Source organism: Lissotriton vulgaris, chromosome 12 (genome assembly GCF_964263255.1).
Source record: "Lissotriton vulgaris chromosome 12, aLisVul1.2, whole genome shotgun sequence".
In the NCBI taxonomy this organism is placed as follows: Eukaryota; Metazoa; Chordata; class Amphibia; order Caudata; family Salamandridae; genus Lissotriton; species Lissotriton vulgaris.
In genome coordinates, this window is record NC_141700.1 from 799,557,563 (window position 1) to 799,669,329 (window position 111,767).

The following is a 111,767-nucleotide window of genomic DNA, read 5'->3' on the forward strand; positions in this document are numbered from 1 at the left end:
CTCCTGCTGGTTTATTTTCATCCCTGCTTCATTATCTCCCTCCTGCAGGTTCCTTTTCATCCCTGCTTCATTATCTCCCTCCTGCAGGTTCTTTTTCATCCCTGCTTCTCTCTCTCCTGCAGGTTCTTTTTCATCCCTCCTTCATTATCTCCCTCCTGCAGGTTCTTTTTCATCCCTTCTTCATTATCTCCCTCCTGCAGGTTCCTTTTCGTCCCTGCTTCATTGTCTCCCTCCTGCAGGTTCTTTTTCATCCCTGCTTCTCTCTCTCCTGCAGGTTCTTTTTCATCCCTGCTTCATTATCTCCCTCCTGCAGGTTCTTTTTCATCCCTGCTTCTCTCTCTCCTGCAGGTACTTTTTCATCCCTCCTTCATTATCTCCCTCCTGCAGGTTCTTTTTCATCCCTCCTTCATTATCTCCCTCCTGCAGGTTCCTTTTCATCCCTGCTTCATTATCTCCCTTCTGCAGGTTCCTTTTCATCCCTGTTTCTCTCCCTCCCGCAGGTTCCTTTTCATCCCTGCTTCATTCTCTCCCTCCTGCAGGTTCTTTTTCGTCCCTGCTTCTCTCCCTCCAGTAGGTTCCTTTTCATCCCATCTTCCTTATCTCCCTCCTGCAGGTTCTTTTTCATCTCTGCTTCTCTCCCTCCTGCAGGTTCTTTTTCATCCCTGCTTCTCTCCCTCCTGCAGGTTCCTTTTCATTCCTGCTTCTCTCCCTCCAGTAGGTTATTTTTCATTCCTGCTTCATTATCTCCCTCCTGCAGGTTGCTTTTCATCCCTGCTTCTCTCCCTCCTGCAGGTTCCTTTTCATACCTCCTTCATTATCTCCCTCCAGTAGGTTCTTTTTCATCCCTGCTTCTCTCCCTCCTGCAGGTTCTTTTTCATCCCTGCGTCTCTCCCTTCTGCAGGTTCCTTTTCATCTCTGCTTCTCTCCCTCCTGCTGGTTCCTTTTCATCCCTGCTTCTCTCCCTCCAGTAGGTTATTTTTCATTCCTGCTTCATTATCTCCCTCCTGCAGGTTCCTTTTCATCCCTGCTTCTCTCCCTCCAGTAGGTTCCTTTTCATACCTCCTTCATTATCTCCCTCCAGTAGGTTCTTTTTCATCCCTGCTTCTCTCCCTCCTGCAGGTTCCTTTTCATCCCTGCTTCTCTCCCTCCTGCAGGTTCTTTTTCATCCCTGCTTCTCTCCCTTCTGCAGGTTCCTTTTCATCCCTCCTTCATTATCTCCCTCCTGCAGGTTCCTTTTCATTCCCCCTTCATTATCTCCCTCCTGCAGGTTCCTTTTCATCCCTGCTTCTCTCCCTCCTGCAGGTTCCTTTTCATCCCTCCTTCATTATCTCCCTCCTGCAGGTTCCTTTTCATCCCTGCTTCTCTCCCTCCTGCAGGTTCCTTTTCATCCCTCCTTCATTATCTCCCTCCTGCAGGTTCCTATTCATCCCTCCTTCATTATCTCCCTCCTGCAGGTTCCTTTTCATCCCTGCTTCTCTCCCTCCTGCAGGTTCCTTTTCACCCCTGCTTCTCTCCCTCCTGCAGGTTCCTTTTCATCCCTCCTTCATTATCTCCCTCCTGCAGGTTCCTTTTCATCCCTGCTTCATTATCTCCCTCCTGCTGGTTCCTTTTCATCCCTGTTTCTCTCCCTCCTGCAGGTTCTTTTTCATTCCTCCTTCATTATCTCCCTTCTGCAGGTTCCTTTTCATCCCTGTTTCTCTCCCTCCTGCAGGTTCCTTTTCATCCCTGCTTCATTCTCTCCCTCCTGCAGGTTCTTTTTCGTCCCTGCTTCTCTCCCTCCAGTAGGTTCCTTTTCATCCCATCTTCCTTATCTCCCTCCTGCAGGTTCTTTTTCATCTCTGCTTCTCTCCCTCCTGCAGGTTCTTTTTCATCCCTGCTTCTCTCCCTCCTGCAGGTTCCTTTTCATCCCTGCTTCTCTCCCTCCAGTAGGTTATTTTTCATTCCTGCTTCATTATCTCCCTCCAGTAGGTTCCTTTTCATCCCTGCTTCTCTCCCTCCTGCAGGTTCCTTTTCATCCCTGCTTCTCTCCCTCCTGCAGGTTCTTTTTCATCCCTGCTTCTCTCCCTTCTGCAGGTTCCTTTTCATCTCTGCTTCTCTCCCTCCTGCTGGTTCCTTTTCATCCCTGCTTCTCTCCCTCCAGTAGGTTATTTTTCATTCCTGCTTCATTATCTCCCTCCTGCAGGTTCCTTTTCATCCCTGCTTCTCTCCCTCCAGTAGGTTATTTTTCATTCCTGCTTCATTATCTCCCTCCTGCAGGTTCCTTTTCATCCCTGCTTCATTATCTCCCTCCTGCAGGTTCCTTTTCATCCCTGCTTCATTATCTCCCTCCTGCAGGTTCCTTTTTATCCCTCCTTCATTATCTCCCTCCAGTAGGTTCTTTTTCATCCCTGCTTCTCTCCCTCCTGCAGGTTCCTTTTCATCCCTGCTTCTCTCCCTCCTGCAGGTTCTTTTTCATCCCTGCTTCTCTCCCTCCTGCAAGTTCCTTTTCATCCCTGCTTCATTATCTCCCTCCTGCTGGTTTATTTTCATCCCTGCTTCATTATCTCCCTCCTGCAGGTTCCTTTTCATCCCTGCTTCATTATCTCCCTCCTGCAGGTTCTTTTTCATCCCTGCTTCTCTCTCTCCTGCAGGTTCTTTTTCATCCCTCCTACATTATCTCCCTCCTGCAGGTTCTTTTTCATCCCTTCTTCATTATCTCCCTCCTGCAGGTTCCTTTTCATCCCTGCTTCATTATCTCCCTCCTGCAGGTTCTTTTTCATCCCTGCTTCTCTCTCTCCTGCAAGTTCTTTTTCATCCCTGCTTCATTATCTCCCTCCTGCAGGTTCTTTTTCATCCCTGCTTCTCTCTCTCCTGCAGGTACTTTTTCATCCCTCCTTCATTATCTCCCTCCTGCAGGTTCTTTTTCATCCCTCCTTCATTATCTCCCTCCTGCAGGTTCCTTTTCATCCCTGCTTCATTATCTCCCTCCTGCAGGTTCTTTTTCATCCCTCCTTCATTATCTCACTCCTGCAGTTTCTTTTTTTTCATCCCTGCTTCTCTCCCTCCTGCAAGTTCCTTTTCATCCCTGCTTCTCTCCCTCCAGTAGGTTCCTTTTCATCCCTCCATCATTATCTCCCTCCAGTAGGTACCTTTTCATCCCTCCTTCATTATCTCCCTCCAGTAGGCTCTTTTTCATCCCTGCTTCTCTCCCTCCAGTAGGTTCCTTTTCATCCCTCCTTCATTATCTCCCTCCTGCAGGTTCCTTTTCATCCCTGCTTCATTATCTCCCTCCTGCAGGTTCTTTTTCATCCCTGCTTCTCTCCCTCCAGTAGGTTCCTTTTTATCCCTGCTTCAATATCTCCTTCCTGCAGGTTCCTTTTCATCCCTGCTTCATTCTCTCCCTCCTGCAGGTTCCTTTTCATCCCTCCTTCATTATCTCCCTCCTGCAGGTTCCTTTTCATCCCTGCTTCATTATCTCCCTCCTGCAGGTTCCTTTTCATCCCTGCTTCTCTCCCTCCTGCAGGTTCCTTTTCATCCCTGCTTCTCTCCCTCCTGCAGGTTCTTTTTCATCCCTGCTTCTCTCCCTCCTGCAAGTTCCTTTTCATCCCTGCTTCATTATCTCCCTCCTGCTGGTTTATTTTCATCCCTGCTTCATTATCTCCCTCCTGCAGGTTCCTTTTCATCCCTGCTTCATTATCTCCCTCCTGCAGGTTCTTTTTCATCCCTGCTTCTCTCTCTCCTGCAGGTTCTTTTTCATCCCTCCTTCATTATCTCCCTCCTGCAGGTTCTTTTTCATCCCTTCTTCATTATCTCCCTCCTGCAGGTTCCTTTTCATCCCTGCTTCATTATCTCCCTCCTGCAGGTTCTTTTTCATCCCTGCTTCTCTCTCTCCTGCAAGTTCTTTTTCATCCCTGCTTCATTATCTCCCTCCTGCAGGTTCTTTTTCATCCCTGCTTCTCTCTCTCCTGCAGGTACTTTTTCATCCCTCCTTCATTATCTCCCTCCTGCAGGTTATTTTTCATCCCTCCTTCATTATCTCCCTCCTGCAGGTTCCTTTTCATCCCTGCTTCATTATCTCCCTCCTGCAGGTTCTTTTTCATCCCTGCTTCTCTCCCTCCTGCAGGTTCTTTTTCATCCCTCCTTCATTATCTCACTCCTGCAGTTTCTTTTTTTTCATCCCTGCTTCTCTCCCTCCTGCAAGTTCCTTTTCATCCCTGCTTCTCTCCCTCCAGTAGGTTCCTTTTCATCCCTCCGTCATTATCTCCCTCCAGTAGGTACCTTTTCATCCCTCCTTCATTATCTCCCTCCAGTAGGCTCTTTTTCATCCCTGCTTCTCTCCCTCCAGTAGGTTCCTTTTCATCCCTCCTTCATTATCTCCCTCCTGCAGGTTCCTTTTCATCCCTGCTTCATTATCTCCCTCCTGCAGGTTCTTTTTCATCCCTGCTTCTCTCCCTCCAGTAGGTTCCTTTTTATCCCTGCTTCAATATCTCCTTCCTGCAGGTTCCTTTTCATCCCTGCTTCATTCTCTCCCTCCTGCAGGTTCCTTTTCATCCCTCCTTCATTATCTCCCTCCTGCAGGTTCCTTTTCATCCCTGCTTCATTATCTCCCTCCTGCAGGTTCCTTTTCATCCCTGCTTCTCTCCCTCCTGCAGGTTCCTTTTCATCCCTGCTTCATTATCTCCCTCCTGCAGGTTCCTATTCATCCCTCCTTCATTATCTCACTCCTGCAGGTTCTTTTTCATCCCTGCTTCTCTCCCTCCTGCAGGTTCCTTTTCATCCCTGCTTCATTATCTCCCTCCTGCAGGTTCCTATTCATCCCTCCTTCATTATCTCACTCCTGCAGGTTCTTTTTCATCCCTGCTTCTCTCCCTCCTGCAGGTTCCTTTTCATCCCTGCTTCATTATCTCCCTCCAGTAGGTTCCTTTTCATCCCTGCTTCATTATCTCACTCCTGCAGGTTCTTTTTCATCCCTGCTTCTCTCCCTCCAGTAGGTTCCTTTTTATCCCTGCTTCAATATCTCCTTCCTGCAGGTTCCTTTTCATCCCTGCTTCATTCTCTCCCTCCTGCAGGTTCCTTTTCATCCCTCCTTCATCATCTCCCTCCTGCAGGTTCCTTTTCATCCCTGCTTCATTATCTCCCTCCTGCAGGTTCCTTTTCATCCCTGCTTCTCTCCCTCCTGCAGGTTCTTTTTCATCCCTGCTTCATTATCTCCCTCCAGTAGGTTCCTTTTCATCCCTCCTTCATTATCTCCCTCCTGCAGGTTCCTTTTCATCCCTGCTTCATTATCTCCCTCCTGCAGGTTCCTTTTCATCCCTGCTTCTCTCCCTCCTGCAGGTTCCTTTTCACCCCTGCTTCTCTCCCTCCTGCAGGTTCCTTTTCATCCCTCCTTCATTATCTCCCTCCTGCAGGTTCCTTTTCATCCCTCCTTCATTATCTCCCTCCTGCTGGTTCCTTTTCATCCCTGTTTCTCTCCCTCCTGCAGGTTCTTTTTCATCCCTGCTTCATTATCTCCCTCCAGTAGGTTCCATTTTATCCCTGCTTCAATATCTCCCTCCTGCAGGTTCCTTTTCATCCCTGCTTCATTCTCTCCCTCCTGCATGTTCCTTTTCATCCCTGCTTCATTATCTCCCTCCTGCTGGTTCCTTTTCATCCCTCCTTCATTATCTCCCTCCTGCAGGTTCCTTTTCATCCCTGCTTCATTATCTCCCTCCTGCAGGTTCCTTTTCATCCCTTCTTCTCTCCCTCCTGCAGGTTCCTTTTCATCCCTGTTTCTCTCCCTCCTGCAGGTTCTTTTTCATCCCTGCTTCATTATCTCCCTCCAGTAGGTTCCTTTTTATCCCTCCTTCATTATCTCCCTCCTGCAGGTTCCTTTTCATCCCTGCTTCATTCTCTCCCTCCTGCAGGTTCCTTTTCATCCCTGCTTCATTCTCTCCCTCCTGCAGGTTCCTTTTCATCCCTCCTTCATTATCTCCCTCCTGTAGGTTCCTTTTCATCCCTGCATCATTATCTCCCTCCTGCAGGTTCCTTTTCATCCCTCCTTCATTATCTCCCTCCTGCAGGTTCCTTTTCATCCCTTCTTCTCTCCCTCCTGCAGGTTCCTTTTCATCCCTGTTTCTCTCCCTCCTGCAGGTTCTTTTTCATCCCTGCTTCATTATCTCCCTCCAGTAGGTTCCTTTTTATCCCTCCTTCATTATCTCCCTCCTGCAGGTTCCTTTTCATCCCTGCTTCATTCTCTCCCTCCTGCAGGTTCCTTTTTATCCCTGCTTCATTATCTCCCTCCAGTAGGTTCCTTTTCATCCCTGCTTCATTCTCTCCCTCCTGCAGGTTCCTTTTCATCCCTCCTTCATTATCTCCCTCCTGCAGGTTCCTTTTCATCCCTGCTTCTCTCCCTCCTGCAGGTTCCTTTTCATCCCTCTTTCATTATCTCCCTCCTGCAGGTTCCTTTTCATCCCTGCTTCATTATCTCCCTCCTGCAGGTTCCTTTTCATCCCTGCTTCTCTCCCTCCTGCTGGTTCCTTTTCATCCCTGCTTCATTATCTCCCTCCAGTAGGTTCATTTTCATCCCTGCTTCTCTCCCTCCTGCAGGTTCCTTTTCATCCCGCCTTCATTATCTCCCTCCAGTAGGTTCCTTTTCATCCCTCCTTCATTATCTCCCTCCTGCAGGTTCCTTTTCATCCCTGCTTCTCTCTCTCCTGCAGGTTCCTTTTCATCCCTCCTTCATTATCTCCCTCCTGCAGGTTCCTTTTTCATCTCTGCTTCTCTCCCTCCTGCAGGTTCTTTTTCATCCCTGTTTCTCTCCCTCCTGCAGGTTCCTTTTCATCCCTGCTTCTCTCCCTCCTGCAGGTTCCTTTTCATCCCTCCTTCATTATCTCCCTCCTGCAGGTTCCTTTTTCATCTCTGCTTCTCTCCCTCCTGCAGGTTCCTTTTCATCCCTCCTTCATTATCTCCCTCCTGCAGGTTCCTTTTCATCCCTGCTTCTCTCCCTCCTGCAGGTTCTTTTTCATCCCTGTTTCTCTCCCTCCTGCAGGTTCCTTTCCATCCCTCCTTCATTATCTCCCTCCTGCAGGTTCCTTTTTCATCTCTGCTTCTCTCCCTCCTGCAGGTTCTTTTTCATCTCTGCTTCTCTCCCTCCTGCAGGTTCTTTTTCATCTCTGCTTCTCTCCCTCCTGCAGGTTCTTTTTCATCTCTGCTTCTCTCCCTCCTGCAGGTTCCTTTTCATCCCTCCTTCATTATCTCCCTCCTGCAGGTTCCTTCTTCATCTCTGCTTCTCTCCCTCCTGCAGGTTCTTTTTCATCTCTGCTTCTCTCCCTCCTGCAGGTTCTTTTTCATCTCTGCTTCTCTCCCTCCTGCAGGTTCCTTTTCATCCCTGCTTCATTATCTCCCTCCTGCAGGTTCTTTTTCATCCCTGCTTCATTATCTACCTCCTGCAGGTTCATTTTCATCCCTGCTTCTCTCTCTCCTGCAGGTTCTTTTTCATCCCTGCTTCATTATCTCCCTCCTGCAGGTTCTTTTTCATCCCTCCTTCATTATCTCCCTCCTGCAGGTTCCTTTTCATCCCTGCTTCATTATCTCCCTCCTGCAGGTTCTTTTTCATCCCTGCTTCTCTTCCTCCTGCAGGTTCTTTTTCATCCCTCCTTCATTATCTCACTCCTGCAGTTTCTTTTTTTTCATCCCTGCTTCTCTCCATCCTGCAAGTTCCTTTTTATCCCTGCTTCAATATCTCCCTCCTGCAGGTTCCTGTTCCTCCCTCCTTCATTATCCCCCTCCTGCAGGTTCCTTTTCATTCCTGCTTCTCTCCCTCCTGCAGGTTCCTTTTCATCCCGCCTTCATTATCTCCCTCCAGTAGGTTCCTTTTCATCCCTCCTTCATTATCTCCCTCCTGCAGGTTCCTTTTCATCCCTGCTTCTCTCTCTCCTGCAGGTTCCTTTTCATCCCTCCTTCATTATCTCCCTCCTGCAGGTTCCTTTTTCATCTCTGCTTCTCTCCCTCCTGCAGGTTCTTTTTCATCCCTGTTTCTCTCCCTCCTGCAGGTTCCTTTTCATCCCTGCTTCTCTCCCTCCTGCAGGTTCCTTTTCATCCCTCCTTCATTATCTCCCTCCTGCAGGTTCCTTTTTCATCTCTGCTTCTCTCCCTCCTGCAGGTTCCTTTTCATCCCTTCTTCATTATCTCCCTCCTGCAGGTTCCTTTTCATCCCTGCTTCTCTCCCTCCTGCAGGTTCTTTTTCATCCCTGTTTCTCTCCCTCCTGCAGGTTCCTTTTCATCCCTCCTTCATTATCTCCCTCCTGCAGGTTCCTTTTTCATCTCTGCTTGTCTCCCTCCTGCAGGTTCTTTTTCATCTCTGCTTCTCTCCCTCCTGCAGGTTCTTTTTCATCTCTGCTTCTCTCCCTCCTGCAGGTTCTTTTTCATCTCTGCTTCTCTCCCTCCTGCAGGTTCCTTTTCATCCCTCCTTCATTATCTCCCTCCTGCAGGTTCCTTTTTCATCTCTGCTTCTCTCCCTCCTGCAGGTTCTTTTTCATCTCTGCTTCTCTCCCTCCTGCAGGTTCTTTTTCATCTCTGCTTCTCTCCCTCCTGCGGGTTCTTTTTCATCTCTGCTTCTCTCCCTCCTGCAGGTTCCTTTTCATCCCTGCTTCATTATCTCCCTCCTGCAGGTTCTTTTTCATCCCTGCTTCATTATCTCCTTCCTGCAGGTTCATTTTCATCCCTGCTTCTCTCTCTCCTGCAGGTTCTTTTTCATCCCTGCTTCATTATCTCCCTCCTGCAGGTTCTTTTTCATCCCTCCTTCATTATCTCCCTCCTGCAGGTTCCTTTTCATCCCTGCTTCATTATCTCCCTCCTGCAGGTTCTTTTTCATCCCTGCTTCTCTCCCTCCTGCAGGTTCTTTTTCATCCCTCCTTCATTATCTCACTCCTGCAGTTTCTTTTTTTTCATCCCTGCTTCTCTCCCTCCTGCAAGTTCCTTTTCATCCCTGCTTCTCTCCCTCCAGTAGGTTCCTTTTCATCCCTCCGTCATTATCTCCCTCCAGTAGGTACCTTTTCATCCCTCCTTCATTATCTCCCTCCTGCAGGTTCCTTTTCATCCCTGCTTCATTATCTCCCTCCTGCAGGTTCTGTTTCATCCCTGCTTCTCTCCCTCCAGTAGGTTCCTTTTCATCCCTCCTTCATTATCTCCCTCCAGTAGGTACCTTTTCATCCCTCCTTCATTATCTCCCTCCTGCAGGTTCCTTTTCATCCCTGCTTCATTATCTCCCTCCTGCAGGTTCTTTTTCATCTCTGCTTCTCTCCCTCCTGCAGGTTCCTTTTCATCCCTCCTTCATTATCTCCCTCCAGTAGGTTCCTTTTCATCCCTGCTTCATTATCTCCCTCCTGCAGGTTCTTTTTCATCCCTGCTTCTCTCCCTCCAGTAGGTTCCTTTTTATCCCTGCTTTAATATCTCCCTCCTGCAGGTTCCTTTTCATCCCTGCTTCATTATCTCCCTCCTGCAGGTTCTTTTTCATCCCTGCTTCTCTCCCTCCTGCAGGTTCTTTTTCATCCCTGCTTCAATATCTCCCTCCTGCAGGTTCCTTTTCATCCCTGCTTCATTATCTCCCTCCTGCAGGTTCCTTTTAATCCCTGCTTCTCTCCCTCCTGCAGGTTCTTTTTCATCCCTGCTTCATTATCTCCCTCCAGTAGGTTCCTTTTCATCCCTCCTTCATTATCTCCCTCCTGCAGGTTCCTTTTCATCCCTGCTTCATTATCTCCCTCCTGCAGGTTCCTTTTCATCCCTGCTTCTCTCCCTCCTGCAGGTTCCTTTTCACCCCTCCTTCATTATCTCCCTCCTGCAGGTTCCTTTTCATCCCTGCTTCATTATCTCCCTCCTGCAGGTTCCTTTTCACCCCTCCTTCATTATCTTCCTCCTGCAGGTTCCTTTTCATCCCTGCTTCATTATCTCCCTCCAGTGGGTTCCTTTTCATCCCTCCTTCATTATCTCCCTCCTGCAGGTTCCTTTTCATCCCTGCTTCATTATCTCCCTCCTGCAGGTTCCTTTTCATCCCTGCTTCTATCCCTCCTGCAGGTTCCTTTTCACCCCTCCTTCATTCTCTCCCTCCTGCAGGTTCCTTTTCATCCCTGCTTCATTCTCTCCCTCCTGCAGGTTCCTTTTCATCCCTCCTTCATTATCTCCCTCCTGCAGGTTCCTTTTCATCCCTGCTTCATTATCTCCCTCCTGCAGGTTCCTTTTCATCCCTGCTTCTCTCCCTCCTGCAGGTTCTTTTTCATCCCTGCTTCATTATCTCCCTCCAGTAGGTTCCTTTTCATCCCTCCTTCATTATCTCCCTCCTGCAGGTTCCTTTTCATCCCTGCTTCATTATCTCCCTCCTGCAGGTTCCTTTTTCATCCCTGCTTCTCTCCCTCCCGCAGGTTCCTTTTCATCCCTCCTTCATTATCTCCCTCCTGCAGGTTCTTTTTCATCCCTGCTTCTCTCCCTCCCGCAGGTTCTTTTTCATCCCTCCTTCATTATCTCCCTCCTGCAGGTTCCTTTTCATCCCTGCTTCTCTCCCTCCAGTAGGTTCTTTTTCATCCCTGTTTCTCTCCCTCCTGCAGGTTCTTTTTCATCCCTGCTTCATTATCTCCCTCCAGTAGGTTCCTTTTCATCCCTGCTTCATTATCTCCCTCCTGCAGGTTCTTTTTCATCCCTGCTTCTCTCCCTCCAGTAGGTTCCTTTTTATCCCTGCTTCAATATCCCCCTCCTGCAGGTTCCTTTTTCATCCCTGCTTCTCTCCCTCCTGCAGGTTCTTTTTCATCCCTGCTTCTCTCCCTCCTGCAGGTTCTTTTTCATCCCTGCTTCTCTCCCTCCCGCAGGTTCCTTTTCATCCCTCCTTCATTATCTCCCTCCTGCAGGTTCTTTTTCATCCCTGCTTCTCTCCCTCCCGCAGGTTCTTTTTCATCCCTCCTTCATTATCTCCCTCCTGCAGGTTCCTTTTCATCCCTGCTTCTCTCCCTCCAGTAGGTTCTATTTCATCCCTGTTTCTCTCCCTCCTGCAGGTTCTTTTTCATCCCTGCTTCATTATCTCCCTCCAGTAGGTTCCTTTTCATCCCTGCTTCATTATCTCCCTCCTGCAGGTTCTTTTTCATCCCTGCTTCTCTCCCTCCAGTAGGTTCCTTTTTATCCCTGCTTCAATATCTCCCTCCTGCAGGTTCCTTTTTCATCCCTGCTTCTCTCCCTCCTGCAGGTTCTTTTTCATCCCTGCTTCTCTCCCTCCTGCAGGTTCTTTTTCATCACTGGTTTATTATCATCCTGCCCCCCCCCCCTCCTCCCCCCTGCATCCACCGGCTCAAAGTAAGTACTGCCCATGCTGCTGTCTCCCTTCCGTGCTTCTTCGAAAATGCGCTTGTGCGCCTTGCACGGGGGTGCGCTAAAGCACAGAATAAAGATCGCACCAAAGCCACGAGGCGACTTTTAATTGTCAAACGCGACGCTAGACAAATCCGCTGTAACATAATATAACAGGAAACACCCTGCTTTATTGACCCCTCTACCGGCCATCGGCTCCGATATGAGCTGGTCAGGGGGTGGGTGCGCTGCAGCCCCCCCCCCCCCCGCCCCCCCACATCCCGAGGGGTTCCCGGGGCCTCCCATCAGCTGGAGTGAGGCCTGTCCGGAGGGGGCTGTCCTGCCCCACCACTGCTGGAACACCTGCCGGCTCCGAGGACCCCTGGCAGCTCTGTCCTAAGGAGCCCCTGGCCCACTCCAGCTCCAGCCTGACTGCGGGGGGGTCCCTGTGTTTTGCACTAACACGAGGGGAAGTAGGGGTGGGGGCTGTCCTGCACTAACACGAAATCCCACCCTACCAGTACAATCCCCCATCCCACACACTCCGTCGCTGTTTTAAGGGGCCCCTGAGCTACCATTGGAAAGGGGCTATCTTGAACTAAAAGGAGATCCCCCCCCCTTACATATAGAAATCCCCCCCACCTCCCCCCCCTCTCACACACACACACACACAAGCACACACACTCCCCAACTCTGTCTTAAGGAGCCCTGGCCTACCCTTTGGGGAAGTAGGGGTGGAGGCTGCCCTGCACGTACAGGAGAGCCCCTTACATATAGAAATGCCCTCCCGACACACACACTCCCCAACTCTGTCTTAAGGAGCCCCGGCCTGCCAGCAGCTCCGGAGATACTGAGCAGCTGGGGGGAGGGGGGGGGGGTTAGCCGAGGGTCTGCGCTGCAGGAAGTGTCTGGTGACCGGACAGCCCTCTCCGCTCGGATCTAACGCCCTCAGACGGAAATAGACCCCGAGCCGGAGCCCACAGAGGGAGAAGCGGTGCCCCCGGCCTCTGCCAGCATGAAGCTGCTGCTAGCCCCCTTACTCGCCCTGCTCGGAGGGGCGCTCTGCGGTGAGTACCGGGCGCTGGGATCGGGTCAGCATGGCCACTTACAGCAGACGCAGGCTGCTCTACTGTCACTTGGAGGGGACTGGCCCCAGCAGGACTGCTCTACTGTCACTTGGAGGGGACTGGCCCCCAGCACAGCTGCTTTACTGTCACTTGGAGGGGACTGGCCCCAGCAGGACTGCTTTACTGTCACTTAGAGGGGACTGGCCCCAGCAGGACTGCTTTACTGTCACTTAGAGGGGACTGGCCCCAGCAGGACTGCTTTACTGTCACTTAGAGGGGAGTGGCCCCAGCAGGGCTGCTTTACTGTCACTTGGAGGGGACTGGCCCCAGCAGGACTGCTTTACTGTCACTTAGAGGGGACTGGCCCCAGCAGGACTGCTTTACTGTCACTTGGAGGGGACTGGCCCCAGCAGGACTGCTTTACTGTCACTTGGCCTCTACTGGCCCCAGCTGGACTGCTTTACTGTCACTTACAGGGGACCGCCCCCAGCAGGGCTGCTTTACTGTCACTTGGAGGGGAGTGGCCCCAGCAGGACTGCTTTACTGTCACTTGGAGGGGACTGGCCCCCAGCACAGCTGCTTTACTGTCACTTGGAGGGGACTGGCCTCAGCAGGAATGCTTTACTGTCACTTGGAGGGGAGTGGCCCCAGCAGGACTGCTTTACTGTCACTTAGAGGGGACTGGCCCCAGCAGGACTGCTTTACTGTCACTTGGAGGGGACTGGCCCCCAGCACAGCTGCTTTACTGTCACTTGGAGGGGACTGGCCCCAGCAGGACTGCTTTACTGTCACTTGGAGGGGACTGGCCCCCAGCACAGCTGCTTTACTGTCATTTGGACAGGACTGGCCCCAGCAGGACTGCTTTACTGTCACTTGGAGAAGACTGGGCCCAGCAGGACTGCTTTACTGTCACTTGGTGCGGACCGCCCCCAGCAGGACTGCTTTACTGTCACTTGGAGTGAACTGGCCCCAGCAGGACTGCTTTACTGTCACTTGGACAGGACTGCCCCCAGCAGGACTGCTTTACTGTCCCTTGGAGGGGAGTGGCTCCAGCAGGACTGCTTTACTGTCACTAGGAGTGTACAGGGCCACCAGCAGGACTGCTTTACTGTCACTTGGAGGGGACTGGCCCTAGCAGGACTGCTTTACTGTCACTTGGAGGGGACTAGCCCCAGCAGGACTGCTTTACTGTCACTTGGAGGGGACTGGCCCCAGCAGGGCTGCTTTACTGTCACTTGGAGGGGACTGGCCCCAGCAGGACTGCTTTACTGTCACTTGGAGAAGACTGCCCCCAGCAGGACTGCTTTACTGTCACTTGGAGGGGACTGGCCCCCAGCAGGACTGCTTTACTGTCACTTGGAGGGGAGTAGCCCCAGCAGGACTGCTTTACTGTCACTTAGAGGGGACTGGCCCCAGCAGGACTGCTTTACTGTCACTTGGAGGGGACTGGCCCCCAGCAGGACTGCTTTACTGTCACTTGGAGGGGAGTAGCCCCAGCAGGACTGCTTTACTGTCACTTAGAGGGGACTGGCCCCAGCAGGACTGCTTTACTGTCACTTGGAGGGGACTGGCCCCCAGCACAGCTGCTTTACTGTCACTTGGAGGGGACTGGCCCCAGCAGGACTGCTTTACTGTCACTTGGAGGGGACTGGCCCCCAGCACAGCTGCTTTACTGTCATTTGGACAGGACTGGCCCCAGCAGGACTGCTTTACTGTCACTTGGAGGGGACTGGCCCCAGCAGGACTGCTTTACTGTCACTTAGAGGGGACTGGCCCCAGCAGGACTGCTTTACTGTCACTTGGCCTCTACTGGCCCCAGCTGGACTGCTTTACTGTCACTTACAGGGGACCGCCCCCAGCAGGGCTGCTTTACTGTCACTTGGCCTCTACTGGCCCCAGCTGGACTGCTTTACTGTCACTTACAGGGGACCGCCCCCAGCAGGGCTGCTTTACTGTCACTTGGAGGGGAGTGGCCCCAGCAGGACTGCTTTACTGTCATTTGGAGGGGACTGGCCCCCAGCACAGCTGCTTTACTGTCACTTGGAGGGGACTGACCCCAGCAGGAATGCTTTACTGTCACTTGGAGGGGAGTGGCCCCAGCAGGACTGCTTTACTGTCACTTAGAGAGGACTGGCCCCAGCAGGACTGCTTTACTGTCACTTGGAGGGGACTGGCCCCCAGCACAGCTGCTTTACTGTCACTTGGAGGGGACTGGCCCCAGCAGGACTGCTTTACTGTCACTTGGAGGGGACTGGCCCCCAGCACAGCTGCTTTACTGTCATTTGGACAGGACTGGCCCCAGCAGGACTGCTTTACTGTCACTTGGAGAAGACTGGCCCCAGCAGGACTGCTTTACTGTCACTTGGTGCGGACCGCCCCCAGCAGGACTGCTTTACTGTCACTTGGAGTGAACTCGCCCCAGCAGGACTGCTTTACTGTCACTTGGACAGGACTGCCCCCAGCAGGACTGCTTTACTGTCCCTTGGAGGGGAGTGGCTCCAGCAGGACTGCTTTACTGTCACTAGGAGTGTACGGGGCCACCAGCAGGACTGCTTTACTGTCACTTGGAGGGGACTGGCCCTAGCAGGACTGCTTTACTGTCACTTGGAGGGGACTAGCCCCAGCAGGACTGCTTTACTGTCACTTAGAGGGGACTGGCCCCAGCAGGACTGCTTTACTGTCACTTGGAGCAGACCGCCCCCAGCAGGACTGCTTTACTGTCACTTGGAGGGGACTGGCCCCAGCAGGACTGCTTTACTGTCACTTGGAGGGGACTGGCCCCAGCAGGGCTGCTTTACTGTCACTTGGAGGGGACTGGCCCCAGCAGGACTGCTTTACTGTCACTTGGAGGGGACTAGCCCCAGCAGGACTGCTTTACTGTCACTTGGAGGGGACTAGCCCAAGCAGAACTGCTTTACTGTCACTTGGAGGGGACTGGCCCCCAGCAGGACTGCTTTACTGTCACTTGGAGGGGAGTGGCCCCAGCAGGACTGCTTTACTGTCACTTGGAGGGGAGTGGCCCCAGCAGGACTGCTTTACTGTCACTTGGAGGGGAGTGGCCCCAGCAGGACTGCTTTACTGTCACTTGGACAGGACTGCCCCCAGCAGGACTGCTTTACTGTCACTTGGAGGGGACTGGCCCCAGCAGGACTGCTTTACTGTCACTTGGAGAAAACTGGCCCCAGCAGGACTGCTTTATTGTCACTTGGACAGGACTGCCCCCAGCAGGACTGCTTTACTGTCACTTGGACAGGACTGGCTCCAGCAGGACTGCTTTACTGTCACTTGGAGGGGACTGGCCCCCAGCAGGATTGCTTTACTGTCACTTGGAGGGGACTGGCCCCAGCAGGACTGCTTTACTGTCACTTGGAGGGGACTGACCCAGCAGGACTGCTTTACTGTCACTTGGAGGGGACCGCCCCCAGCAGGGCTGCTTTACTGTCACTTGGAGGGGACTGGCCCCAGCAGGACTGCTTTACTGTCACTTGGAGGGGACTGGCCCCAGCAGGACTGCTTTACTGTCACTTGGAGTGGACTGGTCCCAGCAGGACTGCTTTACTGTCACTTAGAGGGGACTGGCCCCAGCACAGCTGCATTACTGTCACTTGGAGGGGACTGGCCCCAGCAGGACTGCTTTACTGTCACTTGGAGTGGACTGGCCCCCAGCACGGCTGCTTTACTGTCACTTGGCCTCTACTGGCCCCAGCAGGGCTGCTTTACTGTCACTTGGAGGGGACTGGCCCCAGCAGGGCTGCTTTACTGTCACTTGGAGGGGACTGGCCCCAGCAGGACTGCTTTACTGTCACTTGGACTCAAGGTTGAAGCCATCCTGGCTTGGGAGCCACCCAACACCCAGAAAGAGGTGAGAGCCTTTTTAGGACTCACAGGGTACTACAGGAGGTTTGTCAAGGGCTATGGCAACATTGTTGCACCCTTGACAGAGCTGACTTCTAAGAAGCAGCCCAAGAAAGTGATTTGGACTGACACCTGTCAGTAAGCCTCTGAGGCCCTGAAAGCTGCCATGTGCACGACGCCCGTGCTCCTGACACCCAACTTCTCAACCTGTAGCCTTCATCAGCAGGAGGTTACTTCCACGGGATCAGAGGCGGTGTGCTATTGAGCGTGAGGCATTTGCTGTGGTCTGGACACTGAAGAAGCTGAGACCAGACCTCAAAGGCTCAAAGGCTCCCTATTCAGTGCGGAACCAAGAGCGAAGCCCCATCGTGGCCAGCTGCCATTTAGACATTGGTCAAAAACTGCGGATCGTGTTGAACCTTCCGACCGCATTCAAAGCAAGAAAGCATCCAATCCCGCATTGCCAGGACTGTCCAATCTGGACACACAGATAGTCCTTATCCCCTGTGAGCCTTGGTGCCACCAGCGTTATCATACGCACTTCTTCCAGGAGCATCACCGCCTGGGCTCTCCAGCCCCTTTAAGAACACACCGTGTTCTCGTACGTCCTGAGGCCCCACTTGTCCCCTTAGTAGGCGTATATATTATTTAACCAGGCAATCATACTGTTAAGTCCTGAAGATGATCCCATTTTAATTTGAGCACGGGATCGAAACTTCGACTCCTTTTAGTAGACATACTGTTGATCATTGTACATTGTTGCCTGTATGTGCTACTCTGGGAAACACTGTTCATCTAGATTCTAAACAGTGCCCAGATCGCTCACTCCTTTTTGCCTAAGAACCTTTCCTTTCATTTTTCATTTCCTTTCCTCTCTATTCTTACCTCTCCAGTACGCTACAGGACTGTGCCTTACCGCAAGAATTGTTTGTTGCTAAATGTATTTAAACTCTCAAACACTTGAATTGATTTATAATAAATTCCCTGTCCGGCTGGGCAAGGAAAATATATAGCAGCCTATTGTGTTCTATATGAAACTAGTTTGTCACTCCATTTTGCTGAGGACCTTTGTTTTTCTTAATAGTAGGTTTAATGTGGTACACCAGCTGTTCTAAGAAGGGTTGCTGGTGGATTAATGGGGTACACTGGCTGTTTTAAGAAGGCCTGCCATAGGTTTAACGGGGTACACTGGCTTTTCTTAGCAGGGCTGCTGTAGGTTTAATGGGGTACACTGGCTGTTCTTAGCAGGGCTGCTGTAGGATTAATGGGGTACACTGGCTTTTCGTACCAGGGCTGAAGAGGGGTTTTTGGGGTACACTGGCTTTTCTTAGCAGGCCTACTGTAGGATTAATGGGGTACACTGACTGTTCTCAGTAGGGCTGCTGTAGGATTAATGGGGTACACTGGCTTTTCTTAGCAGGGCTGCTGTAGGTTTTAATGGGGTACACTGGCTGTTTTAAGAAGGCCTGCCATAGGTTTAACGGGGTACACTGGCTGTTCTTAGCAGGGCTGCCGTAGGTTTAATGGGGTACACTGGCTGTTTTAAGAAGGCCTGCCATAGGTTTAACGGGGTACACTGGCTGTTCTTAGCAGGGCTGCCGTAGGTTTAATGGGGTACACTGGCTGTTTTAAGAAGGCCTGCCATAGGTTTAACGGGGTACACTGGCTTTTCTTAGCAGGGCTGCTGTAGGTTTAATGGGGTACACTGGCTGTTCTTAGCAGGGCTGCTGTAGGATTAATGGGGTACACCGGCTGTTCCTAGCAGGGCTGCCGTAGGTTTAATGGGGGTACACTGGCTGTTCTTAGCAGGGCTGCTGTAGGTTTACTGGGGGTACAGTGGCAGTTCTTGGCTGGGCTGCTGTAGGGTTCATGGGATACACTGGCTGTTCTTAACAGGGCTGCCGTAGGTTTAATGGGGTACACTGGCTGTTTTAAGAAGGCCTGCCATAGGTTTAACGGGGTACACTGGCTTTTCTTAGCAGGGCTGCTGTAGGTTTAATGGGGTACACTGGCTGTTCTTAGCAGGGCTGCTGTAGGATTAATGGGGTACACCGGCTGTTCCTAGCAGGGCTGCCGTAGGTTTAATGGGGTACACTGGCTGTTCTTAGCAGGGCTGCTGTAGGTTTATTGGGGTACAGTGTCTGTTCTTGGCAGGGCTGCTGTAGGGTTTGATGGGGTACACTGGCTTTTCTTAGCAGGCTGTAGAAGGGTTTAATGGGGGACCGTGGCTGTTCTTAGCAGAGCTGTTGTAGGTTTATTGGGGTACACTGGCTGTTCTTAGTAGGGCCGGCCCTTCTCGCCCTGGCTTCCATCCTTCTCATGGGAGAGTCCTGGCACTTCCTTGCACGGTCTGGCGCCTCAGTGGGCCAACACAGCTACTGCTGGGAATATCTGTGTTTGACACCATGATCCCAGCTTTAACCCCAGCAGCCCACTCAACCTTTCATCCTTTCAAAATCGATAAAATGAGTACCGCTGATTGGTAACAAGATGGAGCTGTAATCTGCCAGAAGCGCCTGTTATGTTTGTCCCTTGTGATTAGACCCGGCCCTTTAGGGCAGCACTGACCGTCCTCCCCCTGGATGGTGAACAGTCATAATATCGAGAGAAAAAAATCGAATTGACAGAATATGGAGTTTTTTGTTATAGAATGGACAGAATATCGAATTTCCAAAATATAGTGGAGCAGAATATCGAAATTCAGGTAAGAAATATAAATTTCCATAATTTCGAAGTTAGTAATATCAACAGTCATAATATAGTTGTTAAAAATATCGATTTTTTTAATAGTATTTTAAGTGTTAGTATATGTGTTAAAAGTATGTATTATTTTTGCAATGTATGTTTGAATTTTTTTAAAGTAATGAATTTTATGTTTTTTAATTTTTGTGTAATTTAATTCCATAGCGGGTTGTGGGTTTATAGGGGAATAGGGTGGGAAGTAATTTAATTATAGTAAATGAATATTAATTTTGAGGAATTATTAATTATTTTTAATTTAATTTTGCATTTGAGTTCTGTAGCGGGTTGTAGGTTTATAGAGGAGTAGGGTGGGAAGTAATTTAATTTGTATTAAGTAATTTTTCATTTTTATTGATTGGTATTGATAATTAATTTATTGTTAATTAATTATTAATTGGTAATTAATTTTTATTAATTCATAATCATTTTTTATTAATTGGTATTTAATGTTTAATAATTGATTAATTGATAATTATATTAATTGTATTAGTTTATTATTCGTAGCAGGTTTTGGGTTTATAGGGAAATAGGGTGGGAAGTAATTTAATTGTTATTAAGTAATTATTGAAATTATTTTTGTGTATTGATAATTAATTTACTGTTAATTAATTATTAATTGGTGTTTTTATTACTTATTAATTTTTGGTATTGAAAATAATTGCTTGTTCGTTATATATGTTTTAATTGGTAATTAATTGTAATTAATTTTTTATTGGAATTGATAATTTTTTTAAATTTAAATATTAAATCATTACTTTCCCTACTGTTACACTCACTGAAGTGGGAATGGTAATTTTTACCCTCCCGCTATCCAACGCTTTCCCTACTGTTGCACTCTGGAGTCGGAATAGTAATTTTTACCCCTACGCTATCCAACGCTTTCCCTACTGTTGCACTCTCTGGAATGGGAATAGTAATTTTTACCCCTACGCTATCCAACGCTTTCCCTACTGTTACACTCACTGGAGTGCGAATAGTACATTTTATCGTCCCGCTATCCTATGCTAAAAAGATTTAATATATTTTTTATTAATATTACGTTAATATATATATTTGTATTAAAAAATACAAATTCATGTTTATTTATTTTTTACTTAAATTAATTATTTATTAATATCAAGGTTATTTAAGTATTTTTAAGTATGTTTTAGTTAATTATATTTATTATTTCATTAATTTTACATTACTTTTAAGACATTTAAAAAATTCGATTTTTTGCAACAATATTTTGGATTCGATATTTTTGTACTTACTGGTTTGTAGATAGGAATTCGATATTCTGGCATTCTATATTTTTTCCTCAATATTTTGGCAGGTCAATATTTTGCTCCTCGATATTCTGTCAGAGATCCCCCAGGGACACCTCACCTTTATGAGACTGCCGCACGGTTCCAGCAGGCCTGCCACGCTTCCTTTGACAATGTAGTGGCATCTGTCATTGGGGCCACGCTATTTCCATTGACTAAGTGCGGACTCTTGTCAGAGCGGCTCTAGTCATCAAGAACGTCTGTACTGAGATTCAGACTGCTTGAGTTTCCTAGAATGACTGTGCTGACTTGTCGGACAGCAGGGGGACAATAAACGGTGTGCACCTTTTATTACATGCAGGTCACGGTGTGCACCTTTTATTACTTGCAGGTCACCTCGAGCACCATTTATTACATGCAGGTCTCGGTGTGTGCACCTTTTATGACATGCAGGCCCAGGTGTGTGCACCTTTTATTACATGCAGCCTCGTCGCGTGCACCTTTTATGACATGCAGGCCTAGTGTGTGCCCTTTTATTACATGCAGGCCCAATTGTTTGCGCACCTATTATTACATGCAGGCCTCGGTGTGTTCAATTACATGCAGGCCCTGGTGTGAGCACCTTTTATTACATGCAGGTCTTGGTCTGCTCGCCTTTTGTTACATGCAGACCTCTGTGTGCGCACCTATTATTACATGCAGGCCCGTTGCGTGAACCTTTTATTACATGCAGGCCCGTTGCGTGAACCTTTTATTACATGCAGGCCTAGGTGCGTGGACTTTCTGTTACATGCAGGCCCCGGTGCGTGCCGGGCCCCTTTTATTACATGCAGGCCTCGGTGTGAGCACCTTTTATTACATGCAGGCCTTGGTCTGCTCGCCTTTTGTTACATGCAGGCCCCGGTGCGTGCCGGGCCCCTTTTATTACATGCAGGCCTCGGTGTGAGCACCTTTTATTACATGCAGGCCTTGGTCTGCTCGCCTTTTGTTACATGCAGACCTCTGTGTGAGCACCTATTATTACATGCAGGCCCGTTGCGTGAACCTTTTATTACATGCAGGCCCGTTGCGTTGACCTTTTATTACATGCAGGCCCGTTGCGTGAACCTTTTATTACATGCAGGCCTAGGTGCGTGGACTTTGTGTTACATGCAGGCCCCGGTGCGTGCCGGGCCCCTTTTATTACATGCAGGCCCCGATGCGTGCACCTTTTATTACATGCAGGCCCCGTTGCGTGCCCTTTTATTGCATGTAGGCCTCAGTGCGTGGACCTTGTATTACATGCAGGCCCTGGTGTTTGCAGCTCTCCCCCGCACGGCCTCGCGGCGCTAGAGGCAGGGTGCAGGCATGTGGGTGCCTTTATTACATGCAGGCCCCGTTGCGTGCATCTTTCATTACATGCAGGCCTCGGTGTGTGCAGCTCTCCCCCGCCCAGCCTCGCGGCACTAGAGGTCGTCAGTGCAGGCATGTGGGTGCCCTCATGAACATCACACACCTCCCTGCTGTGGAATGCGCCTCGCGGGGGCTCCTCCACCTGCCCGTGTCCGTCAGGCGTCCGGCCTGTGCCAAGGACAGCAGGCGTCTTGAGCCTAGCGCCAAGGTCGGGCCTTGAGTAGCTGCGCTTCGAGGCCCTGGGAGCTGCGGCTCCGGTGCTGGACGCGGGTCCGAGCGGGAGACCCTCTGCGGTCAGTCAGGGTCACATGATAACCCGAGTGAGGGCGGCTCAAACTCCCCTTGAATGAACAGCACTCGCTTCTTTAAACCCGGCCAGTGCCCGGGAGGGGGAGGGGCGGGGTCTGAGTGGCATCAAAGTGTATGAGGGAACCCCCCAGGGAGTCAGGGGCTCCGAGGACCCCCGCCCTGGGCAGCAGTGTCTAGAGATGGCATGCCAGGGAGTCAGGGGCTCCGAGGACCCCCCACCCTGGGCAGCAGTGTCTAGTGATGGCATGCCAGGGAGTCGGGGGCTTCCAGAGGGTCTCCGAGGACCCCCCGCCCTGGGCAGCAGTGCCTAGAGATGGCATGCCAGGGAGTCAGGGGCTCCGAGGACCCCCCACCCTGGGCAGCAGTGTCTAGTGATGGCATGCCAGGGAGTCGGGGGCTTCCAGAGGGTCTCCGAGGACCCCCCGCCCTGGGCAGCAGTGCCTAGAGATGGCATGCCAGGGAGTCAGGGGCTCCGAGGACCCCCCGCCCTGGGCAGCAGTGCCTAGAGATGGCATGCCAGGGAGTCGGGGGCTTCCAGAGGGTCTCCGAGGACCCCTCGCCCTGGGCAGCAGTGCCTAGAGATGGCATGCCAGGGAGTCGGGGGCTTCCAGGACCCCCCGCCCTGGGCAGCAGTGCCTAGAGATGGCATTCCATGATTCCAGGGAGTCAGGGGCTTCCAGGACCCCCCGCCCTGGGCAGCAGTGTCTAGAGATGGCATGCCAGGGAGTCGGGGCCTCCAGAGGGTCTCCGAGGACCCCCCGCCCTGGGCAGCAGTGCCTAGAGATGGCATGCCAGGGAGTCGGGGGCTTCCAGAGGGTCTCCGAGGACCCCTCGCCCTGGGCAGCAGTGCCTAGAGAAGGCATGCCAGGGAGTCGGGGGCTTCCAGCACCCCCCGCCCTGGGCAGCAGTGCCTAGAGATGGCATGCCAGGGAGTCAGGGGCTTCCAGGACCCCCCGCCCTGGGCAGCAGTGCCTAGAGATGGCATGCCAGGGAGTCAGGGGCTCCGAGGACCCCCCACCCTGGGCAGCAGTGCCTAGAGATGGCATGCCAGGGAGTCAGGGGCTCCGAGGACCCCCCACCCTGGGCAGCAGTGTCTAGTGATGGCATGCCAGGGAGTCAGGGGCTCTGAGGACCCCCCGCCCTGGGCAGCAGTGCCTAGAGATGGCATGCCAGGGAGTCAGGGGCTCCGAGGACCCCCCACCCTGGGCAGCAGTGTCTAGTGATGGCATGCCAGGGAGTCAGGGGCTCTGAGGACCCCCCGCCCTGGGCAGCAGTGCCTAGAGATGGCATGCCAGGGAGTCAGGGGCTCCGAGGACTCCCCGCCCTGGGCAGCAGTGTCTAGTGATGGCATGCCAGGGAGTCAGGGGCTCTGAGGACCCCCCGCCCTGGGCAGCAGTGCCTAGAGATGGCATGCCAGGGAGTCAGGGGCTTCCAGGACCCCCCGCCCTGGGCAGCAGTGCCTGGAGATGGCAGGCCAGGGAGTCAGGGGCTTCCAGGACCCCCTGCCCTGGGCTGCAGTGCCTGGAGATGGCAGGCCAGGGAGTCAGGGGCTTCCAGGACCCCCCGCCCTGGGCAGCAGTGCCTAGAGATGGCATGCCAGGGAGTCAGGGGCTCCGAGGACTCCCCGCCCTGGGCAGCAGTGTCTAGAGATGGCATGCCAGGGAGTCAGGGGCTTCCAGGACCCCCCGCCCTGGGCAGCAGTGCCTAGAGATGGCATGCCAGGGAGTCAGGGGCTCTGAGGACTCCCCGCCCTGGGCAGCAGTGTCTAGAGATGGCATGCCAGGGAGTCAGGGGCTTCCAGGACCCCCTGCCCTGGGCTGCAGTGCCTGGAGATGGCAGGCCAGGGAGTCAGGGGCTTCCAGGACCCCCCGCCCTGGGCAGCAGTGCCTAGAGATGGCATGCCAGGGAGTCAGGGGCTTCCAGGACCCCCTGCCCTGGGCTGCAGTGCCTGGAGATGGCAGGCCAGGGAGTCAGGGGCTTCCAGGACCCCCCGCCCTGGGCAGCAGTGCCTATAGATGGCATGCCAGGGAGTCAGGGGCTCTGAGGACCCCCCGCCCTGGGCAGCAGTGCCTAGAGATGGCATGCCAGGGAGTCAGGGGCTTCCAGGACCCCCCGCCCTGGGCAGCAGTGCCTAGAGATGGCATGCCAGGGAGTCAGGGGCTCTGAGGACCCCCTGCCCTGGGCAGCAGTGCCTAGAGATGGCATGCCAGGGAGTCAGGGGCTCTGAGGACCCCCCGCCCTGGGCAGCAGTGCCTAGAGATGGCATGCCAGGGAGTCAGGGGCTCCGAGGACTCCCCGCCCTGGGCAGCAGTGTCTAGTGATGGCATGCCAGGGAGTCAGGGGCTCTGAGGACCCCCCGCCCTGGGCAGCAGTGCCTAGAGATGGCATGCCAGGGAGTCAGGGGCTTCCAGAGGGGCTCCGAGGACCCCCCGCCCCGGGCAGCAGTGCCTAGAGATGGCATGCCTGCTTGCCCACGTGGTTGCCCTGCCTATGTCGGATGAGACACTCCCGCAAGGGCGCTGCAGAGGGCGCCACACTCTGTCAAAAAAGGGATCACTGGAGCTGTGAGCCTCCTCCTGCTCTCTAGAGGCAAACACCCGGGGGGCTGCGGACCCCTCTGGCCAGGCTGCTTCTTGCAAAAAGAACAATTGATAGACAGAATCCAGAACAATGTCACACATTCACCCGGGCTACCACTTGACAAGGCGTGGCCATGGAGCGACCAAGGCAAGTAGAAGCCAATCAGATTTACAGAAGGTTTTAGTCCTTTCTATAAAACCTTACAAGCCCCTTTTACCACCTAGAGAATGAGGCGCTCTTTCTGCTTCCTGTGAAGGATTCTGGACGTAAACCTGTAAGAGGTAAGTTCATTGAGGTGAAATCCGTGGGTATCTGAGGGATGAGTCCCTCAATCGCAGGTGTGGCCTGTGTCACCCCGAGTGGGATGGGTATGCTCAGAGGTGAGTCCCAGGCTCTCCACACCACTGGATTTAAGAAAGCCAGGCTGAAGACAGCTGGAATGCCAGAAACCGGTCCTCAGAAGCTTGTTTCCGGTCCAGGGAAGGCATGGCTTGGCAGTTTGGGCTGGACTGTTCCCATGAGGCACAGGGTCAGACTGATTTGCATATGGCCATGTCTGTACTGGGGTGGTGTGGAGTGCAAAAAAACGATGGATTTAGGCCCAGATCTCTGTACTGGGGTGAATGTATGACATTGTTCTGCATTCTGTCGATCAACTGTGGTTTTTGCCTCAATCACATTAGGCAGGTAATCACAATTGCGCAAAGATCACATGAGGCAAAAACATGTAGACTGTCCCCAGGCCAACCTGGCCTCTCAGGGGCTGAGACGCCCTGTGTCCAGCAAAGTCAGGGCAGGCTGCCCAGGCAGCCAAAGAAGATTTGCAAGGGTTCCTGGGTGTCCTAAACATAGCAGCTGCCCACTAAGTGCTGGGCAGCTGTAGGAACTGAGCCTGGCACCAGCGTGCCTCCTGGGTCTCTTCTGGGGGCCTTAAAGGAACAATGCCAAAAACACGTGGGATTCTTGCAGGCTCTAGAACAAACAACTGGGCCCTCAGGGGCCTCGTGGGCTCTAGAAACAAAATGCGCCCTGGAGCCTCGGGGGCTCTGAATTAAACTGTGACCCCAAATCACGCTAGAGCCTCGTGGGCTCTAATAAACAATAGGGCAGAAAAAGACCACATGTAAACCCCGTGGGTGCAAGACAACAATGCCCCCGTTGAGCCTCGTGGGCTCTGATTAATAAAATGCCCCCAAATTGGTGGAGCCTCGCTGGAGCGGCCCGCTGACCAGACAGGGCCGCTCGACACACCTCTCTCCGGCCTAAGCTAATGTCCGGAGTTCTCTCCCGCCCGCCAACACTCACCGGGCTCTGCTGTGGGGAGGCTCCGACATCGCGGTCAACTTCTTCCCGGGTTGCTGTGGTGCTGTGGGGCTCTCCTCATGCCATGGGAGCCCCGCTAGCTCTGGCAGCCCTTCCACTTCGGTCCGGGTCCAGTGCGGGGTAGGCTCTCGCCTGGGCTCTACGTCCCGCTCACCTCTCCCTTCCGCACCAGAGCACGGGGTGGGCTCCCGTTGGCTTCCGGTTCCTTGGGGAAGCACTTCCGGGTCGAGCCCTGGGTTGCTAGGGGACACCCAACGCTGCGGCCAATCCCAGCGCGGCGATGCCCTGACGACAGCAACCGCGGGGAAATGGCCCTCTCAACTCCAGGGCCGCTGGCGGTGATTTTAACATGGGGTAGGCTCCCGTTACAATTAAATAGGAAGTCCCTGGCGGGGTTGGCACCCGTCAGGGGGACAAACTCGGCAAAATCATGGGGTGGCACCCGCTAGGAGGCACAAAAATCGGCATAAATGCGGCATGGGCAGCCGCGAAAAAGCAGCACAACGCGGGGTGGACACCCGCCCTTCGCACAGCCAAGTGGGGGAATCTCCCTGATGCAGTGTCGCGCTACCGGTACCAGCTGTCCTCCTGGGAGCAGAAACACAGCGCCTCCAAGCCCAAAAGTAAAGCACTTCTCCAGGAAATCAAAGCGCTTTGCTGTACGGAGAATGAAGCACTCCCAGAGCGCTACAGCGGAAAGGTCTTTTGGGCAAAGCTCAGGGAAGTCCCTCAGGAGGTAGGGGGCAAAGGCTGGGCCCAGGGGCCAGCTCACAGGGCCCTCCAACAGGGAGGCAGCACCCAGTGGCGGTATCCTCCTGGCGCCCAGCAGCAGCAGCAGGCCCCCCTCTCTGGTTAGGATCAGAAGAAGAACATCTTGTATGGGGTCACAGCCCCTTCTTATACACCTAACTCCTTTGTCTCAGTCTGCAGGGTGGGGGGAAAAGCAGTCGCGGCTGGTTTTGGAGCACTCTGATGTGCTCAGCCCCTCTTCCCATTCACTGGCCAGGCTAGGGTCATCAGTCGCACCACAGGGGGTGGAGCCAGCATTGTGTCGGGAAAGCCCAGCCCTATTCAGGTCCCGGGTGCACTCCTCCCTCACATCAGTCATGCAGATCTCTCCACTCACCACCGGGGCAGACCCATCCTGACTCCTGGAGCCAGGCTCACCAGCCAGCTCCAGCCAATCACAAGCCAGACAGCCAATTCACATAAATTACACAGACAGGCCAACTTCTAGAAGTGGCACTTCCACACTAGACACATTTATGCCGCACACATCATCGCGCAGCATTTAATCACACGAGTCCGCACATACCAAACTCGCACCTGCACTTCCCACACATCAGGAACTACCAGAGACACATACATTCCCCATGCATTCCTATGGGAGGGCAGGCCAACCTCACTACATGCACGCACTTTACCCTGGGACACAGTGGAAAAGTGCGCAGAAGCCAAAAATCACTAACACCAAGTCACAATTAAAAGCAAAAAGTTTAGGGGTGAACCTGCCAGAAGGGCCAAGTCCAACAGATTTCAAAGAGGTTTTTGAGTAAATTGCAGGCTGTGACCATGTTGGATAATATCTAACACCCAATGATCCGAAGAGTTCTCCAGTTCTTGTAATTGTTGGGCTGTCTGGAGAAAGCCCCGGCTGGTGGAGGTCGATAGCGTTGAGTGAGTTACTGTTGGGGGTTAACATAAGGCTGATATCTGTAGGACTGGTGGCCTCATCTGAAGGTGTAATGACACCTGCAACTAGGACCATGAAATGTCTGAAAACGACTTTATTCATGATCTTGCTGTTTCTGTGTTAGCGTTTATTGATTGAAGCACATCTATATACTTCCCTTCAAATATTTTTCCATTTTTTCTTTATACTTTTCTCCGATTGAACTGGTTATTTTATTTAGGAACCTAGTTCAGGCCACCAGGGACGATGGCACCAGGCAGACCCAGGTTCAGACGGAAGGACTTAAATCGAGTACTGGTCTGGCTCTATATGGGCACCTCCAGTCTACGGGGCTGTGATCGTTCTGTAATGTATGAATCTTTCTAATCATTTTTTGAAGGTGGCAATAGTGACAGACTCATCTTATCTCCTGGAAGCCCAGTGGTGCAGACCTTATTAAAGATTTATAGCTGAATTGTCGTAAAGGCCTGCATTTAGAATTTGTGTATTTTATTCCTTCATTTTAGGCCAAGGTTAAAGAAAGGTACTGCTGGTGCTGTCTCCCTGGGGAAGGGAACAAAGCCAGAGAGAGGTTTCAGAGATCAGTGACCCTGAAACCTTCATTTAGAGGATGAAATGTCAAGTTTTTATGGCCTCTGGGAATGGGGTATGGCCTGGAGGCTAGTGATGATGCGGGGAAGGGAGTTACGGTGGATGGGTGTTGCCACAGAGAAAGTTGTGCCTTCCCATCTTGACTCTCAGAATTTGGGGACAGTTACCCAGTTATGGCTTGAAGACCAGAGCTGTGTGAAGGGAGTGTACCATTGGAACATGGCTTTAAGACCTCCGGGCCCGGTGTTGTGCAACGCCTTGTGAATAATTCATAAACTTTAATGATAATACGTTTGTTTACAGGTCACCAGTGCAGCTTTGATATAGAGAATCTGTCTTGCTGCTGCATTTTGTACCAGTTGCAACTTCGCTACTGCACTCTTGTTGATATCCACGTAGAGTGCATTGCAAACTTCAAACGCGGATTAGAGCAGCACTAGAGCCACGTGCTTGTGCGCTAAAAGGGTGTCATAGAGAAATACCTCTCTGAGAGGTCAGAGATTCCAAAAGCAGGATCAGACCGTCCGATTGACCTACAGGAATGGTAGAATAGAAAACGAGAGAATCAAATCAAGTGAATGAGAGGAAGCTTTGTACCACAACGTCTTGGGAACTTGTGTAAGAACAAGGGGCGCCGCATCACGGAGGTCTGCATGGGGTAGATTCTGCTGTTAGGCTATCACCAGTTCACTGTGTGTAGTCACTAAGATGAGCGTGTGCATAACAAGTAGGACCCAGGGTGGGTGGCACGTGGGGGCAGGAGTGACACCAGTATCACCACATTCCCCGGGGTGGCACAACTGATTGTTTATTCTTGCTCATTCCAGTGAAAGCAGCCACTGAGGAACTTCAGCTCTTCAATGACCTGTTTGCAACGTACGACAAGAACACGCGGCCAGCGGCCAAGGTGGACGACATTATTGCTGTGCAGATTAAACTGACCCTCACTAATCTCATCTCTCTGGTAAGATCCGTTCTGGAAAGATCACCTGCCTGAGCATGGGTTGAGGCTCACATCCACACAGATGGGCAGGGGTTGAGGCTCACATCCACACAGATCTGAGCATGGGTTGAGGCTCACATCCACACAGATCTGAGCATGGGTTGAGGCCAGGGTTAGACATTAAGTGAGCTCCATGCTTGTGTGAAGACACTTGTTTTAATATCTCTCCTCTGACGCTTGGACTAAAATATTACCTGATAGTCCAAAGACCATTAAATGATAATGCCCATGGCCAACAGCTGTCCATCCCTCACTATAGTACAGGACAGTTCACAAGAGGGTGAGTGAGGGGATGCCCTGTCAAACGAGACACTCAGTCACACCACTGAGGACCCCCTATCCGTGTGACACATCGGATGGATTTCCTGCATAACCGAACAGGTACACTGTGGGGTGGGCAACCTGTACGCCTGTCGGACCCAAGCACACCATTCACAAGTGGAGTCACCAGGTGGCATGGGGAACCAGGAAGGGGATTCACATAGGTGGAACTGGTCCATGGTGAGAGCTGGCCTCTCTCGCCCCAAAGCACATCCAGGTTTGAATTGTTTACAATCCTTAGTAGCGGCACTTAGCACCTTCAGCAGACAGGATACGCCTCGCTCTAATCTGAGATTATTAAGCTTCAATGGGATAACCCTGTATTCCTCAGAACCTGGGGATCGTTTGGTACAAAGAGACAATTGGGTCTGTTGGAGCACAGCAACTAATCTGTATATAATTGTTTAGTGACTGTATATATGAAGTATAAATCTCCTCGGAGTCGGATACAAGACAACAAAACACACATGGGTCTGTTTGAATTGCAGTTTTGAAGCTGCTCTATAGGTGCAAAGTGAAGGTGCTCATGCGGTGCATCAAGTGAAAATGTGACCGAGTACAACACAGATTTGGATTCACAAAGTAAATGCAACAAACTAATGCGATCAGCCAGTCTGGAGTAATATGATTTGCAAGTCTCGTATGTAAAGGGCAAAATGTTATCTCTTCTTGGCTGCCCCCAGGACTGTGGGTTCAGTACAAGCAATTTGAAATCAATCGTCGACGTTTCGACCCTTGAAAGTTGTCATTGCTATGAAACATCAATGTGGGTCTTCATCAGGACTGGGGAGGAGCAACTTGAAGGCGCATAGTGCCTTTATTCGTGTTTTATGAAAACGGGATATAAAACTTAAGGAGTGCCTCGGAAACTTGCTTCCAAGGGTACTGTGCTTCGGAGGGAACGCTTGTCTGAAAAGAGAGTCCTCTGTGGAGTGTAACCCCTATAGCTTTCGGATGGTGTGGGTTACAATGGGAATTAAACCCATCCACTTTCTTCCAAATTTGGGTCTAAACAGCCAGTGTCTCCCAGCTCACTTGAAATCTGCTTGATTTAAAATTGGCTGTACTGAATCCACAGTCCTGGGGCAGGCAAGAAGAGACACACTTTTGCCCTTCTCTTATGAGACTTGCAAATTGTTCGTGGCATTTGCTTTGTGAATCAAATTTGTGTTGTTGTACATTTTCACTTGCTTTGCACGAGCACGTTCACTTTGCACCTATGGAGCAGCTTCCACCAGTATTAGTGTAAATATTCGAATCCAACTTGTTTGAATACAAGAAAAACTGTAATCCAAACAGACCCATATCTGGTTTGTTGTCTTGTATTTTATTCTGAGGTAGATTTATAACTCACATCTACAGTTACTTCACAATTGTGCACTAATTAGTTGTTCTGCTCCAACAGAACCAGTTGTCTTCTTGTACCTCTTGTGAGATCAGGCGCAGTGTGGGCATTTGATGTGCAGATAAGTGATTGTGAAGCTGAAGAGAGTTCTGTCAACACCTGTTCTTTTGTGTCAAAGCCCAGGGGACTGGTGTCAAGCCACTTGTTAGCTGTCATCATTCCCTATGAGTTTTTAATTACTCTACGAGAGCAGATGAGATCTCGTGCCATAGGCTTCAGAGGATCACACGCGAGCCCTTCTCTGCCAAGCTGGGGTTCTCTTGGGTTTGGGGATGGCCCGTCCTCCTCTGACAGCCATCAGCGTAAAGGCTCAGAGTGGACTCTGGCCGCGGCGCAAACTCTTCCATCGTCAACAATGATCTTTACTCTTTACGCATCCGAGCAGGGGACGACAGATCACACAAATGTCTCGCTGCCCAGCAGCGTTCGCCAGCTCTCTGTCCGCGGACCCCCAAAGTCCAGCCAGCACTCCATAAGCACAGAACAGAAACACTCCCGGAAAACGCTGAGTAGCCCATATCGGGCAGAACATTATTGATGCAGAATGCGGCACGCATAGAAAGAGGAAAAACGAGGAGAAATGAAGATCCATCTTCTCATTACGCCTGCTCTGGCCTGGCTTAGAACTTGGCACTTCCCCAGGGTATCATGATTTTGTCAATCTGGGGCAGGGTTCAACATCCATGGGTGTTGCAAGGAAACACATACGGCAACGCCCGTGGAACGCTTCCCGAGCTCAGAGTACGGCGACACAGCAATCTTTTGCTTCATCGCCTTAGTCAAGATTTATGAGGCCATTCAAAGCCATGCAGGGCGGCTTTGCGCGGCTTCATTAATCGCGCAGATACCACTTTACGTGGTGCAAAAGTGACGCAGGGCTCTCATAAATCAACCCCTTAATGTCAGAAGGAGAAGACCTCACAGCTATAAGTCTGCATCATCTGTATACTGGGGACAGCAATGCTACTTATGGCAATATATTGCACTTCAGTTCCATACAGGCATTAACAGGGGAGGGAGGGGGGGGGCTGGATTTCACCCAGTTGGGGCTCGCGCAGTTACAAGCAGAGTGATGTTGGTCAAGTCAACTCGACAACTTAAGTTCAGCATCCTGGAAGTTTCAGGATGTCTACAAGAGCACACCACACCTCCTCTTGTGAGCGAGTGAGTGGAATGGACAACAGTGGCCCATGGTTGTCCATGTCAGACGTCACTAATGCCGTCAGTGAGCCAACAAGGCAGGCCCTCCCTCGGTCCAGCACCCACAAGATGCTGGGTGGCCTTCTTTCACATCTGAGCAGCAAATGCAGCTTCAAAGTTACCCCCAAAACTGTGTAAAGCCCAAATCCGCAAATCTGTGTGAGAATGAGAGCTTTGGGGTTGTTAAAATAACCAATGTCAAGACTTGCACAGAATAACAAACCAAAGAATGTTCAGTGTTGTGTTGCACAAGTGTGACTGTGTTGTACAGAACAAGAACCCATTGAAGGTGCAGTGTTGTGTTGCACGAGTGTGACATCGTTGTGCGGAATAAGAACTCAAAGAATGTGCAGTGTTGCGTTGCATGAGTGTGACCTCATGAGGCACCAAACCACAGCTGACGTCTATGCTTTCTCTTTCACAGAATGAAAAGGAGGAAACCTTGACGACCAACGTATGGATTGAAATTGTGAGTGTGAACATCCTCTTGATTGTGGGCTCAGGGGACAAGGAGAAGACAGCGATCGGCGACAGAACTCCCAAGAGTGTCGCTGGGATAAGAGGCGGGAATAGGGCAGCCGTGCGCGTCAGAGGGTGCTTAGATGTTTATTTATATTTAATTTGAAAAGTTTTATGTAGCGTGAACATGACCCATGCGGGTATCAGAGCGCTTTACACATGTTCAGAGAGCAGAGACATATGGAAACCAATACGGGTCCCAAGGAACGGCAGAGATCAGCACACAATATAGATACAAATGGATACAGAAGTACAAAACAACAACCCTTGGAAAAGCAATCACCAGAACAATAACAGCCAGCGGTAATTGCCGAATCAAGAGAGGTACAGGCAGAGGAGATCCTAGGATCTAGAGCACACATGTGTTCAGGAGTAGTACTTTCACTTCTTTCTTGAAAGAATCAGTTGAGGGATTCAGTCTGGTTTCAGGGGACAGGGAGTTCCAGATTCTCGGGCGATACCCGAGAAAGCTCAGTTGTAGGTTTTCTTTTGAGAGAATCTCTGTGGTTTCAGCAGTGAGGTGTGGGAGCATCTGAAGGATCTGTCGATGCCCGAGAGTTCCAGCTTCAGAGGGAGGTATCTCCGGGTATCGAAGTGTAGGGCTTTATGGGTCATGCATGTGATTTTTAATTGAATTCTTGCTTCTTAGGCGAGCCGGTACAGGGCTTTTAAGTCAGGGGTGATGTGGTTGTTTCTTTTTGATCATGTGATGAGTCTTGCAGCAGAGTTAAGGGAGGCCCTTAGAGGAGCCGTTGTGGATCTGGACAGGCCGCAGTGGGTTACACTTCCGAAGTCTAACCTAGGGATCACTAGGGCTTGCACTGCAGATTGGAAGTCATTGGGGGGAGGAAGGGTTTTAGTTTCCTCAAGATGCTCATATGATGGTTCGCTCCTCTGGAGGCGGCGCTGATGTGCTTCAGGATGTTATGGTTCTTGTCAGGAGTTATTCCTAGTGATCTCACTGAATCAATAACCTGGGGCAGGATGTTGAGGGCTGTCAGTTGTTTTAGCCATTCCTTGATGATGGCCAGGTGACTGGTCGGGTGGAGCGAAAAGCAGGAATTCGGGTTCGAGTGTGTTTACTTTGAGGTGGTTGTCTGCCAGCCAGGATTGTTTTTTTTAAGGGTTAAATTGAGGGATCGCATGTCTTCAGGAGAGGTGACCTTCAGGTATAGTTGGGGTGTCATCAATGTACTTGTGACAGTGGATGTTGGATGAACTCAGAATTTCGAATAGAGGCTCCGTGAACAAGTTGAAAAGAGTGGGTGAGAGGGAGGAGCCCTGCAGGGCTCACTGTGACCGGAGTGGTCTTAGGTAGGGTTTGCTTAACTTTGAATGTTTGAGGTGTGTTTTGGAAAAACGAGGTGAACCTGTTTAGGACAGACCCTGAAAAGCCCATTCTATTTAAGTCTAGCAAGTTGTTGTGCTTAACTGCATTGAATGCGGAAGATAGGTCAAGGAGGATTAGGAGGCAACAATATTAGTGCATCAACCACTATGAGTGTATTAACCAATCTTGCCTCGGTGCCTATTCTAATCACGAGCCCACGCTGCAACTCTGGGCAATAGCTTGCTTAGCCTCCACACCGGCCCCAACAGCGCTAACGATGCCTGGCTTCACCCTGGGGGTGCCCAGGAGTGGACACTTCACAGGGAAAGCCAGGATGGGTTCCACAGCGGTACGAGTATCAGCGCCAGGAAGCCGAATAGGCGACACCGCAAGGTGACCGTCAGGTGACAGTGTGCTCTATAAGTACCATGACATTTATATTTACATTTAGTGTGTGCCCCAGGCCGAAGCCAGATTGGAATTGGTCCAAAAGGCAGAATTGTTCAATGTCGTCACAGAGTTGGGTGTGGACACATTCTTCGAGGAGCTTTGCCAGAAGTGGAATGATGGAGATTGGGCGGAAGTTGTTTAGATCCGTATGATCTGCTGATGGTCTTTTTAGGATGGGGATACCTGTCCTGAATTTAAGCAGTCAGGTATAGTGCCTTGAAGTAGAGAGGCATTTATAATCTTGGCCCAGAGTGGGAGTATCAACGGTTTGATCTTATTGAAGAAATTGGAGGGAAGAGGGTTGTTGAAGTGGTTTGCTGGTTTCAGTGCTGCTAGAATTTTTAGGATGCAAAAACAACAGTTGATGGACAGAATGCAGAACAATGTCATACATTCACCCCAGTACAGAGATCTGGGCCTAAATCCATTGTTGTTTTGCTCACCATGCCTTTCCAGTTTGAACCTAGCCTTGATTCCAGTGGTATGGAGAGCACAGGACTCACGTCTGAGCATACCCGTCCCACTCGGGATGACAAATGCAAAAACAATAGTTGATGAACAGAATGCAGAACAATGTCATACGTTCACCCCAGTACAGACATCTGGGCCTAAATCCATTGTTTTTTTTTTTGCTCACCATGCCATTCCAGTTCAGACATGGCCATATGCAAATCAGCCTTGACCCTGTGCCTCATGGGAACTGTCCAGCCCGAACTGCCAAGCCATGTCTTTCCTGGACCAGAATCAAGCATCCTAGGACCGGTTTCTGGCTATCAGCCGTCTTCAGCCAGGATAGCTTGACTCCAGTGGTGTGGAGAGCATGGGACTCACGTCTGAGCATACCCATCCCACTCGGAGTGACAAATGCCCCCTTTGACATTGCAGAATTTTGAGGATGGCACATTCCTAAAAGGTTTTGAAAGAAGTCCATAAGGTGTTGTTTTATAGGGGGTGCCTAGGTAGAAATGAGGGTACACCCATCAGGGAGGGGGAGGTGGTGCAGTGAGCCAAGGGAGGACGATGCTCTGAAACCCTCTGCAAATCAATTCTCATGTTTTCTGTCTTCTCAAGGAAGAAGGAGGCAAATTCCTTGCAGTGTGGTGAAGGACTGGATCCAACTTGGGGAGGGTTGGGTAGGCCATTTGATTGTAGTTTAATGAGTTCAAATAGTTTTTGGGGTCAATTTTTAGCTTGGTCTAGTTGGTTCCTAAAGAAGCAAGCTCTCGCTCTTCTGTTACATTTGTAGTACGAGTTCCTCATTCTTCTCAAATGCTTGAGGTGTTTGAGGCACGGAGAGGATCGCCACCGTCATTTAGCTAGTCTCAGGTTACGTCTTTCTGTATTGAGACTACCATTGCACTATGGTTTGGAGTCCTTGGTGGACCATCTTTTTAGTTGTAGTGTTGCAATAGAGTCTAGAATATTCTTCCTGGAGCTAGTGTAGTGGTTTGTAAGATCCTGGACGTCTGACATGTCTCCGGGAGAAGGCAGGATGTTGCCACTGAAAGATTTTAATTAATCAATGATAATGTTTCTGATGCTCCTTTTCCAAATTTTGGTTTTCTTTGGTTGAGCTATGTTTCTTCTAACTGCTTCATGGGAGAGGAATGTGATGCATTGGTGGTCAGACCAGTCACAGAGGAGGATAGATTCAAGTTGAATGGAGTTGGCGATGATGAGATCTAAGGTCGATCCCTTGTTCTGTGTGGGCTGTTGCAGATTTAGATTAGACTGAGGTCCGAAAGGAATGTTTTAAAGCTGTTGACTGCCGAGTCATTCAGATCATTCCAGTGGAGGTTGAAGTCTCCGTGGAAGATTTGGGTACCGTGTTTTCCCGTGTTTGTTGCGATGATTTCAATAATCTGTTCAATATAAGAAAGTTTGTCTCCTGGAGGGTGGTAGATCATGTGCAGTTTGCAAACTGGCCTGTTACATGCAATATCAATGCATAGGTATTCGCATGAGTTCAGAATAGATTAGCTCTTATGGTGTATGCAGGCAACACCCCCACCTGGTCTGCCAGATCTGACTAATCTAGTGATGCCATTGGTTAGGAGGAGCTAGTATGGTGAAGGTCTTTAGGGCAAGTGATGTCACTTCTGTAGTTGGTAATGCCACATCGCCCTATAAATGAAAGCAAGACCCTGGCACTGCCTTGCTTGACAGGGGGAGATGTCAGTAAAACTCCAGTGTCAGCGGTAAAAGGCTTTAGAGGCAGGAGGTGGTTGCAACCCACTTATTGTTGTAAACAGAGGGAACATGTGGACAAAGAATAGTTACTAACCTTCAGAAACCATATTTCTGCTGGCCACTCTGTCTACCTTCAGACTCCTCCCCTTTGCAATTTCTCAGGCTTCAGACTGGATCCGCGCAAGGAGGGAGGTCTGGCTCCATGTCGGCGCCAGAAACAACCCTATCATGATGTCACTGGAGTCATAAAGTGCCCACCTTGGTGACCGGATATCACCAGTGAACGTAGTTGAGTCTTTGAATAAAAGGCTCTAGTGCTGATGTCCTTAGACAATGAACTCCAGGGTTTTACAGTGAGAATCTTTTCTAAATTCACATGCAGTGCATTATTCCGCCATCTAGTGGTTGGATCCAGAATTGTCTCTTTTAGTCTTTTTTTCCATATTTGTTAGGCGCGGGTGTTGTCGAGTGGTTGACCATTTGGTGCTAAGTTCATCCTTGCATGACGTCAGACACATACCCTGGAAACTCTTCAACATAATCGCCATCTTCAAATTATTTTTTCCACCATGGGGTCTAGAAGTACAGGAGAGAGCTCTAGAGTCAGTCGAGAAAAAAAACTTCGCCTAATTACTGAGGAGAGAGCCAATCATATCACACCTCTCAAAGGACATCAAAGGAGGAAGAAAGCACCAGAAAACATCATCAAAATGCAGTTGAAAGGGAAAGATCAACAGCTGAGACAACCACATGAGTTGGAGAATGAGTGAGGGCGAGGGAGCATATCCAGTTTAGGTCTTGCCTCAATTATCACCACAAGTACACCCAGAAGGACAGCCACAACATCTGCAGCCCCTCTGCCTCCTGAAGGACCACAGGTCAGAGTGATGCACTGCTTCTGCAGAGTTCCAACACCCTTAGGGCAAGGGAGAAGCGGAGGTGGGTGTGCTGCACCATGGCCTTGTCACAGAGGAAACAGGAATCTTGAAGAGACTTAGGTGTGTTGAGCAATGATGAGGAGACACAAATGGATGCCGAGGTGGCCTAGAAATTAATCCAGACATCGAGGAGCAAGCCACCTCCTTTTGGGTCTGTGAGTGGGTGTTTGAGTGGTGTTGTGAATGTGTGAGTGACTGTTTGGATGTGTGAGTGGTTGTGTGGGTCTGTGAGAGTATAAGAGAGCGTCAGAATGGGCAAAGACGATTTTGATAGACATTCAGATCAAGAAACGCAAGGTAACTCCTTCAGGGTGCACAGCGGCTGAGGAGAACATGTCGGATTCAAGACACGCAAAATTGGCATCTGTGCAAAACCTTCACCACTTGAAGGCAGGCAGAAGCCACAAGAGCCCCAAAGATCCAAGGCAAGGGATACTGCTTGAGGCCGAACCTATGAACCAGCCTCAACCCTGAAAGGGGATCAAGAGTGTGGGAGGGTCAAGACTTCTCCAGGGAAAGATGGCTCAGTGTGGAAGACAAGAACCAAAGCCATCAATGTCACTCAGAAAACTCTCAATGCAAAGAGAAACAAACGGCACCTCGAGGCTGAAATGGAAGGCGCTATTCACAGAAAATTAGAGTTTGATGACTCTCTAAAGAGATGCACATTTGCTCTGCAGCCTCAAAACAAAAAGAACCAGAAAAGGAGGTTACAGAACTGCAACCACCAATCACTGCAGAACCACAGGAGGAGGGTGAGCAAGAAGTGCTCCATTCCAAAGAGAGGGGATGTTTCAGGCATCATCCATCCCAGAGAGGAGATTCTGAGGAAGAGCGGCAGGACCTGTGTGGAGACCGACCGGAAGAAGGGGTAGACCCTTATCCACCCAGGCCATGCCCTCCAGATGACGTTACTGCTTACAATACAGCAGCAGACACCTATGGTGTCAACTGGAAGAGGAAAAGGCAGAGCAATGTTTTCTGCTGGAGACATTATCGCCTCCCAGAAGAAGAATGTGTTCTTCTTAATGCTGCCCAGCATCTTGGACCTGGATAGAGAGGCTTTTAAGGAACCAGCTGCTGCAAAAGCCACTGCCTCAAGGGTAGAGAAGTGCAGATTCTCTCGGAGGAACCCACCCCCCTTAGATCGAGGGAAACCGCGAAGCAGACTCTCTCATTGAGGCCACAGCTCGCGAGAGGGACAGTACTCCCACCTCGACAGACAGGTCCACCATCTGACGAGGAGACTAAGGGTGTGATTTATATTTTGGCAGATGAGTTACTCCATCTCAACGGTGACGGATAACTGATCCGCTGAAGTATATATCCCATAGGATACAATGGAATTTATATATCGGCCACCAGGATATCCATCAACCTTGTGACGGAGTAACCTGTCGGCCGAGACCTAAATCAGGCCCTGAGTGAGTGGACAATGTAGAGAGGTAAATGGAAAGGTTGACTGCAGGACTGTGGTGTAAAGCGAACTCCGATGCACTGCTGAACAGATATGCCCTCCAGCACTGGGACGGCATCAAAGGCGTAACACAGCACCTACCTGAAGAAGCCAGACGACTACTAGCACCTGCCTGAAATCGGCACTGGACGCTCCAGATCTGACCAGCACAGACCAAAAGAACTCCCACAAGAGGAAGGATGTAGCCATCTGCAACACACACTACTTATGCACAACAGCGCGCTTCCACGCCAGCATCGTCACAATTGCAATACCGTTCACCCTCAAGGCATGCCCTTCGAGGAACAAGTAGAGGCGGTACCCCAAGAGGAGGACTGCTCCCCATCAAAAAAGATATCCTTCCACACAAGTCACTAGTGGGAGGAAGAGTCTGAGAATGTGGACAGGAATGAGGAAACATCACGTCTGACAAATTGTTATTAAACTTCATCCAACATGTTTATTGCATAGAACTGCAATGCACACCTCACACCAGAGGACCACGAGAAAAGAACACCAGCAAGTGAGAAGAGATTTGTATTCCACAAGAAGCGAACAACCCTATAAGCAAAATGGCAACAGAACTGGAACAACTGAAGGAAAGACACCATCGATCTGCCTCGGTACCGAAGCCCGACAAGACCCTCAGCCCCATTCTAGATCTTTGGGCACTCAACAGGTCAATCAAAACACAACGTTCAAGATGACACCACTACAGGAGGCCATTCCACTAACACAAAGAGGAGACTGCCTGGCTGCTACAGACCTCAAGGATGTGCTTACACATTCCAAGGAAGACACCACGCCAATAATGCCGCGGATCCATAGTAGGCGCAGTACACTACCAATTTAAGTGTTACCTTTTGCAAAAATGTCTGCACCTGGAGTTTATGAAATGTGTAGTTGTTGTGGTATGCAACTCATACGAAGAGTATCCGTACTAGGCCTGGGTAGAATTTCAATTGCGCCGGAGCAATCTGAGTAATTTTGCTAAACATGCATTATAGAAACTTATGCAATTACACCCGTTTAGGTAACTTAGAGTAATTTGGAGCAAAAACGCCCACTCAAGAGCACAGGACAGAGTGTGAGCAGCTGCTGTTCCTGTTTTGTTGCATTTAGCACTATTTTCTTAGTGCAAATGCACCCTTGTGTTAATTTTAGACACAAGGGGCGATTTAAGGTTAGAAATAGCGCTAGCTGCAGGGTTGCGCGGCTCGTGTAATTCAGTGTCATTTTGCTGTAATTTCCTGGTCTTATTCTGCAGTAAATTACACGAGTTACACCTGCCCCTAATCCCTACCTGGACATTTGGCTAGTAAAAGCAAAGAGGTTCAAACAGTGCAAAGGCAACATAAGCACAGTAATGAAAACACTCCATACTGGGGCACCCCATCAACTATGAGAAATCACAAGCAAAACTGGAAAGAGTGAAGAACTCTGGGGCATATTATCAAGAAATGGAGTTAACATTATCGCCACTTTAGCGGCAGAAAACTGCCGCTTACAGAGGTGATAATGGCCTTGATAATACGCCCTTGTGAATTCCCATAGAAGCCCATGTCCTTGTGTGAACATGGGCTTCGATGAGAGTATCCATGTCATATTATCAAGCCCATTATCGCCGCTTTAATGGCATTTTTTTGCAGCTAAAGCGGCGATAATGTTAACGCCGTGCTTGATAATATGCCCCTCTCTGCGGCAGTTGTAAACTCAGAAAGGATGAAGCCCTTCCAGCGCCAAAGAGAGTCCAAGCAATAGCAGACCAAGCTCACCTTCCCCTGAAGGATTAACGTCCGACAGTGAGGGCGGTGGGAAAGATACTGGGCATGCTGGTTTCCTCCAGTCCCTTAGTACCCCTGCTGCAGGGATTCTGGTCTGGAACAGAACTGTGCTTGGGACCACAGAACATCGGCATATAAGGATTGAGCCCCCATACCACCTCAGTATCTATGAGTCAGAGTCCGACTAGCTATAGGGCCTCATCAATCCTCCTAACCTTACCAGAGAGACAAGTGACTTGGCACCCCAGAACACAACACTCTCAGGGATCGCGGTAACAGGACACACCCTTTCGTTCTCTCACTCATACTAGTCCACAATAAGATAAACAAGAGGCACGAAGTATGTATGATGTTTATTTAAACTAAGATGCAGTATTTACACCAAAATTACAAAACAAATGCATACGAAAAATATTGCTATCATGGTTAACAGACTATGGGCCAGATGTAGGTGGCCATTTACCGGCCGGTAACGGTCGATTTCGGCCGTTACCGACCGGTAAATGGGTTTTTGGGATGTAGGGGGCTAATTTTACCAAATCGGTAAATTTACCGAATCGGTAAAATACTGATACTGTATTTTTACCGATTCGGTAACTTCTAGATGTAGGTGGGACTCTTCTGAGTCCCAAAGGCCTTTCAGATTCGGTATTTTACCACCCAATCCAATTGGGTGGTAAAATACCGAATCCAGGTGTGCATGCACATGTGTGCATGCACACCTATGCCATGTGACAGACAGACATGCCCTTAGGGCATGTCTGTGTGCCACATGGCATACATGCCTGTATTTGGGGTGCTAGAGGGTGTCAAAGTTACACCCCCTGCACCCTTGCTGGAATCGGTATTTACCGATTCGGTAATGCCCATTGATTCCTATGGGCTTCAATGCCCATAGGAATCAATGGGCATTACCGAATCAGTATTTACAGAATCGGTAAATCCCGAATCTTAAAGATTCGGTATTTACCGATTCTGTAATACCTACATCCCCCCACCCCTCTATTTTACCACTTCTTAAATACCGAATCGGTAAAATTCGGTATTTAAGAAGTGGTAAAATAAAATTACCTACATCTAGGCCTAGATGCCATGAAAAGCCATGTCATGTTATAAGACAGAGTAGCCTAACCCCCCCCCCCTCCTAGTGAAGCTGAGAGATTATATATCAACTATCTTTTAGATTATTGGCGGATCCTATACCTTAGCATACATAGATGGATGCTCTCCATCTGAGCTGATGCAGCAGTCTTGTCTCCGGACCTTCGCTCAGTGTCTTCCTAAAACTCCTGTCCTCAGCTATAAAGTTCAATTCAACAAGGGTCCTCATAGGCAGCGGACTCGCAAAGAAACGTCAGTTCGGGGGTTCAAAAACGGCACCCACCAAGGTGCCTCATTGCTATTTGATTAACAATGACGATGACATATGCTCGCCCTCAAACATATGGGGACCCGTTGAATTGAAGTTCAATATTTATACTTGAAAATTACAAATTATGATGATCCGCGGCATGCTTTTCTTCTTAAGACAAATATTGTGAAAGTCAAAATGTATCCCCTGATGAAGCTCACATGTAGTGAACAAAACGCGTTGGCTGTTTTGTTCCATTTCCAAGACAAATAAAGATTTCCTTGGACGTCATATGAAAAGATTGGACTGACTTTTGTGGAATACTGATTTTGCAGTGCACTTCACATCTATACGTTGAACTTTTCTGATCCTTTGGGATGGTACCTTTTGAAACAGCAGGCGCAGTGGATGTACACGCAACGTTGCCTTCTATGCTAGAGATTTTGATGACTTTGGGAATAAGGAGGGAGGTGCGAATCTTGTACTGGCTCGCTGTTGCAATGTTTTGCATGATGCCAACACCTTTGCACATGTCTAAGAACTTCTCACTTTCTATAAAGAGACAAAATACTCTAAAAGCAGGCAGAGGACAAAAAATAGAAGAGGCATAAACGGGAACGGTCATGGCGTTCACAACTCCACCTTTCTTCCAACAAATCAAATCACGGGATGAAAAGGTCTCACACACCCTATATGTGAGACGGGCAATTATTTACCACCTACAAATGACAAAAACAATCAGAAAAGGAGAACACGTCTTCATATCCTTGCTTGAGGGAAGCAAGGGTGCCCCGTCCTTAACGGGGACTATTGTCAGGTGGATAGTGCAAACCATTCAGCACCGCCACAAAAAAAGCAGAAGTAGCACTCATAGACCACAGGGGGTCACTCAACAAGGAAAAAGGGAAACCCATGCCTAATTAGGAATTATGGTCTTACAGGATTTCTGCAAGACAGCCACATGGCCATCAGTACAAACATTCTTAAAACATTACTGCGTGTATGTGCAAGCCGTAGGGAGACGCAGGTGGGACAAAGTGCTGAAATATGTTTTTGCAAGTACACACTGAAGCTAACTCATCCTCCAGACAGAAGATACCGCTAGGAAATCAATGCACATCACGCAGATCCTGAAGCTTCACACCGCAAAACGAGGATTACTTACAGACAGAAGTAGTTTTGCAGCTTTAAAAATTTTCTGAATTCACATGGGACTCACCCACCTTTTCCAAGGTGAGGTGAATTTGTAAAGAAAATTTTACAACTGAGGACAAAAAGAGGAAAACAAACCAAAGATGATAAAAGATTCTGAAGATGGCGACCACGTCAAAGGGTTTTTGGGGGTAACGCCTGATGTCGCGTAAGGAGGGACGTAGCACCTGAAGGGTCAACAACTTGTCAATGAATGCTAAAAAAAACCTGGAAAACAGACTAGAAGATTCCTTTCCAGGCCCAGCCACTAGACTGCTAAATAATGCACAGCATGTGAATCCAGAAACATCTTCAGCTGCAGAACATGACTAAGTAAGAAGTAAGTACCATTTTTGTTAGAGCTCCTTGGATGGGGAGTTGGAGCTTTGGAGCATTTTTGGTGAAGGAGTCCGCTCTTTTGTCAGCGTTTCTTGAAGGTCCTGAGTGTGTGCCCTCTGTTTCTGGAAAGAGTAAGGGCAGAGGGGAGTCTCAGCTCGGATGCATCAGCTCTTTACGGCAGGTGCTGTAAGGCCTGTGCCTTCACCATTACTGAGTTATGTGTTTCTTGCCATGCCAAGCACTTTTCTACCTGTAATTTATAAGCACTATGAACCACATCTACCATAATACAATGGGAGAGCTGGTTCTTACGCGCTGGCAGTGAGCTGTCGCTCCCGCCTGATTGTGAGGCTCTTGGAGGAGTCTTCTGGTGGATGAGGCATGGGATGAATCTGCCTGCTTTTGAAGGGTACCACCAGTGGCATTTGAAGCACCCCCAAGCCTATGTGCTACTTTCTGCTGAAGAAGGTCAAGAACACAGAAACATGTACCCCAGAAAGTCAAGCACTAACTATGGCCACACTGGCTTCAAACACTTTTATACTTGTAACCCCAAAACTCTCTAAATGGTGCCTTCCAAGATGTAATGACAGATTTGGAACTGCCTTGCTGGCAGTCTAGCCTCCCCCAACCCATTCATAGAGTTTCTTGTGATTAGTAAAACAAGTGTGGGGACCATCTCAAAGGGGAGTCCTATTCTTCAAAACATTTTGTCTTAAAATATAGGAGTTGGTTCCAGTTCTATAAGGGATAGGACTGTTGGTGTCACTTCTGGTAACACACTAGAACAGGTGTTTAGTGTCTTACCATGCCAAGTATTATCTTTGGGCAAAGCTGCCAGAGGCAAGAATGATTAGCCAGGGTACCACGTCCTACTCTCCACCCAGCTCATGTCTCCATCCCTTGAGGTGGTTCTGAGCTCACGTGGTTTACTTACAAAAGCACTGGAGTCAATTCTTACAATATTTATCCGGCATGGGTCACCATCCTGTGATCCCGCGGTGCAGAAGGCGGTATTCCTAAGGTGTGTTACTTTGGTGATAGAGAAATGGAGGACTGTCTTTACTGCCAGTAACTACTTTTGTATTTCTGAGTTTCTTTAGCAGTGGATGGACTATCGTTTGGCCTGGAATTCATCGGAGTACCATGGCGTGGAAGTAATTAGAGTTCCCTCTGACATGTTGTGGCTACCAGATATCGTCCTGGAGAACAAGTGAGCAGCCGTGTGGTACTGCGTATACACCCAGGCATGCACTATACACATGTTGATTCAATATACGTATCTTTAATCACTTTTGAGGCTATTCACAAAGACAGCTTATACCTGTTATTAATTTATACAAACAATTAACTCTTACAACTACTTTGGCTATTCACAAAATCAGAGTGCAAAGTTCCTCAAAAATGTAGACTTGCACATCTCCAGCCCAGAAACAGGGGGGTGGAGACAAATTTATGAGTGTAAGTTACTACTGGCAAAAAATAAACAGGAGTAAACCAAGCACCACACACCAACCATGCTACCGCAACACCCTCCTATAGAAAAGTATTGAGTCAGGGACGTAAAATAAAACACCGTAGGAAATAATGTTACTTCAAATTAATTATGTAAAATAGTTACAAATATAACTATATACAATTCAATATTAAAAAATAAACATTATTTAATTCTAAAACATTGTAACAACTTTCTATAAAATAATAAATTATTAATTTTCATTAAAGTATGATCAAATTACTTTTAATGAATTCTACATATTGCTTTTAATAAATTTAATGGATAATAAAAGAATTTTTTTACTTTAGGTGGGAATATTTTTTTAATTTAAACTTCAGAAAAGTAATTTTTGGTTATCTAATTAATTTAATTTCACAGTATTTCTTATGGGCTTGTAGTTTAAGACCATTTCTTTCTATGAAAGCGTTTTGCAGTGCCAGTGGTTGGCCATGTGTGGTGCTGAACTATTGTTTTGGGTCTCTTTTTGGATACAGTAACTTTACATGTGCAGTGGGTGAATAACAATGGTTTTACTCGTTTGTGGGTGGACTCATGCCCCTACCCGAAACCCTCCTTAAACTCCTACTTACTCCTGTCTAAACACCTCCTTTTAAGGAGTAAGTACGCCTCTTTTTCCAGCCTCTTCCCCTGGTCCCTCACACATTTACTACTAAAAAGTAACTTTACGTGTGTGAGCATCTGCCTGTTGACCTAAAATAAGCATGACATGGGTTTTAGCCATGAGGAGAACTTCTCTATTACTTACTCCTGTGGATGTTTGGTGTGTCATGCTGCCTCCTACAGAGAGCTTGTTTTTCCATGCATGAGGAATGGTTTTACATCTCAAAGGCACACTGAATCATTAACATTCTTTATCTTATAGATTTAATTAAAAAAAGCAACTTCATGTTTCTGTTTATTTCTACTACTGCAGGCTTTTATTTTTTAAACAAAAATATATGCACTGCTCGAAATGCAACCTAGAGCTTTTGGCTTTGCCTGTGCTTGTTTTGGATTTTAATCATCATATTCACAGCACATTCCTTCAGCCAAATCTTCTCCTCTTCTCCACATCTCTCTCAGCATCGACGGGAATTTTGGAGTGGCCTACTATGCCAACGTGCTGGTCTCCAACACCGGCTCCATGTACTGGCTCCCGCCCGCTATCTACCGGAGTACCTGCAGCATCGTGGTGACGTACTTCCCTTTCGACTGGCAGAACTGCTCCCTGTCCTTCAGGTAAGGCTGGCACTGTCTCAAAGCTGCTCTTGTAGCATTTACTTCCAGACACACTGGCTAACTCCTTCATTCCTGTTTCTCATGAGCACCTTTGCCAAGGCAGTGGACAGCTCAGGCCCTTAGCTAATTCTTCTTTCTGATTGGTCTAGTATACTTCAACGATGAAGATTTTGGTAATCATGGTTAGTGTTAGATCTGCTTTCTGTGCACACTTGATGCAGTCAGGGCCCAGGTTCTTCGGTAATCATCGTTAGCGGTCAGCCTGATCTCTTAGGGTGCATGAAAGAGCGAGAGAGAAGTTCTTTGCCAATCATTGTGAGTAGTCAGCCTGATCTCTTAGGGCGCTTGAGGAAACAGGAAAGAGAAGCTCTTTGGTAAACATTGTTGGTGGTCAGCGGCTCTCTAAGGGTGCCTGAGAAAGTGGGAAAGAGAAGCTCATTAACAATCATCGTTAGTGGTCAGCCTGATCTCTTAGGGTGCTTGAGGAAGCGTGAAAGAGAAGTTCTTTGGCAATCATCGTTAGCGGTCAGCCTGATCTTTAAGTAACCCTGGGCGTAGTTTGCGTGGTAGCCCTAAGCGTAGCTACGCAAAGTGCACTTCGCACTACGCATGCTACGCGTATCTACGCGAACTGTGTAGTGCAGTAGGGAAAATGTTGTTCAGACTGATTACACAGCACCGAATGCTTGTCTGCATTGTGTAATCATTGCAAACGGCATCTTGCACAGTACAAGCAGTCGTTTTCTGCCGCTCGAGTAGATTTGTACTCGAGCAGCAGCTTTCTCAACACGGACTGGTAGTCTCTCATCGCAAGCGGTCGCGAGCATACGCGACCACTTGCAATGAGAAACCTGACCTCCCTGCGTTGAGAATCTCGCTGATAGGTTTATTTCCCAGGCTTGAGATCGGCAATTTGATGTTGCTGATCGCGAACGAGGAAAAAGTCTTGCCGGGATGTTGATTTTGCTCGCTCGCGGTCGCCAACTTGATGTTGAGGACTGCGAGCAAGCAAAAAATGCCCGCTACACTAAACAACGCATTTTTGCACTGTGCCACGGTCAATTTGTGTAGTTGTACAAACTATGCACGCTCCGCGAGCGTAGCTTAGTACTACACCCAGGGTTATCTTTAAGGTTGCCTGAGGAAGTGGCAAAGAGAAGCTCTTTGACAATCATCGTTAGAGGACAGCCTGATCTCTCGGGTAATTGAGGAAGCATGAAAGAGAAGCTCGTTGGAAATCATCGTTAGTTTCAGCCTGATCTCTTAGGGTGCCTGAGGAAGCAGGAAAGAGAAGCTCTTTTGCAATCATCATTAGTGGTCAGCCTGATATCTTAGTGTGCTTGAGGAAGCATGAAAGAGAAGCTCGTTGGAAATCATCGTTAGTTTCAGCCTGATCTCTTAGTGTGCTTGAGGAAGCAGGAAAGAGAAGCTCTTTTGCAATCATCATTAGCGGTCAGCTTGATATCTAAGGGTGCCTGAGGAAGCGGGAAAAAGAAGCTCTTTGGGAATCATCGTTAGCGGTCATCCTGATCTTTAAGGGTGCCTGAGGAAGTGGGAAAGAGAAACTCTTTGGCAATCCTCGTTAGCGGTAAACCTGATCTCTAAGGTTGCCTGAGGAAGCGGGAAAGAGAAGCTCTTTGGCAATCATTGTTAGTGGTCAGCCTGATCTCTTAGGGTGCTTGCAGATGTAGGAAAGAGAAGGTCTTTGGCAATCATCGCTTGGGGTCGGTCAGCCTGATCTCATAGGGTGCCTGAGGAAGTGGGAAAGAGAAACTCTTTGGCAATCATCGTTAGAGGTCAGACTAATCTCTGAGGGTGCTTGAGGAGGCAGTGGTATTTTGATAGAGAATAGAGGTATCGGCGTGGGTCAGGTTGTCGACTAGTAAGTTGGACAGCATGTGGTATATACATATGCCCAAATAGAGGTACGTGGCGGGCTGCCACTGCAGAGTGGCACCACCAATTCGCTGAGTGGGATCCGGATTGGTAACCAAGAACGGAAAGAGATAGGACTTGGCCCAGTTGACCCCCATACCAAAGACTAATGCAAACTGATGTAAAGCGTGCCCTATGGTAGCCAGGACAGAGTCAACATTGCAGAGATATAAAAGCATGTCAGTCGCAGATAATGACACCGCGTGCTAGCCGTCGCCTAATGGAATCCCCCACTGGCCTCCCTGCACATGAAGCACATGCGGCAGTGGTTCCATTGCCAGAGAGAGCAGAAGCGGACACAGTGGGCAGCCTTGGTGGGTGACCCTGTGTTTAGGCATCAGGTCCGAAATGAGCCGCCAAGCCTTGACCCTGACTCTGGGGCCAGCGTACAATAGCTTGACGAGGCAAAGAAAACAGGTGCCTAGGCCGAAACTGGTGAGCACCTTGACCAGGTAACCCCACTCCAGGGGGTCAAAAGCCTTCCGCAGGTCAAGTCCCATGCATCCCGGCAAGGACACTGTGTCGGAGCATATTCAAGCACGTTAAGAAACGCAGCAGGTTAAGGGAGGTGCTCTTGGTGTGGGCTAACCCATTTTGGTTAGGTTGTACCAATTGTGGCACTATAGGGGCCAGCTGGTCAGCGAGTATCTTGGCCAGTATTTTGTAGTCAGTATTTAGTAGGGCCAATGATCAATAGGACACTAAGTGCCTGATTATGAGTTAGGCGGTGTGGCAGAAGGCTGCCAAGCCAGTGCCCCGCTGCCACTCCACCAAACCCTCACTGGGACACCTGCCAGATTCTGACTGGAATCCAGGTTGGGCGGTCCTGCTTTGGCGGCACCACGACAGTGCCGTGCTAAGGCTCATATAGGATCCTTGGCAAGGCATTAGCTTGGGACCAAAAAAGCTCGTCCCTGCATGGCATAGATTGTCAAGTCCATGCCGTGCAGGAACTGGGGGTGCATGCAGACAGGAGGGCACAGCATATGGCCCCCTGCATGCATCCCCATTACCCCAGTGAAACCTGATCTGTTCTAACTTTTTCAATGAACGAAAATGAATTAATCAGCATTTTATTTGTAAATAAACATTTTTAAATCAAAATGGAGCAGCAAAGAATACATCTACCAGAATGCTATTGGGTCATGGCCAAAGGGATCCTACCAACACACATATGAAGTGTTCTATGGTGCTTTGTATGTCTGCTGCCACAATCAGTCCTTAGAGCATTAGCAAATCTGACTCATATTTCTCAGAAGTTTATTCAAGTTTAGCAGAAATTTGCCAGTGCAAAAGGAGACTCATTCTCTTGTGTGAAAACCACACAATGCTACTAATACATATATAAATGAGTGCAGAATGCTAACATTGTTATATTCTCATGATCACAGGTTGAGGCAGCAGGAGTTGTTTAAGTTCAAGTTCTGGTTTATTCTTAACAGAATCAGCGTCTGCTCGCAGCTGCTGTGGAAAAAGGTAGGGCTATGACCTTTTTCAAGATTGCCCGGCGCTAACCGCCCTTGTACCATTCAAATTACCAAGCAATGAGGCAGGCGCCGGAGACCAGAAGGCAGGAAACAGAAGTTTTATTCCGACGGAGCAGAACACATCAGATCAGACAACAAGGTATCGTCTCGAGGTGCTCTAACAGCCTCTCTGAGGCCTGGCCTCTTATACACCGGTTTATGGCATGTGACCTTTCTTTATTACAATCATAACATTGTGAAGTAAGGAAAAAGACATCCCCATAATCCTCGTGTCAATCCCACCCCCGTATACCTTCACAATAGAGGTCCTCAACCTGCTGATAAGAGGAGGGGGTCATCACGCAGCTGAGTGTTTCGCCAAGTCTTAGGATGTGTGCGCCTGATCATATCCCAGGGGGTGGGGAGGCCCTGATCAACAGTGTGTCCTTTGAAGAGGGGCGATTCCATACAATGAGGGGCAGTAAATGGTATCTCCCGGCTTAGGCAATGGCGTCGGACCTGTGTGGACAGTCGGACATGGGGTAAGAGGTCATCAAAGGAGTGGTATTCATGCCGCGTGGACAATTGAGCGCGGAGGGAAGGTTTATCATAGAGGGGCATTCATGGGAGGAGAGGAGGTGCTGGTCAGGCGCTGGCGTGACTCCCAAGGACAGGGTCATGCAGAAGGGTTATGCTCATGAGGGGGAGGGAGGGGGAGCCAGGGTGCGCGGAGGATGCTTGCTGGGTCAGAGGGGCGCGCTGGCGATTGATCGCGGACAGGGAGACCATGATACCTAAAATGGCTGCCGTGCACGTCGTACGTGGGTGACAAGCTGGCGCAGATGATGTTTAGATCGCAAACTAAAATTCCACAGTCCTCCCTTTTAACATGTCTCGCCAACTTGTCAGTTTGGATTTATCCCCATAAGGCCACGTATCTCTACTTCATAGAGGGGACTCATGTGCTCATTTCGGAAGTCCAAAGTCTTTGGGCACATACAGTTAGAAACAAGGCCGCACAAAGATGGCAGACATTGGATACCTAAGCAACACCCACATAATATCACAACAGGTATCAGTATGAAGGAAAACAACCTCCAACCCCAGTTCCTCAAAGTGTCCCAAAACCAGCTCCCAAGCGACCATCCTTTATGCTCTTGGTGAACCTCCGAGGAAAGTCTGTGGAGGTGTTCAATGGCTTTGTAGACTGAAGGCGAGTTATCTGGTACGTATGTGCAGCAGCTGGATCCGATGATGCGGCATGCTCCTCCTCGGTCGGCTAGGACCACGTCTAGGACAAGGCGGTTTTGAAGGGTCACAAGACGGACCGCCTGAAGCTCCGCCGTGTTGTTAGCGAGGATGCCAGCCGTGATGTTGATCGTTGTTTCTACTGCCTGGGTCAGGTGTCGGATAGCGCGGCTGTTTGCCATGGGGCCCCACAGAGGAACAAGTCCCTTAGCTGCATCTAGGAACTGTGCTCCGGTGGAGTTGGCTTGTCCAATGTCATCTGCACGCCTCTGCCGGTGATGGTTGGCAGGGGCTATATATGTGGGTGGAAGAACGAAGGCAATATAACAGTACCCTTCCAACCTTTCGGGAGCCAGGTGTAAGCTTTGGTGCCGCACACAAAGTACATATTTGGAGAAGCAACAAAGGAAGGGGAATCAACTGAGTTCAGTGTTCTGGTGATTCGGCAGGAACTGCGACCCCCCAGCTGTGTTCCCTGGCCTTCGAGACACACAAGACCTGTGACATTAATAACAGACAGAGCCACAGTCAGAGTGGCGGTGGTTTGTTTCTGCAGATGAGAGAAGGTGGATCTAGCTGGATTGTGGAGTACCTGTACTTCAACACGTTCTTTGGCTGGAATGTCTTTAAGGAAGGTGGCGCCTGTGAGCGCAGGACACAAGGCAGCAGAGGTCTTTTCGGTTTTGTTCAGCCAGAAACCAGAGTAGAAGTGCGACACTGTCTGGCTGGAGGTGGCGTTGTCCTTGTGGCTCTCTTGCATGAGGATCAACCAGGCGAGGCAAGAGCCGTGAACTGAGAAAGGAGAAGGGATGAAGGGGATGGAGTGTCCAGTGGCATGCAGGAGCAACCCGCAGATCCAGCAGTTCGTGGCATTTGCAGCAAGGTTGTGTTGGTGCAACAGTTGCACGAAGGAATTGTTCCAGAATTCCCTGCGCCTTTCTCGCAGCTGAGGCGACAGAGGGATTAGGTGATGCTCTTTCAGGGGTGTTGGTTGTGCAGTAGGTAGCAATGCCTCATGAGCCGGTGTGCTTTCCTCCAGAATCCAGAAGGAGGTCATGAGGAGGAGGCAGAAGAGGAAGGCAATAAAAAGGGCGATTGTCTTTGATTTGTGCAAATTGTCAGTCTTTGGGTTTCTATAGTGGGTATTTCCTGTTGCTTCCATCATCTTCTTATCTGGCGCTTCCATCATCTTCTTAACTGGCGCTTCCATCACCTTCAAGGGGCTCGGTAGCGGGCAGAACCACAGACTTCGTTTAGCTTCTCTCCCGGCAACCCTTGGTTGTGCTTAGGTCACCGTTCTGAGATTCAACTTAGTCCGAGGTCTACTTAGCCGAAGCTCCCTCCTTTTCGACGCAGGAAATACCCTTCTCTGGATGGCACAGTGGGATCAGAGAATTTTGCAAGTTCAAGTGCCCCAGTATCGGGATAACAGTTCAATGTCGGTCGGTCCTTGTTCAGGAGCTCTTCTTGGGTGTTGACGTTTTCTGTCGTGGCCAAGTTCGCAGAGACCTTCCGGCAATGATGTGCGTGCAGCCAGTGCTTCTTCCCCTCCACTCGAAGCGCCGTTCGTGTGGTGATCAGCACTTGCCAGGGGCCCGTCCACCGGGGTTCCAGACTCTTGGTCCGCTGGAAATTTCGTATTAGCACGAAATCTCCCGGTTCGATGTCGTGGCCGGGGCCCCTGGAAACATTGGGGATGGCCTGCTGCACCTGTTGATGAATGACAGACAACGTCTTAGTTAATTTGCACAAATAATCAGACAGTAGGACGTCCGGGACGTCATGGATGGAGGTTGGTTTGGGAGCAGTCCAGAGGTTCATCGGTCGCCCGAATACAACCTCGTAGGGGGTCAAATGATGCTTGGTGGGAGTGGAGCGCATCGATAACAATGCCAGTGGGAGGGCATCCGGCCATTTAAGTCCAGTGGTGGCCACTATTTTTGACAATTTCAGCTTCAGTGTGGCATTATGGCGTTCCACCAGGCCGGCGGATTGGGGGTGGAAGACCGCATGAAACCTTTGCTTCACCCCCAACCCTTTTAAGATTAATTGGATAACCTCAGCTATGAAGTGGGGGCCATTGTCGCTCCATAAAATTCGGCAAAGGCCATAGCGAGGGAAGAATTCTTTCAGTAGTACTTTGGCAGTAGTCATGGCAGTGTTGTCACGGGTTGGATAGGCCTCTACCCATTTGCTGAAGGCACATACGATGACTAGTACATACTTCAAGCTTTGGCATCTCTCTAGTTGGATGTAGTCCATCTGAAGGACCTCAAAGGGGTGATTGGGGATCCCAAACCCTCCCCGGGGCACCACAGTTCCTTTCCTGGGGTTGTGTTGCAGACAGATAAGGCACTGTTGGACTAGGCGTCTGGCTGAGTCGGGGATTTTGTCGTTGTGCCAGACTTTGGAAATGAGTTCGATCATGGGTGCAGATCCTATGTGTGCGGGGGAATGAGCCATCGTCAGTATGGGGATCAGGTATGAGTCAGGCAGCAACCATTTGTTTGCATCTTTTGTTCGCCAGCAGCCCTCATCGTCCTTCAAACCCACCCCGGCCCATTTAGTTAGTTTGTGCGGGGTGCTGGTCGACTGGATGTCTCTGATCATTTCCCTTGCGTCAGTCCATCTCTCTGCTTGTGACCTGGTCACATACATGCGTGTCACCGTCCTATTCTCAGCTGTTGTTCGTGCAGTGATGTCGGCTAGTGCATTCCCTTGTCCGACTAAGTCTGTCACCCTCTTGTGTGCCTGACATTTGATCACCGCTAATCGTTTGGGGAGGAGAACTGCATCAATCAGGGCGGAGACTAGATCTCCGTGGAGGATAGGGGTGCCGTGGGACGTCAGGAATCCCCTCTCCCTCCGCAGGAGTCCAAAATGGTGGACCACCCCGAAGGCATACTGGCTGTCTGTATATACGTTCGCGGTGGTCCCTGTGGCTATGATGCATGCTCGTGTGAGGGCTATCAGTTCTGCTGCCTGGGCAGATCGTTGTGTGATGCAGGCTGTTTCAACTACTGTTCGGGCTGTAGTTACCGCGTAGGCAGCTGAAGTGGTACCATCTGGGAGTTTGATGCATGAGCCGTCTACCCATAGCTCTCCATCGGGGTCAGTGAAAGCGGTGTCTCGGAGGTCAACCCTACTCCTGGTTTGTTCGTCCGTGAGGGTCACACAGTCGTGTATGGGAGGAACGTCGGGGTCATTTTCAGGCAGGGGCAGTAATGTGGCAGGATTCAAAGTCGTGCATCTCTTTAGTGTGATGTGGGGTGCAAGTAGCGTCAGTTCATACCCTGTCAGTCGTGCACTAGTCAAATGTTGAGTCTTGGTTTGGTTCAGAAGGGTGTCGACTGCATGGGGTACTAACACGGTGAGGGAGTTTGAAAGTACGATTCCCTCACTCTGACGGATAGAGACAGCAGCGGCAGCTACTGCTCGAAGGCAGGCAGGTAAAGCTCTGGCTACAGGATCAAGAGTGGCGGAGAAGTAGGCACAAGGGCGCTGCTTAGGACCAATTGATTGAGTCAGGACAGACAATGCACACCCCTCCCTTTCGTGGGTGAAGAGGGAGAAGGGTTTGGAGTAATCCGGGGTTCCTAGGACGGGTGCTGAACAGAGTGCATTTCGTAATTCACAAAAGGACGCTTGACACTCAGGGGTCCAAGGGAGCGGGAAGGAGGCATCTTTGGTTAATAGGGCAAGTAGGGGTCTTACAATGAGGCTGAAGTTAGGTAACCACTGTCTGCAAAAAGAGGTTAGGCCAACCAAAGAGCGGACTTGCTTTTGTGTTTTTGGGACGGGGGTGTCTAGGATGGTTTGGATTCGGTCGGGTGTAAGTTTCCTTCCTTCTTTGGACAGGAGATGGCCTAGGTAAGTCACTTGTGGCTGGCAGAACTGCAACTTCTTTTTGGAGACCTTATGGCCATTTTCTGCAAGAAAGTGTAGGAGTTGGACAGTGGCTGTCGTGGCAAGTGGGGTGGTGTCGGCCGCCAAAAGGATATCATCAACATATTGGATCAACACCACTCCATCTGGTAGCTGGAAGGCATCCAGCTGTCTTTTGAGGGCCTGGCTGTAAATGCTCGGGCTTTCAGTGTACCCCTGGGGAGCTCTACAAAATCGGTACGAGCGGGATTTTAAAGTGAAGCCGAAGAGATAACGGCTGTCTGGATGGATCGGGATAGAGAAAAACGCATTTTTAAGGTCGATGACAGTGAAGGTGGTGGCAGTGGACGGGATGAGGGTCAGAATGGTGGTGATGTCCGAGACCACGGGGTATTGGGGTACAACCACTTTGTTAATCTCTCGCAGGCCGATGATGAAGCGGTACGCTTTCTCATCTCCTTCACCTTGTTTCTTAACAATAGGTAGGATTGGGCTGTTGCAGACGTTGCTAACCACCTCTTCAACCACTCCTGCATCTACCAGAGACTGAATGATCGCTACCAGTGCCTTCTCGCCCTCTGGGGATATCCGATATTGCGGGAGTTTCGGGAGCATAGCGTCCTGTCTTACAGTTATATGAATAGGGTCAATCATCATTCGTCCCACATCAGAGTCATTTTTGGCCCACAGGTACGGAGGCAGGGTGTCAAGCAAGGACAGGTCAACGTCAGTTATGGAGCACATGTGTCGTAAGGGGCAGGGTCTGGGCATGCCTGGGTTGTCGTACAGGATGACTCGGATTCCATCCGGGGAACATCTAATGGTAGCTCGAAAATGTTTCAGTAAGTCAATGCCCATAATGGCGTCTGGGGAGTTGGAGGAGAGCAGAAATGTCGTGTCAGTGGTGTTGCTTTCTAGGTCAAAGGTGATAGGTACGGACAGGGGGTTAGTGGAGGGCGTCCCATCGAAACCTATCGATGTAATGTGTGAGCCAGACAAGGGTGCCCTTGGAATCAGTCGTTTCGATAACACACTACGTGTCGCCCCAGTGTCTACCAAAAATGGAGACTCTGTACCCAGGACCTTAGCGGTGACGTAAGGACCTTGCTGGTCAACACAGAGCTCGACTGGATCCCTCCCTTGCCCCTGGCAGTCCTATGCAAAATCAGGGGCATTCTCACCATCAGATAGTTGATATTGGTTCTGTCGGGGGCGGTCAAATGTGTTCAATCTCCCTGATCTGTCATTGTTGGTGTCGTTTGTGTGCCCTCGTCCTTGTCCTCTGTTTCTTTGTCCACCCGCCACATCCCTGGGGTCCCTATTTCTATTCATCTCTAGCAGAACCGGACACTCGGATTTCCAGTGGCCGAACCCTTTGCAGAAGGCGCATTGGTCATTGCTAATGTCTCTACGTCCAGTGTGGGGTGTTGGGGTGTGATCTTTAGGAGATAGATCTCTGGGGGGGGTTGATTGGTAGTTCCCCCTTTTGCGTTCCCGTCCCACCGCTATACCTTGTATCTGGGCTATCATTACCCTTTCTTTTAAATCTTTCTTCTTTTTCTCGGACGCCCTATCATTCTCATTCTTTTGGTGCTCGTAATACTGAGCCATCTGAAGGATAGCTGCGGGTTTGGAGGCCCCCCAACTACTCTCACTTGTCTGCAATTTTTGGGAGACCTCTTGTGTTAGGCCCTTTACATAATTTTGTACAAAAAGGTGCTGTCCGGTTGCAGTGGTCATATCTTGGCCACTGTAGTCGGAGAACACTGTCTCGAATCGGGAGAAGTATTCTGACACGTCTTCCTGGGGTTTCTGTCGACAGGCCATGACTATCGACCAGTCTACCTTTCTTTCTGGGATCAGTGTCTTTAACTTCTGAACTAGTTTGTCTGGGAGCTCCAGTATGTCCTTCACTGGTTTCCTTCCTGGCTCTCGCTGTCTATCTAGTTTACCGAGTTGGTCCCAGGTATGTCCAAACAGATCCGTGTGGTCAGCCTTCCGGATTTGCTTCCACACGTCAGCTGGCAGGCATAACCCGAAGAACAAGTCAATGTCCGCTAAAGTCATTATCGTCGAACCCAAGGCTGTGCCTAATTCGGTATAGAATGCCGTCGGGTTCTTTCTTAAATCGGGCAGAGTTTGTTTAAAGGTTAGGATATCTTGTCGGTCCCATGGTTGGTAAACCCAATTATACACAACTCTCCCTTTTGCATCTGCATGATTAATATCATCGCTTGTTCCCAGGCCACGTGGCGGGATCCAATAAGGGGCCGCCTCTCTGATGGGCATCATAGTATTGGCTACTTCTACTGAGGTTGTTTCAGGGACTGTAACCTTGGTTTCTGGTTTTTGTTCCGTGAGGTGGCGGAGGACCTCAAGCATTTGCATGAAGAGCTCCGTCGCCTCACATTCAGTCCCATCTCCAACGTCAATCTTCCTATACAGCGTTGTTAGTTTAGCGGGGCCCTTACTTTGATACCTATCTTCATATGCGTTCAGGATGTGGTAGCTGAATCGCAAAATGAAATGCCGTCTGTGGCTGTCGGCATGTGAATTATATATGTTCATTGTGTATTCTTCGCTCTCCCTTCGTTCTACTAAGGCCTTTGCTATTTTGTCGATCCCATCCCGCTCATCTTTGCTCAACCTATCTGGCCTGGCTGGTGGTTGCTTGCTAGCCTCGGGATCGTCTGGCGATGTTGTTAATGCGGCTGGTACGGAGGCCGCGAGGGCCGGTGCACTAGCGCTAAGATCGCTCTCGTTTGCACTTAGGGCCTGCGGGTGTTGTTGGCAGGGGGCATACGGTGGGGGCATGTAGATGATTGGGGGACCTAGTAGTAACTCATCGTTCGCCCGTTGTTTGGAGGGCACTTCAGGGTAGAGCGCAGAGGGGGTCCTGACAGGACATTGACCTGTCGACCCTAATTCTTGGTTTTGTGTAGCTTCCTTTCTTTCTTTTATTTCTTCTTCTAGTTGCTTTGCGGCTAGGTGGGCTGCCTTTCGTAATTCTTTCCCTATTTTTGCCTCTTCTCTTTTCTTTCGTTGTTCCGTTTCTTTGCGCCACATGCCTATACTATCGAGCATAGTGGGTGTGGTCTTATTCTTCTGGAGCGCTATTTACAATGTTTTTATTTTGTTTTCATCGAAGGAACCTATCAGTGGCCACTGACTTTCAGGGTTCTTTTTTGTATATTTATGCCATAGCTTAGTATAAGCTATAGCGACTAGTCCATGCTTAGTGAACATGTCCTTATTAGGGGTGCCTTCCAGTGGAGCCGGATGGTTCATCTCTAATAAGCGGTCCGGGCTGTACAGGCTACCAATCAGTGGGGAGAAGATAGGCATGACGGGTTACAACGGGGACAAAGGTCTGCACTACCTATCTTATCACGGCGGGCAAAGACTAGACAGAATATTTCTATTCTCCGTTGTTTGCCGGCGGTGAATACCTCAAAAGGACCAATACCGAACACTTAATGTACGGTCAATCAAAACAATCAGTGGGGAGAATAAGTGGGTACGAAAAGTTTGCATTACCCACCCTTTCTCTACCTGCAAAGAGAGACCTTGTTCTTCCCTGTTTGCAGACAAAGAATCTCCAGACAATAATCCCCGAACGATAGTTCGGGAAAACAGTGGGGGAGGAAGATAGGCACGACGGATTACAACGGGGACAAAGGTCTGCGTTACCTATCCATCACTGCTTGCAAAGAGAGAGCCTGTTGTTTTCTCCGTTTGCAGACGGTGAATCTCCAGAGGGTTCAACAAAGCGTAATACTAGTATTATCCAAACCAAACAATCTTTTCTCAGTTTGTCGTGTCTACACGACCTTACCCGGACCGCATGGACGGTTTCCTGTCTTCTGAATCCAGCGCCCGATCGTCCTCTCTTCTTCGTGATGTTCGTGGCACTCCTGATGGTTCCCAGTCAGGACCGTAGATCACTCGAGAGAGGTCTGTTCGGAACTAGTGAAGGTCGGATGATCGGCTGTCAGACGAGGGTCTATCGGACACGAGCTCTCCCGATCGTTGCAGTCGTTCACTCTGTCGTCGGGACCTCTCCCACTGGATCCACGTGTCGCTGATGGGCCCCACGCTTTGGGACGCCAATTGTGGAAAAAGGTAGGGCTATGACCTTTTTCAAGATTGCCCGGCGCTAACCGCCCTTGTACCATTCAAATTACCAAGCAATGAGGCAGGCGCCGGAGACCAGAAGGCAGGAAACAGAAGTTTTATTCCGACGGAGCAGAACACATCAGATCAGACAACAAGGTCTCGTCTCGAGGTGCTCTAACAGCCTCTCTGAGGCCTCGCCTCTTATACACCGGTTTATGGCATGTGACCTTTCTTTATTACAATCATAACATTGTGAAGTAAGGAAAAAGACATCCCCATAATCCTCGTGTCAATCCCACCCCCGTATACCTTCACAATAGAGGTCCTCAACCTGCTGATAAGAGGAGGGGGTCATCACGCAGCTGAGTGTTTCGCCAAGTCTTAGGATGTGTGCGCCTGATCATATCCCAGGGGGTGGGGAGGCCCTGATCAACAGTGTGTCCTTTGAAGAGGGGCGATTCCATACAATGAGGGGCAGTAAATGGTATCTCCCGGCTTAGGCAATGGCCTCGGACCTGTGTGGACAGTCGGACATGGGGTAAGAGGTCATCAAAGGAGTGGTATTCATGCCGCGTGGACAATTGAGCGCGGAGGGAAGGTTTATCATAGAGGGGCATTCATGGGAGGAGAGGAGGTGCTGGTTAGGCGCTGGCGTGACTCCCAAGGACAGGGTCATGCAGAAGGGTTATGCTCATGAGGGGGAGGGAGGGGGAGCCAGGGTGTGCGGAGGATGCTTGCTGGGTCAGAGGGGCGCGCTGGCGATTGATCGCGGACAGGGAGACCATGATACCTAAAATGGCTGCCGTGCACGTCGTACGTGGGTGACAAGCTGGCGCAGATGATGTTTAGATCGCAAACTAAAATTCCACACTGCTCCAGGCTCAGACAGTGGTAAACTGTCTAAGCCATGAATGCTCTGAGCATCACCAGCGCACTCATAGAACACATTATTATCACAGAACACCTTACATCATAAGGACAATCCCCCAAAATACCAATCCCCATAACACATCTCCCCTTTATTCAACAAAAAATGTTAACACAACAAAAACTCAACTCCTACTAAAAAATCCCCATAAATAACACAAAACAAAAACAATTTCCACACAAATCATAATCTCTCAGATGTTTCTGCCTTCCCACATTCCTCCTAGGCCTTTGAAACCAGGCTGTGACTTCATGACCAACACCCTTTGGGACTAGGATACTAATCTTAGAGATGCCCCCTGAAACTCGACCAACTCCCAGTGACCTAACTGAGTGGCTGCTGAGGCTGCCACCCCCAGACATGTTTCTGGACCCGTGGGTCGAGAGCTTGCCGCTCTCGGGGGCCTGAAACAATGCACCATCTGGGACAAGGTGCCAAGCCTCCTCCCCCAGGATGGTTCACGAAGGAGAAGCTTCAAAAGCATACCGTCTTTGTGAGCCTCTCCAGACCACTTGCTGTACACCCCCCATTTCGGGCGGGAGACCCGGCGGGGAAAACAAAGTGAGGAAGAGAGGTGTGCCCACTGAATTTAGTGTACCACTAAAATTACTTTCATGTTTCACCATACTAATTCAACACTAATCCTTATGGGTTCCAGAGTAGCGTGCTACTTGCACTTCAAAACTGCATCAGGGGTAGCAAGCGCTATATAAATACAAACCTCTTCCCCTCTTCTATCCTGCCACCTACCCTTCTCTACCCAAATAACTGAATAATATATTCACCACTCAAATTACTTCATATTTTACTATACTAATTTTCAACACTAATCCTTTATGGGTTCCGGAGTGGCGTGCTACTCACCAGAAAAGCGCTTCAACACCCATCAGGGGTAACAAGTGCTATATGAATGCAAACCTTTCTTCCCCTTTTATCCCTCTGCTATCTTTCTCACTCCAAATAACTGACTAATATTCATCACTGAAATTACTTTCATATTTCACCATATTCATTCACCACTAATCCTTTATGGGCTTCCATAATAGCGTGCGTCAACACCCCATCAGGGATAACAAGTGCTATATAAATACAAAACCTTTTCCTCCTCTATCCTTCTGCTATCATTCCAAATCCAAATAACCGACTAACCTATCCACCACTCAAAATGTACTTGCATGTTTCACTATACTAATTCAACACTAAACCTCGATGGGTCCCGGAGTAGCGTGCTACTCGCCGAAAAAGCGATTTGACGCCTCGTCAGGGGTAGTAAGCGCTATATAAATGCAATTACAATACAATGTTTGCCGTCACTGCCCTTGGATGATTAACGTCCTGCACCCCAACATCATCTGTTTGCACACTTGAACCTTCCCACGCCCTGAAATTTGAACCTCGCCCCATCTCAGGACCCCAAACAATCATGATCACCATCCCACTCTCCTCACTGCATGTGACTCCAACGTAGAAAGACCTCCCCTATCAAGGAGCATAGTGTCATAAATCTCAGTCTCTATTCCACAGTTAGCAACCTTGGCTACATTTCTCTTGTTCCACAGTTTCTCATTCTGTCATAAATTTGCACTTTTCTTTTTTCACTGTAATGCTGTGTTCTCCAAGAATGCTCAAAACTGTATTGAGCTTGGTCAAATGTGTTTGAAAAGAGTCCGAAAAAATTGAGATGTCATCCTGATATGCTAAAAATATCACCCTCTTACCCAAATAATTGGTACATTAGCTTCTGAAAAGAAGATACCACCGAGGCTAAGCCGATTGGCAGCCGTAGGAAACAAAATGCACCAAATGGTGTAATGAAATTTGTTAAAGAAAGAGAATCCTTACTGAGATTGAACTGATGGTAATCAGCTCTGAGGTCAATGGTAAAAAAGACTGTTGTTCCCTCCAACTGTACTAACATTGTGGTTCCTTGGCAATGGGAAACAATCCACCTATATGTTCTTATTTAGGGGCCTCAAGTCCACACAAAGCCATAGGTCATCAATCTTTTTTATTGTCACCACTATGGGAGACACCCATTGAAATGAGCATATGGGTTCAATGGCCCCTTCCATACAGAGCTTGTGTAAAAGTTCCTTTCGCCTTCCCCTAATATTCAACTGAACATTATGCGCCTTGTGCACATCGGGGATAGCATCAGATCTTATGTTTGTATCACTTAACCATGACTAATCTGTTTTACAAAATCATGACATTCTATTTTTCCATTACATTGGGAAAGGAGTAAACTTCCACTACTATTTTCTCCACCAAGCAGATGGGCTGATCAGTTTCAGATCTGAGTACTGTGCCAAATTTGCCCTGGCCCTTCTAACCTAGAATATTTTATCCACTCTCTTCCGCATATACCATTGTGTGAATGGTTTTGTGCTTGTAACTGACTTGTTCATGGAAGATACCCAACATGTTAATCTCCTGCCCCCCCAAATGCTACTGTATGAATGTCAGGAGGCAACAACTTGACATTCCCTTATTCCGAGTGGTGCAGATGATCAGACACAATAGTGAGGAGGGAACCTGAATCCACTGTGACCTTTGTTCCAGTATCACTAATTTTCACCTCACAAACAGGGTCACTACCTCCACCAATGTCAAAATCGATGAGTGTTTTAGAAGTAGAAGCATAATAACAGACTATGTTTTTTAAAGCTCTGTCTCAACAACATCAATGGGCATCCGTGGTACCTGTTGTGTTTGCAGTAGCATATCTTTTTTGTGAATTCTTGTATACACATGCTAAATCCCCAATCTTCCTGCACTTCAAGCACATTTTTTCCCCAGCTGGTAATTGCTAGCATTTGCCAAAAGTAGCGCTCCTTCCTGGGGAGAGTCCCCTATTCGCACTGCATAGTTCCCACTTGGGAAGTATCTAAATAATCAAGTTTTACACTCCAAAAGATCCAAATTACTGTAATTCCACTTGGTTATTTCTTTGAGATTGTAAAAACTGATGAATTTTGATTATTTGGACTCTAATATAGAATGTTTTATTCCTCAAGCTATCTCCGGAGTTTGTATCCAAGGGGAGATTCCTGCAACACAAAATCCTTTCCTGAGTTTTGCTGTCGTAACAATTTTCAACCAATTTGTCTCTGAAGTATTGGTCCAAAGGACCCACAAATTCGCAAGTGGATGCTAATACTCTCAATTCTGCCATTAAGCTATCAACTGTTTTGTGTTGAAATTGTTTTCGCATTAACAATCTATGGCATTGATGCATCAAGCTAAAAACTGGTCGTAACCGGGCCGAATCTCAGAATCTGACCCTTTGCGACCGGTATTTTTGTATTTGGGATGCATCATCCCAAATGCAAAAATTGCAATTTAAGAAATCGCAAAATTGTGATTACTTAAATTGCGATTGCATTTAAGGAATCTCAAATTGAGATACCTTAAATGCAATGCATTAAAGTAAAAAAATGTGCGATTTCGCTAATAGGGGGAGCAAATTACCATGAAGTTGAACTTCATGGTAATTTGCAAAAACTTTGAAAAATGCACTAAAGTGCATTTTTCAAAGTTCCATTTTACACACAAACATGCCCTCAGGGCATGTGTGTGTGTGCAAGATGTACCCATATGCAGATTTCAGAGGTGCAACAGGGTGTCCTTTTGACACCCAGGCACCCTTGAAATTGCAATCTTAATTTGCGATTCTCTATTTGAGAATCGCAAATTGAGAAGGTCTTCCCATTCATTCCTATGGGCCTCATTCATTCATTTCTGTGGAGGTAGTTCTTAATTGCGAGTCGCAATTTGTGAGTCGCAATTAAGGAATGTTAAGAAATCGCTATTTTTTTAGCGAGTTCTTCATGCATTGCCTTTTGCTATTCCTTATTAGCGAATCCTTATTTTTCGCTAATAAGGAATCGCAGAATGGATGCTCGATGAATCTATAGGTATTGTCTTTCTACAATGATGCTTGGATTATCCTTAATGGTTTTTCAATCTCTTCACTACCTCTGCAAACATGTTAAGGGTGAGAGCATGAGCAGTAAAGATGGTGTGCAAGTAATGGATTGGTCTCCTATTCATAACTTGTGAATTTTGTATTTTTGGGGGGTTTTAAATTGCAACCATCACTGCTTTTTAAGTATAGTTTTTAGTTGAAAGTCTGAGATTTTTTAACCCCTCCCCTGCTGGTGACGGAACCACTCCGTCATCAGCCGCGGTCGCACTGTGCTGATGACGGAGTGGTTCCGTCACGGCCCGCTCGGAACACCTGCGCGGCGCGGATTCCGCGCCTGCGCTGAACGTTCTATTGAGCAGGCGGGGCCGTGACGGAACCGCTCCGTCATGAGCACAGCGCAACCGCGGCTGGTGACGGAGCGGTTCCGTCACCAGCATGCGCCCGCCGCATGGCCGCCCCGCCCCCTTAGCACTGCGGCGGAATAGCCGCCGCAGTGAAGGGGTTAAAACATACTATCTATAATACACAGTGGCTGTCATCACTGTTTAGTTATACTTAGGCCAGAGTTTCCATAAAAAGAGTGTTTTTTCTTTTGCTAATAATTTTGGCGCCATTTGACAATTCTTAAAACTTTCTCCCCAAAAAATGTTCATTCAGCTCAGCTCCTGCCTCAAAGGTTTTGGATAATTTGTCATGCGGCACTCAAGAAATAGGGGGTATCCCAAAACACATTTTCCCTTGCAACGTCTCGTAGGCATTTTTGGAAGTGATACAGGCAAAGACACTGAACTGAATTACGCAAAATTTGGCAGAAATGTAGATCTTTATCCACAAAGTGTGCTTTTTGTGATTTGATATGAATCTGTTCAGTTGTTTTTGAGAAATGAAATGGCAAAATATAGTGATATCTGGATGGGTGGTCCTGCATGAGTACTGTTGTACCGCAATAAAAAAATAAAAATAAAGCATGCTGATAGGCTGAGAGGCTTTTTTCCCCCCCTTGTCATCCCCTTCGTCCTGCTGGACCGAGCAATTTGATTAGTTGGCTGCAACATCAACTGAATTGTTGTGGCCATTTCAGGACTCTGAGACTGCAAACATATTTATTAATATAGAAGAGGGAAGTGTAGGGTACCCTGACCCCCTAGCCCTTTAGGTGAGTCGGTGAGACTCCACGTACTCCTGCAGGACCCAGTAGGTCTCCCATGAGATCCTGTATGGCCCTCTGGTGTGGTAAATGTGGATAATGTGCGGTGGGTGCCCATGGGGGGTTCCTGACCCAGCAAGGATGTCCAGCAATGGGCCATTGGCTGCTCATGGGAGTGTTGGGCACAGGGTTGCCGCCCGTGGGTGGTTTGGGCACAGGGCCTGGCCCTCCTTCGCACGGTCAAAAGCTAGTGAGGGAGTTGGGTGAATACGATGAAAACCCCAGAAACTTACTGAAAAAAAAACAACGGTTAAATTGACATTATAGTCAGGTATGGTAACGTAATCTTACTTTATATTAAAACAACCTAGAAATTCCCTAAAAAAACAAAAGGTTAAAGTGATGTTATAGTCAGGGCTTGTAATAATATTAAAACTAATGTTTAAAAAACAAAAAAAACACTGAATTTCACTAGTTATAGTTTACTGTGCTAACTGTACAGCTTGCGCCCTGTCATGCACTATGACCTTGTATATTACATCACCCATGAAATGGTAAATACCATGATTCATGACATCACTGATGACATCACACTACCAACCCCTGGTAGTGAAACAACCTTCCAATAAACATAATACGGGCAGGGACTTAAAATAGAATGCAATAGAAAGTAGTGTTCAAATAAATACATGTATTTTTACTTGCTTTTTAATTTAAAAATACATGTAACTTTACTGTTTTAAATTTAATTAATTTAAAGTAATTATATACATACCTTTTGCTAATTTGTGATACATAATAAAGGAATATAAATATTTAACTTTAGTTGGGATTTTTCGATAAAACTTTAAAAAAATAGTTAACATTTTATTTACTATGTTTACATTTTATAAATATTTCATTAAAACTTAAATTAATAGTACTGTGTCATATTTATTTTGCTCTCCATTCAAAATATTAACTTATGTTACTATTTAACATAAACATATTTTAAATTTAACATAAAGATATATATATATATTTTTTTTTTAATGTTTGATAAACTTTTTAAAATATTCCTTATACGCTACCATAGGGAGATTTTGGATGGTGAACTTCATCTACGTGTGAAAAGGTACTAGCAAATTTACACTCATAAACTTGGCCCACCTAATTTTAGGGGATTGAGACATGTAGGTTTACACTTTGAAGTAAGTTTACACTCTAATATTGTTGAATAGCCTTAAGTAGTATATTTACTATAAAGTGTAATTGTAAATGGATACGTGTTGATTTACTCAAGTGTAAGCTTACTTTTGTGGATAGGCCCTAGAGTTGGTAGGTACCTGCAGGTGTTGCTGTGTCCATTTCTCACACACTCTGCAGAAAGTATGTGTGCTGTTGAAGACCTACAGAACACTTGACCCCTGCTTCCAAGCCTCGTCTCAGGCAGTCCCGGTCTCCCTCAGTCTTATGTAGGTCTGCGCTTCTCACTCACATGGAGGCTTCTGGCCACAGTTACCTTACAGAGTGTTCCCCAAAGAATATTCCTGTAGTCCCTGATTACCTGGAAAGGTTCTATGCAGTGCACAGGTGGACTCCCCTAAATCCAGGTCTGTTGCAACAACCTGACTCCTGAACTGCTGCTCATCCTGTTTTGTTCCAAATTCCATGGCCTAGTTACGCTTCCCTGCTAGAATCTTTGCTCAGTTTCTCCTTTTCGCTTCTTCCAGGTCCCAGACCTACAGCGCCAGTGAGATTGACATGCAGCTGACCCTGGATCCAGAATCACAGCTGCCCATTGAGTGGGTAGAGATAGACCCCGAAGCCTTCACAGGTGAGAGGCCGACCTATGGACTTGTTCCACATTGGTTGGGTTTCCATTTCTGCAAGAGTGGCTTTTCATACAGCAAGGAGCGTTAATGAAGGTCGCAGGGACTCTTAGAGGGTGGGATTGTAATGCAGAGACTCCCCTCACACCAGCACTCACTCTCAGTTTGACAAATAAAACTGAATTTGCCCACCGCCGAGTGATACCCTTTTTAGGTCGAGCATCCAAGACCTCTTGTAGATACTTTAGTATATACTTATATATGTATGTACTTTATGGGCTCTGGACTTGTCTGCTTCCACTTAGGGACTTGTTTTCTGTTCAACTGCCCCTATTTAACTGTCTTGATAGAAAACAACCAGTAGAGGTCAGTAAAATACCAGAATTCCTTTCTGCTTGTTCAACTGCCTCCATTTAACTGTCTTGATAGAAAACGACCAGCAGAGGTCAGTAAAATACCAGAATCACTTTAGCATTCTCTAGATTCCAGTCCATAGAAATTGTCTTCCACGAGCACCCGTAGACAATAATATTTTTTTCAAATCTTGTATTTTCAGTGATATGACCACCCAAGGCCCCGATTATATATTACAAACAGAGCTTTGGACAATACCCTTTCCCCCTCAAAGGCAACATTTCTCTCTGTGTTCCCATACCTGGCGTGTCACGCAGTTTGGTGCTTACTTTCCCTCCATGTTAAAGAACAGTAGATGTTTCAGCACCCAGGCTAATGTGCTGCATAGCTAAATACATATAAGGTCCCAAAGGCGAGACCGATTGCATTACAAATGCTTGTTGTAGGAGGTGTGGCCACAAGAACGTGACAAGGAGAGGGCAAGCACAGAATAAACAAGCATCTTTCATCCACATGGTCTCTCGGACCGTAACATTTATTCATCTTGGTTCGATCCATGTGTTATTAAACGTTTTTTCTTTCTTTTGTTAATGTTTTACAGTGCATGTCTCTCCAACGAATATATTTGTATTTAAGCTAGACTTGTCAATGCTCTGCAAAACCTAAACAGACATTAAAGACATCTCATCGCTAAGAAGCCAAACCCCAGAGTGCACAGTCCAATCCTGTTTTAAGGCAGTGTTTGCAACTAGAAATAACACACCTTGATGTAGGCAAATCCCAAATCCTCTCTTGGGCACACTAACCCCCTGCATTCATTTCCTGATACTAGATTAATCTGTGCAGTTATAAAGGTGTATGTTTGCAAAACGCTCACTGCATGGAAAAACCAAGACACCCCCCCCCTACTTTCCTGAATGTGCACTGAAAAGTCTGCAGATGGGTTGGTTCAACTTGTTTTAGAAGGAAGGATAGTGGGCATAGTCGGGGAGGGCATCGGTTCTATTATAAGCAGGGATTGAATTTCTAATTTGAAAGAAACAGTCTTGAACTCCAACAGAGAGATGTCCTAAAGTGCAAGGCGAGGCCTCCTTCTACCATACATCTGCCTATTAAGTAGTCAGCAAAAATTCCAGAAGCCCTCTAGTGGCATGCCTTGTCATACCTTGTCATACCCTGTCATGCCTTGTCATAGCTTGCCATACTTTACCGTGCCTTTTCATTTCTTTGCATACCTTGCCGTGCCTTGTGATGCCTTGTCATACCTTACCATACCTTGTTATTCTTTGACATGCCATGTGGTGCCTTGCCATACCTTGCCATGCCTTGTCATTCCTTGGCATGCTTTGTCATTCCTTGGCATGCCTTGTCATTCCTTGGCATGCCTTGTCATTCCTTGGCATGCCTTGTCATGCCTTGTCATACCCTGTCATGCCTTGTCATAGCTTGCCATGCCTTGTCATACCTTACCATGCCTTTTCATTCCTTTGCATATCTTGCCGTGCCTTGTGATGCCTTGTCATACCTTATCATACCTTGTTATTCCTTGACATGCCATGTCGTGCCTTGCCATGCCTTGTCATTCCTTGGCATGCCTTGTCATTCCTTTGCATGCCTTGCCATGCCTTGTCATTCCTTGGCATGCCTTGTCATTCCTTGGCATACCTTCCCATGCCTTGTCATTCCTTGGTATGCCTTGTCATTCCTTGGCATGCCTTGTCATTCCTTGGCATGCCTTGTCATTCCTTGGCATGCCTTGTCAGACCTTGCCATGCCTTGTCATTCCTTGGCATGCCTGTCATACCTTGCCTTGCCCTGTCATGCCTTGTCATGCCCTGTCATGCCTTGTCATGCTTTGTCATACCTTGCCATGCCATGTCATTCCTTGTCATGCGTTATCATGCCTTATCATACCTTGCCATGCCTTGTCATACCTTGCCATTCTTTGTCATTCCTTGCCATGCCATGTCATACATTGCATGCCTTGTCATGCCTTGTCATTCCTTGCCATGCCTTGTCATTCCTTGCCATGCCATGTCATACCTTGCATGCCTTGTCATGCCTTGCCATGCCTTGTCATTCCTTGGCATGCCTTGGCATCCTTTGGCATGCCTTGTCATGCCTTGGCATGCCTTGCCATGTCTTGTCATTCCTTGGCATGCCTTGTCATTCTTTGGCATGCCTTGTCATATCTTGGCATGTCTTGTCATGCCTAGACATGTCTATTTACTGACCATCTCTTCTGTGCCCTTGTAACACTCCTGTCCACCTTTGCAGAGAACGGCGAGTGGGCCATAAAGCACCGCCCGGCCAAGAAGGTCATTAACAAAAACTTCTCCCCCGACGACCTGGAGTACCAGGAGATCCTCTTCAACCTGATCATCCAGAGGAAGCCCCTGTTTTACATCATCAACATCATCGTGCCGTGCGTGCTCATCTCGTCCCTCGTGGTGCTCGTCTTCTTCCTGCCCGCCAAAGGTGAGTGTGTTCACTGGACAATCAGATGCCATGTACCTGTCGGTGACCTTTCTTCCAAGAGCCATTCACCAAGGTGCCTGTAACAGCCTGGGGCTTCTACGAGGCCACTGTGACCAAAGCCTTGAAGCTAAGGGCTTCTCAGGAAGAGGCTCACTTGGTCCTCCTCTGAGAGAGAAAAGGTGCCTATTTGTACTTATTTGTCAATGTCAATGTCAATGTCAATGTCAAAGGCTTTTGTATAGCGCAACAATTCACCAGAAAGGTCTCAGAGCGCTTGGCAAAAAAGATGGCATCAACCTTACAGGGAGCAAAAAAGAGTTGAGAGGGGAATTAATTGGAAAAGAGCCAGGTTTTCAGACTCCTACGGAACGCTAGATGGTTGGAGAGAGACAGCAGATGGGAGGGCAACTTGTTCCATAATTGCGGTGCCAGGTAAGAAAAAGCCCCGCATTCATTTCTGGAGGTGCTGCCTTTTAGCACGTGTGTCCGTTAGGAAATGCCTGCAGACAAGTTCACTCCTATGTCTGTGCAGGGTCAGGATGCTGGTCTGAAGGCAACACCTACCTCTTAGTGTGGTCTGTGTGCGATAAAGCAGTATGGAGGGAGAGGCGCTCGCACTGAGTGCCTTCAGAAAAGGAAATGCTGGTTCCTCACGGATTGCTGGCGCGGACTCATTCCGATCGCAAGTGTAGAGCATGCGCTCTACGGCAGCACACAGGCGTGAACTACAAATCCCAGGAGGCCACAAACTCCTGGATATCTAGAAGGATGAGAGGCATTTTGTATCCTTAGATATACCATTCTTCAGCACGGCGTCCTAGGTGATTGTGATACCGTGTTGCTGCTACCAGGACCTCACTACATGGATTTCACTGTTATGTCCAGCGGTTTCCTAAAGGACTGTCCTGTGGACATTTTAAAATACAGAAAAGTATCCTGAAGTCGTATGAGATTGAAAGGGAACTGTGAAGTATTTGTTGTTCATGTATTTTTCACTCTAAGGTCTTAGTTGCAGCTGTCTAACACTTTTAAGAATGGGATTATTTGTTCCATTTTTCACAACATGTTATTTCACAGTCTATTCTATAGGTGTTGATTACTGACACCGGATCCCACTTGATTTCCAAATTCTGGTCTGTCTTGTGTACAGAGATGCACATGGGGGTGCACCTGTCCAGCATGGTATCATCCTCAAATGGCTGGACATAATAAAAGATTGAATTGGTGTGCTCAACAGTATGTAAGATATCAGGCCTTGGCACATCGGGATGATTTCAGCAATATGTTGTAAATGGCAGAGTTAACATACCAGAACACCGCATTCAACTCCTTTCTTTTGTATGCATGGTATATACATACCTGTCGTTAGAAAGAGTATCCAGTAGACAAAGTGTTACAGAAAGTAAGCAATTTGTACTTCTGGTGGATACTTATAAACGCAGATTGCTCAACTTGTGAATAGATACCAAAGCAAAGAATCCCCAAGGGTGTGGGTTTGTGGGATGGTTAAGACCAGGAAATTCTGTAGGACAGATCGGGTAGAATGCCTCTCCTGCAAGGCTATCCAAGCAGTAATGGTTTGTGAATGTGTGAATCAATGCCCATGTAGCAGCCTGGCAGAGGTCCAAGACTGACACAGCACTGCCAGCTCAGTGGTAGCAGCATTTGCTCTTGTAGGATGAGCAGAAAGACCTTTCGGAGGCTGTTTCTTGGCCAATCAACAGCAGATTCTGACACAGGACAATCCATTTAAGATCATTCAGTTCTGCACAGCTTTTCTCCCAGGGAACGCCCACAAAGAGAGTATAGTCCACCAGATAGTCCTTGGTATGATCAATGTAAAAGCTATCTTTGGGCCAGTGTGTGTATCAGAACCCCCTGCTACTTATATCTGTTCACAGGGCAGGGAAAATACAATTGCACATAATAAATCCCTATGCAACTATTATTCTACTTAACATTATGTAACATAATTGCTGAATGGTGTTTAAAAAGGCTAAGGGGCTGATTCCGATATCGTTCGGAGGGGCTCTGAATCGAATGCGGAATCGCCTACATCGATCCGGAGCTCTTGTTCCTGACCATGTTGTTCACAGTTCCGAACAACCAAGTACGATGCAAGCCTTAGCGCTGACCAAATCGTTTCCGCAAGGCATTCGGAGAGATAGAGCCTTCCGTCGCATAACCGAACAGCTCTATGGACTTGGTTTTCCAAGCAATCAAGTACAATGAACGGTTCGGACAGCCTTCACGAGTCAGTTTGCTCGGATCGAAAAAGCATCCGGAATCGGTCTTTGGGGGCCCCAAGCAGGCCCCACTTCACCCTTGGCCGTCCGAATCAGGCCAGTGGGGGTACCCATGGGTCCACTCTTCCCAACCATGCACAGTGTGGCAGGCACCATGGGGCGCCCGCTACAGAGTGCACGATTATCCCCATCCACCCCTTTTGACAATGTGAGCGTGTGTACGTGTTCAGTACACAAGCTCCCATTGAAGTCAATGGGAATCTGACCGAATAGTATTTGGATGCATTCAAAGGCATCGTACTTGTTTGGTCGGACTCCTCAGACCCGACTCGTGCGGAGAGCATTCTGGACATGATTCGGTCCCACTGCTTTCCTAACGAGATCGGAATCGGCCCCTATGTCTTCACATCAGTATAAATTATTTTAAAAATCATTAAAAAAATAGCAAAATATATTTAAAAATCCATGATGAACAATGCCTGTATGGTGTAGTCTTACATGAAAATTTTCAAACAACATACTTCACGATCCAAATGTTTCTCAATTTGGAGCAGCAGAATCGTTTTTCCTACATATAATTTCAACAAATACACTGCTATATTTTGTGATCTATAGAGTGGCTTTGATCGGGCGTTTCGGCGACCCAAGCGCCTTCATCAGGAAAGCCACAAATGCAACTTACCAAATGTTAAACTCCAATGAGTAGAAACGTCATATGGAAATGGGATTCATATGGATAACGAAATTGGCAAATAAAAACAAGCTTATGTTCTTCTTGTAGAATAAAATAACGGGCCAAGGATGAAAACCGCACTGAAGAGAATGATGAGGGAATGAAAATAATTGGTATACGGACAAATCTTATGTGGTCGTGAAGTTGTAGATCTTGGAAACAGTTATATGACTAGTCTGCCATTAAATGTAAATCTTGGTTAATGGCTGTCTCCCAATATGTAAGCACATAAATAAAAGACACCTAATAAATGGATGCCACCTCTGTCCCGTATGATCTGTACTATTCATCTTCCACGTAGGAATGGCAAGACCAGATATTTTGTACGGCTACATTTCTTTTTATAATTTATACTGATGTGAACAATTATTCTTTTTCAATACCATTCAGCAATTATGTTACATAATGCTAAGTTGAATAATAGTTGCCTGTGGAATTGTTATGTGCAAACCTATCTTTGGGTCTAGGTGATGAAGTCTCAGTCTATTCCTCTTTGGATGGAAGTGACGGGGCGAAGAAAGCTGGCATGGTAATGGAATGTTGTATGTGGAAAGTCATGTCAATTTCCAGGCGAAATGTCGCTTTAGCCCTAAAGGCTGAACTTAGTCCTAGGTAAATCAGATGGACCCTGAGTTCCTCTGAATACTTTTTTATAATTTATAAACCGGGTCCTAAGAATGGGAATGCTTGTGGCTTTTCAAGACAAGATCAGTTGGAAAGCGAAAATCAAGTGACTGAGAGTCCACCATAAATATTTCTCTCCAAAGAGTTTGTGAGATCATTATAATCCAGTAATCAAGCCAGATTCATGTTTGTCCAAAGTACACACAGGAAGGCAATCCCTAAAGAGGTTTGGCCAACAGAACAATGAATCAGATATGATCTGCTGGATTGCAGTACCATGAAAAAGCTGTGTATTTACCATCAGATCAGCTAAGATCACACCTTACAAGTTGGATTTATGAATTTGCTGGACAGCCTAGAGTTGCTAAGACAGTGAAAAGGAAAGAGATACTCTTGGGGAATTCTAAATGTAAAGCATATGTCCAACTTCTACCACAATCAAGGGGTCATGTAGTAAACCAGTGGGACTGTTGAGACTTTTTCCCATTCCACGTAGACCATGGCCTACGGTGTTGATGGATTTTAGTGTAGAGTTGCCCCTAAGCCAAGGTTGTGCGCTGATTTTAGAAGCTGTAGCTCTTTGATGAAGAGCTGTCATTTTAAATCTCTGCCTGACTTGCCCAGTGCAGCCTCAGTACAGCAGTGGACTTTGAGTTTCTTAGGTCCACATGAACAGATAGATGATCTTCCTCAGGCACCACCCTGATAGTTCTCTCTTGGATGAGGGATCGTAATAATGCGACGACGAGTTAGGTGCCCAAACAACAATAGCACCTGAAAAGAAGGCATCTATATCATGACTTACTTGCCTTTTATAATTGTCTCCAAGACTCTAATCTGCACCTTTCCACACAACTATATGCCACTCCACTCCATTCTATACCACTCCACTCTAAGACGCTCTATTCTGCCCCACTCTTCTCCACACCACTCTTCTGTACACCTCTCCACGGTATGCCATGCCACTCTATGCCACTCCACAGCCACTCTACTCCATGCCACAAACCTTTTAGCCGTGCTGATCTACAGCCCGCTGCTGTACAATATGGCTAAAAGAAATTGGCAAAGACAATAGCTCTCGCATAGGCACAACCTATTGGCTTTGACAATGCTTGTTTACAAATGCTGACAAGGTAAGATGCTGATCTGACACATACTCTACACCCCTGATGTCCGCATTATGGAATGTTTGCCCCAGAAGATTCACCATAAAACTCAAAAGCACTGGCATACCAGTAAGGATAACCATCCCTGGTGCTGGTGGGTTTGATCTGCTCCAAGGTCCCCATGTGCTCTACTCTCCTGAAAGTTGTCCTGCTGCAGTCGCGGGTGGTCATGGATGGAAAAGACAGCTGGCTCACAAGTCTTGGTAGCAGTCAGTTCTTCTGCCATGCCAGTCTTTACCCTCAAACTGACGGTGGAGGGGTGTTCTTCCTCATATGACCTTCCCAAACCAAAATGGCGGTCTTTCAGAGAACTTCCTTACTAGATGCAAAACAGTGGATTCATTTCCTGTGACTCATTCTTTCTGTATGGGGAGTTGAAAAGTGCAAAATAGGAATGTCGCCATAACGCAGTCAAAGACTGGTTCTTTTTAAAGGTTGTCCCCCTTTGCCAATATTTTTCCTCCAATTTTTATTTTGTTCCAGCATTTTCAGCTAGAAATTCAAAAGATTTGTCCATGTTGTTTGATTACTGCTAGAAGATCTTGGAATATTTAATATTCCAGTTCATTCTTCAATCAATCAGTGCAATTGTAAGAGTGGGTCAGCAGCTCAGTTCACCCGAAGAGCCGGGACTTGAGAGCCTTCCTGAAGGTGTTTAGGGAGGGGGCGCATCTGATGTCGATTGGGAGTTTGTTCCAGGTCTTGGCCACGATGTAGGAGAAAGCTCTACCCCCTGTTTTGACACAGCGATACAAAAGGGGATGATGGACGGAGCGTTTGAGCCAATCAAACACTCACCCCCAGTCAACTGATCTGGGTTTAATCCATCACCGTTCTTTAGCCCACTCTGCCACCCCAGTTCAGACATGGCCATATGCAAATCAGTCTGACCCTGTGCCTCATGGGAACAGTCCAGCCCGAACTGCCAAGCCATGTCTTCCCTGGACCGGAAACAAGCATCCTGGGACCGGTTTCGGATTCATAATCCTCATCAGCCAGGCTATCTTGAATCCAGTGGCCAAGTGAGCAAGGGACTCACGTCTGAGCATACCCTGCCAACTTAGGGCAAACAAAGCGATACAAAAGGGGATGATGGACGGAGCATTTGAGCCTATCAAACACTCACCCCCAGTCAACTGATCTGGCTGGACTGTTCCCATGAGGCACAGGGTCAGACTGATTTGCATATGGCCATGTCTGAACTGGAGTGGCTGAGTGAGCTAAAGAATGGTGATGGATTAAACCCAGATCAGTTGAATGGGGGTGAGTGTTTGATTTGCTCAAACGCTCCATCCATCATCCCCTTTTGTTTCACCCCGTTTTGACACAGAGGATGCGTGGGGTTTCGGTGAGGGCGAGGTTGGCGGATTAGAGGTTCCTTTTGGGTACGTGGAAGGTGATTCTGTCGTTGAGGTATTTGGGTCCGGTGTTGTGTAGGCCTTTTTAGGCATGGGTGAGTATCTTGAAGGTGACTCTCTTCTCAAAGGGGAGCCAGTGGAGATTCCGTAGGTTGTTGGTTAATGTGTTCGTGTATAGGGATACTGAGGACGAGTCTGTCAGCGGTGTTCTGTATCATCTGGAGCTTGCGGAGTAGAGACTTGTTTATGCTGGCAATAGAGGGCGCTTTCGTACTCCAATCTGCTGGTGATGAGTGCATGGGTGACTGTCTTCCTTGACTTGGGGGATCCATTTGAAAGTCTTACGGAAGATGCGGAGGGTGTTGAAGCAGCTGGAGGCGACAGCTTTGACCTGTCAGTTCATGGAGAGGGAGGAGTTGAGTATAATGCCAAGTTTTCTGGCATGGTCCATGGGGGTCAGGGAGCTGCCGAGGGCGGTGGGCCACCAGGTGTTGTTCCATGCCGATGGGGTAGTACCGAGGACGAGGATTTCTGTCTTCTCAGAGTTGAGCTTCAGGCAACTGTTGTTCATCCAGGCTGCGACGTTCTGCATTCCTTCCTGGAAGTTGAGTCTGGTGGTGGTGTGGTTCTTGTTGAGGGAGAGGAGGAGCCGGGCGTCGTCGGCATAGAATACTATGCTGAGGCCGTGCTGTCAGACAATCGCGGCGAGAGGGGCCATGTAGATGTTGAAGAGGGTTGGGCTGAGCAATGATCCCTGCGGCACTCCGCAGTTCTTTTCAGTGGGTCCAGAGAGGAAGGGTGGTAGTCTGATCCTTTGGGTGCTGCCGGTGAGTAACTATTGGATCCAGTCGAGGGTGGCTCCTTGTATGCCGGCGTTATGCAGTCTGGCGGCGAGTGTCGGTGGGAAACTGTCGAATGCTGCTGGTAGGTCAGTAGAATCAAGGCTGCAGTGTGGCCTTGGACAAGGAGGGTGCGGATGTCATCTGTGGAGGCAAGTAGGGCAGTATTGGTGCTCTTGTTGCTGCGGAATCCGGATTGGGACGGTCGAGGATGGCGTTCTTCTCAATGAACCTTGTCAGTTCTGTGCTGACGGTATTCTCTGCAACTTTTGCAACAAAGGGGAGAAGCGAGATGGGCTGGTAGTTCTTTAGGTCCGTTGGATCTGCTGAGGGCTTCTTGAGAAGGGACCGGACTTCTGCGCGATTCCAGTCATCGGGAAAAGTGCTGGTCTCGAAGGTGGTGTTAATGGTGTATCGTAGTTCTGGTACTGTGGCGGTGGCGGATGTGTGGTGAGATGGGGTCTGTGGGGTGAGACCGGGTCTGTGGGGGTAACCCAAGTGCATGCCATTCATGGTCGAGGCGGTGTTCTCTGTAGTGATCGGCGACCAAGAGGAGATGTTGGCCTGGGTGGTGTTGCCGGATGACAGGTGGTTGTGGAGTCAGGTGTATGGTCATTGGTCACTCTTGAAGGGATATTTAGTACCTGGTACCATTCTTCAGTAATCTTCAATCAAGTTCCTCCTTGCCTGGATGTTTTTTGCTTTTTCCTCTTTTGTGAACCTATCCAAGAGATGGCATTTTTTTCACGTATACTTGAAACATTTAAAGACAGTGGCTGCTGAAAGAACCCTCCTTTACCACATGCAAGCTAAGTGAACATACGACTTAGTGATCCTTGCGTTCTCCTATCAATAAACTGACAGGAAATAGGACCATTTTTCTTCTACCCATTGTCTTTTTTTTCTGTAGGCTATGAGCCGTCTTATCAAAAATGTTTATGTCCATCGCACACTTTCAACCTCACAGAGCGTCCCATCCTGAATGATTACTTCCATTCAAAGAATATTGTCCCCATCCAAGTCTGGGTTTCTAAAGCTCTGAATTTCTTTCCTGCAGAGTTTTGAACAAGGTTAGTTCATAAGCAACCCCCACAGAGCCCATCTGCTTCTCTAGGGATGCCCTTCCAACATTCACCACCTCCAAATGTCAAAAATGACTTATTTTTGTGACTGGCCATTCTCTACTTTCGATTAGGAGCTGAGAATGTTGTTGGTCAGTCTACCTTGCTCTGTCCATCTCTGCTCAGTGTATGCCTTTCCTTTCTTTTTGGCCAGGGCCTACGTTGGTACCTAAATGGCTAGGGGGTGAGCGGGTGGTAGAAAGAAAGGTGTTGGGTATGCGTGTGTTTAGACATATCACTGTTCTCGATATTTCCCTAATCCCCCATGTTTTCCTTCTTGTCATTGCAGCTGGGGGTCAGAAGTGTACAGTGTCCATCTCTGTGCTCCTGGCACAGACTGTGTTCCTCTTTCTGATTGCACAGAAGGTTCCAGAGACCTCCCTTAGCGTACCGCTCATTGGCAAGTAAGGGCTGTGGCCTCTGGTCGCTGTATGCATGCCGTGCTGATCTTGCGATATCCCTGATCTTAACCTGCGTTGCCTTATTTACTTTGCAACTCCACCCAGAGCCCCTTCTGCCCATTGCATTTTCATAGCACATTGATGAATGTAAACACAACCCTGCAGAGGTTCCAAGATTTCAAACCCAGTTGTCTTTGTGAAACTGTAACTTTGAGATGTAATTGTGAAACTATTACCAAACCCCACAGACATTTATAGGAATATTCTGCCATTGACTATTACAATTCTCTTAGGTCATTATAATCCTCAGGAAGGCGTCCCTATCTTTTGTTGTTGTTGTATAAGCTTTATTCGAGACAATTCTCATAAAAGCACATAAAATCAGAGCAATTACACAAAAATACATAGTCAGAGTAAAAAATCATTAAACACAGTGCAGCTCATACTACATTACACATAAAACAATTTATACCATTTACATAAAAATTTGTTAAAAAGGGAATCCCTGGTTACCTGCTACCCCCCAAAGACCGTCGTCTTATCGCCCAAGCCCAACCCATATATTTGGCTACCCCCATGACTATCGGATCCTGGTTTGTTGTGCACAGGATTCTTAGGGCCACTGCGCTATCTCGTGTCCCCAGGTTTTTGCATACCGGCGAGAGCCATTTTCTCCTCGGATTTACATAAGCTTGACATGCGAAGAGAAAATGGCCTATGCTCTCCTCGGCATTTTCACAAGCAGGACATAGGTTGTCAGTGGGTCTGTGCCAGCCAGATGTCAATTTCTTAAGGGGGATAGATCCTGACCTTAACTGAAAGACAAGTTTCCTGTCCATAGGTACAGTGATATTGGCCCAGTAATTTTCTAGGACAGGAAAAATTTTTGTCTCCAGGAAACGACCAGACATAGAATCTGCCCTGGTGTCATTCAGCATCTTGCCACCCACCCAATCCCAATATTGCTCTTTGAGGGCTTCTTTGCTTGGGAAGATTTCTCCCTCGGGGTTGTTCCAAAGATTCGAAAACCCTAGATTTACCAGCATGGTCTTCAGGTGTTTTAACCATTTTATCTTATGGAAGATATCTTCCTTGATTATCCACAGAAAGCCCTCCGCGTACTGTCTTATTTCTGGAGTCGTCCAGAGGCGTCTCCAGTAAAGAACTGGTCGCAATCGAGCTCTGTCGACAATCGTACGTCTGCCGAGCTCCAAGAACAATGGGATTAGGGGGGTACTCTGTGGAAGTCCAGTAATCCCACGCATGAACTTGTTCTCGGAAGTCTGAAGAGCCACCAGACTATTCCAAGCCCATAGTTCCGCGCCATATAAAGTGGCACCCAGAACCTTCGCATCGTACACTGTCATTGCAGGTTTTATAGGTTTTGTTTTTGATTTACGATGTTCCCCCCTTAGGGCACCTGAAAGCTGCTGGTGCTTTAGGACTACTTTATTCACATGATGCGTCCAGCCATTCCCCCCCGCGATCTGCACTCCCAAATACGTGAATTCATAAACTATATCGAGCCTGCTATTGTTTAGGGTTATCTTAGGATAGCTCCTGCGTCCTGCAGAGAAGGCCATTAGTTTGGTTTTTCCTACATTTACCTCTAGCCCGTGCTCCAAGCAGAAAGCATCAAAAATGCTTAATGCACGTTGCAGCCCCATGGGGGTCTTAGACAAAATAAGAGTGTCGTCAGCGAACATCAGGATTGGAACCCTGGTGTCTGCTAACGATGGGGCATCTACACTAGCCTTCAACATTCTCTCTACTATCCCATTAATAAATAACGAGAAAAGTAGAGGGGCCATGGAACAGCCTTGCCTAACACCCCTTTCCACAGGGAAATCCAATGTTGTTTCCCTACTTCCTCCCCACTGGACTCTGGCAAAGTTGGATTCATGCAGTCGCATGATTAATGTTAGTAGTTCAGCAGGGATCCCCAGCTTTTGGAGGACCGACCATAGCTTGTACCGGGGGACTAGATCAAACGCCGCCCGCAGGTCGACAAACGCAACGTACAGGCTGCCCCTTCCCAACTCGACGGTCTTCCACCGCAATATGGTGAAGCGGAAGACCTGGTCAATGGTACTAGTTGCTCGCCTAAATCCCGCTTGGTATGGGGAGAGGGCGCTATTATCTTCTACCCAGTCCATTAGCTGGTTTGTTACCATTCTCCCAACAATTTTCTGCATGGTGGCTATTAAACTTATAGGCCTATAATTAGCAGGCAATGAGCGATCGCTCTTCTTGTGAATGGGGATAATGGTTGCACCCTTCCAAATGTCTGGAACCACTGCCCCCTTTGCTAGGGCATTTACTACAAGGTGGGTGTATCTCGCCCATCTAGTCACATCATGTTTGAAAATGTCGGGTGGGATACCATCTGGACCTGGCGCCCTCCCACACTTCGCGGAACAGATGGCAATTTCAGCTTCTCTAAGGGAGAATAGATCTTCGGTTGCATAAACCGGTATTATATTATCAGCTGCCACGGGTTTGTTACTTTCCGCGTACTGTGGTCCGAAGTAATCGACCCAGGCTTCCACTGGTACATTATTGTCAGGTTTTGCTGGGCCCGCACCACTACCCCACTTGATAATTTTCCAGAATAACATTGAGTCTTTATTGTCAGAGGCTTCTTTTAATTGGGCCCAATGGTCTTCGTCCCATTCCTTTTTGGCACGATAGATGGCTAATTTGTACAGTTTCCTATTCTTTATCACTGCAGCGCGGTCCCTATTCCTTATGGCATGCCCCAGGTCTAGTCGCGCAGTTCTACAGCGTTTATCAAACCACCTACCCACTTCCTTAGTTTTCTTCCCTTTTCTTTTCTTAATAAAAAAACATGGTCTTAGAAGGGAGAATAAATTATTGTGGATTTCAGTGATACCGTTGTCCCCAGGAACCACTGGGACTGCTGCTTCAATCGCGGAAATTGCACGATCAACCTTATTGGTAATATATGTCATAGTGGCCTCATTTGCCAGTACCTTGGGCCATTTTAACCTTCGCTCATCGTTACTTAAAAGAGGGGTTTCGTCGTGTGTCTCAATTGGGTTTCCTGAACCGGTATTCCACCACCTGTGGGACACACATAGGGGGTTATGGTCACTTTCAACCCGGGGCCTAACAGCCATGTCGACAACCCCATTCCACAGCTGGAGACTACACAATATATAATCAATTCGGCTCCTATTAATTCCATTGTCAAAAGTGTAGCTGCCCTCCTTGTCACCAGGTGTCCTGCCGTTAAGGGCTCTAAGTCCATGTTCCAAACAAATTCCATTTAGCAATAAATTCTCTTTTGTCCATCGCTTCACAGGTTTTAGGTTAAGAGATGGTACTCCCCAGAGATTATCCTCTTCACTCTCCATAGGGTCATTTGTGCAGTCCAAGGGTTCAAAAGTCCTGATTAAATCCCCAACAATTATCTTTACATTTTCCTGGGAATTAGCCTCCATGGCATCAGACAACAACTCAATAGTGGATAGATTTGCTACTTTATCTCCTCTCACATAAACATTATATAAATCTACTGGTTGGCCCTTAGCAACAGAGATTCTTAGTGCTTGTAGGTCAATATTTCCCACGTCTAGGGTTTTTATGTTTATGTGCAAATCCTGTCTAACCCAAACAGTTAGGCCTCCCTTGGGCCGCCCTCTTCCCCCTTTTGAAGCTGGTATACAATAATTCAGGTAACCTAGGCAAAAGAGTGGATCGCAAGCCCAGGTTTCTTGAAAACAACAAATGTCAAAGCCACTTATAAAATCCACCCAAGGTTGGGAATCCAACTTACTAGCCAACCCGGCGACATTCCAAGATAAAAGGGTACCAATATCTGCATTTCTCCCATCCCGATCTTTGACAAGTGGAAATACATGGGCTGACATTGGACTTTCCATTAGGCTAGTCTGACTTTCAAAATCAACTGTTGGGTCCACAGTTAAATCATCAGTTGCAGGGTATAAGACATTTGTGTTTGGTGTTCCCAGTCTTGAGCCACCTTCTTCAGCCACACACCCAGCCTCAATGTTGTTCACCAATAAATTTATAGCAATGGTATTACCACAAACATCACGTAACCCTTCTACCTCTTTTATAATTCCACCCGTGCTATCAATGCCAGTATGTCAATACCCCCAGCCCGGATCCTGCCATCCTACATAGGGATTGTAATATGTATGTAAGGTATGAATATGACCAGCAGGGGGAGGTGGTAAAGGAATAGCTGGCCATGGTACAGTAGGGGGGATTAAGGGCTCGTTGAGTAAACTTGTTGTTACACTTGAGGGTCGGGGGTAAAAAAAGGTAAGGTCCACGATACCAATACCACCCTTATTTGTTCCCCATCCCTGCCTTGTTATCCATCCCACTACCCTAGGGTCTTGAAAGTTAACCACTATGCAGTCCCCCCCCAGGGTTTTTGGTGTGTAACCCATCCAGTCAATTCTCCTTGCCCCTATTATTAGCCCGTCAATATCACCCGGCAGAGGACGTTTTCCTTTAACCAGTGCATGGTCTTGTTTTTAAGCATCTGGAAATTTTCTCTCTGTCCTGGGGGTAAAGGTGGTACATTGATAAGAATTGCCACATAGGGGAAGGAGTCTGGAGTAAGATTAATTGGGGGTTTTCTAAGAGGTGGCTTTGGCAAGGGCGGTGGGATAGATTTTGGAACTTGGGGAACAAGTTGGAGGGCAGGTTTCTGCACCTGTAGTTTATTTTTTGCTTGGGACGATGCTAAAGATTTACCAGCCGACTGGCATACATTGGTCCCATTTCCTCCCCCCGGGATGTTTGGAGGTATGCGTGTGTTATTGGTTACGTTTACAGATGCTGGTACGTTACCCACTTGTTGGCACAAAGTAACCTCAACATTTGCAACGGCCGGTGGATTTTGTATCTGGGCTAGTATGGGCTGTGTAGGATGTGTTGAAGTCGACTGCGATGGTTCAGAACCAGCAGCCACTCTCTCAGCCCTGTCTGAAGTTTTTGCAGTGGCTTTAGCTGGAGGTTTGTTTTGTTTGGGAGGTAAAGGGGAAGCATTCCGGGGAATTCTACCCTTGTCCTGTACATGAGGGTTATTTGCGACCTGTGGGTTTGTGTTTACTTCCACCCTATTTGCTTTAATTAGGGATTTTGTAGAATAGAAATTGTCTAAAGTTGTCTGCTCGAAGTGGTTTAACCTATCTACGAGCTTAGCAATTCTATCCTCGATAGGGGTAAGTAGTAGTCTAAACATCTTTTCAAGTTCTGGAAGCACATTTGCAAATAATACAACGTTTTCTTTACTTAGTACATTGGGAACAGTACAAGAATTGTCCACTATGTCTTGATTATCCTGGGATACAGGGATAGTTAGTATTACACTTCCTGTACTTTGAACTTGTTCGTTACCTGCCTTTCCAGTGTTCACAAGTTTATGTAACTTCCTGAGTTTTTGTGGAGGTCTGGCCACCTTTTTGCATTTTTTTACGGAAGCTGGTCGTTTCCTTTTGGACCCAATTTTCGGATTGGCCGATGTAACCTGAGAACCTAGATCAGGCTGTGGTGATGACTGGGAGTTACTACCACAAGGATTATTTGAATCTGCCACGACACTCTTGTTTGCATTATGCCCCTGAACCTCAGAGTGTTCGTGTGTGACTGGTAGGTTCAGTGATGATAAGGGGGTTACCAAAGTGGGGTAGGCTACATTTGAAAACTTGTCCGTGGAGTTCTTAAGTATTTCGATGGATAACCTACGTTCTGCACGCTTCTCAGCCAAGGTTAATTCCTTATCAATTGTCAATGAACGATTAAAAAAGAATTTGTCTAAGGGACCAATGGCCAGAGGACCAGGCTCCGTTGGAGGAGTCATCAAGTGGCTAATTGCAGGGCTTGTGTTTGTAGACATTGCCATATCGGTTACAAGATAGTGCAGATTAGTCTATATCACTTACTGAGATAGATGGTATATGGCGCTGGCAAGAGGGGTGGCCCAGCCCGGCCTCCTTCGGCCACAGACGGTCCCGCCCTTGTCCCGGGCTTCTCCCGGCGCCCTCCCGCGCGCTCCCGCGCAGCGGGATCGTATTACACTAATAAGGGGGAAAGGGTAGGGCAGGGGGCGTGGCGATCAGGGAGAGCGACCCAGGTGTTGAGGGTTGACCGCACGCAGGGGCTCCTGGTAGTTGGAGTCCCTGCTGGTCCGCTCGCAGCGCTGTGCCTGCCTGTTCTCACTTGCCCAATGCAATATCCAAGTCCTGTGGTACAGCGCCCCTTTGGCACACAGCGCCTCGCACCACGCGGCGAGGAGCTGCTTCTGCAGGGAAGGGTCCAGGTACGAAGAGAGAGACCACGGCAACGGTCAGTGTAACAGAGAGTCCCACGACGATCTAGGCGGAGGGTGTTTTCACCGCTGCTGGGGCAGGGGGCGTGGCAATCAGGGAGAGCGACCCAGGTGTTGAGGGTTGACCGCACGCAGGGGCTCCTGGTAGTTGGAGTCCCTGCTGGTCCGCTCGCAGCCCTGTGCCTGCCTGTTCTCACTTGCCCAATGCAATATCCAAGTCCTGTGGTACAGCGCCCCTTTGGCACACAGCGCCTCGCACCACGCGGCGAAGCGGGACCCGTGGAGCGGGTCCGGCGAGGAGCTGCTTCTGCAGGGAAGGGTCCAGGTACGAAGAGAGAGACCACGGCAACGGTCAGTGTAACAGAGAGCCTATCTTTTGGATTCTAAGATTCCCAGAGTAGTACCACTTCTCTGTGAGATTCCGCAATTTTCAGGTGAGCAGTGAATCTCTGTGAGATTCCAAAATTCCCAGGTTAGCCGTGTCTCGTGTCAGATTTTAAAGGTCAAAGGGTAGTAGTGCTGCTCTTCAAGAATCTAAGATTCACGGGCAGGCGCTGGGGGGCTTCTTCACAAAGGTAAACTCACACTTTTGTGCAAGGTAGAATTTCGTAGGTATTCACAAACTACTAGGGTAGCTGTGCGTGTAGCATCCTTACAACCGCTGAGTCTCCACGCTCATGGCAGCGACCCCGCACATAAAAGATAGGACAGGCCTATCTTTTTTTTTTAATAACACTTTGGTTATTAACACTAATTAAAATCTGATTTAAATTGCTTTTCTTAATTTAACAGCAGCATGTAAGAAACGACCCAGGATACAGCGCACTACTGGCGTAAATAATAGCTAAAAAGAAAACTTGGTCTACACACCCAAAAGTTCTCACACTTGAGCATCGGTCTAAGAAATGTAATGTGCATGGAAAAAATTAAGTACATCATTGTCTGTCAGGAGATATTGTGGCAGGACAAAGGCCAGGTATATCTCAAAAGACCCATATTTTGGGGAAATAAAGCAGCTGGTACACAATGTCAGTCTAAACTCTTGTAAGAAGCTTATGCTGAGACGAGGAGACGAAGCTTCAATATGGTGATTCTCAGTGATTTCTGGGTTTTCCTTGTGATGTCTAAGATAGTTAGGAAATTGGTTGCTGTCTCATACACATTTCTGTGGCTTCATTTACTAAGGTGTCATCATGATGAGGTTGGATTAGTATCTCTATGAAAATCCTAATTAATCAAACAACACAGGTTTGTTTGAGATATAAAGATGTTCTTTCAGCAATTCTTGACCTCTCAGAAATGTCAATATTTCCAAGCTGGCCTTCCCTTTTCTATGTCCTATTGCTAAATTACCTGCTCAACATTCCATCATCTGTGATGGTCCAGGATTCTCAGGTGACTCTTCGGTCTTCTAGTTAGATTGTAAAACTGTCCGGACAGCCTTCCTGCCTCTCTAAGATATTGTGAATGCCCCAAGGACCTCCTTCCCTTGGAAACACGTCTAGTCCAGCCTGGAGTCCTTCCGGCTCTTTGCATCATGTGGTGGAGCGAGGTCTGTTGACCGGTGTTCTGGTTTTACAGCTGCGATCTATAACTCAGCCTATAACTCCTCTCCTTGCAGGTACCTAATATTCGTCATGTCGGTGTCCACGCTGGTCGTCCTGAACTGCGTGATCGTCCTGAATGTCTCCCTGAGGACTCCGAACACACACAGCATGTCTGAAAAGATCAAGCGTGTAAGACATACATACGAAGTGTGGAGTTGTGCGATTTCTCTGTTGTGGTGAACACTCATAATTACAATTCTTCCTAGATAAGGGAGTCTGTCGCCCCAATGACAAACAATTCTACAGCTGACACAAGGTAGTGTTCAGTGTGGGACTTTCCTACCCTAAAGATCCCCTGGCTGAGTTATGTTTACAAATTGACAGTAAAATTGGGTCAACCGAAGTTATATAACTCGCCTGAAAAGCTGGTGAAGGGGGATCTTAAATGGGTTAAAGATTCACATATGTTAATGGCTGCTATGGCTAGAGAAGAAATGGAGTTGGTTAAGCCGACTGCAAGAGCTCACCAATTGCTAAAAACATCTTGTGCAATTGAGCCATACTTGAACATCGTCACTAACCCAAACCACCGCTTTTTACTGGTCAGATTCAGGTTGAATCAATTACATTTCCTCCTTGCTGACTCTCCGGGGTGGAAAAGGGAGGAAGATTTGGGGGTTTGTTCCTGTGATGGTTTTTCTGTTCAAGACACAATGCACTTTATTTTTTTCTGTCAGCACTTTCTTCAAATTCGGAAGCGTATAATTCTCCCAATTTTAAAAAACAAAGGCTTTTTGCAAGTTAAACCAGCCCTCCTTTATCTGCAGCTGCTATCGAATGTGTGGGAGATTTTAAACATTGCTAATTTTCTCACTGCGGCGGTCAGATTAAAGAGGAAAAGTAAGACGTGTATAGCTCACTTTGATGAATTACCCTGAATTAATTGAATCTAAGGATGCTCTAATCTGGAAATGTGGTTTTTAGAAATTGTTTTAAAATGAATTGATTATCTGTATTGAATGTATTTAAAGTTTGTATAGTTTTATTGTAATTTATGGCTTTTTTTAAAGTCTGATTGTATGAAGTTTTTAGTATGCTTTTATGGTTTTAATATGAACCGAATAAAGTATTTTGTTTGACTGACTACTCTGAAGAGCTTGTCCAAACACAAGTCATACAGACCAAGGGTTAAGAATGAGTGCATTGTAGAGCTTACAATAACTAGCCTTGCAGGCCCTGCAAATGAAGTGAATCTTTCATTGGCAACTGGATAGCTGACGTGTCCACTGTTTGCATGTTGTATATTTTATGTAACTTTGCTATGATTAGTGCTAGAGACAATATATCTGTTGTGCCCCAAGGAATGATAAAGACCTGCTAGGCACTGTCAGTTGCAATGTTCATTAAATTCTATATTTTTTATTTGAGCTATCTTGAATTATCATTACAGAGTTGTAGTATCTGTGTACAATCTAGAGAGATAAGGACTATAGAGGTGGAAAGAGAGAGGAAGCCTGCAAGCGAAGCAGAGGGCATTTAAAAAATGTGTCGGCATTGGCCAACGAGCGAGACGCGCACTTTGTTCGGCCACCACTCTTGTATCCTTGCTTTTACTCTACTCTAATGAATGGCATGGCCTCCCCAGGTGTTCCTGGAGGTGCTGCCTCATTACCTGGGCATGCACCTGGAGCCCTCCGATGACCCCTGGGACGCCCCCAGACCGCGCCGGCGGAGCTCCTTTGGAATCATGCTGAAGGCGGAGGAGTACGTCCTGAAGAAGCCGCGCAGTGAGCTGATGTTCGAGCGGCAGAAGGAGAGGCACGGCTTCAAGAAGTCCTTCCTGGACAAGTATGGTAGGTCAGCAGCGTTCTATGGATTCAGTCGTTGACTGATTGTGCCTCATCACAGCAAGGCATTTGCGCTAAAATGAAGCACTGGCAAAGAATTAACAGAAATTTGCAATTTTATCAGCATCTAAAAAACACAAAATGGCATAGAACTCATTATGAACTATATCTAACAAAAAATTATGAAATTCCAAGGAAGGATTAAGAAGATAAGTTTTGAAATTTCCTAAAATACTCTCCGTCACTTGCCATGAAGGGAGTTGCTGACTGAACATTCCTCAATGGAGGCGAGTACGCCTTCTTAAAACAATCTCTAATGGACTAGGAATCTTAGGGACCTCTTGGTGAAGAGTCTTAACATTTGACCTGTGGCAATTATGACTATCTGAATTACACCTCTTTGAAGTTTTCACAAAACGTTCCTACACAACCAGGTGTAACTCAGATCTATTTGAGGGAACAAGCGCGGATGCGGGAAAGCTACAAAACAACGGCACTCAGTCATGTTTTTTTGAGGTATGTTATTTACAGAGTAAGATACTTCTGTTGAAGGCTAGAAAAGTAGGCACCTTTTCAATGCAACTTTAGACATTCTCTCTCTCTATTAAGATATATTCATGTTAGTTTTCTTCACAGCTCCTGAGTAATCCAGGGTGATTTATTTTATTAAAGTAATTAAAAAACTTGTAGCGAGTGCACTATAAGCCCAATAGTCTCCAGGTGAGACCAAGAGGGGTACATGAAAGTGAGGAATTACAGATAGAAAGGCTTCAATGCTTTATAAAAGTCAGGATGGGAGAGTTCTTGGGCGGCGTGGGGGTTGGTTCCACAGGATCAGAACAACCATAGAGAAGGGACTCCCCACATTAGTGGATTTCACTGTTGTCCAGGTAGGAGTCAGAGGAGAGGTTAGCCCTCTCCATCGTCTCCTGAGGTACAACAGGAAGACTTCTCTGACAAACTCCTGACTTCCACAAGCTGGGTTAAACCAGTGAGTACATTGCCCACATTGGAGTAATTTGCTCACTTTCATTTCACATAATTAACCAAGGTTTGCCAACTTTGCAAATTTGTAACTTAAACAAGTACATTTTACACCTTTTTACCTAGCGTAAAACAGTCTTAAATCTGGAAGAAACTCTCGTAAATTAGGAACTGAGATTTGAAGGACAACAGCGCTGATGCATAATAATAATAATAACTATTTTGTAATGAAAATTGATTAGTAAGTCAAAAAAGATATTAGCATCAGTTATTCAACTAAGTAAGTCATATTCCTGGTAAATGCTCGGACGCGGCGTCTCTCGCTGGATCTACGCCATGTAAATATTGACATAGAAAACTGAAAAGGGCAGATTTGGGCAAACCATTTGATTTTCAATATAAAATAGGTTAAAAAGCATTACCATATATCCTGATTATTTTTCTGACTTATGTAGTGTTTGTGTAGGATGTGTAACCAGATTATCTGTCAGGCCAGCTTTCCAAAGACCTGCAGATCCGCCAATACCCACCCTACTTTCACTGCTGGTGCTATCACACGTGCTCTTGATGACAGACTCATGGCTCAATACTCAGTCTTAACCAATCAAAGACACCATAGTCCTTGCAGGCTATTCTGCAGTCAAAGCAGGGAGTGGAAAGTCCTAGGAGGTAAAGTAGCTCTGATCCACCCAAAGGAACCAATGTGCTCATAAGGGGCACTCCTAAATCTTTTCAATCACTTGATAAGGGAGATAGAGCTGACCCGAAGTGTTATCGCCCCATCTCCCTCCTGGATTCCTCTGCAAAATGAAGGGTCAGGGTTCTCCTCCAGAGATTAGAGAAGTGGCTACCGATAAGTCAATCCCTTTGGAGGCTCAATATGGGTCCAGGGAGGGGTTTGGGACCGTAGAGCAGTGCGCGAACATGGACCTGCTCATTGGGAAGCACACAAAGGCAAACCCGTATCTGATCTCTTAGGGTGCTTGAGGAAGCGGGAAAAAGAAGCTCTTTGGCAATCATCGTTAGCGGTCAGCCTGATCTCTTAGGGTGCCTGAGGAAGGGGGAAAGACATCGTAATAGGCCCTTAATCTAATACCAATTTAGTAAACACAAGTTTAGAAGTATTAACATTTTTGAAGTGACTATCTTTAATTTAAAATACCTGTAACTAAAATAGAGATGGATGTCTAATTTGGATGTGCAGACACATATTTAAGTGTTTTCATGTCTGAATCTTTTTTATCAAAACGGTTTTCATGATTTGAAAAGGACTTTTTATCCAGATAAGACAAGTATTATTAAAAGAATCAAGAGACAGTTGAATTTGGTTCAGTGATCACCTTTCTAGGCGTGAGGCTATTATACAACCTTGTTTAGGGGCATATAAACACTTCAGAATAAGATTTGAATGTCTCCTGGTGATATAACTGTATTACATGTTCAAATACGGTGTGAGATATTCTCTTCGCCCTCTGACTGCCGCTCTCCCCTGCAGATGGCATTGACATTGGCATCACGTCCACCCTGTACAAGAACCTGGCCAGGTGTGCCCCCGACATCAAGGAGTGTGTTGACGCCTGCAACTTCATCACCGAGAGCACCAAGGACCAGAACGACACTGGATCTGTGAGTTCCCTTCTTCACATCAGCCATAGAGTATGGTATATAGGTTCATGTTTGAAGCCATTGGAGGAGGGGGCGTGACGAGTTTCTTGTAAGAGGTCTTTGTAGAATTGAGGAGGCCATCTTGAAATACAAGGTGTGCTGTGAAGAGACACAATGGAAGTGCCCCAAGAATTCTAATGGCAAGTAAAGCATGGACAGAGGGTGAAACAAAAAAGAATGAATCATGGAAAATTGAGAGAGGAGGAACAATGAAATCAAATAGTTTAAGAAATCATTTGTAAGTGAAGAAAAAGGAAAAATAGAAATAAAAACCTGTAAGAAAGAGAAATCTAAGACAAATGGGGGAAACATCCATTACAAGGCAGGCATTACAAGGCAATGACTTTACAACATAGCCAATACAACGCAAGTTCCATTACAACACATGCCATTACAACGCTGACCAGCACCTTCCCTGAAGTAAGCACCCAGCAGTGTTAGAATAGTAAATTACGTTGTAATGGTGCAGAAGAAATTAAAAGATTATGATAGAAATGAAAGACTGTGGGAGGAAGGTAGAAAGAGTAAGAAAAACTTAGAAAGGGTGGAATAAAGTGCAGCAGGGTAGGAAAATAGAAAGCATGCGAGGGAAAGACCAAAGCATTAAAAAAAGGAGATGGGTGGTAAAAGGATAAGAAGGGTGGGAAATATGAGAGAGAGTGGAGACATTAAGTAAATGAAAACCTACTGTAGCATTTGAAAGACAATGAAAGGAGAGGCAAGAGAGATTCAAGGGGAAGAGGAAGAGAATAATGGAAGGATGAAAAGAGAATGAAAGCAGCGAGGGGTTTAGAAGGACTAAAAGAAAGCGAGAGGTGGACATTAGCCGTGGTTTGAAATCATAAACCGTGCAAAAGACTCGAAAATTGCACATTGAGATTGAAGAAAAACTTGGAGAGCTGTGAGGATGTCTCTGGTACCTTTGGAAAGCTCTCAAGCCTAAGCCTCTGTTCCTCCTTTAAGATCCATGAAAAACGAAACCCGTGCAGCTAAGAGCTTTACTCTATTTGTGACTCCTTTCTCCTCTGAAGGGGCTTTGCGACCTTGGATCTGGTATTTCAGATGCACGGGTGAAGCGATGGGCTTAAGGGCTGTTAGAATTGGGGGTCTCTTGTTGGCGCAAGTATTCACTTGTGACAAGCAGGGACCCTCTCCTCTAAGTCAGGGCGAAGGATGACCCCTTAGAATTACCCCTGCTCACCCTCTGGGTGCGTGGCGTGAGTAGCCAAGGCTATTCTTCAGGCGTTATTGGGTTAAGCACTTGTAATAAATGGACACCAGGCTGTGGATATATAAAAATACGGCTTCTTTACGTAAAAATATATATGTTCAAGCAAGACTTATCACAAGACCAATATAACGATTTTTGTTAGGCCACAAGATTATAGAAAAATGGCAAGTGTTCTGTTAAATTAATAGCTGCTTCCTTTTTATCTTAGTTACAGTTCAAATATAAGGTGAGTCTTTGTTGGCAAGGTTGGCAATCCTTTAAAAATACTTCTTGGGCAGTTTCTAGGAACTTCAGGCCAGTCTTAGGCCTTCTGGGCGCTTGGTAGCGCTTCTGTACGCTTCTCCCGGGGAAAATGGGCGAAACCCTACAGCGACTCACGCATCTAGCGTGAGCACGGGTACGACGCGTACCACTCCCAGCTACGAGGCGTACGGGGCAGCTGAGTTAAGCTGCACGCCTCTCGCGCGAGCCGGGGTACGCGACGTACCGTTTCTGACAGCGAGGCGCACGGAGCTGTCCCTAGGTCGCGCACCAGCTAGAAAGGTACGTTGAGGCTCGGGTGCGCTTCAGGTTGCCAGGGCGCTCTGAGCCTACAGTGCGCTTCCGGTCCGCAAGGCGCTTCGAGCCCTCGGTGCCCTTCCGGTCTGCAAGGCGCTTCAATGCTTCAGTGCGCTTCAGGTTGACCGTGGGAAGCGTACAGCTTCTGAGTCACTTAGGCAATACGGGGCGCACTGGTAGGGGTGTATGGTTTCTTTCCAGGTAATACGACACGCACAATTGGAACACGGGGAAATAAAATGTTGCGGGCCCGAGCCCGTTGTGCTATCGACGTACCTTGGTATCTTAGTTCTCTTGTTGATCCTAGCGAAGGCAGATGCGAGACGCACAGCGGCTCCTGGGCAGAGCGAGGCTGGCGCCCGAGGCGTCCGGACTTCGGGGGATCTGCTCTCGGGATCTTTGGGTCCGGTGGGGGTTTCAAGCGGGAGCGTGGGGGTACACCAGTGAGCCTCCAGTGGCGATGTGACCAGGCAGCCTGACACAGCGGGGGAAGAGCGGCTGAGCGGAGCGGGGCTCTTCACAGCGGGAACGGCCAAACAGCAGCAGTCACGACCTCAAGGAGGGGCTGGGCGGCACCAGGGTCACGGCAGCGAGCCTCCAGTGGCGAGGTGATAAGGCTTGACACAGCGGGGGAAGAGCGGCTCGGCGGAGCGGTGCTCTTCCTCGTCGGGAACGGCCAAACAGCAGCAGTCACGGCCTCAAGGAGGTGCTGGAGGGCACCAGGGTCACGGCTCCGGCGGGGCAGAAATCCTCACAGTTACCTGCAGACGAGCAGGGAGCAGGTTGAGCCAGATGATCCTGTGGCTCAGGTCAGGGGGCAAGCTCAGTCAAGCCCTTGGAGAAAGTTTCAGCACAAGTCTACAAAGTCTTTTCAGCAAGTCCTCTCCTCTCCTTCCTCAGCAAGGCTGACAGCAGGCCAGTCCTTCCAGCTTCTTCTTCTCCTTCTCTTTGGGCAGAGGTTTGTTGTGGGAAACAGGATCCTAGTTTGCAAGGAGCAGGGCTCCTACTTTTATACAGCATTTTCTTTGTTCTTACAGGCCAGGGGGGCCTTTTCATAACTGCTTTCAGTCTCTGAGCACTTTGTTGGGTGTACTCTGGTCTCTCCTTTCAGGGAGCAGGGATGGCACATCAGACGCTCCACAGGAGGTGGAGCCAGCATTGTGTGGACAGGGGCAGCCAGGATGATCTTGTTGACAGGCTGTCCTCTTCCTGGGCCAGGTGTCGAGCAGAGTCATCAGTCGCTCCCCAGGGGGCGGAGCCAGCATTGTGGTGGCAGAGAACAGCCCTATTCAGAGTCCAGGGGCACTCCCACCTCCCACTAACAATGCACCCTGCCCTAGGGCCTACCATAGGGGTGACTAATATGAAGCAAAGGGAAGGTTTTGAGGCTGGCAAGTGTGTGCATTTGCCCAGCCAGCATGACAGTACCAGACTGCACGCAGGTTCTGCAATAGCAGACCCTAGACACATTTTAAAGGCTGCTTCTGTGGGTGGCGCAACCAGCGCTGCAGGCCCACTAGCAGTATTGGCATTTACAAGCCCTGGCACTCCTGGTGCACTTTACTGGGGACTGACAGTAAACCCAATGAGCCAATCATGGAAATCAATCACATATACACTTTACATTGGGAGCACTTGCACTGCGGCATGGGTTGGTTGTGGCGCAGTGCCCTGAGCAGCGGACACCAGCAAAAACATCTGAGGCACATCAGCAAAAAGTGGAAGGAAAACTCAAGCCAAGGTGCCTGGTCTAACACGGGCCATGTGGGGAGGGTTGGCACTCTTGTGTTGCTGGTCCTCACTGAACCCGACTCTTTTACATAAATAGTTTCAGCCTCTGTCTGCCTCCTTTGTGCTGAGATATTAAAAAGCCTCCATCAAGAGCCAGTGGTACCACACCTGGCTCAAGGACGGTCTCTGACCCATGCAGGGTACCATCCTGTGGCTTGGGGGAGGGGCGTTCATGACTTCAGTGAAGATGCCACAATGGAAACTAAGGATTACAAGTCACTTCTCCACCACTATTGTGAGTTCCTGCTGCTCAGAGCAAGGCTCTGTTTTATTGAACTAATAATGAATATTATCCGACCACTCACTAGCAGGATAGGTAAAGAAAAGGGGACAGAAAGAATGCACAGGGGAGCCCAGATGTCAATATTACTGAGCTGCCCCTGGGCAACAGGAGTAGCCACCAGCAAATAAATCCTAGCGCATATTTACAACTAAATGGCGCGGTGCAGCGCTGCAAGAAATTTAGCAGTGCTGCGTTGCATCACATAGAAAACGCAGGGATGCGTCAGAATCACAAGAATAGGGCACACCCCTGTGTTTTCCCTTGCGCCGGCACTGAAAAAGCTGCCTAGAACCAGCGCAGGCACCCTTGCACCACGGAGCAAGGGTGCCTGTGTTGCAGGGATGATTGTGTTTATTTACGAAGGGACACCTACCTGCACAAAAACAATAATTAATGGCGTTTGGCTCCTCCTATGTGTCCTGCAGAACGCAGGACACATAGGGGCATTTTTACAGGGGGGATTGCGCCACCAGAGGGTTGATTTTTACAATACTACAGTCGCACAATGTCCTCCTCCATATTTTAAAGGTGGCACTGAGCCACTTTGCGTGGCTTTACGCCATCTTGTTAATATCTTATCCTTTGATGCAGTATTCTGCATCAAAGGGGAAAGCAGTCGATGTTGCTGCGGGCATTCCACTGCAACACCCATTGCTTTTTGACGTTGCACCAGATTTACAAGGATGTCTAAATCTCAGGCAGAGCCAAAAACCATTGTCATTGAAGGGGTGGCGTTAGAATGACGCAACTTGGAATAATACTTTTATTTCTCCTCGGTTCTTTCTCTTTCTAGGTGTGCTGCATTTTGAGGCAGATAGAATGGGTAAAGTTGCCTCCAAAGGAGTTTGTTATCTTGATTAAGTTGAATTAATTATGGAACTGAGTTAAATGCAGGTAACTTAATTGTCCTGAGTGAAATTAATTCCAGTAGATTAAAAAACATTCATATACTTATAACTGATTAGACATAACAATACTTAACAATGAGACAAAAACAAATAGACGTGTGTATAGGCAAAAAAGTGAATTTTATCAAAATTAGGTCATAAAGGGAAATATACAATGCAAAAGGAAATATGCAGAACAGGAATACAGGATAAATATCTGAAAACAAATCAAGATCTCTGTAAAGCCTGTAAGCCGCCTATCCAAAATAAAGATTAGCAGAGTTTTCTTTTGGATAAAGCTGAGAGTCGACGTTTCGGTCTTTATGGGCAACTCTTCAAGACCATCATCAGGACAGTAGATAGTAAATATTGTAAATCCCTTAAGTCGATAACTTTGGCTCCGTATGTTGGAGAAAGACGATATGTAAATCAGAGGCAGCGTTATATCTATTTAATAACGAAGAAATTCGCAATTAAAGCTTTTTCTCTTCATATGTCGGACCTCGCACACTTTTGAAAGGGGGTCGTAAAGAAAATTTCAGGACGTCTAGGTAGAACAATCTGTAGATGTATCAAGAAGAACAATTAAGGCTCTCCACTTTTTGGGGCACACATTGGATGAGCAAATCTCCATTAAAGATTATTTATGTGCAGGAAGAGGAACCTTCCTGCACATAAACAATCACCCCTGCAATGCAGGCAAAATAGAAGTAATTCTCCTTGTTGTGAAACTCTAACGCTTCCTTTTCAAAGGCATCCGTTTTTGGCGCTGCATAAGATTGAGGCTTGTAATCTGGAGCAGCCTCAAACAACAATGGCTGAGCAACACCCATTGCACGCCCCTTTGTTGCAGAAAACTGCGGCGAGGAGGCCCATATTTACAAGGCGGCGTTAAGCCACGCAAAGTGGCCTAGCGCCATCTTGTAAATATGGAGCAGGGCATTGCGGGACTGGCGCCGGAAAAAGTGATGCTCCAGTAGCAAAAAGCCCCTGAAAATATGGGCCTCAGTATTTCAAACATGGGTTTAGGATCCATATTACTACCCCGCCTAACATTGCAAGTCGTTTTTGTATCGCGGTGCCTGTGATAGGAGAAACAGTGAGTGAAAGTGTAACCTTTGTATGTGAGGGCTTCGAAGGCAAATTTTGAAAACCATGAGTTGAACCCATGTTAATTATTAGACCACTTTCAGGGATCGCCAGCCGCCACTGGCAGACCATCAGGATGAAAATTAATGGTGAAAAAATGGAAAAGCAGATTTAAACACATGAATTTTATTCACTGGATTCAGGCAGTGATGAGGCAGTGCAGCTTGGTGGAACCTATGAAGGTGCCTTCGTAGTTTAGACCATCACTTCTGGCATCCATCTTGCACTGGAGTGTGTCTTTCATCGCTCATTGCTTAGGCATCCAGTGGGTTCTTTTACCCAGGGTCCACCAGAGCTAAAGCATTGCCTGTGGTTTGTCACAGGCTTGTCCTCACCAAAGGAAAGCTCTGGGCAGCCTCATGGCCATCCCACTGGCCTTCTCCCACAGGTGCTCAGTCAACACTAGTTTCAAGAATGTTCCGTCATGTTTCAAAACAAACTTTTGTAAGCAAGCTTCGGTCTCTCTCATGTCCAGCAGGGTAATGAACGTTTAGAATCTGGAAATGTGAAGGAGCTGGGGGTGTGAAAAGAAAAAAAGCTACCCATCCAGTAACTCTAATGCTCCTAATTTACAGACTGAAACATATTACCTGCAACAGCACAGTTCCTCATTGTCTCTGCTTTTGAGAAAGGGATTTCAACCCTAGAGCTAGCTGCTTTTGTCCGATATGAAGGTCAGGTGTGCAATAGTTCCAGGAGGGAGTGGGAAGTGTGATGTGTAAATTCTGCACACTTGCAGGAGTCCAAGGCTTCCTATATAAGTGACTGTGTGAGCTCAGCTTGTAGTCTTCTTAAAATCCCACGTTTTCTTTTTGCGTGACAAGGCTTATGCCCGGAGAATCCTGGTCTTCAACTGCCAATTTCCTCATGCTTGTTTCTGTTCCTTTTCAGGAAATGGGGAACTGGGTCTTCATCGGGAAGGTGGTGGACAATCTGTGCTTCTGGGCAGCCATCCTGCTCTTCGCCATCGGCACCTTCAGCATCTTCATCATGGGCCACTTGAACAACGCCCCGGACTTCCCGTTTCCAGGAGAGACCAAACTATACCGACCTTCTTGATCACCACGGCCACGACTACTGGATTCTCTCTATACCTCACTTGTGAGGAGCGTGAACCATGGGGCAAGCGACCAACACAGGCTCACTCAGACGACTCCTCCAATGGTGCAGCTCCTGCAGTGGAATCCAGGTCTTCCACCCTTGAAAGTCAATAGGCAGATGTAGGGTGCGCTGCGACACTATGGCTGGTGTCAGGCACTTCACCAACAATTCCAGAGAGCTGGAAAGAACTGAGTTTTAACACAACACTTCCCAAAAGATCTGACTTCTGGGCGTGTGTTGATATTACCTTATCCAAGTTTTGTTTCTTTGCGCATTCAGTGCACGTGATACACCCTGACTATGGTGCAATGCTCTCGGACAACTCCGGTCTCCCTGCACGTGGCAGAGACTCCCTGACGACCTGCATTCTCCCTGATCGTGGTATGATTGGAGAGCCCCCAAATATGTATATAGTTGATGTGAATCAGATTAACTAAAAGCTTTCCTGCTGGGTTGATTACCTGAGCAGAAGCAGTGTGGGATAATTAAATGATGTACATGATGTAGTGACCTCACTGTTGTTATATCTTGTGTTCTGCTGGGTGTAGTGATCGCTGATCAGAGTAAGGAGAGTTCTGTTCATCGATGGGAGTATAAGGCATAGCGGAAAGCTATCGATAGCATACAGTGCGGACATGACCATTTCCGGGTGCTCCACACCAACAGATAGGACAACTGAGGCTCAAATATAATAGGTGTCCAAATAAAACAGGGTAATATGTATTTAATCAGGGACATGAACCAGTGACCTATTAACTCAAACTGTAGACCTCTTAACAATGCCGTCCTGTCCCCCCTAGGTTGTCACACCTCCCAGGCCTCTCAGGGGTGTAAACCAGCTGAACAGCCTAGATTGGCCAGCACCATCTCAGCATGCTCAGAGATCTTAAAAACAGTAGGCATTAGTCATCCAGCATGGAAGAGGAGGCAGACCTAGGGGTTTTGGCAGAGGTCAGATGCCACCCACAAGGCTCAGAACTTTCTGTCGCTTCCCTCCAGAAGGTGCAGCAACACTGACACTAGGAAAGAAACACCAGCAGGTGTTACCTTTCAAAAGAAGCTCCCTCAAAGACCCTAAGGCCCTGTCACTAGGCCCCTGATTGTCCTTTCTTCCTTAATGTGACTGGCCACTGCCCTCAGTTATTCACAGGGTGAAGAAACACTACACCGAATGGATGTTATAGGTAGGGGTGGGGGTGAACTCTGCTCCTGCGGTGGAGGTCGCAGAGTTTTACTGACTCCGCTTGGAGTGCAGAGTTTGGCAAAAACTCTGTTGTGTGGTGGAGGTTTTCTCATATGCGGCTCGCCAATGTTAAGGTGGCGAGCGAGAAGAAACAAGAGCTAGACCACCTCCTGATGAAATTGCTCACCGTGTGTGGTCGTGGCAGGTCGGTACCGCTCGAGTTGAGAAAGCTGCCACTTGCGTTGAGGAAGCTGCCGCTAAAGTAAGGAATCTACTTGAGCAGCAGAGAGAAGCAGCGCTCTCTGGCGCACCACGTGGTGCCTTTTGTGCTGATTTTACAGTGCATGAGAAGCTCCTGGTCATAAAAATCCACGCACAAAGGACAAGAATTCCGCTGCTCGTTGAACTCTGCAAAATTTCAGAGTTTTTAGGTAACTCCGTGGAGTTCTGCAGAGTAAAACTCTGTCAGTTCTGCCCACCCATAATTATAGGTCTGGCAGAGAACACCCAACCTCTCCTTGGACTGCCCCTGTAATGTCACCACACATTTGACCTTTAAAACCAATGCTGGCCCAGAAGCTGCCCTCTGTGCACAACCTTGATAGTTCATTCTCAAACCAACTCCAAGCCATGTAATAAGGTAATGAAGCAGCCATCCATGACAACTTGTGTACTGCCCACTCCTTCAAGAGGAGGAGGGACCCAATAGTCTCATACTGCCTTTAGCACCATCATACAGAAAAGATCTAGGACAAGTAAGTTTTCTTGTGTTACAGCCAACTGGAGGACCTGGCAGACAGTTCAGGCTGGACTGTTCCCATGAGAAACAGGGTCAAGAATGATTTGCATATGGCTGGGTTCAAATTGGGGTGGTGTGGTGAGCAAAAGAATGATGGATTAAACCCAGATCTTTGTGACTGGGGGTGAATGCATTGTCCAGCAATCCGTTTATCAATTGTTTCTTTTGCATATGTCACCCTAAGTAGGAAGGGTATGCCCAGACGTGAGTCCTGTGCTCACAACACCACTGGATTCAAGCTAGCCTGGCTGAAGAAGGGTGATGCCCTGAAACTGGTCCCAGGATGCTCGATTCCGGTCCAGGGAGGACCTGGCTTGACAGTTCGGGCTGGACTGTTCCCATGAGAAACAGGGTCAAGAATGATTTGCAAATTTAAAAAGGCCCCTGTTCTGTACTCACAGTCAAACAACTAAAGAAGGGAGTTTGTGATCTTTATTACTTGTATGGCCAACAACAGTAGGAAGTTAAAGGCACTGACAGATGTTTCGGCGGACCATATTTATTTGTCTGTTACCTTCATCAGGGCCAACGGTTATTTAGGGAATTTATAAATTAAAGCCTTCAACCGAAGATCCAGACAACAAGAAAGAAGGTGATAACGGATTCAAAATCAAAAGTGTAGAAAGTCTGTAGTGTATGATGCCGACTCCCAAATCAAACCAGATTCAAGGGAGTCGAGTCTGCCAGTACCTCCATCTTCTGCCCACCACTTCACAATTTCATCAGTGCACTACAGCATCATTTTTGTGCCTTTTATCTCCTAAACATTCTGAATTTAACCTGGTTTCCACTCCCTAGTGTAATGTGCACGCTAGCCACACTGACGGCAGTGAATTTCTGGCGAGGCATTGGTTAAACATTTGAACTTTTTTTCATGCTCTTCTCTTCCTCATAACCTGTCTTGCTGTTTTTCTTTTTGCATCATTTCACCACACATTAATCCTGCTTTCACCATCTTTCCGAAACTTTGTCCACATTGCTGTGTACTGAACCCCTTCCCTACAGCAGTCCTCCCTAATGTGTAGCTTGCGCCCCCTAAAATATTGTTCACTAGATGATCCAACCTCCATGATTGTCCTTCGATGGGATGATGAGAAGGGTTTCCTGGTTTGGTGGTTCGTTTTGTGGGGGAAGCAGGGTTTCCGGGATCCTGGCATCTGAGGTGTTGCACCTTAGCGTGGCACCTCTGGGAGGGCTGTTTGTCTTGAAGCCTTGTCCAGAGTGAAGAACAAGAGGCAACAAATGGCAGCAGATGTGTACACCATCTGGCAAGAGAGTGTTGCAGAAGGGCAGGGACAACACTTTTACTTCCTCAGCTTTGTTTTTGTTCCTGCAATGGTGCCCCGGGGCTGCCAGTGCCCATGCTTCTCTTTTCAAGGCAGACTGGTCAACTGAAGCCATGCTCCGAATGAGAAAACGAAAACAATCAGAGCGTCTGACCCCAGTCAGGCTCTTCTGCCTGCCATGGTCAGGTCAACATAATGCATGTTTTAACAGGAAGCATCTGTAATCCACAAGGGAAGCAACCTATGGCGTTATGGCAGCCGCAGAGGTGTGCTTGTGGGCAGTTATACCAGTCGACTCATCGGACAATATGGCATTAGCAAAAGGCCTGCACCAAGGACGGATACCAGCAAAGTGATGGAAAACCGTAGTACCAAAGCACTTGCAAAGTAGTCATGAAGGACAGTTTCAAATGTGCTCAATAATTTGTATTAACATTTTTACAGATTCAGAATTGAAGACAAAAGCCATGTGGTTGTGGACCGTAAACGTGTATTGAAACCACGAAAAACAGCAGACACGTGTTCTGTCACAAGGTGCCTTCTTCACGGCTGGAAACGTGCATACAAATATAGTAGTTTACAATACATTACAAAAAACATACATTGTTTGCCAACTAAGACATTTTCAAATGCTGTTACATGTTGGAACCAAATTACTAGGAAGAAAGCAGACCATTGATTACACCCTTGTATAGCGGCGATACGAATAGTCCAATAATACATTATTAGAAATGCAATTTATTAACCCCTTCCGTGCTCATGACGAGCTCAGCTCGTCATGAAGACACCCATTTCCATTATGGCCCAGCACAGAGGAAGAATGAATCAAGCAGCCAAGGTGTTAAGGCTCGAGTGTGGATATGTGATATACCCAAAGGGGATAGACCTTACACTCCACCCGTGTTTTGGAGCTCCGAATGTGTGAGTCCCTCTGGAAAGTAAAATTCAATAGAACAGAAAAAAGAATTCAAAATCAATTTCAAAACCTGTTGAGTAAAAAGACAGAAGAAGTAAGTGTAGACATTGACCCTTCAACCTGCAAGGTGCAAAAAAATAGGGGGGGAATACAAATCGCACAATATTTGTCTTTTACTGACATACATTCACGGTTGAATGGTCACAGGTTATGAAAGCTGGTTTAAAAATGTAAACATTTAGCTGAAGCTAAAAAGTAAACAGACAGCATAGTAAGCCTTAAATGATTTATAGTGTATATAAGGCAAGATATTTTGTCATAAAAACAAACATTTGGCTCACAGTGGTTCTATTGCACAGTGTCCCATATCTTTAATATTCAATTTCGATTGGATATGTCCAAATAGTCGTACTTCAACTTTTGATTGGTGGCGTCCTGTCCAATAACTGGCCCTAAGAGTCTATCATAAAGATAATTATTATTATTCCACCTACTCGACAATGTAGATCTGAAGAACCACATAAGGGGGAAAAACCAGACAATTGTATGTTCTATTGCTCACCTGAAAGAACAAAGTTTTTAGTCTATAAAGTTGACCACTTCCGACAGTCTAAAGGAAGTGACCTAATTAGGGCCACCTACGTCACTCGGGACCACCTCCCAGCTTTCCATACAAATGAAGAGTTGGTCAGACAGTAGAGAATACAAACCAAAGTTATTTTATCAGTATTCGCTCGAGCTGAACAGCCTCCTTAGATAGCTGCTGAGGGACTGACCCCCGTCCACACGGTAACACAAAATATACATTTCCAACACCTCTAAAGTCCCGCCCAGACTGGAATTTTCCAGCCTGGGCACTAACGAACAAAGGGAGTACAGAAAGGCAAGCTACCATCTAGAGAGCTGGTACATGCTATCTTAGTTTCAAGGTTACTCTGCCCGTGCTCGTTTCTCTAGAGGGGGAGCAGGGCTTACTCGAGAGGAAAGGTATGCAGAGACAGAACAATCTATTCATTAAGGCAGTGGAGCTCAACTTTGGATAACACTAAAGAGAAACAATCGAGGCTGCTTTTCTGCTGAGGCAAACATTATGAGACAGGAGCTTATTTTCGATCATGGTACAAAATGGCAGCTGAATACAAAATGGTGCCGCAAATGCTAACTTAACTCTCATAATTAGGAGGAGTCGGCTAGACGCACTCTCAGTTCAACAAGTCCAAGCATAGAGAAGCCTGATAAGTCTCCTGCATAGGATAAAAGCCATACAGCAAAAGGTACACATTTTCATGCCATACATTAAAAAAAGGCCAAATTAGGCCCACATGTTAACGTTGAGCTCATATCTATAATAGCTAACACAATATGTAGATTAGATTCTAAACTTCGAATACAACTCATAACTTGAGTAAGTAATCTGTGAACCATCTAATAGACAGTGTAGATCTATGTATTCCGTGGAGCCCACGCTTTTTGCCATAGGGCAGACCAGTAATAACAAACAGGGAAGGGTTTTATTCCCCGTGACTAAGCAATAACTCCATTATCTTGATGTTAAGATAGCCCCGTATCGATGAGGGAAAGACTCAAGTGTCCCTCAGGGGAACGTGAACATGGTATGTATCCGTTGCCCCAATGACAGTTATATTGCAAAATAACCGTTGGCCCTGATGAAGGTAGCAGAAAAATAAATATGGTCCGCCGAAACATCTGTCAGTGCCTTTACCTTCCTACTGTTGTTGGCCATACAAATGTTTTGGAATGTGCTCAGGGCATCATGTAATTAGAAAACAAGGGAAGAAACACAGTTGTAGCAGCACTGTACAAAAATAAATAACAGAGCAACCCAAATTGGACTTGGTGTATGGTATGTGTCAGTGACATATGGGTGGCGACGCAAGTGGCAATTGTGATCAGCATGAACGCCGCATGTTGTGAAAGTGTGAGAATATATACAGGGAGTCAAAACAAAGGCATGGCTCAAATAACAATGCAAAAGTTTGTCTGTTTAGAATGAATGATTCAGTTGAGCCAAATTGGGGGATGCGCCATTTAATGAGCCGAGGAGTTGACGTTTCGATCCTGGTTAGTCAGGATCTTGAGGACCGGGTTGCCTTTAGAAAATGGTGATGGAGAGGCAGGTGTGACGAGGTACCTGGTAGTCCGGTTCCGGCGTGGAGAAACCAGGGGGGGGGAGGGTTTGGGGGGGAGAGAGACACAATCTGTAGAGGAAGGAGTACAACCTCTGGGGGAGCATCAAGAGTGGCCGGGATGCGGAGTGTCCCGGTAGGAGGTCGATGCCTCGGATGAACCTAACCTAGTGGTGAGTGAAGCAGCTGGAAAGGGCGTGTACTCACCACCAACGTGTGCAGAGTACTGGTAGGTGTAAGGACACCTTTATGCGTTGTCCCCCGTAGTACATTGCCCCTTCAACCTTACCTTTTTATTTTTTTCTTGTAGAGGGGTTATTTCTGGTTCAGATACATTAATCGTCACCTTCCGCAACACCCTATTTATTGGTCAGTAGTTGGTAACAAACTTGGCAACAAGTGCGCAAGCTATCCCATTGACCTTTTACCTGTGAAGGGAAAAAGTCACGTTAGTCAAATATATACAGTAAATACCTACATTAACCTTATGAATTCAGCGTGTGCTACTGCTAGTAACGTTTAAGTGTCCCAGAAGTGCAAGGCCGACTTACGGAAGGTCTGTGCATTTATGTCTTTGAGCATGGAAACAGAAGAGGGACCTGAAATCGCTAAAGGACTTATGTGTTCCGGCCGCTATATTTGCCGCTCTCTTGATCTGTACATCTCAACATGGGCTTCTGTTATAAAACCATTTTATTAGAACAACTGTCGATAAAAATACTGGTTGTCCCTTCTAATTCGATCAGAGGGCAGACTTGCAAAGGCCAGTCTATGTGGTACCGCCGGATCTGGACAAAAAACTAAGTGTTGGACTCATTTGGTTGGAAATTATGTATTCATTGCCGTTTGTTATTAGAAAAGAGAGAGCAAAAAGCTAAGGGATAGGACAGACTTATTTAAAATGCGTACCCAACCCAAACTATCCCTAGTAAAGGATAACAAAGGGACATTCCGAATTCATGTTTACATTTTGTATCCCATATATTTGTGCTGCAGATATTTCGGAATTTTACATCAGTGGTGTGAATAGTTTTTGTTCACATTCAATCCACATCATATTCCATGTACAAACATTACATGTTTTGTGTGTGTGGTTATGAAAACAGTTACTAATCAATAACAAACATTATAAAATCTGTTGAATTCCCTCTTCTCAGAGTCCTTGTTTTTAGTCTTACCTATGGACGTCCCAATAAAACTTTACGGCATACCTTAGAGTTAGTTTTATCTCCTTGACACCACTCCCCTTGCTTGATTTACCTCACCACACCTTGCTCTCTCACAGGTTTTAGGAGACCTCTTCTGCTACACTGAAAACATCCCGGAGCGCCTCCCTCTCAGAGAGGGGGGTTGAAGCCCTGAATTGCGAGTAAGTTTGAAATGCGATGGCGATTCCCGATGATGAAGCATGCCACCTACGGGTGGGTGGGGAGAAACCGTCCTATAAAAATAATACTGCAGCACTCTCCCACTTTTTAGGTCGAGGTAATATCCGGTCTGCCGAAGGCAGACCGGAAGTCCGAGATTTATTGTCAGAAAGAGGGCTGCTTTATCCCTCTCTCTTTTTGGCTCTCCCTCCATTGGCTGGCTTCCTAAACGGAGGCCAGCCATTGGAGGAGACAGCCGTCCCTCCGAATAGGCTCCGTCTTTTTCGGATTTGGGGGCGTACATTTTGCTGTTCTTTCGCCAGTGACGTCACCCGTCACTCAGAAAACAAAACACACGCCCCCGAATGCCAAAATTACCATGCTTTCTCTGAGGCATTTCTGCTTTGCCTCGGAGAAAGACGGTTGTGGTTTCCAGAGCTGCTCTGCTCGTCCCACCCTCCCTCCGCAGCTCTCCTCTGTCCCGCTCTCCCTCCCCACCCGCAGCTCTCCTCTGTCCCGCTCCCCCCCCCCACCGGCAGCTCTCCTCTGTCCGGCTCTCCCCTCCCTCAGCTCTCCTCCGTCCCGCTCCCCCCCTCCCTCCGCCACAGCGCTCCTTTGTCCCGCCAGACCCCCCCCCCCCCCCAACCGCCTGCTAAAAGGGGTGAAACAGACTGACTCGGGGTGGACTTGTCTTGTTTCACGTTGTTCAGCTTAGCCACTACATGAATATATTGTCCTGTGTTTCCTTTTACATCATTTACTTTAAAGGTTTAATGAGGCCCCATATATTTATTCATTGAGTCAATGGTAGTCACAATGTCGATTCTCCAACAACAAATAGCTAAGTTGTCTCTACTGGGCTTGAAACCTGCCCTACAGATGACACATAGAGCTATGCAGGAAGCACGTTAACCCCCTGAGCTATCCTACCATGTAATGTATGTGTCTTGTAAAGCGCACTGCTGCCCTGAGGCGTTGTGGCGCTGTAGACCTCTGGGGAACCCGTCCTGGCTATCCCTGTAAGATGGTCCCTACTGGGTATCTCCAAGGTGAAACCAGGCATCCCCGGCGAATGTGGGGGGCCGTTGTAGAGATGAGGCAAGCTAATGCCCAGAGTTGCCAAGTGTGATCTCTGGTTAGAGTAGGCACCGAGGCGAGAATTATCGAGTCCGCTGACCCTGGTCCACGACCCTGCCGCGTCGGGAATTGAACCCTGGTCCTGGGCCATTCTCTGCTTCCGGGTCTGCCGCTTCTAACCAGTGAGCCACACAACTCCACTACTCCTCTCGCTGCATGGACACTGCAGCCCGCGGCAGTCCCCCTCGGTTGTAATTTAAGGCTGGCCTCTACCTCCAGAAGCGACGGTGGCTCCCGTTTTCATGACCCTGCCTGAGGTGGGGGGGGGGGCTATTTTCAGAGCATCCCACTCTGATGTCTTCAGACCATGACTGTACCAGCCTAGAGCCTGGGTGGCACCCCGCCCCATCTGCCCCCGCCCCACCGGCTCCCGTGACACACTCGCTTTAAAGACTTGTCAAACACAGAACAGAGGAGCCGCGGCCTTTGATCTGCTCCTGGGTCCTTGAAACCCGATAGGCTGAACTCCCACCAAAGTTCCCATAAAACCCGAGTGTTTTTGTTGAATGTTTTTGTCTCGGTGTTCCAGCATCATTCACAGTGTTCCCATCATGTTTATCAGGATGCTCACGGAGGTAGGACACAGCATCAAGATAGCTCAGTGAGTTCATGTGCCGGTAGCAGAGTTGCTGTGTGATTGTGACTTTACTGCATAGCGCTTTAGCTTCAACTTCTACAGTTTCTAATTGCTGTAAATGACAGATGATGCGAGTAGTACCGCATCTATCAAATATATTAAAATACCCATTAGCAAGAGTTAATAGCGCCCTCTCTTCGGGAGAAAATTGCTAACCTCTAATTAGGGGCAATTTTTGGTGCGATCCCAGGCCCTGCAGACGAAGTTGTGCAATTATGGGCGGGAATATGATCTGTCGGGCTCTCGGGCCAACCCTGCCGGTTTGGGCTGTGAATGCCTCTCTGGTTTCAGAGAGGACAGGACTCTGTGTGCTATTATTTGGGGACAGAAGCCAGCAGGGTACCAAAAAAAATCAAAGCCACCCCATGGGTCGGATATTATTAAGCCGTAATGTCATGGAAACAGTCCATTGTCACCCGGGGCTTCATATATATATTACCTAATACTGTTCTTAAACGGTTGCAATAGCTAACAATGTGATGGATTCTAAAAAATATATAAATGTACATCTGTAGTAGGTTTACTCCTAGGTTTTGGCTTATATTTACTCATTTTTGAAACTCATAAATGATTCCAGGAGTTCTCCTGAAAAAAGCCTTGTGAATTCAAACTTACTCAATCTCGAAGGGAGTTTTGGAAGAAAATCTATAAACATTGTACAGCTACGCATGCAAAAATGTCTTGAATGAGTCAATCATAGATTTTTTTTTTTAACATCACCTTCACCCTCACCAATTTTGGAAGTATTCCTTGACCATTTAAACTATGGAAATGGATTTACTCCTGCTGTCGCCAGAAGTAAATCTGTAACAATCTCAAAAATGAGAATGAGCTGAGAAAACATGAAAACCCCAAAACAGGAGCGTAGTAGGACATGCTAGCCACGGGACACCCAACAAACGCCTTATAGAAGATTTATTCACGCAAAAATACGTGTGAGAAAATATTTTTAAAAGCGTAAAGCCAAGTAAAGTTTTTTGAATGATAAAACTATGCTGTGCACATACACAAAGACGATTTCTGCACGATAATTAAACGTGCACATGATAATTGCCTGACACTCTGCGTGCACGTGATTTGCAAGGAATAACACAGTGGGGCCCGCACGGTTCACGAAGATAGTTTCACAATTAAATTGAACTTGCATTAACAAGTGTATTGATTTGCGAGCAAGGGAGAAGCCAGAGAATTGAAACATGCCTCACTTTGAACCAAAGCTCTTAAGGCACGAAGCAAGTCATTGTGATCCTCCCCATAGGAGCTCTATTGTCTCTTCCACCCAAGCATCTATCCTTTCATCCTTTCATCATTCACCCACTGATATCCATCATTTCACCTTTACATTCTGCCATCCATTCATTCTTTCTTCTATCAGTCAGTCTTTCACCATTCTGTCTGTACGCCCATTCATCTCCAAACCTATCCATCTATCTCCAAACCTATCCATAAGCCCATCCATCCTTTCTTCCATCCCTCCATCCATCCTTTCACTTTCATCCCTCTATCCACCCTTTCACTCATCCATCCATCCGTCCACCCATCCAAACTTTGACTCCAAACATCACCCCTTTCACTCATTCACCCATCCTTTCATTCACCCATCCATTCTTTCACTTGTCAATAAATCCCGCCTTTCATCCATACATCCACCCTTTCATTCATCCATCGACTCGCTCACTCATCCATTCTTACAGCCATTCTTTCACTCATCTATCTTTACACTAATCCTTTTAATCATCCATCCATCGATACTTTCAATCATCCACCCTTTCACTCAGTCCATCCATCCACCCATTCATTCTATCCATCAATCCATCTATCTGTCCATCTGCCGCTTCACTCATCCATCAATCCTTCAACACATCCATTCTTACATTCTTCCTCCCACCCTTTCATGTAGTCCATCCAGCCACCCTTTTACTCATCCAACAATTCCATCACAGTGAGTGCCGAGTAGTGAGTGTAGAGTACTGAGTGCAGAGTAGTGAGTGCAGAGTAGTGAGTGCAGAGTAGTGAGTGCAGAGTAGTGAGTGCAGAGTAGTGAGTGCAGAGTAGTGAGTGCAGAGTAGTGAGTGCAGAGTAGTGAGTAGTGAGTGCAGAGTAGTGAGTGCAGAGTAGTGAGTGCAGAGTAGTGAGTGCAGAGTAGTGAGTGCAGAGTGCAGAGTAGTGAGTGCAGAGTAGTGAGTGCAGAGTAGTGAGTGCAGAGTAGTGAGTGCAGAGTAGTGAGTGCAGAGTGCAGAGTAGTGAGTGCAGAGTAGTGAGTGCAGAGTAGTGAGTGCAGAGTAGTGAGTGCAGAGTAGTGAGTGCAGAGTAGTGAGTGCAGAGTAGTGAGTGCAGAGTAGTGAGTGCAGAGTAGTGAGTGCAGAGTAGTGAGTGCAGAGTAGTGAGTGCAGAGTAGTGAGTGCAGAGTAGTGAGTGCAGAGTAGTGAGTGCAGAGTAGTGAGTGCAGAGTGCTGTGTGCTGTTGAGTGCAGAGTGCTGTGTATTGGCAATATAAATGACAATGCCATTTATTTATGATTTAAAGAAAATAAAGAGAAATGTCATGAGCAATGCCAATAGCTCTACCTTTAATGATGCCGAGACCATTGCATTGTAAATGCTTGTTTTACCTTATTTTCCCTGCAGACCAAGGGACATTGTTGTGTTTCATCACCAGTTACAATACACAAGGTCACATTCATTTCTTTTTGGCAATGGAGATTTGCTCAGAATCACAGGATGTTGAGCAAACGCCGAGACTCAAACCTAGCTAGTTCAATTCCAACGTTGGAAGCTTTTGCCGTAACGCCTCATCCTGATGAGATTGAGGGTGGCAGGCAGAAGGTACATGGAAGCTTGGCTGATTACGGGCTTGGAGTTCTAACAGAACCGTAAGCTGCGCCAGAGCCCGGCTTCAGGTTCAAGCCTGGATCAAGCTGTCAGTGCCAGCCATCGTAGGGTGTAATGTCCAGGCTCTGGTGTGGTAACATTGACCTCCGTAAACTTGAACTACTGTTACTATCTGCTTGGAATCCTGGCGCTAACGCCTGGCCTGTTGGGAATGATAAGAGTTGGGCTGCTGAGTGTAGAGCACAGCTCTGACTCTCTAATAACCGTCTGGACGCTCAGTGGGCCGGTTTGGAAGAAGAGATGGTGTAAGTCTTGGGCTTGTAGGCTATCCACAGAATTGACAAAAATTGGGCCAATGTCCACATGAAAATTCTTGGTAGCGGACTTGCTCGGAGGGCCGCTCCCTAATAAACTGCCCCTTCAATCCCGCTATGAGAGCAAAAATGAATGGCTCCAATGGCCCACCTCACCCCCCTTTGAATACGCCATGCCTTCAATCTTGCGCACTCAACCCGGTATACAAAAGGAGACGCAAAGAAACTAGAGGGGGCCCCCATGCAACATTAATGGAGGTGCCCCTTTCCAGACTTACTCGGGAGCGGTCAGGCCAGGGTACTACTCTGAGGGGGCCCCTTGTATCTTGCCCCCTTTTGATATGCCACTGAAGGCCATCCCAATTATTAAACACTGCACCCAGACCAAAATATCCTTGTGGGCCAGGTCGCCATTCACCCTATAAAAATCGCTGGCCTGAATTTTCCACAATCTTATTATCCATGACCATAGACAACGGCCTGAGGGTGTGCCACTGGCTACCCAGTCGAGTGCCTCATTACTCATGTCCAGTAAGGCCTGTAGTAACAATTGTTCATATCCCTTAAGAAATTCAACTGGCACACCATCCCCCCCCGCCACCCTTGATCTCCTACCTTCAGCTGAAGTCCAGCGCTCTGAAGGTAACCTGTTATCAGCATCGGGCTGCATGTGGCATTCATGGACGTAGACACCAGTGCGCCATGTTCACCTTTAAGGCCGGTTATAGCCATGGTTCACCTCTCTCTCCCTACTAGCCACGGCGGGTAGCCTGTCTAAAGTCACGCCCCTCCCCGCAGACTACCCTTTGCATCCTGCAGCCTGGCCCTACGTGGAGTGTCCTTCACTGCTCTGATGTTGGTGTGTCTTGCATTTGCAGTGTGCACTGCTCTTATGACCCCATACAACGCTCCCATACACTTCCACATGATGGAGACCTGGAAGGCCTCCTAGCCAGCACCCGCCGAACCATGGGAGTCCCTTTTGTAGTGAAAATATTCCTTCATCTATTCAAGACCTACAGAGGAGCTCTCGTGAGGAGGCTACAATGGAGTGTGGGGTCAACCCTCGCACTCCCTGGTTTCCAAATGACCCCAATAGGGGCAGCGTCAGACAGTGGCCCTTAGAGGTATTCGGCCGCCCTATAGCTCCTGCTTGGGCTCCCCTGTAGTAGTGTGAACTCCTTTCTGGAGTAGGATTCATGGATGGGGGGCCCGGATGTACCCTCCGGATCCTCCATGTTGGACGCACCACAGCTGTATACGGTCTAATCTTTGCATCGCTGCTCTCAGCCTCTGCAAGGCTTGTCCTAGAGCTTCGAGGGTGCTCTCCAGCTGACCAGTGTCTCACCCAATATTTCATTAAAATCACCCACTTGTGTGGGCAGACACAGGCAGCATTGTGTTTGCATGTATCGGGATGCTGTGCATTACAGGATACGACCTACAAGATCGTGCACAGCAAGTGGGGATTACACAAATCAAGGTAGGAGTCTTTTAAGAACATTCTTAAGACTCCTGCCTTGAAAAATCCCTCAGCATCGGGCGAAACACGCGTCGGCTGTTTTTGCCCTTTTCAGCATTACTATGTGCAATTAAGAAAATAAAAAAAGTAGCAACCACTGTTTACCGCAACACAATCATTGGATATTATTCTCCACAATCATATCAGGAATCTCCACCAACTACCTGAATTACC

General features: G+C 47.8%; 1 protein-coding gene across 1 annotated transcript; it reads left to right on the forward strand.

Annotated features, from left to right (window-relative positions):
* The first annotated feature begins 12,210 nt into the window (after positions 1–12,210).
* CHRNE (cholinergic receptor nicotinic epsilon subunit) lies at positions 12,211–97,965 on the forward strand. The gene is made up of 12 exons (XM_086946217.1): positions 12,211–12,353; positions 28,913–29,049; positions 32,439–32,483; positions 44,666–44,775; positions 46,144–46,299; positions 66,665–66,768; positions 69,395–69,595; positions 77,972–78,086; positions 86,033–86,147; positions 87,604–87,811; positions 90,285–90,415; positions 97,245–97,965. The coding sequence occupies exons 1-12, from the start codon at positions 12,302–12,304 to the stop codon at positions 97,410–97,412; spliced, it is 1,542 nt and encodes a 513-aa protein (XP_086802343.1). The 5' UTR covers positions 12,211–12,301; the 3' UTR covers positions 97,413–97,965.
* Positions 97,966–111,767: the final 13,802 nt, after the last annotated feature.

What these genes read in the sequence shown, in the direction of transcription:
- CHRNE (XM_086946217.1), top strand. Translation starts at nt 12,302, where the DNA reads ATGAAGCTGCTGCTAGCCCCCTTACTCGCCCTGCTCGGAGGGGCGCTC. An exon ending in AACTGCTCCCTGTCCTTCAG is followed by an intron (nt 46,300 to 66,664) that starts GTAAGGCTGGCA and finishes CGCTTCTTCCAG; the next exon opens with GTCCCAGACCTACAGCGCCA. An exon ending in GTCCTTCCTGGACAAGTATG is followed by an intron (nt 87,812 to 90,284) that starts GTAGGTCAGCAG and finishes TCTCCCCTGCAG; the next exon opens with ATGGCATTGACATTGGCATC.